This window comes from Parambassis ranga, chromosome 9 (assembly GCF_900634625.1).
Source record: "Parambassis ranga chromosome 9, fParRan2.1, whole genome shotgun sequence".
Lineage (NCBI taxonomy): Eukaryota > Metazoa > Chordata > Actinopteri > Ambassidae > Parambassis > Parambassis ranga.
Genome location: NC_041030.1, coordinates 5,614,722 through 5,758,900, shown reverse-complemented (window position 1 = coordinate 5,758,900; position 144,179 = coordinate 5,614,722). Strand labels below are relative to the sequence as shown.

The 144,179-nt window shown below is 41.3% G+C and overlaps 7 protein-coding genes across 7 annotated transcripts; 4 read left to right on the top strand and 3 right to left on the bottom strand.

Annotated features, from left to right (window-relative positions):
* Positions 1-29,934: 29,934 nt before the first annotated feature.
* crb2b (crumbs cell polarity complex component 2b) lies at positions 29,935-47,365 on the bottom strand. Its single transcript, XM_028413248.1, has 13 exons — positions 47,296-47,365; positions 42,973-43,668; positions 41,765-41,960; positions 40,322-40,461; positions 39,805-39,990; positions 39,616-39,729; positions 35,440-36,393; positions 34,166-34,707; positions 33,351-33,516; positions 31,360-32,221; positions 30,804-30,920; positions 30,524-30,650; positions 29,935-30,418 (listed from the first exon to the last, which is right to left on the bottom strand). The coding sequence occupies exons 1-13, from the start codon at positions 47,363-47,365 to the stop codon at positions 30,197-30,199; spliced, it is 4,392 nt and encodes a 1,463-aa protein (XP_028269049.1). The 3' UTR covers positions 29,935-30,196.
* Positions 47,366-55,366: 8,001 nt separating this feature from the next.
* Positions 55,367-63,665, bottom strand: LOC114440771 (folylpolyglutamate synthase, mitochondrial-like). The gene is made up of 15 exons (XM_028413253.1): positions 63,422-63,665; positions 63,209-63,337; positions 62,860-62,913; positions 62,698-62,762; positions 62,070-62,184; positions 61,521-61,598; positions 61,372-61,433; positions 61,174-61,276; positions 59,950-60,027; positions 58,039-58,195; positions 57,292-57,372; positions 56,587-56,734; positions 56,243-56,318; positions 56,108-56,162; positions 55,367-55,850 (listed from the first exon to the last, which is right to left on the bottom strand). Exons 1-15 carry the CDS (start codon positions 63,467-63,469, stop codon positions 55,495-55,497), a joined length of 1,605 nt encoding a protein of 534 aa, XP_028269054.1. The 5' UTR covers positions 63,470-63,665; the 3' UTR covers positions 55,367-55,494.
* Positions 63,666-67,941: 4,276 nt separating this feature from the next.
* LOC114440776 (Golgi-associated plant pathogenesis-related protein 1-like) lies at positions 67,942-69,475 on the top strand. The gene is made up of 6 exons (XM_028413258.1): positions 67,942-67,995; positions 68,082-68,108; positions 68,231-68,440; positions 68,532-68,609; positions 68,763-68,912; positions 69,284-69,475. The coding sequence occupies exons 2-6, from the start codon at positions 68,102-68,104 to the stop codon at positions 69,286-69,288; spliced, it is 450 nt and encodes a 149-aa protein (XP_028269059.1). The 5' UTR covers positions 67,942-67,995; positions 68,082-68,101; the 3' UTR covers positions 69,289-69,475.
* Positions 69,476-75,904: 6,429 nt separating this feature from the next.
* LOC114440772 (phosphatidylinositol 4-phosphate 5-kinase-like protein 1) lies at positions 75,905-79,248 on the top strand. Its single transcript, XM_028413254.1, has 10 exons — positions 75,905-76,033; positions 76,626-76,816; positions 76,896-76,946; positions 77,044-77,198; positions 77,291-77,415; positions 77,625-77,656; positions 77,729-77,784; positions 77,853-77,965; positions 78,080-78,242; positions 78,514-79,248. The coding sequence occupies exons 2-10, from the start codon at positions 76,628-76,630 to the stop codon at positions 78,935-78,937; spliced, it is 1,308 nt and encodes a 435-aa protein (XP_028269055.1). The 5' UTR covers positions 75,905-76,033; positions 76,626-76,627; the 3' UTR covers positions 78,938-79,248.
* Positions 79,249-83,037: 3,789 nt separating this feature from the next.
* LOC114440768 (ATP-binding cassette sub-family B member 9-like) lies at positions 83,038-89,106 on the top strand. The gene is made up of 11 exons (XM_028413250.1): positions 83,038-84,408; positions 85,285-85,399; positions 85,478-85,608; positions 85,693-85,898; positions 86,008-86,205; positions 86,293-86,421; positions 86,500-86,688; positions 87,275-87,448; positions 87,816-87,975; positions 88,065-88,201; positions 88,301-89,106. Exons 1-11 carry the CDS (start codon positions 83,724-83,726, stop codon positions 88,610-88,612), a joined length of 2,436 nt encoding a protein of 811 aa, XP_028269051.1. The 5' UTR covers positions 83,038-83,723; the 3' UTR covers positions 88,613-89,106.
* A 1,020-nt stretch (positions 89,107-90,126) lies between these two features.
* On the top strand, positions 90,127-124,301 carry LOC114441105 (serine/threonine-protein phosphatase 2B catalytic subunit gamma isoform-like). The gene is made up of 18 exons (XM_028413885.1): positions 90,127-90,320; positions 94,429-94,600; positions 98,369-98,451; positions 99,503-99,988; positions 103,479-103,563; positions 107,623-107,820; positions 109,794-109,918; positions 113,385-113,496; positions 115,281-115,426; positions 115,520-115,659; positions 116,848-116,925; positions 117,013-117,107; positions 117,197-117,322; positions 117,769-117,846; positions 118,354-118,438; positions 119,228-119,325; positions 120,945-120,971; positions 122,773-124,301. The coding sequence occupies exons 1-18, from the start codon at positions 90,216-90,218 to the stop codon at positions 122,931-122,933; spliced, it is 2,400 nt and encodes a 799-aa protein (XP_028269686.1). The 5' UTR covers positions 90,127-90,215; the 3' UTR covers positions 122,934-124,301.
* A 2,761-nt stretch (positions 124,302-127,062) lies between these two features.
* On the bottom strand, positions 127,063-137,334 carry LOC114441104 (zinc metalloproteinase-disintegrin-like brevilysin H2a). The gene is made up of 21 exons (XM_028413884.1): positions 137,316-137,334; positions 136,936-137,013; positions 134,760-134,848; positions 134,598-134,674; positions 134,218-134,296; positions 133,951-134,027; positions 133,106-133,289; positions 132,963-133,025; positions 132,702-132,773; positions 132,438-132,607; positions 131,757-131,838; positions 131,488-131,621; positions 130,246-130,423; positions 128,810-128,899; positions 128,274-128,469; positions 128,079-128,181; positions 127,841-127,997; positions 127,669-127,749; positions 127,381-127,474; positions 127,182-127,287; positions 127,063-127,102 (listed from the first exon to the last, which is right to left on the bottom strand). The coding sequence occupies exons 2-21, from the start codon at positions 136,991-136,993 to the stop codon at positions 127,063-127,065; spliced, it is 2,130 nt and encodes a 709-aa protein (XP_028269685.1). The 5' UTR covers positions 136,994-137,013; positions 137,316-137,334.
* Between the last annotated feature and the right edge of the window lie 6,845 nt (positions 137,335-144,179).

Genomic DNA, 144,179 nt, shown 5'->3' with positions numbered 1-144,179 from the left:
GATTTCAGTAGCACAAGGTGCTCTGGTTTTCACAATGCTTCTAGAGAAAGGACACACAAACAGTTGGGTTTGTATTCAGAAGTTCGAAGCAAGGCATGTGGACAAAGTGACAACCTCTGGGGCCCATGCGAAAGTGTCAAAACCGCTGGGGGCTGGCTCCAGAAGCGAGTCATTTCCCATAGACTCCCATGTTAAAATGGCAAACTTCACAGCAGAAATAAACATGTTTACAGCATGTTTAAAATTACGCATTATTATGGGCCTAAGTGTTGGTGGACTGTGACGCAGTCAACATGGCGGTGGTCAGAGCATCCCGAGCCTCCCATCGAGCCTTAAAACGGCTCTTCAGAAACAAACTAATGACATATGGAAGATTTGTCCATAGTTTTTCTTGAAGGTGTTTTTCTGCTCCTCCGAGCAGCTTCATCAGTTCTGAGAATCTTTATCGACAAACAGTTGGATTTAGTCCATTCATCCATCTACATCCAAATCTTCACTTCCTGCTGACCTACCACTCACAGCTTCTTCTCCTTGGCCCCCTTGATATCCTCCTCTCCCCGTCTTGCTGAGCAGCTTTGAACTCCAGCATGTCTCACATGCCTCCTTGCTCTCACACATTTCAACCCAATGCATCACAGCAACTTAACTCCCATGTAAATCAGCAAGTCAAGAAATACATCCTCCACCAGGTGCATACACTTAGCCAGTGCTGCTTGCTTGTGTTGAAGAAAAAGAGACATGTGATGAAAGAGAGAGAGGGAGAGAGAGAAATGTATGTGTGTTTGTTCCCTCCCTTTTCCTCAGGGGAGAACTGTAACTGCAATCTCCCACCGAAAGGCATTTGCAGGATCTGACTGGATTACACCCTGAGCTCTGCTTGCACGTTTTAGCCACAGTACAACATGCATGAGTGAAAGAAGATGGTGAAAACAAAAACGGGGGAGATGAGGGGGAGGAAGAGGTAGAGAAGTAGGAGGCCGCTGGGTTAAAGAGCGACTGTGCTCTGCGTAGTGGTGTGGAATAATGTTGCTGTTTATTTTTCTGGGCTGTTGTCATGTTAAACAGCAGTGAGCCAGGCAGCGTTGGGAGGAAGAATGGTTATGGATGTCTGTATCAGTTGTGAGGGGCAGGAGTGGGGGTAGGGGGTCAAAAAAGATATGGATCAGGAGGGAGGAAAAGGGGGTAAGAATGGGACTGCGGATGAGGTAGGCAAAAGGATAAGTACAAGAGACTTACCTAAAAAAAAAAAAAAAAAAAAAAAAAGTTCAGATCCCCTTTGGAAACCATTGTAATTGGAAGGAGACTTGATTTAGGAAAAATGTCTGTACACATTAACAGTTCAGAACCATAGTAATATCTTAAAATTTTAATTAAACTGTCCCAACTTTAGCAGGGCTGTTTGGTTAATTTGTTCACGTGTGGCTGCTCTTTTAGTGTGTCAGCCTTTGCAGAATGGATGTGGACTGATCCAGAAGGGCTGGATATTATGAAGATGCATCATGTTCATCACATGAGAGAACAGAACCAGAACAGGTGAAGGAAACTTCTGTTCTGTACTGATTATTGTGTCTCCCTCTAAAGAAATAGGTTTTGCTGTAAAACAATGAACTGAAAGCCATTACTGGAAACATACCATCATCCAAATCCTACACATCATTTATATTGTTTCTATTTATACTGAAACAATTAACATTTATACAACTTCATAGCAAAGAAGACCATCCAAGACCCATCACAAGTTCTATGTTCTTACTGTCCAAATCTGCACTTATTTAGGTGTGCTGAATGCTGAATCTCACCTGATCGTGAGACTGAGTGGGTTGTGTGCTGCCGACGTAATTGGCAAATGTGACACCCTCTAAACACCATAAAAAAGGGTGCTGTGCCATGTGCAAACAGCCAATTTTGGGTTAGCATTTTCAGAGATGCTGCCACAAAACGGCAGTGAATAAGCACACAAATTTCTATAACTTCTCATAACTTCTATAATTTCTCATAACGTATGCTTCCTCATTGCACTGTTCATTGAGATCATTCTAACCAGATTTTGGTCAGTTAATTGAGCACTCCATCAAATAAATGTTGTGTTTGTACTCATAATTATAGATAATGGGACTGGCCAGATATTTTTCTCTTATCTTGATAAGAATGCCCTTGACCACTCCTAAAATTTTATCTTACCTGGAGTACAGGCAAAAATAAGAAAACATTGGTGTTAGAATAAATAAGAAAACATTTTGTTTGTAAATAGTTTCTTGAATGAGTCGGAAAAGAAAATGTGTACCTGCTAAATTTTTTTATTATATAGCATGTCTGACAGAACAGGCACATTTTCTGTTAAAAATATAACTGTTAAAATAAAACTTCTCCCATCTGCAACTAACCTCTTGGCTGCCATAATGACAAGTCCTTCACCTGTTAAGATTTTAATGGCACTTCTTTGCATGGATAAACACAGGTTGGTTCATTATTTGTTGGTTCATATATTGATAGTATAATTAATTAGTAATAACATTAAATGTAAAGAAATGACACACATCGAAGTTCACCGCTGTGTGCTCTATCTTCCTGTGTTCCATCTACCCTAGCTTTGACCACCCCCTCTGTGTCTCGCTCAGGCACTGGCCTGTGTAAGTGCGCTCAGGGGTGGGGTGGAATGGGGGGGGTGAGGGTGACTGAGAGAGGGAGTGCTGGGTCGGTCATGCGAGAGCAGCCTGAGTGCTTGTGGTCATTATCAGAGCAAAAGTCTCAACGCTGCCGCACCAATTAGTTTTGACCCAGAAGGAATAGTCTGCAGACTGAGGACGGGCATCGCTCCATCCGCTGCAGATTCAGATGGACACACACACACACACATATATGCGTGTATGCACGAGATGAAACCTCACGACATACACAGGCTACACTGCACGTGGAGCATCACTTTCATTTGCACTGCACAGTTTACATGGCTTGATCTCTTCATCTCTATTCTCCCTTATTCTGTTGTTTTCTGTCTTGTTTCCATGTCAACACAAAGTTGTCCTTACAGAGGGCATGTCAACATGACAACATGTTAAAGGGACGAAGATCTGAAAATCAAATTCATTTAACCAGAATTATCCAAAGCTCTGGAAAAAAATGTCTTCACACAGTAGACACTGCACTATTAGGGCCCGCTGACAAAGGAGACTATATCATGGTCATTCTTCTAGACATAAACACTTCCTTTGACACCATTCAACATTCCATTATACAAGACAGATTGCATAACTGGGTAGGCATCTTTGGCCTGAAACTGGTTCCACTCTCTGTGGACACCAAATGTTTCTGTTAACAATTATGGGTACATATCATCTATATTACAGTTTGGTGTTCCTCAGGGGTCAGTACTGGGTTCAGTTTTCTTCTCCTGCTTCCACTGTTACGTTGATCAGTTTATTAGCCCACTGCATCCAAATGTCAAAACCACTGCAAGAAGCCTTGGTATTACTTTTAATATTTGACCGTCAGATTTTTATTGTTATTTATTGTTATTTTTATCTTAACAGGTGAAGGACTTGCCATTATGGCAGCCAAGAGGTTAGTTGCAGATGGGAGAAGTTTGATTTTTATTTTTATTGCCTAAGAAAGACCAAAATCTGACATATTCTGGCCTTGGTCTGTTAATCCATACTTTCATCTTTAATTGACTAGATTACTGCGATTCCCTCCGCGGATGCCTCAGTCGAGCTTCTTTAAACTGGTTATAATTGGTTCAAAACAAAGCTTCCAGGTTATTAACCAGAACTAGTTGTTGGCCCCACATGACCCCTGCTCTTGCATCCCTCCACTGGCTTTGGATAAAATTGACAATACACTACACGACCTTCCCCCTTTGATATGCTTTGGATCTCCTACTTGCCTCTTGATTGCTCTGATCGTCAGATTCCAGCCTTATATCTATTCTCAATTCCAATTAAGACAAAAGACAATCACGCATTTGCTATACTGGCTCCTATTCTTTGAAATCAACTCCCCAACCTTAGAGATCTGATGACTTCATGGACTCTTTTAAGTGGCTTAGAAATACCTTGGAAACACTTTCATAGTTTATCTTACTGTGTGTGGATCATTTTGTTGTGTTGTGTCCTTTTGTGTTTCCTTACTGACATTTTTTAAATTCTCAGCAGAATTGGAATCATATAAGGGATTATATATTTAAATGACATGTATGTTTCGCTTTAACAATAATGGTGTGCAATGTGTATACATATACACATATACATAGACTACCGTATTACTGAAATGAATGACTTTTCCTCAGGTTTCCCACTCATGTGTGTGACCCAAAACCAGGGTACAGTTGCAGCAGTCTCTTCCTCTTCCTCTCTCTTTGTCCCTCCCAGCTGCCAGCTCGGCCCGGGCGGACTCTGCTCTGATTTGTTAAGGTAATGATCTAATCTGCGGCCATTAGGGAGAGCAGCCTTTAGTGTTTAATGTGTGGCCAGGTGGTCCAGCTGCCAAGCTCCACAAATTAAAGGGCCTGGGCTCGGCAGTAATGAGTAATGAGCTGCATTTAAAAGCTGCCATACCTGAGCCCGCTTGGCCAGGCCTCAATATGGCCAGGTTCAAGTGAACAACTTGACTGCTTTTTCAATTCCCCAGATGCTCAGATGAGCTCAGACTACCACGTACAGTGTAGTACACACACACACATACACCAACAAGAAACACCTGAGGAAAAACAGTCACACACATCAAGTCAAAGGTTTGTGAACATCCTGCATTTCAGATCTTTTAGTTGCTGTTTCATAAGACATTTATACAAAAAGTATACCACAAAATTTTTGGCAGGTCTTTCAAGTACAACAACAACATATGGAAATCATGTACACATTCATATTTCTAAAAGTAGCAGGAAGACATTTACAACTTAATAGTCACGCAATGACTTTTTGTTGTGTGTGCCTACCAGTTTAAATATTGCATTATTATAATGATCTTTCTAACATACTTCTTGAGGTTTATGCTGTATTTATGCTGGAGTTATTGATTTAGATTCAACCTAACATGTTTTTAATGTTTACACTAGAGTCTGGCAAAATGTCAATGTTACATCTAGCTACAACATCTTGTAATAAAAAATGATTTCTGAATAGAATAAAAGAATAAATAAAAGAGCAAATTTGTCCACTGATTATTAGGCTCTTGGTCCCCTCAAAGCCTTCTCTGTGTCACCAAAATGTACAAAAATGAAAAATGTCTTTAATAGTTGGGACCTGTATTAACATTCATTATATATACAAAACAAATATTTTTCGGAAAGTTATATTTTTATCAAAACAAAAAGCCCAAGGAGATGTCAGTGTTTGGGGGAAAAATAAATAAATGAAAAAAATTAAATTTTAGCAAGCAGCTCAAATGTTCTCTATGCTTTGTTCACTATTATTTAAAACGATTGTTGTGCAAAGACCACATTGGCTAAAAAAACAAAAAATATTAACTGTATTTAGTCATGCATAAAGTATCTATCATATACTGTATATTGATGAGCCTTGAATATAGGTTTTACTTGCAATGCACAGACCACCAGTGTGGACTAACTTCATAACACTTGTATTAAAAGAAACCACTGCATCTCTCTTGTTGTTATGACATATAGTTATAGTTAAAAGCAGGTCGAAGGAAACTCCTAGCGCAGTAAATGGCAGCTTCATTTGTAAGGACACTGTATGTACCACATTTATATGGTAAACTAGTTAAGTTAATAATGTATTATGTGGAACTGATTGTGTAAGGAAACTTCACTGAGAAGCTAAAATAATAATGTGACTATACAGAAACGTATGCAAACATTCTGCGCAGTGAGTACTCAAGTGTGTACACAATCATAAATGCACACACACAAACACACAATGATCCTCCAGTGAGTGGTGGCCGATGACGGCTGACCACACTTCCATCAGTTTGTGTGACAGGACGGGGGTGAATGCACGAAGCCTGCCATAATGTATCATATTCATACACACACACGTACGTGTGTAGTCAAGCGTAAGTGTGACATGACACGTGAAGTGATACATTAGACTAATCCTGATGCCCAGCTGATAGATAGATAGATAGATAGATAGATAGATAGATAGATAGATAGATAGATAGATAGATAGATAGATGTCAAGGCTGACATGATGTACACTTGGGGTGGATGTCTATGGCTTCTATGTTGCTATTTTCTGTGTATTTTTAATAACATGCTGAAATCTGTCATAATTCCGATCTGATACATTTTTAGTTCCGTCAAAACAGGACACAAAATAAATCCTAGTCAAATTCACGTGACAGTCTGATGTAACTGCAGTTGTCATGAAAATAACCGCATAAATAAAGTTTATGCCACATGCAGGCCTTAAAAGTCTAAAACTACACGATACAGTAAGTTCCTGCATAGATTTCCATACATTTTCACATAAGGATGAATTCACTATGCAGTTGCTGTGTCACTGTTACTTGCCAGACAAATTATAACCACTACGCTACTACTCAGTACTGTTATATTCCATTTGAAAACTAATTAAAGAGTAGTTTGGAGTGCCGGCTCTCTGTCTGGGTCAGCCCGTCCACCCATCCAGGCTCCTCGTCGAGGCTGATTGACCCCCACTTGGATTTCATGCATGCGTGGCGGAGAGCTGTCATTAAGCAATGTGATTTGAATATTCAGATGACTGTTTTAATTGAAGAGAACAAGTGTTCACACATGGTGGGGCTGGCGGTGTTGTCGAGCGCCTGAGGCCGAGTCCCTAGGCGGCCCAGCCCCATCTGATCACGGCTCAGTGGAGACTGTGAGCCCACCAACACTACGGTGAAAACCCTGGCTGCTTTTAATGCCCCCAGGCTTCCATCGTATCCACATCATCCTCACACACAGCATAGGAAAGGGGAAGGCGGTGGAGGGAAGAGATGAATGAAGTTGAGTGACAGCATAATTTGATGCAGCAAACACGTTAATATGCACAACAAATAGGATTTAAACAATGAGAGGCATGTAAACACAAATATGCTGAGTGGGTTTTTTTTTTTTTTCTCCAGTCAGCACAAGCAGCGGAACAACGGCAACATGCAGAACACTTCCACTTGTTTCACTGGGATTCATAAACATGAGTCAGCACAAGGAAATGACAGGAAAACACAGACACGTGTTAGGCATTATTCTACTCATCCCTGTTACCCCATAACTGGCATCATTAACATACTGCAGATAATAAAAGCTAAAAGAAGAAGAAAAAAGGGATGTTGCTATTATCAAAATCAGTTATTTGATATAGGAAAAATGCCACTGCTGCCTTACCTGTGGCCTCTGTCTGTTAGCTCTCATTGCACTATAGTCAGTCGAGGCAGTGTCTCCCACCCTGAGTCTCCTGCCTGAGGTTGCTTCCTATTGAGGGGGAGTTTCTTCTTCTCCATTGTCACCAAGTGCATGATGAAACAGGAATATAATATTAACCTTGTGGCACTATATTATTAAAAACATTAAATTGTTATCATTTAGTTATATGTGAAGAACGAATATAGGACTTTTACAACACAACAAATTTAATTACTCAATTGACTTTGTTAGTTTCACCTTGGGGTTCTTTGCAGTTATCAGCATCACCGAATGGAGTTTTATAAATATCAGCATAAATTCAACAGATGCAGATCCCTGCTAAACATTATTGTCTATAAAACTGCAATGCTCCGCCTGCCAGAGCTTTCTGGCCTGAAAGGTAAACTCATTGCAAAGCTCACTATTTTGCAGTGACACATTGCATGCCAATAATGGTGTTTAACATTTTCTCTACTTGTGCTGTAAATGGAAGTTTGAATTTTGAGATCTAATTTAGAAATTAGAGATCAACAAAACAAAACATAGGTATAAACAGCAATGCATACCGTAGATGTACAAATCTGTCCCCAAAGTTTTTTTTCAGTGTCTTTTAGTTTCAGTGCTTTAGTGCTTAACCTCTCTCTTTCTCTAACCTCTCTTGCTTATATTAGAAGAGGTTCTGTTGATCTTTGCATGTAGTATTGTGTTTTATCTTTTCTTACAACTTGCAGCCAGAGCCAGTGTAAAATATATACAGAACACATACCTCCCAGTTCTGGAAGTTTTTACCATAAAACAAGTCTTACGTTAAATTGTCAATTTAGCATTAAATATCTTGGCAGCCGCCTCTGTTTAGGAGATATTTAAAGTATCTTCTACTGTCTCATACATAGATTAGGCAAATGCACTACCGTTGTGGGGAATTATTGCTACACCGAGGCTTGTTGGTTGCCAGGATCACTGTGGGGATATGAAATGGTTGAGTGATGCTGGGGGTCCTAGCTAGCCCTTCACCCCCTCACGCCTGGTCCTCTTACGTGCACAGGCACCTCCTGTCCTGCCCAGATCACCCACTCCTCATCCGCATTAATTGGCTGTCAAAAATGTGCTGAATTAACGGATTAATGAGCGTGGATTTGAATCCTAAGTTTGGCGAAGGGGGATGTTTCCCTGCCGTGGCGCAGGCTCCCCCTGCCTCCCCTCTCGTGTGCGCAGGCCTGTTACAGATATGCATCCAGGACATTTGAGCGGATTGCATTTCATTAGTTTGATTTGAGCGGACAGCACTAAGCTGCTGAGGGCTCTGTGCTGACAGCTAATTACAGGAATCAGCCTTGTCCACTGATAGAGAACAATGGGCTGGGATGAGCCCGCCTCGCCAGGGGGACCGGCCCTGCATACAGCCCTAGCATTTGGCTCCCATATAGTCCCCAGTATGGAGAACCATTACTTGTGTTAAAGGAGATGGAAAGCCTAATTGAGTGCTACCTTCCTCCTCAGCTCAACTCTATTTTGAGACAGTTACAGAAAGAATGATAGAGAGATAGGAAAAAATGGCCTCCCTGGCAACCTAAACCCCCCTCCACCCACATCTCTCCACCCTCTCCCCACCTAGTCTCGACGCTACCCCATTGCATCCTCACCCCACGCCGGTCAGGCCGGCTGCGTGCATGGATCTGTCTGCTTCCATAACTCTGTCCATCTTTAAATCATCAACATTAAAACATGCCGCTCACTCATGTGAACACTTTCCCCCTTAAAAGAGAATTAAATGGATTAGTGCAAACGTCAGTAAATTTAGCGGTGCATTACCCTTGCAACATTCCAAATGGCAGATCGCAGTCAGACAACTGGATTAGCTGAGTTCCTGCTCCCTGCCCGCCGTAATCTTTTGTCAGGCTTTATGTTTTTTTTTTTTTTGCTGTTCTTCTGCCGACCACACAAAGAAGTTTCCTTTTATTTTTATCACTAATGATCAACTTTGTTTGTAAAGCAGAGGAAAACTACTTTGGATCTTGTGTGTTCTTTTAAGCCATGGTACTGAGGGCAGAGGCAATTTTAGACAGGATCTCTGTCTAGTTTGTGCTCCTCTGTCTCGTTTGGGAGGCATTGATATGGCCAGTGGCTAGTGGCCAGGTGCACTGACACAGACTATTATTTTGGTAGCGAGAAGCACCATCTCTCAGCTTTTTGTGCCATTTTCAGGTCAGGCCTTTAGGTCATTTTCTCCTACAGATTCTACCAGTCTATTTTCTGGTCGGCTGATGGAAGGTAATGACTGAGAGGCTGATGGTGGTGCTGGCTGCGCCTGCATGTGACCATGTCATCTTAGCTCAGTGACAGGGCCTGCGGTGGCCGGCGTCTGCCAGGGGAGCACCAAGGATGAGGCAGAGCCCAGCGCCTGGTCCGGGGGGTCAATGTGAGGTGGCCCCTGCACTGACTGACAGGACACCGGGGTTTGTTAGGGAGATTTGTCCCTGCCGCGGATCTCCTGTCGGCCCGGTTGTGGCACTCATGTCAATTTGCACCCCACGCACGTCGCCAGTCTGGCTGACAGGTGAGCGGTGGTATGGCGTCCTGTCCGCCTAATTGTACCCCGCAGTCCTGCCTGTGTGTGGGTTGCAGAGAGGATGGCTGAGGCCCAGGCCTGTTAGCACCCTACTTGCCCTGGCGGCCAGGCCCAGAGCAGCCTCCTCAGCATGGGAGTAATCCAAGGTGAGGGCCTGTCGCTCTGTCAGCTGGTTGTCTAACGGCAGCGGAGGATGATGGACACGCCGCCCTGCACAAAACGCAGATATGTATTCTGAACCTGCTGCCGTGCAAACAAACACCCACTCACAACACATGCAAACAATAAATCAAACTACATTTACATGAAATCCAGAGAGAGGCAGATAGATACAGAAGTGCATTTATGTCATGCATGGTGTATTCCTTAGGGAATCCAAGGCTTTCATTGTGGGGTGGGGGGAGGGGAGTTTGTAATTGTCAAATTGTCCATCTTTGAATTCCCCAAAGAACTTTGTATGTAAATATGATGAACTGAATCTTAAGCAAGTCCTATATTTTCTCTCCAATCTGTGGCACATGATAAATGGGCAAGAATTAATGTCACAAAACTGAAGATACAGCCGTTCCTCACATAATGCAGACTTCTGTCATGTGAGCCGTCTTCTTGAATTTAGAAAAAACAAAACAAAAAACTGACGTGTGTCAGACAAACAGCAAATGAAACCCTTCCTAATCGAACATTTGTTTCCTCCCACCATGATTTTTTTTCTTCCAAAAAGAATCAATGATGTTTGCTTGTTTGATGAACAGTGTGAGGTGTGTGTGTGTGTGTGTGTGTGTGTGTGTGTGTGTGTGTGTATGTGTGTGTGTGTTTGTGTGTGCGTGCGTTTGGAGGGGACGGGGGAGCGGGAGGTGTGCTATTTCCTGGCTCACGAAGGCCTCGGTGCCAGCTGCGCGGGGCTGGTGCTGCTTCCTGGGGGCAGATGCCTGCAGTGCTTGCCTCCATGATCCCAGCTCTGTTCCTGCACCAGCCCCTGCAGTCTGCTTCACACCCTGGGGGTGGGGGTGGTGGTGGGGGTAACACCCATAAACATACACACCCCTCAGATGCTTGTGCACGCAGTCACACAGACTTGAAGTGTAGATACACACTCTCTGTCTCTCTCTCACACACACAGACACACACACACACCTCCCAGGCTCTGGAGCATTAATTAGGCAGCCTACAAGTCTGCCACACCATGGTCTACCTCCATCACACACTGGAAAACAGGCGGAGAGGACGGAGAGGCACAATTCAGTAGTAGGATTTGGAGGAACTAGGAGGTGCAGCCGGACTCTGACAAACAGAGAGAAGAAGAAAAGATTCCACTTGCTTTTTTCGCCTCTGAAAATCCGCTCTTCCTCGCCTTCAACCGGCTCGTCCATTGCTTTCATCACCCATTCCCTCTGTCTGCCGCTCCTCTCCAGGCTGTTACTGACACCACACTGGCATCCAGAGGCTCCATCGGGTACTGCAGCCTCTCAGTGTCAACCCACCCCCCCTCACCAGCACCAATTCTATAAATAGGCTCTAATTAACCACAACACTGTACCTTTGGAGATATTGTTTGGAGTGGGAGAGTGTGTTTGTTGACTTGTATCTATAGAAGTTGCTCCTCTCTGGGACTGAAGGAGGGCCAAGGGTCTCTTACTTTACTGTGTGTTAAAACAACACACAGTAAAGTGGTGTTCAGCCATGTGTGTAGAACTGACATAAAGCAGTAAAATAAGCCAACAGGTCGGAATGGGGATGAAAAACACCTCGGTCTAGTCCAGTCTAATTCTACCAGGAACCACCCTGATTCTCCATCTTGCTCTCAGCACCCAGAAGTGGTGATGACAATGCATTTGCTTCTTTGTGTTTTGGACACATTCAGGTGTAATTCTCACCTTGATTTTGATAAATTTAAATAACTGAGGTCCCAGCTATGCAACTAAGATAAAACAACTTGGTATTTACTTATGAAAGTACCTTTTTTACTTTATTGTTTTTTTCTTCAAAATTATTGGATTTGCTTAAATATGGAAATATTTTCAAAATATAACAATATTGTTTAATGCATTATGTTAAAAACCCTTTTGCTTTCCCTTTTGTTTTCTCACATTGTTTTATTTTCTTGTTAAATGTATTGAAAACTAAAACTGTTACTGTTGTAAAATTAGCATTTTAAGCAAAGCAGCAGGATATGTAAAGGGACGCTTCTTAAGTTAATATATAACTGTTTCCAAGAAAGTTTATGCAAATTGATTTTTGTACACTCTTACTTAAAAATTGATACAATTTCCATTTTTACCTAATTAGCAATAAGCTGTAATGGAAGAGTTGAATTATGTGTTTAATATGTTTGCAGATTTATTTAAAACAATCAAAAGAAATGGTGTGAATACACTGTAACATCATTATATTCAGACAAGTATGCAAAATTCCTTTATGATCTCCCATCTTTTCCCTGAAGAATGTGGCTCCATCCAAGCAGCTGATTGCTGGAATCAATGGGCAGTGAACAGAGTTAGGCTGCTGACAGCGTGGACGCTGCACAGTTAACATTCTCCCTCTCAGTGTGTGATGGGGCCGGCTGCTGAGGGCTGTGGCAGCTGCCTGAGCGCGTGTTTTGCCCATATGGGGCAGAAATGCTCATGGTGCACTGATTTCCGATAGGTCTTCACCTCCTCTGCTGCTCATGGCCTGCGGCTCCTTCTTCCTTTCTCCTCCTCCTCCTCTTCTGCGCTCAATCAATTGACTGACGCCGCTGACCAGCTCCCACAGCACACCGCTGTGGGAGGGAAGTTATTGGAGTCGTGTGTGTGTGGGTGTGTGTGTGTGTCTGCATGCTGTAATGTTTGAATAATCTGTGAATAATCTGCAAGCTTGAGAGAGGAAAACAACTATGATACATGCAGACTCAGTGGAGTACTGCCTAAATTTATTTTGAAAACTGGTATCATCCAGCTTTGTTTTATACAATACAGGGCTTCTGAAATGGACTGGACTCACTTTCTTAGTTCACTTTATATCTTGAATATCTTTCATTTTTAGAGCACAACCAGATCAAATGAAACATGAATAATGTTATGCAAAATAATAAAGAGGTGCATCAGCTACATGAGGTTTTGGAAAAATTTAGAAATAACTCACATTCCATCCCACAGCCAATAAAGTCACTGGATGATCTGTAAAAATATAGTCTTCCAAATTGCAAAAAAATAAACAAAAGACTAAAATTGTGTATTTTGGCCATAATTTTGAAAGTCATAGAATTATTATTAAAATACGTACAGCCAGGCCACTTTTGTCCTCTCCACAACAGCACAGGTTTGATTCCAGCCTGTACGCTTTGCTGTGCCTTCTCCTATCTTTCACCCCATCTCTTTCTGAATAGCTCCACTTACAAATGACAACTAAAAACTGAAGAGTCCCCAAAATATACAGCATTAAATATTGCAGAAATCTCTCATCAGATCAAATATCATTTGCATTAATCTAATAAGACCTCTAAAAGTCCTTTATGAAAGTGTTAAGTACCACAATGTAAAACTACAACATTAATTCCTGCAAATTATAAACACACTTGACAGTTGCTGTTTTTCCACCACTGATATTAAGAGCACGACCTTAAAAGTATACTTGAGTAAATGTATTCAGTTTTGTCCTGTTTTTAGCAGGAGCTTACAAAATGTTCTAAAGTCAAAATGTGTTCACACACATTTGCAAGCAATAGACATCACTGGGGAAAAAGTAATATTACGCTAATATTACACCAGCAGATACACCACTGCGTATGTACGTACATGTTACCATGGTATCTGAAAATGGCTACAGCAGAGGGGGAAAACTAAACAGAAGTGACATGCAGGAAGTGCTGAACTCAAACTAAACAGTGACATTAAGTCTAAAGCAGGGTTAGACCCATCAACATCTGAATGGGGAACTGAATGGGATAGGTGATAATAAATCAAATGTGACATCTGTTTGTTAATATGTGATGGTCAAGCTGTGGGATTATAGATAATTATTATAAAACTTATTCCAACAGAAGTGGACTCATGTACATAGTCTGAGAGGTAATACAGTTTGTTTAGATTTATATCCATGCCGTCAGAAGTGGCCTGTCCTGTCTCGCAGTAGATAGTCTGAACATAACTATTTTTCAAAGCATCTTCATTTATGATGCCTTTTACACACAGAATATGTGTGCATATGTCTCTAAAACAATGTCAGGAACAGCTTTTATTTTCCCACAATCCCAGATGAGAATTTTAAGCCGCACACTGGTGCTTAGTTCACCTGTTTTTCTGTTGTGAGATTTTACCTTTGAGACAGGGGAGCTGTAGATACCAGGTGTGTGATAGAGAGCGCCTTCCTCGGGGAGCACAAGGTGCCTGCTGTCATGGCCACCAGCACATGTATGTGTGTGTGGCCAGCACCCCAGGGGAGCTGGTCAGCTGTTGTTTCATGCAGGAGATTACACAGCTTAATCAGGCAGCCACATCAGGTGCAGCTGATGCTGTAGAGTCTCAACACACACACACACGCACACACACACACACACACACACAGGATACACTCATACCCCTCCCTTTACACCCAATTAGCCCCGTTACTGGGCCTTCCACGCCAAGGGACCAGTGACACACCCACTATGTACAGGTAAGCACAGCCTTCCACATGTTCAGGCCCATACATGTAGTATACACACACACATACATTTCACCATGCAATCACAAACAGCAATCACAACTACATCTGTAATTATGTTGAAGCAGTGCTGAGTTTTTATTAGAAACAGATCTCATCCAGTCACTCTGATATGATGGATGTGACGCTGTTTAATTGATTAACTATGAGCTGCAGGGTTAATCAATACTACACTGGTTACATATCCGAGGCCTTAAAACCCAGATAATAAAGCCGACGCAGCATCGTCTCTGGTTTTGCGTGTGGTCTGAATGGTGTTTCTGAGGACTCTGGAATTATTTTATTTTGTTCTTAAAAGCAGTAAGCACGTTAATCAATAGCAGAGCACAACAAAGCTTTACAAGACCTTACAAGTAAAAGCCCTATAGCTGAAATTAATGTGGACCAATCCACACTCCAAATACACAAAAAGAGTCTTTTTTTTGTCTGGAGGTAAACTAAAGCTTTTATTAAATATATTTAGGTCTGTTTTATTTGTTTCTGAAGTAAAGCTCAGCAGAAAATAAACTACAGCACCAGCTAATATGTAGCAAGTCTCCAAAGCGTAGACAGTTTTTATAATACAAAGGACACAGGACAAATATGAGAAATTCAAACAGAAGCGCCAAAGGCTGCAGTTCCTCAGATGGTCAATTGAGGCTTCTCCAAAAGCTAGTCAGTCCTACATATATGACAGACACTTGTGACATAAGACAGTTCACTGAGCAGTCATTTCCTGTGTCTTTGGGCTTTTTTACTGACCCACCACCCATAATAAACAAACACAATATTCACACCTTCACCAGCAGTGAGTTTTCAGACAAACCTAGGAGAAAACTGACTTGTCAAGGTCTTAGACGTTACAGAATGCTAACTATATTTTGCTAACTGCTACCAGTGCAAATATCTCATTTTAGCAGTAGGAGAAAAAAGGAAGATCCAAATGAGTTTGATGTTTACTTCTGACATTCACTTAGGACACAAAAAACTACCCTTTTCCTGTTAACGTGGCTCCACGTCTCCACCTCCACCACTCCACCTCTTTGCCCATTATGTGGACTTAGGTGCTGCCAAGATAGTGACTATAGGTTGACGTCAGTGAATATTTTTAATATCAGTCTATTGGTTGGTGTCTTATCCAGCGACACTTTGACATGTGTGGAACCACAGGAGCTCCTGTCTCCCTTGTGCTTCCTGACAACAGTGAGGAGGCTGATGACACAACACCATTTCTGAAATATGTTCACACTCTACCCCAAGTCATCAGGCTAATTAGCCCAAAGCCATGATGCCCACCAGCAGGGCCATAGTCTCTAACTAAAAAGCTTTGAGGTTTGGAATGGTAGAGACATTTGCTAATTGTTTACAATAATGTGGAGCTTTTATAGTATAAGATGACATTTATTTTTGTAATCTTGTTATTTGTAAAATCAACTATTTGCCTGTAAAATTAATAATGTGTATTTTCTCTTTCAAGTATAAAGCAGTGACTGTAGATGTGGCCACTGTTTGAACACTGTGAATGAATCAATGATGAATATGTATTGATTCCAAATGCAATCAATAACCTCAATGCTAGTCTGCTAAAGCCAGGAAATGATTAAACTATTTAGTTTTTTTCAACAGTGAAAATGAGCTAAAAAGGCTAGGAACCCAGTGCATTTTGAGGTCTACCTTTTAGAGTGATGGACAGCCTAACTTTATGACAAGCCCATAATTTTAGTATCATAATGCAACTTTAACATGTTTAACTAGGCTATGAGCTAACTGCTGGATCATTTAAAGCTGAGGAATCACCTTATAATATGTGTAAACAGAAAGTGTTATAAATATTTACTTATGATTATAACTAAGCTGGATATTATATTTATATAGCCTGTAATTTTCTAATTAGCAGTTAATCATCAAACATCAAAATAGTTTTATTATGTGTTTAAAGAATGTTGCACATGGAATGGAACATTATTAGTCCACATTTTAAAAATGAATATTGTTTTCAGGCGACATCACCTCACACTGCAGATCAGTACATTCATATCATGACAGACTGAAAGGAAAGAATAAGTTGATAGTATCTTGTCTAGAATAACTGCCCAACTCAGAGTACAGTCATCCAGCCACCCTTCAATCTAGCCCCTCTCCCTCTCCCCCTTTCTCTGTATTCTATAAACAGAGACTTGGGACTCCTCCACTGAGGCAGAGATGGGCCTCTGAGATCCAGCACGTCACAGATTTTTGGAGACTCCTGCAGTTTGTGTTCTGATGTGTCCTGAGGGCTGACAGAAAGACAGACTGTGTGGCTGTCGCTGCCTCCGTCTTTATTTTCTTGATGCACTCTCCCTCTCTCTCTCTCTCTGTCTCTGTCTCGCTCTCTTTCTGATGGCACTGTCTGTCTGGAGATTAATTAAACGGCTACCCAGCCAGCCACCGCCACATCACCCATCATCATCCTCTCCTCTCCACCAGCTCCCTGCTACAGTGGGGCGGGAGAGAGTGCACAACTTCCCATGCAGCTACACACACTATTGAAATGTATGTATCTGTGTGTGTGTGTGTGTGTGTGTGTGTGTGTGTGTGTGCAATCACCATTTGTAGTGTGTTAGCTCCACACTGCTGCACAAAGTGACATTTTTAAGTGCATATGTTTGTGCAGTAGTGTCTCCATATGTGTGTGTGTGTGTGTGTGTCCAGCTGTTTCCAAAGCAGTGTGTTTGTGCAATTGCACTTCTCCATATGTGTTTGGTGTGAATTTGTGTGCCTATATATGTACATCGTGTGTTTATTCTGAGTGTGTTTTCTACATGTGTGCGAGAGCTATGCCACAGAAGCCGTCAAACCCGGCGGCAGCAGCACTGACTGTGGGATGGTTACATGGCAGGTGTAAAGAAGGGGAGGGGCTGTGGTGGGATGTCAGATCTGAGTGTTTATTGTTTGCCATTATTGTTGTCATTACGGCTAACGCTGGCGTCAGTGGCGTATGCGCTTCAGCCAGTCTTATCATTACAATCCCACCTCACCGTGGCTCTCCGGTTGTCAATTTACGACGCCGTCCGCTCTCAAGAATTTCCCCCGCTGTCACGCCGCTGAAGGCTTCCTCTTTCCCCTTCCCTTCAGCTCTCCCTCTCTCTCTCTTCTTTGTTCTTTGCTATCTTTTAAGAAACTGTGTGGACGTAAGCTGTGTATGTGTGTGCATGCGTTGGGGGGGTCAGTGAAGCTGGCAGCTAAGACCATCTCTGCTCAGCTCTTCAGGCCTTAATTGAGACATACTGTCAGAGTGACAAACACATTTGCATGTGCCGTGTTTTTCAGGATGTGCTTTTTTTTTCCTCCCTCTGCCTGCTCACCACTCTGTTAATCAGCTCTCCATCACTCACATGCAGAAATGTGCAGAAAACACATATAGTTTCATATATACAGTATGGAGATGTGGGAGCAGCTGTCGGGGATGGGTGTTACTTCCCTTCCTGGCAGTAACAAGAAGAAAGGCACATTTAGCTGATAATTCTAGTTATATGTCTTAGTAAAAGGTGGTTGCTAACATGGCTGAATGGGACTTCAAATAATGTCAGCACTGAATCAATCAATATGTTAGAAGAGGCAATGGTAAACTTGGTGGTGGTGATGTTATTTGTCCATACTGTCATTTGTTTATCAGGTAACTAAAACTAAAAAAAAGCCATCTACAGGAAATGTCTGCTCTCTCATTCTCCTGCTAAGTCGTTTTAGTAAATGCAAATGAATGCTTTTAAAACAGCATCCTGCTAACATTAGCTGAAAATTTCCCTTTATCAACATCAGCCATGCTTTTGCAAGTTGCCGGATAACCTCTATTCACAATCTGCCAATGCCTTCTCCTTTGTCGGTTGACCTTATCTATCTGCCCAATATAAAAAAAAAACCTCCATGGTACCAAATGCATTATGCCTTGCATGTGTAATCACATTATATGTCGGCCACACAGCTTCATTCCTTGAACCCTATTCTGCATTCACTGAGGTCCAAACTAAGCAACAGTGGGAGAATGTATTGTAATGAATGCCAAAGCTGAGCACTAAGAGGTATTTTGTTCTTGGGGCTCTTAAGGAATATGGATTATGAATGAGGGCGGGATCAGACCTGCTGTGGTTTCAATATGTATGAATCTTTTCATATGCACTGAGCCCACTCCTTTATCTACCACAGCAGGTGAGGATCAGCCGGCACTTCTGACACAGGTGAAAAGCAGCCGCACGGGCTCGAATTTCTGACTCTAAGAATATATATTCCACAGCGCTGCTATTCATTTGAACAATCATGTTTTTAGTTACTTGCAACGCACAGGTCAATCAGTATTATATCACTTCCACTGCTCAGAAGACCTGAAAATGAACTTGAGTTATTAACAGATTATGTACAACAGACCTCTGTGTAATGTGTTGCAGTGATATCTAGTGGATTAAGCACAACAAGCAGCTAGCCATGGACTGCACATTTGTGGGCATTAAGCCAGTGCAATGTCCAGCAGGAGGGTTAATGTAAAGACAAAACACAAAACTCTTGTGTCTCTATTTATTTTAAGCTCAGTAAAGTTGTGTGTTGGCTGATGTGTTTATCTCAACTCCACTGTGCTTATTTCTAGTTACTTCTCATCTATGTTGGAGTAGTGGATCAACTCTGTAGTTCACCACATGTCACATATTGTATTAAACGAACATCTGGTTTATTTCCACCTACTCCAGAAACAAGCCAGGGCCACACATCTGTGCATGTGGCTGGTGTTGGTTAAGTTTAGATATTAAAATACTTTGTTAGGTTTAAGGTTTACTCCTATCCCTAAGGTTGTGGAGTATTTAAAAACACGTCTTTTCAAAACAGAATTTTTCTCCCCTATAACAATACAAAAATTCTAGTTTTATTACTACTTGATTTAATGGTCATTTCAGTAAATACAAATATGTGTAATTACAGCACAGCACATATTGATGGAAGAAGCCTATCCCAGATTACTGTGAGTAACATTCGGGTTTTATACCTGTTTAAATACAGTTTATATTAAAAATAAAAAAAGATAAAGGCACTAAGTCTAATACCAGATTGCTTCCTTATCCTTTAAGGATGATCCTGATCCTGATTTACAGTATTGAGATAAGTCTTTGCTTCTCTGATTTCCCAGCACAACTGATGACATTCTCATCAGCATCAGCTGAGACACACAGCTTTGTGTTAATTAGCAAATGTTAACATACTTGCATATAAAGTAGGACTGTGGATATGGTAAACATCACAACAGGCTAAATAGCGGCCTTGTTTACATTACCAAGTAGCTCAAAGCAAAGCACCGCTGTGCCTGTATACAGCCTCGCAGAGCTGCTAGCATGGACTCATGCAGCATGTCAGTTCTTACCTTCATAGAGGAGCTGCATGTGGCTGCAAACATTAAAATAAATTGACATATTTTGTAAGACACATGTGTCCAGAGGGTGAGACTCCTTAATATACAATCTACATGTGAGCCGCTTGTAATCAGTCCAATACAATGATAAGTGTGGGGGAGAATTGGATTTGCAATGGGTCACATTTTTAGTGTAAATATAAGGCATTATGTAGGATTTGGATTAATAGCTACTTAAAAATGAATTACCGCTTAAATCAAAGTGTGAGTCTATAGTGCACAGTGTTTTTGCTCACTGAAAAAGACAAGCAACCTTCAGGGTTTCTGGGTGTTTTTCACTCCTGTCACATTTTTAGTCAGCCACCTAAACCTCACACCTCTATGGAAACAGCACATCATGGCTAGAAGTATGGAGGACTTGAACATGCCTCTACAAGCACACTTTTAATTGAGATGTGTAGAATAAAGTGTGTAATGAAATCAGTTATTTAGCTTAGGGGTGTTTGAGATTCTGACCTGTTGATTAATGGACTTTGGGGAAAGCTCAGTCAGCTGTGAGTCTGAACAAAAAGTTAAAGGCACTCCGAAACACTGAGCTGAAAGGGGCTGTAATTGAAGGTATCTTCAGGGGTGGGAGATAATTTTCCTGTGGGTTCATCACTAAGAACCTAACCTTTACATAACATAGTTATTTAATTCATAGTTAATATAAACCCATTGATTAGCTCTTTCGGTTTAACAGGCTCCACTGAAGTGTGTGTGTGTGTGTGTGTGTGTGTTTTGCCACATGTTGTAACTGAAGACAGTGAAGTGTAGCTGAAGAGCAGCACATAAGCAAATTTCCCTGGGTGAATAACAGCTACAAGTAATAGATAGCCGGGCTGATTTGACAGGCTGGTCGACAGTGGCCCTTTCAGCTTCAGCTTAATTAAACAAGCTTTCATTTCTCACTTCTTACTGTCTGTGCTGGCTCCCTCGCTCCCTGCCAGCCTATCTGTCCATCTCTTTATCTCAGGCTGCCTTTTTAAAGGCTGCTGCATGAGCTGTTTGGAAGTGGAAACTACTTTTCTGCAGTCGGATATGAACGCTCTGCATCGGCAAATGTTTGCACTTTTGTACTTTCTTCTCACACTTATGAAAACGTGTAGCGTTTAAAGTGTTTATTTGCCACATAACCACTTTTTCTGGAGTGTGGTGTCAATTTGACTCATCGTACAATTTGTCAGAGTTAAAATTGAAATGAGTTTGATGTTGCGGCACAGTAGGAAATGCTGAGTGAAGAGCGGTGAGGTTTTGCAACTTTTAAATTTGAAAAACTTTGCAGCTTGATATTGATATTCTTTTACACTGCTGATGCTGTTTTCACACAGAAATTGATGGCACTTGTTGATTTCACAAACATTTCCAGTGACAACAAATTTAAAAAAGAAAAAAAAAAAATAACAAAACTTATAAACCACAACCCAGACCTGACTCATTGTGGCACGCTTGGCTCTCTGGACTCTTTATCGGTCTTTCTCAGATCTCCTTCTGATATAACAGGGACATGATTTGTATGTTTTTCTTTGACCCACAGAGCCTAAGGTTGCTCCTTTAAGTGCATCGAGCACTTACTAACTGCTTTTGTTAGCAATGATAATCAAGCTGATAATGATCTGCACGCTGTGTTACAACAAGTGTAGTCCTGGTGTCTTTGCCCTCACGGTGGCCTTGCATCTCTTAATGCTGCTAAACCATTTGGCGAGCTTCGTCAGCTTCTCTTGACTAATTAGCTCTGTTGTTCTCCCCCTCTCAAGATTCCCTCAGACAAACAGCAGCACACTTTCATGTTTACCTCTGCAACTCATCTGTTAGAAGAGGGCTGACTGAATCTTCATCCCTGGCCCCTCTACAGGGCGTCCAGCAGCACATATGTGTGGACATCTACAAGTGTCTTTTGTAATTAGCACCACAGGTGTGTTGCCTCCTGCTAACATTATGGAAACCTTGGAAACTAATTTGGTTGAGCAATCAGCTCAAAACCAGTGGTCGAACATCAGACCATTCATTTAAATAAAAATGAAACACTTTATGGAGAGATATGCAGTTTATGTTTGGTATTATCTCCTGAAAAGTACAAACAAACAAAACGATTCAACACCCACAATGCATTAGGTTTTTTTATAGAGAGACAATCAGAGGTTAAAAGCCACTGAGCCATAAACCAGGGCAGCGTAACTAAAACTCTACAATGTGCATATTGTGTCTTACTTCACTATATGCTAAAATAACTCAAATGTCCTTTGCTGATCTAAGTATGTCTGGAGGTATAAGTTCTGCATGCATCCTACAATGAGTAAAAAAAATATATGGAGGCCCAGATTGTAGTTTAAGCAGTAGTTCCACATTTAAAAAAGAACTAAATACAAATTCTACATTTCTCAGCAAAACTATAGGAAGTCATGATTGACCTACCAGCCATCACCTGGCAACACATCTCAAATCTTTTGGTTATTATAGCAGCTGCACAATTGCAAAAAGTAAATGAGGCTTTCATTTTTTTTCAGTGATGTTTTCCACTGAACTTAGTGATTCTAGTTTATTTACATCTTTTTTAAACAATTTTTATTTTCTTATCTATGTTTATTCCTGCTTTATAACTGTGTTAAACTCTCTCAGCTTGTAGCCATGAATGTGCTGTTTCCATCGAGGTGCAGGACGTGATATTGTAGTGAACAATGTTTTCACACTGTAAAAACAGGACTGAAAAAACACAGAGGATTTTTTAAATGTATTTTTCTTTGCAGTTTTTTTGTCATCACTTCTTTCAGTCATAATACTAACATATTCAGTCAATTCATTAAAACCTGCAAACATGTCTCAATAAATTGATCAGGCCTAATTAGGAACCAAGTTAGATGAAACCTGTTTCAGAGGGAGTAGCAATACAATGTTTGCTGCTCTGCTCCTGAACCAGTTACATGTTTAAAATTAGAGCTGGATTAGGCTGTGCGTCTGAAGAAATGTGTGTAGGTTAGAGAGCTGAGACATGCATGCATGTTCTGTTGTGCACGCATGCATGTCTAGGTTTCTGGATCATGAGAGGCCTTCACAGCTGTGTGTGTGTGTGTGTGTGTAGTGTGGTGTGCATATCTATTCCTGGGCCGGGGGATCCTCTCCTGCAGGTCTAATTACTTTAATGAGGGATGTCTCCCTCTCTATCAGTTCTACCCAAGGGTACACATTAACATTCCCCCCGCATAGTCATACACACCAACACTCACAATTAACCACAAATTCATCAGTAGAGTAAATACTCTCTCTTGCCGTGTGAAACTTACTCCTCTCTTAAACTCTTACTTCCGTGAGAAAGCGGCGCCCACCCAACCCCCCCAACTCCAGTTAAGAGCTTCAGCCCAGACTCAACTTGATTCCTGGGGTACTAAGTCTGTCTGCTTTCACTTCCAGTAGACACTTAAAAGGTGAGAAGACACTAGATTCTTTTTTTCTTTTTTAACAGATCAGACAATATGCAATAGAGTCATTATTCGGCTTCACTGTATCACTCTGATCCACTCGTCCAATTTAGAATCCAAGAAAGTGGCTGACAGCTGGATATCTAATGATGTTTCTGTTGTGACCCGCAACTATTACCCATGCTGCGCGTGTGTATTTGTGGGTTTTTCATGTGTGCATCTTTGTGAGTGACTGTGTATTAAGCTTCAGAGAGCAGTCTAGCGTTGCCAAGAGACAGTGCAGGCACCACTAAGGGCCACAGCTTTATTCATGAGAGAGCCGTGGAAGCTGGGAGGGTTAGTTATTTAAACTGATCTGATGAGCAAAGCCCAAAGATGTCAAATAAACACACTGGAACTTGGAAGTTCTCCTTCCATGCTCCATACAGTCAGAAATGTAGCTTGCGTCTGCCCTCTGCTGGACAAGACACTGAAGTGCAACAGGACCAGAGCACAACAGAAAATGCACTGTAAATCTCAATGAAACATCTTTCTATCTAGTTAATGCAAAGTTTTCTGCCAGTAAGAGAAATGTTACCTCAACACTTAAACATAAAATGTAGTTTATTTTACATTTATCAGCAGACTCTGGCTGTTTTTACATACCAGCTATTACAGGGTCATGAGGTGGTGATAGTGAAAGGTTGACCTCAGAAAACATTCTTCAGTCCCACATAACATCAGATTCACATGAGATTGATTGAAGTAGAATTAATGTGTTTCAGTCTCTTTGCATAAATTATATTTTTTTACTAGATTATGTCTCTACTTAGTGCTCTAACTCTTCTCTATTTTTTTTCCATTTTAAATGATTTACACCTCGTCTATTTTCTTCTTGTCTTCTGTCTCTGAATATAAAAAGGCTAATTTTTCAAAAATCTGACAATATGTTGAATATGCCTAATGTTGCATTAATTACCACTATTAATTAACAACTTAATGTGGTGTGAATACATAAGTGTACACTGATGCATCTCTCTACATAGAGCGATGGAGATATCAGATGACAGCCACTTATCAGAATTTTATGCTTGACGTGTGTATTGCTGGGAATCTGCAGCTCTGAATGCTGAAGTAGATTAGATTTTTATTTATTTATTTAGGATAAAAGTGGTTGTTGTAATAGGACTGATGGGGGGGGGGTGTTAGGGCAGTGCACAATGCTCATAAACAGTGACATCTCATACATAGAACTTCAAAAGGCTATTTTAAGTGATTGTGTAAGCTATAACAAAGCAACTGACCCATTCACATCTGTTGTCTGTATGATTAGCCTGATTCAGTTAGCATTAGCTGTTTTCATGTTACAGAACAGAACATGAGAGCTAAGTGTAAACCTGAGATCAAACCGTCAACTTAGGTCTGGCAAAATTAGTGTATTAACAAAAGTTGTGAGATTCCAGTTTTTTGTTTGTTTGTTTTGTTCCAGATAAGAGCAAATAATTTGTTTTGTTTTAGCAGACATAAAACATATATCATTGCTATTTGACAATGTAAGTGTTGATTATACTCTATTAGCCTTAACATAAGGAGCAATAACTTAACACTGATTGTTTGGTTACCATGGCAACTGTCAGTGAGTGGGATATACTAAGCAGTAGGTAGAGATTGTGTCCTTAAAGTTAATGTTCAGTCAAACCATCTCCTACAATGTAACTCTTATGGACTTATCTCAGCCTGCAGTGGGTGAATATACCATAAATACATAGTTTCCTATATAGTCTGAAAATATGAAGAAAAGATAATCAATAGAGATCACCTAAAATATAAAATGTTAAAAAAAATGTTGTGACTGAAAATTGACTGATTTACAGTGTGCGTATGAGTTTGTTGAATCATATAATTACTAAATATGTACGGGTGAAAAGGATGTAAGGCGACATCAGGCCATCTTTGAATAGTGATTTATTGAAATGCTTTTCTTTGTGTGTTTTGTCCAAGCTGCAGTATCTAGGGCTATATATGTCTGGAAATGTTTCGGCAACATCAGAGCATACATGTTAAAGATATAACATACAAATATTATATTTAACTGAAAAATTGATTTTTTTAATTATTTTTTTAACACTAAATCAACTAATTATCATTTCTTTGTCTGTTTTGTTTAAATACACATCTTACTGTATCTGTTTCATTTTAAACTAGTGCTGTAATGTAGGCTCATCACAATAATGATGAGACAAATTGTAGTATTTTCATCTTGTAGTTTAAATTTTATTGAAGAAAGCCATAATAGTCCCATGAAATGATTTAGCAAGCAGACAATAGGAGCAAAATGGATAGTGGAATATCAGGTCTAATCCAGCTCTTGTCAGGAAGAGCAACGATTGCAAAGAAAGCCCACCTGGCTAAATGAATAGGCAATGTTGTCAGGGTTTAGAGGAGTCAGTCGGCTGTGAGGCTGCTGTATAATACAGCCGCTGTCAGCGCTGACAAGTCTCAGAAACACACACCTCTAATCTCAACCCCCCCTTTCTTCTCCCCCTCCACCAGAATGTGTAGAAAGAAAATGACACCCTGCGCAAATTTTAAACATCTTCCAAGGCCTTTTCCAACATCTTCTTTTCTCCAACACTGCCCCCACCCCCCACGCCGTCCTGCTCTATCTCTCGCTCCCCATATCTCTCTCCCATCTTGTCTTGTCCTTGTCTCCTCAGAAGCCCTGGCAGCCGGATCATCTCCCTCTCTTAGTGTCAATTAAAAGTGAAATATCTGCATTTGTCAACATATCATTTGTGGTGGGCCCGTGATGCACTGCTGATTTGTCGGCCGATTCCTGACACTGGGGAGGGGAATGCCGAGGCGGCAGTCTCCCTCATTAGACCTGGAGCTGGCACCATGATGGCTGACACCGCCGGGAGGCTTCGCTCCCCGCCGACATGATACTAACCCAGGAACAGGCCTCGTCTGTCAGTCCTGTCACTTGCCAGCCAACCATCCAGTGAGGGAGAGCGAGGGGCAGATGGGTGGAGGAGGAGGCGTGTGCTGGTGGGAGGGTACACCATGCACTCTATTCTCAGGGCTGGGGAGGGAGAAAGAGACTATAATGAAGTTTATTTGTATAGCACAATGTCAATATGTGTCAAAGTGTTTGAGGGACATATGGACCAGTGTTGACATGTTAGTGTGGTGACAGTTCTAATAATAATGTAAAATAACAGAAACAGTAAAGGGCTCCAAATATATATATGTAATCTACTAATAATCAACAACAGTGCTGTATAAAAATAAACACAAAACAAAAACAATCTGCACTACACAGCATAACTAAACTTAACATGATTGACCTTTGACCGGCAGCAGTCATGTGACAAGCATGGCCATTTGCCTGCTAGCATATTTGGCTGATCTGCAGCTGATTTTGGAATAAGAAGCTAACACCTTTATCCAAGATGTATTTACAGTAGTAGTTATTACAGATTGAATGAAAAGATAGCAACTTTTTATTGTTTTTTTTTTCCTTTGATTTTTTTTTTTTATTTATGACTGCAGGACATATTTGAGTTTTCTCTAGCCCCCCAAAAAGCAGCCACACACATGAGAAGAAAAGTAGATGTAGAAAAGTATAGACATACATGTGAAAAAATTAGAGCTTGCTTTAAATTGTTATTATTATCTGAAAAATTGTCCAATAGCTATTTGTGGCTCATATTTTGCTCCACACTAGCCTGGGAGTACTAAATGACTGCATGAAATGGACAACACATGCAAACAGAAAATAGAACTTTCTATAGCTTAGCGTCAGAGTGCATTCACAGGAATGACCACCTAAGGTCATGAGTCAACCTGACCAACCTAACCTTACAGTGGAAATAAACAACCTATAGTGTCTTTGGTAATTTTTTTTTTTTTCCATGGCTAACATTTGGAACCTTTTTGGTACGCCACGTTTCCACTTTTCAGTGTTTGAACGTTTAAGCACTAAGCCTGCCTGTTTTGAGTTGCCAACATTCCTGGCTCCGCTGCCCCCACACAGTGGGATCAGGGGAGGAGGATGCTCGTGCTGCTTCACTTGCCATCATTAAGAGGAGAAGCACTGACCAAGTCAGCAGCCATCCTGGGTGGGAGTCACTCAGAGACACAAAGGAATTCACCATTATAGCTTCAAAGGGAGGAGGGAGGGTGCAGGGGTGAGCGGGGTGAGCTGAGCAAAGTGGGAAAATAAGATGTGTGAAAAAGGAGCAGGGATGTAGGGAGGGTTCAACAGTTCATCTTATCTCTCTTCTATTTTTTAAACAAGTTTATGTAGTTATTTCTGTCTTTAAGTTACAGAAATACACGATATGGTCCTTCCATTCTTGTCATGTAATATGTATAATATGTAATCCTGTTATTAGGAATGTAAACATCATGCTCAAGGAAATAATAGCCTTTTTGCCATAATACATACTGTACTATTTGTTGCTAACACTGTTTAAGACACATTTTATTCCCACAACCTCAGTTTAATTTTAGTGGCATTTCCCACTATGTACACAAACATACAATGCAACTATCAACTCAGCATGAAAGTATACATCTCACTTCACACATAGTTACATCTTGTTCATATAGACAGCACGATGAGGAGTTTTATTCCAAAGGGAGATTTCTGAAAACAGTGGCATTGAAATGTAAAACATTTAGATACATGCATTGACCCAATAACATCACCTACAAACTGAACTCTAATGGATATTCCATGAAGTCTAATGTTCTGGAATAGAACCCCTCAGGTACTGACCTACAGCGTGCTGTACATGGTACAGCTTTAGTAAAACCAACTCCAGTGTAAGATCACTACCAGTCCTCACATAGCTGGGATTATCTATCACAGCATTGTTCAGTGTAATACCTGCAATGATTTTAACAACATATACAGAGGTCATGCAGTTTGCATGAGGATGCTGGGGTTTAATAGATGCAGGAAAACAAGAAGGCACATCTCATCATACCTGTGCATTCCCGACATTTTAAAGGGGGCTTTTTAGGATATTTGACAAAACAGATGACATTTTAAAAAAAATGCATAGCTAAAACTTTGAGGAAGTATGGTTAACAACAACAAGAGTGTTTTGTGACAATACATAACTTGTTAGGCCAGTGTGTTTGACTCTAATTCATAAATAAAGCAAAACAACTTTGAGAATTGCTGACAGCAAATCAGATCCCAACACTTAGATCTCATCTGGATGTCAGAGTGACTGAGTGCTAAGTAGAACCCATGCTGCTCAGGCTACCAGTAGAAAGCTAGCTGTGACAGCATAAAGAACAATAGACCAGGGTCAGTTGTGCCAAATGCTGTGTGTGTTTGGTTCTGTGTAGAGTTGTATTAAGATGATGGATCTCCACTTCTAAAGACTGTGTCAGAAAACCCACATATACATGCATACATAGTTACACAGGCCAAGCGAAAACAAATCATGCAGCTCCATTGGTCCATTTCTTTAACCCCAAACACGTAGGCTGACCACATACTTTTGGTCACCTCCTGTATCTAATCTGTGTCAGCAATTCAGATAGTTGCATCTGAGTCATTGGTACCAACCCTACAGACAGCTCTGTGAACCAGATCAAAATGCTGCTAGGCTACCCCTTTAAAATGACATTTAATAATACTACATTCAGTATTGACCAGTGTCGAGCCTCTGACAGAATCTATATCAGATCAGCACCATACATGAACTGTTAAGCATCCTGGTTTAGTGGTTCTGTAAAGTTAGCAGCACTGGTGAGTGGAAGGCAAGTTGGACTTCCTGGAGTACAGATATGAGTAGAGTGGCATCAGATCATGAAAAAGAGCTAACCCTAAGTTTTTTTCTCAGGTCCTAAATCTTTATGTTACCCTTATGGTCAGAGGTAGTCTCATCAGTGTTTGTGAAACATTGGGCCTTATTCAACCCCTTCTACAGTATTTCTCTATGCGTGAAATATTTTAACCATCCATGACTTGCTCGCAATCAAATTAATGCAGCATTGCAATGTTGATGCTGTCGTCTCAGCACTATGCCATTCTGCCATGAACCACGGTGAAAAATCCTATAATGAACAGATAGGTGAGGGAGTTAGGAGGTGGTTAGCCTAGCCTAGCACGAGTTAAAACAGAGGGAGATGCTGGTTTATTTTTTATTCCTACTTTTATGGATTAGGCTGTGTGATTAATGGTAGTTGTATTTTTTCACACCTCTTACTCCTTTTCCATCAACCTTTATGCTAAGCTAGGCTAGCCTATGTTACACAAATTCCTTAAAAGAATAATAATAATCTTCCTTCCTGTGACTACAAATACTGATGTGACCACCTCAGACCACAGCAACACGACTTCTATAATTAAATACCGTTTGTTCCCTTCAAAAATTTTACAAAAACAGAAAATACAGTGACTTCAACTTGCAGCACATTATACACAACACAATTAAAAGATAAAACACTCATAATTACACAGTAATGGGCAGAGTCTATTAAGTCATACAGTTCACGTTGACAGTATAATACTGCAGTCATGTCTGTCCACACATTCAGTTTGAGAGTCCTGGAGTCTTTTTTTTTATTTACACCAAAGGAGCGGCTGGGGGAACCTGCAGACATGTGACAAACAAGAGGAAAACTGCCCTCAACTTTAGAATACTCCTCAGTAGTACTCACATGCAGAGGATTCATTATTTATTTATCCTCCATCTTTATAGTGACAGAAGGCAAAGCAGGACAACACAGCCAAGCATCTTGTCTTCTCCGCTATTACTATATATATATATATATACATCCTTTGGATGTAAATCTGCGAGGCGGGGCTGCAGGCCTCAGATCAGCCTCTCATCTGGGGGCACTTTGAGGACGCTGCCCATTTCCAGCCTGGCACCAGCCACCTCCTGCGAGCTAGGGCTATACGTGCCCTCTGACTGACGCTTCTTTCTTGCTGTCATGACGAGGAAAAACACCACCAGGATGGCCAGTAACACACAAAGGGTTGTCAAAGGGATGGCCACTGCCAGCCAGGGAACACGTTCCTTATACTCCTCTTTCTGCAACAGACCAGCACAGTTGTAGAAAATTCATGAAAGATTCTAGACTAGTGTATACTCTTCTACAGCAGAACCCAAAAACCTGTTGATCTGTGTGTCACTTACATTGCTCTCACACTGCGTGCCGCTGAAGCCTGGCACACACACACACTGGAAGTGGTTAAGTCTGTCCAGACAGGTGGCGCCATTGAGACAGGGGCCGGAATCACACTCGTCTATTTCTGTCTCGCACCTGAAACACATCAGCAGGGTTTTAGCACAACACTGACTGACAGAGCAGCAGCTCACACACTCCTGACCTTTACACTTGGACATGGTTCAGAAACACTTTCTCTGTGATCAGCAGCAGGTGTGTGGGCGGAAATGTGCAGTGTGCTGCTCTCACCTGGAACCAGTGTATCCAGGTTTGCAGGTGCAGTTGCCTCCGGTGTCACCTCCTATGCAAACCCCTCCGTTGAGACACTCTCTGGTTGCATCGCACGCCACTGGAGGAAACCGCCACCTATTGGACATAAACAGAAAATATATGACTAACATGTAGCAAATAATATCTTCTGATGTCTACTATATTGTGCATTCAGTATCTAAACGCCTGCTTTTCTGCCCAAAATAAATAGTATGTGTCAGCATGGACTTTGGACTAGCGTTAAGTAGCATAGTCGCTAGCAGTGGCACGGCGCATGCAACTGTGTTTTGTTTTTTCACTACTTGTTCTAGGTGCTTTAGGTGGTCTCTGTAAGCTGATCTGTGCTACACATGTACATTTTTGATTTGTGTGCCTTTACACTGTTGGATGTTCGGATGTGTAGTTGGATGTCCTGGAAACCTCACACAAGGCTAGAACTATTAAACAAAGTATGTGTTTTCAGCTAAATTCATACCAGGACAGTCCACCCTAACCATGTGATACACAGGAAAGAAACAGGAGTGTGTGTACTCACTGGCAACGCTTGCCAATATATCCAGGAGGACATGAACATGTGTTGGTTTCTGCAGATTCCACGCACACTCCTCCGTTCACACAGCTAAACTCGAGGCAGTTATCCACCTCGTCCTTACAGTTTTTTCCTTCATATCCAGGCTCGCAGTTGCACTCGTAGTCTGCCATGAGGTCTTTGCATGTACCGTAGACACAGGGAGCTGAAGAGCACTCGTTTATCTCCGTCTCACACAGCTCCCCCTCCCATCCAGGGCTGCAGCTGCAGTTAAACTCATTAAACTGGTCCTGACACACGCCTTCGTTGAGACAGGGCTGGGAATCACAAATCGGTGCACCTTGGCATCCTATGATTGGTTCGTGCCCACCCAGTCTGTAGAACTGGCTAACCTGAGGGGCACCTGGTACGTTTATGAGTGGCAGGTAGACACCACCCACTCTTATCTCCCCTAAACAGCCAGTGTATTTTTCTGCCAACCAGATTTTGGTGTCATTGAGGAAGTTAAGATCACCGCTAATTCCAAAGCTGCCACCAGCTCTCTGCCCGTCTATAGTGAGGCGCCAGCGGGAAGCTGGCTGTGAGGGGTCAACCATGGTGAGCTGGATGTTATGCCACCCTCCATCAGAAATAGTCCTGTCACTTGTGAAGGCCAGCAGCTGTCCACTCGCCCCACTGTCCAGTTTGACCAACAGACTGGAGTTAAGCAGGCCCAGGCAGAAGACCTCCGTCATGCTTTCAGCCCTCAGCAAGATCCCGTTCTCATCCCGTGTCCGCAAGTGCAAACCGATGCTGGTTACAGGGCTCAGCAGGGAGCTGTTTGCAACATACTGGAGAGAGTTATCCTGAAAAATGGCTTCAGTTAAACCTGTGGAAGAAGAGCATGATGTGAGTCTTTATTTTGGCTCGAGGTGGGCTCATTTGTTGAATCTGTACGTCCTGACCAGATGTTGTTCAAAGACATTCCGTTTGGCAGCACTCTGCCAGTGCATCGATCACTATCAGCAGAATATTCACAGCACATTTGGAGTAGGATTTTCTGCCATCTACCTAACAGTGTTATTTGCTACAATAGATAAGTTTGAGTTTGTTGTAATGCTTTCTACAAGAGTTATATATATACACAATTAACAGGTGCTACACTAGTTTTACATTTGAATTCTCCTTGTGGAAAATGTGTGAAAAAATGTGAAAATTCTCTGATACCATCAGCAACTTTGCAACAAGGTCATACTGTCCAGCTCAGAATGAACCCTTCTCTAACAGCAGCTACACTGAATGCAAAACGTATGCATAACATCTGAGGAATGGATGTGCTACAGAATGTTTTAACTGGCTATACACAGCATAGGGTGGTATAACACAGAAAGAAGTTGTCCTTTCCTTTTTGGATTGTATTGTCTTTAGTTTAAGTTCTGAAATACAGAATGCAGTAGACAATGTACGATGATTAAAGACTGTAAGATTCTTCGGTAATACTTGCATGCAATTGGCAAAATTACAAACCCTTGTCATTAAAACACATTTAACAGTTTTTTTTCTGCAGATTGCAACATTAATCTTGTGTACATGCAAATAATAATGAAGAAGTTAACTACATATCCCAAGGTGTAATTCAGCAGGACATGTCCAGCCAGTGGACTATAACTCTTGTTGTGTAAACTAAAACACATACTGCAATTTTAATCAAGGTCGCAAGAAGTCAGAAGCTGTGGGGCCTGTTGGTATCTCTCAAGAAAGTTCTTGAGTATTGTAGTATTCAGACCAGTCTACCATTCAAATATAAAAGCCTAAACATAAATTCTTAGAAGGAATAAGTAAACAGTCTTTGCTCTCAGCTCCTCCTGAGGTCATGGAGTTCTTTCCCTCACTGCTTTCCTTGAGCTCAGCGAGTCTAAGTTTGGCAGGTTGTCCTGTCCATGCCTTTAATAACCATAGCAGAAATACTTGGGTTGTCCTAACCAGCAGTCATAAATCATGTTAGGGGATTTACTCACACTCATAACCATCCTCCAGATCCATGCAGCGCACTCCGTCAAAACAGGGCTTGTCAACGCACCACAAGCGTGTCTCACACAGCCGGCCCGAGTAGTTAATGGAGCAGTCACACCTGAAGTCATTCCAGGTGACCTGACACTGTCCACCATTGAAACAGGGATCATCCTGCACACAAACAAACACAGATGGATGGTTTGGATGATCACTTGTAAAATCTCTCACCTGATGTGCCCACAGAGGTAAAAGCTGCAGAGAGGATTGACCGCTAAGGTACAGATCAAAGGGACTCCCAACAAGATCAATGTTAATAGGGTTGAGGCAATGTAGCCGAGCCAACAGGCAGTACTTCAATTAGCATGGGTTTAATGTTAGAGCTGTACACAAAACATATCAGTGTTTACCTTGCCTTAAAAGTGTATATTTTATATTTACAGCATTACCAATGCATAATTTTTAATTATATAATCCTGTAGTGGCCGCAGAGAGGACTGTTCGTACCAGACTCAACTACAGTGTCTCTTTCCATTAATCATCCACAAGAAAAACCACAGACCACAAGTTATCCCATTCTCAAAATGGTCTTTGGATTATTATGAGTAAACCTGTCATAATTTTCGGAAAACAGACACAGTTCAGCAACATATCAATATATACAGATCAATAATAATACTGTAAGTATAGTACTGCAGACCATCTGATTGAGTACTGTCCTTTTAGGTTTGTTGGGATTCAAAACAATTCTGACCCCCAAGTAGTCTACCCTTTTCTATATTGCACAGAAACACGACAGACATGTTGCTCAGGCAACTGTTACCTTGCACGTGTTGTCACTTTGGCATCCTTGCAGCACGTTCTCCTCTGTGCTTGCCTGGTAGACCTCCAACCCCTCTGGATGATCCTTAGCGGTCAGATGTCTGTGGTCCAGGCGAATGTCCTGAAGGCAGCCCTTGAAGTTTCCACCCCAGGCATTTATGTTCTTGCCTTCAGGGAGACCACCAACATACACCACGTCCCCTGCATCTACACTCACATTCCCTAAGGCACGATGATCCCCCGCTTTGGGAAAGACCACATGGCCGTAGATGACCTTCACAGTCACTAAATGATCGTCCCCGTCCGTGACCATCTTGGCCTCTGACAGCAGTGTGGTGTGAGGACTGTAGATGGCAACAGTACCTTCCTTCAGATAGATGGTCAGGTAGGCCTTTCCTTCTCGACGGAACTGTAGAAGCAGGCCATTGTGTTTGAGGGAGCGCATTAAAAAGGACACTGTGAAGTTCTCTCCATGGGTTTCTGAGATGTTGAAGGTGGAGAAGCTGCTGGTGTTCTCATGACCAAAAGTCCAGGATGGGTACTCTAAAGTAGGGATGGGAAGCACAAAGTTGTCACTGTTTAAACCTAACTATGTTTCAGCAATTCTTTCTACAAAACATACAAACAAACCAAATAAAAATGTACACAGCCAGTCAACTGCTGAGACACAACATAACACTGCTATACTAAGATATGCTAGTTTAGCAGTTTAAGTTTATGATGTTAACTTTTCTTGATTAAACTCGTCATTATGATCTAGCACACCAAGCCCAAGTTGCATTTTACATGCTGTTCATTGCTATTTAATTATCATAGCTTGACCAAATATAAAGTTATTGTGTTTTAGATTTAGAGCTACACATTAAAACACTCTCTTGGTCAGCATTTTTAGCACTATAACTAATACCTTTACATAAACCTATTGTCATGGTCAGAACCCTTTGTTGATCTGGATGTGTCTGCTACCATGCCTCTTAGATTACACAGTTTTAGTGGCAACTGTCGTTTACAAGAACTGATCTGTTTTGTACAACTTTAGCAAGACTTTTCGGTCTGTGTTTTTGAGAGCTATAATAGTATCTCAAAGTGAGGGCAGAGTTCTGACTTTGATAAATCCAGCCCTATCCAGACAATGGGTTCAGTAAGTACAACATTTTGTCACTAAAAAAAATAATAGCCAAATTTCATTACTGTTTTTTTGAATGCCTACCTTTAGTATAGCTAAAATAGTCTTAAGACAGAGATTTTATTCTTTCAGTTCATTATTACACATACCTTTTCCACAGTGTTCTCCATAGAAGGGCCGGTGACAGAGACAGCTAGCACGAACCCACATGTCCACACACTGTCCATGCTGCATGCATGGGTCATCTTGGCACCACTCTTTTTTAATACATCCTAGCTCCAAGCCCTTATTATCCTCTCTGGTGAGGTCTTGAGGCAGCAGCAGTTTATGGTCCACTTGAAGGTCCTCCATACAGCCAATAAATCCTTTCCCACTGGACAAGTGGGCCAAATAATCCTGTGGTGCCCCACCAATATACAGTTGCTGGAAGAAGCTGGGCTGGAGGAATATCAGATGGTTGTGGCCTTCATTCATCACCTGGCATCCTTCCTCACAGCCATTTCCTCTAACAGTCAGAACCAACCTCTCATCCATACTCACAGTGACCTGGTACCACTCTCCATCATTGACTGGCCTGTGGTAAATGGCCTGAAGAACCTTCCCTGACTTCATCCTGGCAAAAAGAAGGCCCTTGAGAAGCTCCAGGGACACAAAGCGCTCCATGGTGCCCCGGTAGAACAGCACCATGTCAGGTAGAGTTGTCCTGAATCGAAGCTGCATGTGGAGCCCGTGATTGTGATCATTGGTCACTCGTTTTGTCCTGTTCTTGAAAACAGGCAGCAACATGTAGACGTAGCCTTCTGAGTTGAAGGAGAAAGTGGTGGAGGTGTTACAGCGTTCACCGGTCCAGCCAGATGGACAGAGACAGGTGTAGCTGTGCTCGTCGGCGTCAGTCAGGACAGGGAGACAGTCTGCTCCGTGCTGACACTCGTGCTGCTGGCAGCCAACCAGCCTGACGTCACAGTCTCGTCCACCCCAGGGCTCCAGGCCAGGCTCGGGCATGGGGCAGTGACACCTATAGGAGTTGGCAGCGTCCTCGCACGTGGCGCCGTTCTTGCAGGGATTGCTGTCACACTCGTTGATGTCCACCTCACAGTGCACACCTGGGTGAGGACACTGAAGTTTAGTGCAACAACAAACTTTTCTTTGGTGTTTAAACTCTGGATCCATGTGGAAAACCAAGAATTATTATTTTTAGCCCAATAATTTGACTGTAATGAGAACCTGGCAAGTGTAATTTCAATTTGTAAAATAACACATTAGATCCAGGGTACGATGGAATGGATAAACATGCACACATACAGATGAACATTGAGGTTTGATTGCAGAAAGGAATACATTTTACAGAGCAATCTCGAAAACAAGGAAATGACTCAAGGAAATAGCTTTTGAACAATTAGATGTCTACAGGATTTGCAGCCTTCATAAATATAATTAAACCAGATGATTGTCGCACTGATTGCATCAACTGGACGGTGAAATATGGCAAATTTGTACCACACAGTCTATTCTGTAATTACAGCCTGTCTCCCTGGCCTCATCAAACCGCATTCACCATTAAGCCCTGGCAGCAGCAGTCAACTTGCATTAACAAAGTCCTTTAAAATACTCTACACCCAAGGAACCCTAAAGCTGTTCGTTGTCTTTGTGCCAAGACTCCACCCTCATACACAATCATGTAACTTTCCTCGATGGTTAAAAAAATAGTGCTGTACCACACAGTACCTGTCAGCCGCCAAGGCCCACAGCAGCAGCTCAGCAGCAGCAGCAGCAGCAGCATCAACCTTCTCCCCCCCATGATCCACTGAGGCAAGTGCCAACAAACTCCTCACACTGCTGGATGGCAGAAGTGACACAAGCAGGTCCTCTCTACCTCCCTCTCTCTACCTTACAAAGAAGAAGTGCCTCCACTCCTCCACTCTGTACCAGGCAGACAGGCAGAGTGATTACAAGCCAGCCCTGCCCACCTTTTCTTTTCCTCCCTCTTTCTCCCTCCTCCATCCCTTCCTTCCTCCCTCCTCCCTCCCACCCCCTTGCTTCTCTCATGTCTGCAGCTCAGCCCTATAGCAGAGCAGTAAGCCTCCAGCTTCCAGCTGGCTCCTGTCAGTGTTTGACAAGAGGAATGCAGTACTGCAGTCCCCTCCCTGCTCCATGTGCTTGTTTGTGGATGCCCACTAGTAGCAGGAGCTGCTGGAAAAAACCAGCAGGAGGTGCTGCAGGTTCAAGACTTCAGTTGGACAGGCTTGTGCAGGGCTGCACTGTTACATGAAGTTTTTACATGTTAATCATCAAGTTATTTATTGTTTCATTCATTCATTCATTTATTCTGATTATACGTCAGTATAGTATAGTCAGTTTTATGTGGTTTCATATGCTTCTATCTTCTATCTTTAGCTGGGAAGTGAGGTGTGTGGGACCATAAATTAAAAATTACCTCACAATTAAGTCAAACTGTTGCATCTTTTTTCAAACATATTAAAGTAGTTCTTGTTGATTAGCTCTAATTTTATATAGGGATATTTTTTAATCATTCATGCACAATTCATCCACTGCTGTTCACATTGGTATCCATCACTCAGGGGAGCATCTAGCTGATCCTAAAGCCATCCTACAGCAACACTATGAGACCTAACATCCTGCCAGAGAACACACATATCACAAGGTGTTGATAGTAGCATTCTTAAACAATCTAATGCCCTCCTGTGGTCATGTGACTGTAGTGCATGTGAGGTGACAACCTCTAGACCTGTCAGTATATCAATCATAGCACAAAGGGGACACAATAGGGGTTCAGCTTAACTGGATTATTAGCAGGTTAAGTCCACAACCTCCTCATGGACACATGCCATACAAGGCTGGTATAGAATTTTCCTTCTGTTGCGTGCAGATCAACTGGAAAAGACCCCTCCTTGTTTTGTTCAAACTGTATTGTTTTTTTTTTTTACTGGGCTTTAATTAGGCTGCTAAGCAGCTTTGCTGTAATCTTCCCTCCCCCTAAAATTTCTTAGGAGACCCCCGTTTAATGCTCAAGATGGAAGCCTGACATATGGCACCTGTTATTGGCTTTGTTGTTTTCTGCTATGCTCCTCCATACCATATGCCCTCTTATCCCCTCCTGTCCTCTGCCCTGTTGTGGCCTCCACATCTGATAGTTATAATACTGTTAGCAAATTAGCTGCTCATTCTGCTGATTGGAGCTTTTGGCTGAATTCCCCACTTCTATGTCAAAGACTTTTGTGTTTCAAGGTCAGGTTTTGGTACAGTTCCTCATGGTTTGAGCGATGCAATGACAAATTCCCTTTAATGAGGAATTAATACCTTGGCTGGCCATGAACAATGATCATCAGCAGGATGATTAACACTTTATTGTTTGGCCAAAGTGGCTCCGAAAACTGGCATAAAGGATGTCAACAATAAAATGTTTATCTCACTTCAGATCTTCATGGTCACATAAACAAGGATCTCCACAGTGTGAGACCAATGCAAACATAATGACAGGTAAAGGGAACATCCATATATTGCAAGTGTTCTTGCGCTGTAGTTGTTTTTTTTTGATGAAAAAAGACTGCAAAATAACCCATAAATGTGTTGAGTGTTCTCAATCTAAAACAAATAGCCAAAACCAAAGTAGTATAATTCTTTTTTTAAAAAAAAATATGAGCAATCATCCCATGTTTCAAAAGGCCACTTAGTCTTTTAACACCATTTTATTATGCCCTTGCATGGGGGCAGACATGGGCAGAGGCATTATATCTTCCTGTTAACAATGAAGCAATAATTTGAGAATGCCTCAAGAGAATGAGAGAATACATTTGGCACGTTGAACGTTCACTTCATTTTAAATTTTGCTGGAACCTCACATTAAATGCACCTTCAGTGGTTTGCAGAAGCAAAGGGCGAAACTGTATCCTATTATGAAAGAAACAACCAGGATGGATTTTAATTTTCCTGGCTGCCATGGCGACATCCTGACTAGCACAATGTTTCATGTAGGGTACTATGTAAACACTAGTCGTTAATTTCAACTACTACAGCCATTTTTCTAATAAAAACTTCACACCACCTGTGATTTTAGTGACCCTCTCTGTTCCTGTTCTGCATATTTTGACTGCAAAACCAACAACTCGGAGGAAAAGGGCAGACTTGACTATCTCTGCATCACTCACTTTTCTCTGTTGCCCTTTAACAGTGTGAGAAAGCACTTGTCTGAATGTGTAAAGTTGAAGTTACGCTCAGCAGCTGCAGTGTCTCTTTAGGAAGAGGAGCTCAGAATTGATGCTTTGTTAGGAGATAAGATCAGCAGAGCAGATTAGAGCTTTCTGTACCTGTGAACCCGTCTGGGCAGACACATTGATAAGAGTTGACCAGATCCTGACAGCTTCCTCCATGCTGACACGGAGCAGACTCGCACTCATCCACGTTGACAGAGCAGTTGTCTCCTGCAAGAGGAACACGAGATTCAGATCCCTGACATGCAGGCATGTTCTGTAGTTTTTGCTGTGAATCTGGCTTACCTGAGAATCCTGGCAGGCAGCGGCAGATGAAGCCAGCTGCCCCTTGGTAGCTGAAATTGGCTGTGCTGAGTTCAGGAAGCGTTTTATAGTTCTGGACATCTGAGCGCTGGAAACACTCGCCACCATTTTCACAGGGCTTGAGCTCACACTCATCAATATCCACCTGGCAGTTCTCTCCCTCATAACCTACACACACACAAAGGTGCAAAACCACATGTTTAAAGCATAGTGTTGGGTTTTTCTGCATGTTTTATAATAATATTTGAATATTTGTGGGCCTAGTCTAATTGTAAGCTGTAAGAACACGCAGGCCCAGATAGATTTCTGATTCAAAAGCCAAAGCCAATGGAAAATTTCAGCTGATTTATAAATCCATGTCATTTAAAAACTCTGATATCAGATTATTGAACTGCTTTGCTGGGTTTGATGTGTGTGTTCACTGCACATGTGGCTGTCATTATATTGATGAAGCAGGGCCTGGTGCTGTTGGTGTGTGTACTGTTCACCAGAAGTGTACCTGGCCAGCAGAGGCACTTGTACTGATTGATCCCCTCCAAACAGGTGGCTCCATGCTGGCAGGGGTCAGAGGCACATTCAGGAATATCCTCTTCACAGTGGTCACCCACAAAGCCGGTCCCCTCACAGTCACACTCATAGCTAAGAAAGACACAAAGACGCAAACATTAGCAAGTGTGTCAACAAGATATTTCATCCTGTGAAAAATGAATGAAAACATTTTCTCATATTTTCAGTGGATGAAAAAGAACAAAAATTAAGCCAACAATTAAATGATGCAAAGCAGTTTCACTTTTGCTGAGTGATATCAGGCAGACAACAACATACACCTGAACTTTTCTAGCATTATATCATTACACTACTTTCCCACACCAGACTAATTAGGGTGATATTCAGTATGAGTATAAGCAAAGTTACACTGCAGAGAGAGGGACCCTGATGACTGTACATTATAAGGGGTCCTAGTGTACTACTTTTTCCCCTCTCTCTCTCTCCCTCCCTCTCTCCACTCCTCTACACTGGCTGATTGCACACACCTACTCATAATCAGCCCATCAAGCAGAGCTCTTCCTCACCACTTCATTGTATCACATTCCATTGTGAAGCTGCAATAACAAAACTAACGCTAACTCCAACAATTTCATTTCTATTTTATTTATATAGTGTCAATCAAAACTGTCTCAGAGCCTCTCTTTTAACTGGAAGAAACCTTAAACTGGACCAGGCTCATACGGCGGACTGTCCAGCTTTTTGTTCATCAGTGTGTCTGACACACAAATGGTAAACAGCTCTTGTTGGCTGCATAGAGTTATGACTTGCTAACCCGATATAGCTGATGAAATCAGCTTTGTCTTATCTTCCTAACAGTTGAAATAAACAATAGCTGAAGTTTATCTGCCTCCAACTTTATCTCCCTTCTTAGTTTAATACAACCATGCAGCATCGTTGGGGTGCAGGATCCATATGTGTATTTTCAAAGTGAGATAGGTACACTGAGTGTATACACACAGCAAACAGTGGTAAATTCATTAATGAGGCTCTTACAGCTGCTCTTACTACTGTGCTACTCTTTTTACTGAACCCTTTCTCACCAGTCGTGCCATATAAAAGATCACATCCTGTACCAGGTATTCAGAGCACCCCCCGCTGTCTAGTGACTCATCACTGTGTCTGACAGTAAGTGGATTAATTCTTATCCATGGTCATCTTTACTTGACATCCACACTGCTGGATGGCATGAAGTAGACACAGGTACACTATGATATACCATTAGATATAATAGGACCAAACCTCAGCACAGCTCTGTCTATTATTCATACTGCACACTAATTATAACTATATGCTGCCCAGTGCAAGTTAGGAAAGTTTACTTTTGCACACCACACGTACTATCAAGTACGTAATGTGTAGATGGAAGTGTTCGCTGTGTGTATGTGTGACCTACCTGTTGACCCCATCTATGCACTTGCCCTCATTCAGGCAGGGCATGCTGGCACATTCATCAATGTTGACCTCGCAGTCTCGGCCCTGGAATCCGGCCATGCACTCACAAGAGTACATGGCGATGTGGTCTCGGCAGGTGGCGCCGTTCTGACATGGAAGGACCTCACACTCATCGATCTCCACCTCACAGTTAATCCCTGCAGGGGACAGAGCGGCAGTGGCAGCGTGCCAAGGCACGAGATTGGTAACACGCCTAATTATCTTAGCACGCTGCACTGTAGCAAAGCAAAGCAACAACAGCTCTGCTGCCAGGAGCTCAGCAGCAGACAGACAACAGTAACACAGGCTAATACTACAGGTACTTAAATGGAGTAGCTTCTTTTCATGAAGAGACTGTCGTACATAGAGTACATCTGAAAACTAACATATTTATAGTCATAGAATTTTGTCACAGACAAACCATCATGGCCCAATTCACTAAAAGCTGTGTCTGAAAATTATATCTAACTTTATATAGCTACTAAATAATATTATTGAAAATAAGTAAATCCTGCATTTTAAAATGAGACTCACTTTGATAAATTTCATAAATCACAACTTAGATTTATGTTGACCTTTAGAAATGAGACCAAGACTTTTTTCCTATACTCACTGCTTCACTTATAGAAGAATGGTCTGGGTCTGCAAGTGTCTCATACAATAATTAACAAACAATAATTTACTTAATAATTAAGCACAAAGTTGTAGCTGCACCTAAATAACAATCAAACCTATCACCATTCCTCCTTTGTTCTATCATTGACCTTGTGGTGGCCTTTTGGCACCTTAGGCTTCATACAGGTGATGCTGATTAACCATTATAACACAATAAAGATCACATAGTAGTAAATATAAAGAGACATACTGTCTGCTTCGGCTTCCATGCATAACCTTGTGTAATTATTCTATACACTGGCATTGGTGCTGAATGTATACACATAACACTTCATGTCAGGGCTTGATTGTCACAAAAGGTTTTTAAACCCAGGTTAAATCAATCCAATTACCATAATGTAATTGCAATACAATTAGCCCATGGCCTTTGTAGTACCAGATGGTCATGGACTCCTCATACTTGAGTTGTGAGCTATGAGTTCCTGGTCTAATGACATCAGTATTTACCTTTGAAAGCCCTGTTTTAAACCTGACCTACTTCACACAGCATTTTACCTTTAAAGCCTGGAGCGCACTCACACCTGTAGTGATCCACCTCATCCAGGCACGTGCCATTGTTTTGACAAGGTCGGGAGGCACACTCATTGATGTCCAAGTCACAGTGGTAGCCTTGAAATCCAGGCACACAGAAGCACTGGTAGGAACTGACCCCATCTTTGCAGATGGCTCCATTCTGGCAGGGCTCAGATTGGCACTCGTCGATGTTTTCCTCACAGTTCGTCCCTTCGTACCCAGCAGCACACAGGCACTGGTGCCCTAGGTCTTGTATGTCTATACAGGTACCACCGTTCTGGCACGTTTCTGTCAAACAGGAGGTGACATTATCTTGACAGTCCTCCCCTCCACGTCCAATGGGACAGTGGCAGGAAAAACCATTGACTCCATTGACACAGTAGGACTTGACTCCATGGCAGGGGTTACTCTCACATTCATCCACATCCTGGGTGCAGTTGAACCCTGTGTAGCCATCTGGGCAGTGGCAGGTGAACTCGTATGTACCAAGCTTGCTGGTGCAGTTGGTACAAGGCGCCGTGATGCAGGCATCGTACAGCTCATCACAGTTTTTACCCATGAACCACACGGGTCCTTTGGGGCACAGGCACACATAATCACCCATGTGTTCAAAACAGGTAGCGCCATTGTTGCAGGGGGATGATAAACACTTGTCTGCAGCTGCTGTACACAGGAAACCTGCGAAAGACGAAAAAGATTATCATTAAAAATGATCAATGCTGATGAAACGAGTGACCAATGAAAATCCACAGGACCAGTGACATCAGTCAAAACTCAAACCTCCCTCACATGCTGTCAATCAAGCACAGCCTGAATATAATAATATGATGATACACAACACAACTGTGAATAGCTAAGTGAAATGAACACCTGTTGTTTAACACTACACTTCAACCATAAGCCTTAGCTGCATTACCCTCGGGCTTATACGGTGGGCTACCTGACCTTTAGAGGTGCTTAGAAAACAATCTGGTGAAGAAGAGTTGGAAGCCCCTCTTTCCCCTGGATTTAAGGTTACAGCAGATGGTCTTAAAAGTAAACTTATTACATGCCTGAGCTAGCAGCTGTCGGTGTGTGTCAATGAAAGTTTCCCTCTCTACAGTGTGTACAGAGTAGCACTGACATTTTAGCCATTGAAAAAAAATGTGTATGCACAGAGGCAGTACTTCTCTTTAATGCATGTGTCTTTAGAAGGCACATTCTGACACCTCCCTCTCCTGTGACTTCTAACAAAGTGTTTGATTTTCACAACAGGCTCCCACACACTGAGAAATGCATGAAATAAAACAGCACACATCGTGCCCCAACAGCATCCCAGTAACAATGTGTGCTCATCTACCCTGTAACACCTACAGGCATCTTTTCTCCACCCTTCCACTTTAACGCCCTCAGTTCCCCTCGCATGTGTCTGCTATCACTTCCTTTATCTGCTCAAACGCTGATCCTTCCTCCTCACATCTCACCTCTCTTCCCCACCGTCTTCCTGCTCTCTATACCTGTGAGGTGCTGTTCTGCTGATACAAGTTTATTTATATCGCTTATTACTTGATTTATATTTTATAGCAGAAAATCCACTTTGTGAGTTTTTATTGTAGTTATTTAGGGAGATAAAAGTATAAGTAGAATATTTAAAACTACAGTACAAGTAACTCAAAACCATATCTACATACCAGCTGATTACCTCTGACCTACTTTTTGCTGAGATTTGAGATCAACTATATAGTCATCCTCACCATTCAACAGGTTGTTGTATGGTAAAGTGAGTGTTTCCTTCTTATCTTAACTCATGCTGTGATATCTTTTCCACTGATTTCCTCTGTCTTGAATCATCTTGTTATAAATCCCTCAATCCCCCTCAGCCCCCTCACCGTTGGCTCCTCTCTTGGCCTGTAACCCTAAAGAGGAGGGACAGCTGGGGTCTCCTCACTCTTCAGCACTTCATCCAAACTAAATCAACCCCTCACACATTCCAAGGAGATGATAAGAGCTCCTCCAACACACAGTGCATCACCCCCTCCAACCGCAGGCCCCTATCACGCAGCACTTCATAGATTACAACCAGACAGGGTTGATCCCTGGCACTGACTGGTACCAGCACTTCAGCCCAACAATAACGCTGAGCAGAGCCGCTGGCTTTTAGCAGGTAGAAAGATGTCAGAATACAACTGCTGACGCTCTCCAGAGACCTTCAGAGAGAGAGAGCTGTAACACAGATATACTCCCTCTGATGGGAGGCAGGGAGTTGATTCACACATGTAATGCTCTCATTTCATCCCTCTTTGAATAAAAAACCTGCAACTATTACATGCCTTTTAACAAGCTTTATCAAAGCTTAGCAAAAAGCCCAATAAAGAACAATTCAAACTTATGTGAAGTGGCAGAGAGAGCTCAATATATTGCTAATAAAGACAATGTGCTGCAAATGTAAACACTGCCAGTAGCTAATGAATATCAATGGCTGTCAATGACGAGTTTAGTCATTTTAGCCCCCATAATTTAAATAAATTGTCTTCATGTCCTTAATTAGCAGCTCAGTCATTTGATGTATTTATCTTTCAGGATTATGGGTAAGAATAGCCAGATGTAGAGAAACATCCTAAGAGTAGATGTCTCGTGAGACTGAGGTATGCAGATGTTAGTGGAAATTATGACACTAAAAAAATAAAAAAATCAAATACAGCATCGGTATTGAGAGGAGGTTAACAGAACACACATGGGATTATTGTTATTCACTTTGAATAATGAATAATGTTTTTAAAAGCAGGTGTAACAGTGGGGACAGACATTGGGAGGTTGTGTTTACCCTGAGTCACAGCAACAGCAACACAGAGTCAACAGAGAGTCATGCCGCAGGGCAGAGGAAGCAGTGAATCACAGAGAAAGGGAAGCCCCTGGCTAACGCACAAGTTGAGCTGAGAGGAATTTTATTCAATCACCACAAGAGACCGGCAGCTCCGCCTGGGAGCGGCTTTGTGCTCAGAAGGCTCCACAGCAGGTGGTTGCTTTGCTTTATACACAAAAAAATGCACAAATCCCCTCTGAGTCAGTCACAGTTACACACCGAGTCTGAGATGTACATCCCTTTGTCTCCTGTGTGAGCCGCTGCAAAGGGTACGTCACTTAAAACACAATGCTTCTGTCTCGTTTGGGGGCAAAATGTGTGCTTTGTTTATTCTGAGAAAGTTTTGAAGAATTTAAACATATGAGGCAATCGGTTAGTCTGCTGGCTCCCCTCAGCCTTTTTTCGTGCTTTAACTTATGAATACTTTCATTTTTGGACTTTCATGCCAACTTTATTACTCACATGAGGACAAATTCTCTTTGAATTAGTCACAGCTTTAGACTAACAACAGAAACTGTACTGACAAATGCACCTGTGTCCTCTGTGTGTATCATCTGGAGATGACAGCACTTAACAGGCCTGCTGTTGTTCTTAAGGTTTGATTTGTGAGTCTTTCCCTTGAATCTTTCTTTATTTACTGTGCTCTCTTTATTTACTGCACCCCCTCTCACATCGTCTTCATCCTCACCACCCAAACCCTTCCTCTCATGCTTTTCCTCAGCTGTCTTTATTCTTTTAAACTTAAGAGCAGCGTGCCAGGTCTCTTGCCTGCTCCTTAATACCCATCACCCCCTTCCATTCAAAGCTGAGACAACAAAAAAAAAGGCTGTGCAGCAGTGCAGCCGGACGCTCAGCTCGTTACCATGGTGAACTTTAACAATGCCAGCCCGCCAGCCAATCCCTGCCACCGCTGTGCCACCGTTCAAACGAGCTTCAGACGCCTTGCACAAATGAAGGTCGCGGGAAAAATGGGTCAACAGGGTTTCGTAAGGTCCGGGGGTAGACCAGCTAAAAAACCCCTACGCACCTACACAACCAGCACACCCCAGGATGGCACATTCAGACAACATCTGAACATAGAAGTTCATAGAGGTTTCATGGCTGCATGAATTGGTGCCATTATTACAATACAATGTACAAACAAATGAGTATGCCTAACCTCCACTTGGACATTTGAACAGAACATTTTGAAATACAAGATAAAAATGTTTGTAATATTTTAGCATGTTTAGCATGCTGATCTTTTGAGTACTAAACGTGTTATTTCAGCCATGTGGTGCAATAGTAAACACACATATCATTACATGGTAACGCATGTGTACATGTAAACAATCATGGACACACACAAAGGGCAAAGTTTGGAACTTCACTTATGAATGAAACTTCATAACTGTACTGTAAAAGTTCCTGCTTTGCTCTAAGGCCTAACAGAGTCTGTACATATTACATGATACACAACTTACCAAATTTGAACATCATCATAGTGATCAGCACCGTCCTCTGATATCTGGACCAAACTCGTCCAAACTCCATGGTAAAGCAGGCTGATGAGCTCAGTGCAGAACGATGCTGTCAGTCCACAGGTTCTCCATCCAGCGCTCTGCGGCGCTCCATCCACGCTTCTCCAACTTAGCTACTGAGAGCGAGCATCAGCACCTCCATGCCGGACCACTGGGACTCTGAGTATGAGTGTGTGTTTTGGAGTTTGTGTGTGTGTGTGAGAGAGACTCTCTCAGGGGACCAGGCTGGGATGGAGTAAAGCAGAGAGTAATCACCCCAGCAGAGAGTGAGGGGAGGAAAACATGGGATGGAGTCATGGATTGGAATCACATGTTCAATGAACTGCACTTACTCTTCACCCTGCTGTTATATTTTATCAGGATATTTTCTTAGTGCACTTACTCCAATCATAACAATATTGTTTTCACATTGAGACGGGGACATTTTAAGGATAACTAAAAAAAAGGAATTAATAGATGCCCTAAAATTCTTTTAAAAGTCTAAAAAGAACAGCCTCTCACAGAGACAGCACTTTTGTATTAGTAAAATGTGTTGTGTTCTTTGGGTTTGTACTTTTTTATAAACATTTTGTATTTTGCTGTGCAATGAACTGTGTTCCCTCCATTTTATTTGTGCCATTCAGCCCAAAATTTGCATGTCTTTGGAACATTTCTGATTGTCTGCTTTCAGAAAGCAGTACAACTTTCTGAGGTCAGAAACATCTGCCTCTGTTTGGTTACGTTTTGGTAGATTCTGAAGACAAAATGAGCCAAAAACAACAAGTTATAAAATATCACATAAATATGTTAAAACATCAATTGATCAAACCAAGCCAAATTGATCATTCATTCAGTTTTTTGTGACTGTTCTACCAATAGACTGTAAAAAAACGATGGTCGAACCTCTGTTTCCGTGGTGACTGACATGGTGGAACGCGAGCACAGCTGAGGTGAGTGGGCAGGAAGTTCACAAACGTAGCACCTGTCTGTCACTCAAAGCAGTCACACCAGGACAGAAAGTGATCTTCACTTACTATTTATGACCTTAATTATACACAGAGCTAGTCCTCTGTGAGTGAGTGAGGAGTGAATTGAGTTAAATGTACACCTGCTTCCTAATATGTTTAAATTTTAATTTTTAGCTAATACACACACACACACATTCTACTTTTTGTTGAAGAGTTTAACATGGGAGTGTGGGGATTGATGATCTCATAGATCCACCCTCTAAGTGGCCACTCGAGGAACAGCAGTTGTGTGATTTCTTCCTGTCTCAGACGTTTGGCTGTCCTCCAGTCTGGAGTCCAGTCCAGGATTATTATGAGTGTCCTGGATCAATGGATTTCTGGTCCCCACTCCCTTCAACACCCACCCCCACCTTGGAGAGCAGAGGTGGAGGGAGCTTATCCAGCACCTATCTGGTTGGCGGAGGCCTCTGTGTCAGCTAGACGAATGCCTTCCTCACCCCCCTCTACTCACTCCCACACACACGCACGCTACCCCCCCTCTGTAACCCCAGGCCTTGAGCCCAGCATCAGGCTTAACTCCAACCTGCTGCGTTTACTCCAACAAAAAAAAGTTTTAATTAAACACTTGGCGAGGGGGGGAAGGGAGCGAGAAAAGGAAGGAGGCGAGGCGTTAAGGAGACAGGGCCTTCCTCACTCCAGCAGCATGCAAATGTGTAAAGTAGTGAGTCACAGCAGCTCCACATTCCTCAGTGGCTGCTTTTTTTCAATGCTGCACACAATAGAGGAACAGACAGCAGGTTGGCCACACATAGAGCAGGTCCCGGGATGCTGACAGTCTAAGGGAGTTTTTTTTTCTTATTTTAGATTGTGACATGCATCCATCAGTGCACATGTTTGGACTATAAACAGACGAGAAGGAGTATGAATCAGACTTCCCACAGCTCTGATTTATTAGAGAAGCAGCAAAGTCGCGTGACTGACAGGTGGCGCTGACGACAAGGGAGAACCTGTGTCAAGTGCGATTAACGAACTGTTAATGAATAATAATCACCTAACCCTTTTATGGTTATTATATAACCACTGTGCGAAAGGCACAGAAACAGGATGAAAGAGGAGAACTGATGAATGAACTGATGAATGTGTGAAAGGCAGCAGAGCAGGATATGCTTGAATAAGCACCAGCCCCCTGGCACTGGGAAATGAAGATGATGATCCAGAAGCTCGAAAAAGTAAAATGGTCAGGATTTATACAACTCAACATTTACACACACAAGCCATCAGTGCAGCCGTAAGGAGCAACTCCAAGTTAAGCATCATTCCCAAGGAGGCTGGGCAGCAGAACTGAACCACAAACGTTACAGCTATCACCTTCTGCCTGAGCCATGGTTAACAAAAATGTTGTCTTAAGTTGTCTTTTTGTTTCTATATGTTTTTGACTAGTAACCAAAAATTAGGCGATGCTGGTGATTTCGGTAAAGATGTTGTATAGAGTCATGTATGACTTTTTTATCCTGTTTTTCCTCTATTTTATCAGGTTTAGATATAAAATTATGGGTTAAAATTAGAAATAAAAATCTGACCTTCTACTGACTGTCATGACGTCTGCAGAAGTCCGCTTGAGTGACACCAAAATCCGGCCCTTTTCTTATTATATGTGTGATGCTAAACTTCAAATTTAATTTTCATCAAAAGAACCAGTGTGAAGTGAGCTTTTGGTTTTGCGCATAAACATCAGTATTTGGATAATGTAATAACTCATACACCACGAGGAAAAAGTAGTCAACCCCACACAACTATTCCAGTAATAGCAGTTGGACGGATAAATCCAGTTTTATCCCTGGCACAGACAAAACCATGACAGGGGGGGTTATCATGTCTATAAACAAATACCGTCCAGATTACCAGGCAACACGACAATCTGTCCCTGTGTGTCAGTACTCGCAGCTTACAACCCTCTGCCACCATACGGAGCAGCAGTTTGAGCGATCTGCTGCACTTGTCTGTGGGTAAACAAACATGCTTACAATACACAATGCAGTCACAAGCAATTATAAGCTTCACGCCTAGAAAATGACAACAGGATGCTGACACCCCCCCCCTCCTTCACACCTGCACTGTATGGTAATGCCGAGGATCTAACAGGTACTACAACAGGAAGAATTCTCAACATCACAGAGAAGACTCTTGATGAAACACAGGAAAATGAGGAGACAACTAACAGCATCGCATGTTTTCATCAGGTGCCATTTACTGAAAATGAAATTTTCACCTGTCACAACACATGTATACACAATGAGTGATAGTTCCAATGGTCCACCAGTTTCACAAGGTTCAGAAATGTGAGATGCATATGAGCAGAACCAGTAACCCTGGCGACCATGACAATGAATGTTAGGTGTAATTTAACCCAAACCATAATATTTTACTAAACCACAAAAACATCTCAAGGAAAGCTTCAGTCAACATGTGACTTTTTAAAATAAAAAAAGCAAGTTATGCCAACAATTACATATGTGGCATTATTTCTAATATTGATATGACTTTAACCATCAACCTCATATGTGGAGTTAAAACTGTATTTTAAAAGCAAGAATTCACACATGCATGAAGGAAAAGCCAGATCACCTCTGTATATATATCACATTGGTAGATATAGAGGTGATAAACTAAAATACTGTGAGAAAGTCTTCCTTATTTATTTAAATGTTTTATTTTTTTATTAGGCAACATCAAATGATACAGTGCATTAATGAATTCCGATATTGAATTTGTGACAGCTTATCATCCAAAAGGCACAAATACTAACAAATGCACAGCCCTGTAATTGTCTCTGCACCTTGGCTGGTTGTGGCTTCTCTACTGGTTGAGTGTCACAACCGATGAGTCCAAAGCTGTTTACAGAGATGTAGAATCAGATCCAGACATTACCCGGAGATGCCCTTTTACAAATGCAGCTCACAGTGGGAGACTGTCTGTGCCAGGCTTGTTCTTACCTCCTGAAACACTGTTTGAGTGGTGTAGGAGGAGGACTCATTGGTAATAATGGAAGTTCATGCATTGATAACAAAACCTTGTATAGTCGAATGTTTTCACTTTATTGACTTAAGAGTGGGCAGCAATCTTTACTCCAGCAGAAAAGTTAAACTGCTTGCATGCTGTCTCCAGACATCTGTACATTACACGTTGACTGTAGGGAGCATTACACAGAGTTTGTGTTTGGAAGCTGGCCAAAGGAAGTCTCCTATGACTGAATCAGGCATTTTGCTTCCTCAGATGCCTGAAAAATAAGTTTTTAAATCCTTGTTTTGATACATGAGTGCAGGTCTGAGTCCATATCTCCAGCTAGATGCAATAAATTTACACTGTAGGGTGATACTAGCACTAAAAACTGATTTTTTTTTCTTTTTTGTGTATTTTTGTTGTTTGTTGTTTGTTGTACTTTTTTACTTACCTTCATTTATTGCAATATTTGTTCTGCTTTTTTTTACAATCATATTTTCTACCTTATTTCTGATGATTATAAATTATGGTGCAATAGCATAAACAGCCTCTGATCTGGTCACACAGCACTCTTGTTGTGTTTGTACCTCTGTCTGTTCATGTTACCGTGGTTACAAAGAGAAAACACTGTTGGTGGTATTTTACAAGCGGTGAGAAAAACAACAGCTGTCTGCTAATGGGTGGCTAATGCTAATTCTGCTATTGTATAGCAATAAAGGTTTAAAACAGCCAATCATCACCCGCTGATGTGAATCTGTTAACACTTAGGCCACAATTAGAATAAGTTTTAAGTATATATATATGTATATATTGCATGTAAGTACATGGGGCCTCAATTGGACAAATAACAGCAGTTTTCATGCAGACATTTATACACTTTTTCCCAGCAACATTTCCCTGCTTCCCCTTAACAGAGGAGGGAGGAGCTGTTTATAATTTACGAGCATCCTTATAAAGTTCCGGACAGATTTGCTGTGGGTACTCCATCCCATCTTTCTCACTACACTCTGTGTGTGTGTGTGTTTCTCTCTTTCTTACACACCCACACCCACACTCACATTCCCCTCCCCTCCACATTTTAACATCCATTCCTGTCTGACCCTCTACAACAATAGCATCTCAAAAGAGCTCCAATTGCCTTGTGACCCCTAACTTCACCCCCTCACTCTCCCCCTTTTTTAAAGAAAAAAAAAGTCTGCCAACAAAGAATGCTACTGGAGGCTCAAACTCCATTTAACAACCAATCCACCATCACTCACATCCATGTTCACATGCCCACGGCAGCCCAGCTCTGTATTAAAAAATGTGCTGCTTTAGAGGCATCTGAAGAGGTTTGATCGAACAACTAAGCCTCAAAAAAGTGTTTCAGTGTACCATTGTGCACAGAATGCACTTCAGTGTCAGTCATAAAGTGTTGCGTTGAGTTTGTTTCTTGTCTAAGTTGCTATGCTGAGTGTAGTACATTATTCAACCAATGCAGAGGCTATAGACGCTAATATCCCAGAAGTGGTGGTGGCTATATATTATTCAACACTTGATTTTATTGTTTTTAGCAGCACAGAAACCAACAACTATAAACACAGAAAGTGCATTTAAACAGCAGGAACTGTTGGTCCATCTCAGACAACCAATGAACTTAAACGTAGTTTAAAGGGAAATGAAGTTTTCCCTTTAATAACACACCTACAAAATATGAAAAATAGTAATCACGCACCCCAATAGCTTAGCCAAATATCTATGATTTTTTCATAAACCTGATACTTCTTGTATTCAAGTGGAACCTAAAGCTGGCACAACAAAATGGCCCCAGGGTCAGACAGGCTTTAGGATCCAGAATACCTTTCCCTCAATAACAACGCTGGTAAAAAAGAGAAACATTCAGAGGGAGGCCTCCTGTGGGGAGGGGGGCACTGTGCAAACACAAGAGATATGGGCGATATCATCCATCTACAGGTTAAATGTAAACTACTTGTCACCATCAGAGTCCACAATAGGTGCCTCTGATAACCACAACAGCGTGCTCTGCCTTCTCCTGTAAGAGACTTACTGTGGATAGAGGGAGTCCCAGTGAGAGGAATCCTGCCACTTAATTCTGTACATGATCAAATCCCTCCCCGAGGTTTCCCGTTCAGAGAGAAAATGCCTGACAGTGGCTCGCTGAAACAAATCTCTGTTGTGACTTCACTAATTGCTCCGACTGTCTCTAATACCTGATTAGCACAATAAAGTGATTTACACACCAACGGGGGCTTTTCCCTCTCTACCTGTCTGTTGGGGTCTTTGTTCTCGTCTGGCTTCTTATTAAGATAACAGTGTCTGCAACAAACTGTACAATGTACCTAATTTACAATAAAGTATTTGGATGTAGCTAACTCTCCGTGCTTCACGTGAGAATGTGTGTGATTGGTAAAAAACAGCTGACCTCTCCTCTAATGATATTTTCTCTGTATGGACTAAAGAGATTGTCAGGCCTCAGTCTGTTGTCCTGGCCTCTGCCTCTAATCTTGATGAGAAGCTAATAAGCCTGAAAGACAGCAGTGGCCCCCCCAAGTGGGTACCACGACCTTCCAAAACATCCCCAGTTAACCCTTTCCTTGCCCCCAAAACTTGTCTGAAGCATGCCCCTTTTTGCAAATGCTCAAGTAATGAAAGGGATTTGGGCAAAGCTACAGGAGATCAAAGCAAACCTCCTGCAGTAATATGTGGAAGGTAAATATAATAGCAAAACACTACATTCCATTTAGCTTCTAAGACCACGTCTGTCTGTCAGCTTAGCTCTGACATTACTAACAGGAATTCACAGCAGGGGAGTGAAGACGGGCCAGACAGACATGTTTATTTTACTGTATTATAAGGCCCTGCAGTTTGATGCAGTAGTAAAAGGCTTTGTATTTAATATCCAACATAACATAAGAAGAAATTATCTATCTATCTATCTATCAATCTATCTGTCTGTCTTGCTGATGACAACTTAATTTCTTGCATGGCAGCCTGCCCTCTTCAGCTGTACTCAGGCTTAACTGCTATGCCCACTCTCTGGGCTCTGTCTTTGCATCTTTAGAGATGTAAATGTCATTATTACAAGCTGCTTTCCTATAAATAAAGTATATCTTGAAGTTTGCTCAGGATACAGCTCCCATCTGAGGTGACAGTTGAAGATGTGGCTGAGCAGCAGAGGAGGTGGAAGAGAGCAGGGGCCCACTGATAGGCCAGCCAGTGTGAAGTAGAGGCCATGCTGGTGTAGGAGGTGAACACCAGAAGGCATCTTGACTCAGCAGAGGTCATTTCCTCCATGTTTTCAGCATTCAAACCCCAGCTCCCTGGCTCAGACAAACTCCAGGGGCCTGACAAAACAGCTGCAGGAGATTTCTAGCTCCAGACAAGCAAGTGTGCCAAAAGAGGAGGTATTTAAGTTCTCTTTTATTCTGGTTCAAGTCTCCGCAGCTCTGTCCACCATGTTCTCCCACAGCAGACACCAGTGAAAATGTTAGAAATGATCAGCACATAATGTGCTCAGCTTATAGACAAGACTCAGAGGGACACTTAGAGTGGTAGTTGACAGGTGTTTGCATTGGTATAACATTGGTACATGCACATACTGTTATACTCACTTTTTTCATCCATCACATCAACAATTCACAGCATTAATGACACATCATTTATGCTTGTGACGCATGGGGGAGCTGGTGATGGAGCAAACTTACTTCATTATAATTTCCACAGAGAATAATGGGTAACATGGCATCAACCATAACTGGCGATGTTTTTTGACATCATAATACAAATATAAGATTAACACTAACAGGAACAAACCATTTTTTTACAGAGTTAACAGTATTGAAAGCCAAAGGCATTAGCAAATACTAATTTATTAGTTTAAACTGGCATAATGTTTGGTGTCATTGCACTGCTACGAGCAAACAGGGTGCACAGCGAAAAATGAGCCTCGATTCCTGTGAGCATCTTAAAGCCATTTGGTCAAAGACCTGTTAATGAAAATAACCCCGGCCAGTGTATCAACAACTTTAACAATGATCTATTTAAAAATCTTACCGTACTTCGGCAACTTGAAGACCACTGTATTTAATATAAATACATATATATATATACACAGTATTAATCACAGCAATATGAGAACCATACATATTAAATGTCAACCAGAGACTATTAACTGTCATCATGGCAATAAAAGTGTCTATTTGTAATCTACTGTGCTGAGGGAAGGTTCCAGATGTTTTAGCGCTCCTCCCACTAGGTGCAGACTGCCTGTCACCAGCACAGAGATCTGGCCGGCTTCTCTCAGCCTGTCAGGCAGCTCAGCAGAATCAGGAAAGATCCTGTTAGAGCTCAGAGATACAGCAGGGGTTGACGCTGTCTGCTTTCTCCAGTTGATCCACTGGAGGGCGCTCAGGATGCAGGGAAACACCAGGCTTTGACTGCCAGAGTTACAGTGGCGCTGGTGTGTTGCATCCAGTGCATTCAAGCTCTGCCAGATCAGCTGGTTTTCTCTGCAGCGGACCAACATCTGCTGCACACTGATGCCGAGGTGAGCTGCAGAGGAGAGGGAATACAGGAGACCTTCACCTTTAGCTGCACATGCTTTGGATCAAGTTAATGGCTAGTTGTATATACCTTCATCTTTTGGGGTCGAAATGATCAACTAGGGTGGGAAAAACATGTACATACACTATTTTCTACCATATCAGGCTCATATTTATCCTCAACTGTCAGTAGTAACTAAAAAAAAGCTTCATGCACAGCAGCTGTTCAGTGCAGATGTATGAATCTGTGCAGAGGTTGTTTCTCACCTGTGGGTGTTTCTGGGATGTTGGGGCAGAAGAGTGAATAGTCGAACCTGCAGGGCTGTGAGCCACAGGTTTTGATGTCATAAAAATGTAAAGGTGTTGTCTTTCAAAGCAGGACTGTGTGTGTGTTATACTGACCAGCAGCAGTCTGAGTAAAGCAGCAGAGTCTCGCTCTCCTGTCGTGTTAAAGAGCAAAATTCTAAGTCCAGGGTTTCTACAGACAGAGGGAGAAATGAAATCATTGGTGGTTGTCATATCTGTCTCTGGGATTCCTTTTTTTGATGGGAGTTTTTTTGTGGAAGCTAAGCCAATGATTAGATTAGATTCATGACTTCTATAAAATATCTGAAATCTGATCCACAGCCCCGGTCTGAATCCAAGCCAACCTGCTTTTATCTAAAGGCCCTGAGACACTTTGTATTTGGAGTTGTGTGTCTCCATCTTGTGGCAGATAAGTTTAAAGTGGTGTGCTGCTGCCGTACTGAGTGTGGTCTCTCTGCTGCATCTCCTCTCTGAACCAGCAGACGCAGGACTGGATGCTGGCCGTGGTGTGGGCTCCATCCAGGTAATATGTGACAGAGCCACGTCTCAGGGTCTGACTGCGCCCCAACCACTCTGTCTCCTGCAGTCCTGGAGGTGAAAGAGGAGGAAGGAAGTCTTCAGACTGGATTTGAACTTTGGGATGAGGAAATATCAGTGACAATAAAATAAAATAAAATAAAAGATTAGGCAATAAAAAGTGAAGTGTATGGTCAAACATTCCATAGAAAGAAATAATGCACTTTTTACCTGTGTGGGCTCATTTTTAACATAATACAATTCCTGCAAATATATTGAAACACTGTTTAATGTTAATGAGGAAATTATATATTACCAGTGATTTTTTTTAATCGAGACATGTAGGCTATAAGGATTCTGTGTGTTTTTTTCTGCCAATGATGAAATTTTATTTTATTTTTTATTTTGCATTTCAAGGTCATGAGTGAGTCATGTTATTATAAATGCTTAAAACCAACTTGGAAGTTATCATTTGTTTCTTCTTTTTATATTGTAATAAAAATATACTATTTTTCATCATCTGTGTTTTTTACAACTAAGAATTGTCGATTCAGTATTTTTATTGCAGCGTATGATGATTTTTAAAATGTGCATTTTTAATCTTAATTTATTTTTCTTACAGAACTTGCCTTTCAGCGTGGCTGTGCCGAGCAGAAAGCTGTCTGTCTGGGAGCTGAGCCTGCAGGCTGCTGGAACTGAAGTGAGACTGTCTGCAAACAGTCACATGTGTAAGTATTTCCACAATGCACAGCCAATGTAAGCACACCAGACAATGAAGAAAATGCAAATTCATTGTAGTGACGCCTCAAAGACAAACACTGAAGAACTAGTTTTTCTGAAGTACTGTGGGTCAAGATAAAATATTTGATCTATTCTTTCATCTTGCTTCATTAGCTAAAGGTACTGAGTGGAGCCTGTTCCTGTATATCTATGGATGTGTTTGTTTCTCACTAACTTCTTGAGAAAATAATTGAGCAAACACACCCACGCTACCCGGTGCAGGTTTAATTACATAGCTTGCAACAGACGCTACCAATCAGTCAACATTCAGTTGATTTTAAAAGGTCATAATGTTCACAATGTGTTGATATTTGCTGTTTATGTTTTTACAATACAATGCCATTTAACATAGGCTATCTGTATATTCATGTACATATGTCTATTTGTAGACATGTGTTTAATGTCATGCAGCACATTTTATTTTGAAAGCACCTGAAGTGCAGCTATTAGAAATGCTATGCAGTCGTGGTCAAGATGGCGGCAGCAAATAAGAGACATTTGCATTGTCACGATATGATAAGAAATTTCGACGACGTGCTCACTTCGGTTTTTTAAAGAATATAAGCACTGTGAGTGTATTGGTTAATCTGTCATACCTCCTGTCTTCTTAGCCTCATGGTGCTGCAACCAGCTGAAACTGAGCTGCAGGGCAAGTGATGCATTTAGGCGCTGGTGTGCTCCTGCCAGGCCCAGTCTCACAGGACCAACCACAGCTTCATACTGTTCCAGGTCAGGACAGACAGACAGGGGGCACTGCGAAGGACAGAGAGAGGGTTTACCTGAGGACTTTATCACACATTCATTCAAATCCAGTCTTAAGCAGAAGGTGAGCGTTAAATGAAATATATGTAACTGATCAGAGAGTTTTGAATTAGTCTCTTAATACATTTTAGGGATGTCCCGATCAGGTTTTTTTGCCCTCGAGTCCGAGTCTGAGTCATTTGATTTTGAGTATCTGCCGACACCGAGTCCCGATCCGATACTTTCTATAAAGGCACTCATTGCGGCAAAACCTGTGTGTGTGTGTGTGTGTGTGTGTGTGTGTGTGTGTAGGCCTGTCACGATTTCTAAAGAACATTTAACACTGGAAAGGCCCCCAATCATCAACACTATTATTATTATTGTTATTATTAATGATATTAATATTATTATTATGAGTAGTGGTAGGCCTATTACCATGGCTTATCTGAGCATAGTCAATGGAGTTAAGTCAAACCAACCAGCGTCATGAGCAACCGAGAGCCAAACAACACGCACTGCTGCTGGGAGTGGGCTCACCTGTGCGCACATGTGTTTGTGTGCGCACGCGTTTGCGTGTGTGTATGCGCATCAGCGAATTTTAAAAACGCCACCATGTAGACAGAAACACATAAAAACACATAAAATAGCAGAGATGGCACAAGAGGACTGGGCAAGAGAACTAGACTGGGTGGCGCTGCCGCGAGTGCCGCCGGTAAAAAGGCAGAGAACTTCACTCGTACAACACGGACTCTCTCTGAGAGCACGTTATTCATAAGCATGTTTAGTCTTGTGGTGAATTGTGTCGAAGTGTTGAACCAGTGTTGTGCAGCTTCACAGCTCTCTGTGTCGCTGTAACCAGTGTCCAAGCTCTGCAGCACTGTGACGCACCGTGGCGACGCAGACAGCGAGCTGACCGTGGTCTGCTCAGAACATCCTGTAAACGTTACACAATGAGTTAAAAAAATTAGAACTACCTGCTGATTTGACACATTTTAAGACAGAAGCCGCGGGACATTTTAAATCTGACGGCCGGACTTTGCACACTTTATACGCTACGACGCACCGAGTGACGCCTTTTGTCATCCAGCCTCTTTGGCAGCGAGAGGGGGGGGGGGGGGAGAGAGAGAGGAAAACAAACAAGCGCGCAAATGTAATTTATCGCGGCCGAAAAACTTATCAAGCCCATTTAAAGTTATCGTGCAATTAATTGATTTATTGTTTAGCGACAGGCCTGTGTGTGTGTGCGTGTGCCGCCACACTGGGAGATTTCACACACGCAGCACATCGAGGTCTCGAACCAGGACATGTCGCACCAAAAGCAGCTGTCATACCCCTGCACTACAGGACACAGAGCCACCCTGCACAGAAGGCGTTAACTTTGACAGCCCTAAAAAAATATCCGAGTCCTGATCGGGAGGTAATGTCCGATTCCGATCGAGTCTGAAATCACGTAATCGGGCCCGATTTCCGATCATGTGATCGGATCGGGACATCCCTAATACATTTTATTACATTGTTTATTAATTAATTAATTTGTGGCATGTTTGGGATGCCCCCTGAAGTTATCCTCTGTAAAATATGTATATTTCTCATCAAACTTTTTTCACATTTACTATCCTGGTGAGGAGGGAGTATGGAACCAAAAATATAATGTAACATTTAACATTTCGACTCATTAGTTAGTCATTAGAGTCATATTAGAGGAAAATAGGCCCAAAAACAACAGCAGCAGCAACAGAGGACAGGGTTGGTCTTTTGCTCCTTACCCCGATCTCTTTAGCACGTCGCTGCAGCACTTTCAGAGAGCCTGGTTGTTGTCTGACAGTGAATGCAGGGACACCCGGCTGCAGATAGAACACATATTAAAATCAGTTTGTTTGTGGTCACTAATTCAGGCCCTGTGTTGCTGTGTGTTTCTAAAAATCACACCAACACTCTTATCAGTGCTGGTGTTTCTCCAGGTTTCTCCACCAGTGTCCTATCTTTTTATCAAAGGTCCAAAGTGTAAAGTGTTGTTTCATTCTACAAATTGTGCACACATTGGATAATTGTTACTGATGCATCAACACTTAACTATAACTATAGTGAGGCAGATGTCTAGGTTTGCACGTGTAGCTTATCACAGTGGTTTAGATCAACCTTTGGCTGTATTTGATCTTCTTCTGGGGATGATTTTCATGGAGGTTCAGTTGGCACAAACAAACCAACTAGTGCAACAGGTTGGGGGAGATAAAGACAAAGAGGACAACAGACACACAGACAGTCCACCACTCCCCTCTGGAATCCTCGCTGATGTTTCATTTTTCACAGCAAACAGGACATAACACATCAGCAGACATGCAGGGAGCGTAGTGGGATCTTGGCTTGACTGACAACACAAACTGACTCAGAGCTCTTTTAGGATGGAGCTGAAAATAAAGAGTGAGACAGTAAGAGTGGGAGGTGTAAACAGGTTAAAACGCTGTGTGGCTTCTCTAATAATCAAAACACATGTGTGGGACAAAAGACCGTCTGCCATGCAGACCCAGACACACATCTTCTCTTGCACATTATACCAGTTTTGACTAGATTACATAACACGCATACCTGAAGCACGTGTGAGTACAATTCCACCTGATGATAAATAGATATAGGCAACATAACTTTTATTTATCAGGAGTATTTTTTTAAATTGAAATTGAACACAAATACTGTCTGGCAGACAAATCTTGTGTTATTGTCAACACACTGATATCAGCCAGTCCCTCTCATAAGAAAGGTACAGCTGTGGTTTGGCAAATTTCCTAAAACTATGCAGGTTATCAGCTAATCTTGTTTACACTGATCCTGTTCCTGAAAAGCTTTGACCATGCATGACATCCAATCTGACAACAGTTTCAACTAACCATAGATCTGTGACCACAACAAACCCTCAACAATCAATTTCATCCGCACACCCGCAGCCTCGTAAATGTTTGATCATGGCACCTTTGTAAAGGAATTAGTTTCACCTTAAATATTCCAGCCTTCTGCCATGCAATCTTCTCCGTAGTGTCTCCCAGCAAACTGCAGTGATCCAAACCAAGAGATGTGATCCCACACACCCATGGCTTCCTGTCAATCAAATGAAATGTTAGGTAGCCCCTGCAGCATACACAGACAAACATTTCTGATACTGTGGACCAAGCTATTGTTTCTCAACATGTTACCTGATTATGTTTGTGCAGTCGTACTGGCCTCCGATCCCAACTTCAATTACTGTTAAATCCACCTGTGCTCACAGAAGCACCTCAAACAACATAAGGCTTAACGTGTGTGTGTGTGTGTGTGTGTGTGTGTGTGTGTGTGTGAACCATACCTGCTCCTTCAGGAAGACACGGAAAGCTAGAAGAGTCAGGAACTGGAAATAGAAGGGCATGGTGCCTCCATGGGAGTCCTGTGGATTCATCAAAGTCCATGTGATGGAGGGGCTCAACGTGTTTAACACAACAAGGTTCATGATCTGACGTGTTTGCTTGTGGCAGAGACTCTGCACAGACCCAAAAAAGCAGTTACTTTCCTAAGATTTGTCCATCAGAGAAAGCACAGAGGATGAACCATCTCTCACCGTGTATTCCAAAACTTCAACCAATCAGGACAATGAATTATAGAAGAAGAAACACAAGAAGCCACTGATGATTTTTGAAAGCTAGCATGTAGCAGTTACCATGCCAAGGGAAATGTGTTCATAAAGGGCAATGAGTGCTTCTCCCAGTACTTCCTCAGGTAGGTTTTTATGAGATATGTGATCTACAACTTCCCATCATTGTTAAATGTAATAAATCCATCAGGTTAAAAACATAGTCTGTAGGCCCAGAGTTGGTGTGATGTGATTGACAGAAAACACATCTGCATGTGCAAATCCTACCTTTGTCTCTTCTAACTGCTCATAGGTCTCCCAAAAGTACTTGGTGAAAAGCCCCTTGCTGATTGGCCAACCATTGATGCGTATTCTCTCTCTGACATGAACCAAGTGTGGAGAGCTGTGGGGAGAGGAGTCATAGTTACTACTACTGCTGAAATAGTAATATTTAATAATTAATTATTTATTATATTATTTATGGCTTCTTGCTTTTGTTGTGAGCAACAGTTGACATTGCTTAACTGTGAGTAACAGGACTGTCATTGACACGTCATTGCACTTAATTATCCAAGGACACCACAAATATATTAAGAGCGACAACAGACACGTGTCAGTCATTCTACTTTATGTGTGTATGAAAAACAAAGCAAACAAAAAACAACTAGAGATAAACTCTTAGACAGATCACCAGGCTTAACACAGCACTTAGTTAACCATTAATAAACTGCAGGAAAAAGCTGCCAGACAAAGTCCAAACTGCAGGCACCTAATAATGACTGTAATATTTTTCACGTTTTCCTCTTCATTAGTATTAGTGCATTCAGGGTTGTGAGTGTAGTCTGTTGCACAGATAATTGCATTCTGAAAGAACCTGCAGAAGCATGAATAGAAACTGATGTGTTGAAATCTTGACCTGTAAAATCCTGTCCGAAAGCCATTGTTCCTGAGCACGCTTTCAGCAAAAGCACATGTTGATCCCTGGAAAACAAGGATTTTAATATTATAATTTTTATTTTTTCGTTTTTTTTTTCGTTTTTTTAATAAAATTTGAATATGCCTGCATCATGTTTCCTACCTTTCCTTTGGTCCCAGTAACATGGATGATGTTGAGTTTGTCCAGTTCACCCACCTAAAGAGACAACATGAGCAGGTACAGAACTTAAAATATTTGTGTATGCTGTGTATTTCAGTAGACACTGTTCTTATTAATGCATTTCATCACATAACTCAGCAGGTCTAAAAAATAATCTTGAACAGTTTTCATGCACTCCACTAATATGTCTTCCTAATAAGGCGTACTCATGTGTTAAAGATTATACAGTCACTCTCAGCGATGATTGACGTGAGAGACTAATTACATTTAATGACAACAACTTGGGTGTGCCTCACTTAAGGGGAAAAATATTTGTCATGTTTGTACACACAGTAACACCAGTGCGGTGGAGGAATCCCTCCATGGCCTGGAACTGCACCGCCGGATTGTCCTGGCGCTCACGCAGTCGCTTCAACGCTGCACCATTATTCTGCAGGTGGTCCAGGATGCACAGAGCCCCCTGATAACACACACACACACACACACACACAGTGACACCAAACTGATTAAAGTTCAGTCAAAGCAGCAGCTCAGTAATACTCACTCTAAAGGTTTTGGTCCTGTTCACAACAGCGTTTTGACCCAGTACCATGACAGTAAGCCTTATCAATGAATAAACAGCCAGTCAGCACTCTATAAAAAACAGACTAATGTGACTTTACATGCGGCTAAAGCTTGCAAAAAAAAAGCCTTTAAGTGCTAATTTCTCTCTGTGGCTGTTTGAGCATTAGAGATAAAAACTGGAGCGATCAGGTTCCTGTTGACCCGCCCCCTTCATTCTGCATGAGGCGGCTGTTTGCACAAGATTTCTGCTGTTTACAGCCTCATATAGCAGGGACACATAAAAGTGTGCCAACACACCTAACAGATTACAATGAAGCTGACATAAAATTTTATTTTACACCAAAACACTTTAAAGAAGCAATACGGAGTTATGTAATATACTAGTGGGAGGCTGCAATTTATTTATTTTGTGTGGATTTACATGTATTTTTTGTACATTTCTGTTTATTATTTGCATGAGTGTGGGCTCATGGTTGTTCTGTGTGTTGTCATGTTGATCTTTAGTCGTTGTTTTTGTGAATCAGTTAATGTATTTTCATTCTTTTCAGTGTTGTTGAAGAGCCCTGCAGTGTCTCATTCACCCCAACATCCAGCCTGTCTGTTTTATGCATTATGTTTTTTTTTTGTTTTTTTTTTTGCAACCGACAGACTGAAAAGAGGACCTGGAGAAGCAATGCTGCAGGGTTCCTCACTGACTTCATGTAAGGCATGCACAGGTTGTTTCATATATAGGTGCTGTTCCACCTACACATGGCAGTATATCTGGTAAATACCTGGGTGTTTTTATGGAGTCTGAGAATGTACAAAGGTTCACATTTTTGTGTAAAAACATAATACTGTGGTATTAGGTAAATACAACTCAAGACACACAACAACAATCTTCACAGGAGTGGATGTCCCAGCAAAATCAGCCCAAGATCAGACTGTGCTATGATCAGAGAAGTATAAAAAAATAAAATAAACCAAGAGCTACATGTCAGAGCCTACAGACCTCTGCTGTGACACTGCTGTTTTACTTTGTAGTTTGGAGTGGTCCAGTCAGGTATGAACACTGACTCAAACTCAGGACTAAAGTATAATTTGTTGACTTAGTTATGGGTGTTCATGCTGTGTTCAGCATGTTATGATGTTGCCCCACACAAGAAGCTGCACAGCCTGAAAAACCCCCAAAGGCTTTAATGTGGCAGTAACCACAAGCTTTGCATGTTAGAGTACAGCAAACCGTGTGCCTGTGTTTGCATGACTCTCTAATCCATGCAGCACAAGGTTACACTTGGTAAATGAGGGGTCATTAAATCCAACACTTACTGTGCAGTCAGAGGAGCAGTGTTTGGGCCAGATGTATGTCTGCTACTCACATTCAGAACAACAAATGTATGCTGCAGGATTCTGACTGGTTGTCAGTCCTACTCGGCTTCTGCTTTCTCTTCCCTTATCTTAGAATGATCTCAGGTATTGTAAAAATTCCTCAAAGGAAACACACAGTAGGTCTATTTACAGCTTGTCTTTCACTGTGAACACTTGTTAACTTTCTGCCGGTGTATTGTTCGCTTTCATTGCTTCTCTGGAACCTAATCAAAAGTGACATTTCTGCAGAATGCTGGCATACTGTGTGTGCGTGAGAGCATACTTCAATAATGTGTAAAACAAAACCGAAGTTTCACTTTAGCCGAAACCATGGTGTGGGCCAAAGGAACTCACACCTGATGACAGTTCATCAAGCTGCTTTCAAAGAACTACATCCTCTAGTTTTATGGCAGATAGCTTTTGCTTTTTAGTAAGAACTTCTTTAATCTAAAGGGTCACTTTTACCATCTTGGATAAAAGAGAGCTTCACATGCTGTAGATGTTAAACTATCTGTATTTTTACAACCTTTACAATCCACTTTTAAGTGTGGAAACTTTGTAGATTAGACAAAAAATCCATCTGAATTCTGGTCATGTTACCACAGGTCACAATCATTCAATCACAGCTTCCTAGTTGAGCTTTGGAGAGAAGAGTTTTGTTGTTGTTGTTGTTGTTGTTAAAGTGTCTGGCTCAGATGAACATTGTACAGCAGGAGATAAAAACCCACTTGTGGCAATGTTGAACTTCACATTTGATTACGTTTAAAGCAACATTGGTGGGTTTGAATTCCAGGCAGCTGCAGCCTCTCTTCCAGCTTCTTCTTTGTTTGCTGCCACTGACAAACAAATGGAACACACATGGGTGTAGTGAAAAGGATGGTGTTTCCATATGCTGGGGTTGGAAAACTGAACCAAAAAAAAAAAAATGGTGCATGTTTTTGTGGTGGTTGTGACACTGACTGGATGTTGCTGCTGCAGTAGGTGGTCCATTGGACTGCACAGTTCAATTATATAATAATGAGGATCATCTCTGTACTAAGAAAACATACTCAAAGTTCAATATATAACATTTTATCACATTTGTCCTGATGATCTGAGTGTTGTCTGTAATTGTAATTGTAATTGTAATTCCTGCCGTCAGCCTCCGTGTCTCCCACACAGCCCATCAAGGACAGAGACAGGCCTGTTTAATTAGGAAAAAAATGACATTATTATATCACCACATCAAGCAAGCAGAGAATGCTGCACGGCCATGTTTTCTAGACAGGCTGACTGTAGTACAGTGCTTGTTTACTGTCTCGACTAATAACAAAGGACAGATTTGCCGCCAGGATCATGTTGTCTCACGATGTGTACCTTCAGAGGAAGAAACAAAAAAACTCAAGTGGCCACTTGAGGCTGGCTGCAAAAAAAAAAATCAACTGTATAGACCCATCATGTTAACATGTCCAATCTTAAGAAAGAGAAACAGACGTGTTTACAGCTCGACACAAATAAAAGAAACAGTTTTGGTCTGTCTAGGTCATAATAAGCATGAATGGAATTCTCATGTATATTTACTGACAGTTTCTCAACAGTAGACGGAGGTGTGGTGAAAGCATTTCTTCAGAAATATTTATGTAAATATTTATGTTCACAGAGAGCAAATGTCACTGACACTTTGAGCCTTCTTTGAAGATGACAGTAATTTCACTTCCACTCAATTGTCTTTCTGGTTAAACAGGACAGTTATCATTATCAGTTTTCCATTCACCCCTCATCGCATCGGTGGTTCAAGTCAAACAAGATATGAATGAACTGTATGTGTTTTATTGTGTGTTTAATGTATTAGAGGAGCAGTCTGGGCTTGGAGACCTGTCAGACTCTTTCAAGGACTGTCTATTTGTCCATTTAACATTTATAAAGCATTTGTGTGTCATCTTGTGTGTCAACACATTTAAAGGAGAAGCGTAACACCAGCTGATACTAAAGACGTGGTCAATTTTAGAGACAGTTTCTATTAGTGTTTCCTGTCAAATAGCACACAGTAATAGCAGCATCATGCGCTGGCTCTCACACAGCTCCTCTCCGTCTTTCAGTGGTATATGACAGCCCCCTCCAGGCTGTCGTCAGAGTTTAAACAAAGGAAAGATTTCCATATAGCAGGCTCATAATGACAGGTTGCATCCTTTCCCACAGCACAGACATCTTTTTGTTGCGTGCTTGCTCTAATTGATTACAGGTCAAAACAGCTCTTGGCATTACTCAGATATGCAGATCAGAATGTTTAGCAGTCAAAGTCATAAAACATGCAAATTTTGAGACAAGATGCCCACAGTGAATACAGACCTAACAGCTGTGTGGGAAACACACAGAACGTGTACATGCTTGACGATCCTAAACTGAGAGAGTGTGAGACAGCACCTTTGTATGTAATAGCAGATTATATAATAATCCAAATCAAAATGATGCACTCTACTTCTCTGTCTATATGTTGGTTTGTGCTGTGTGTTGTACCAAATTTAGAGGGAGCAATAGATCAGAGTTGGTAACTAATACCTGGTACTAATAACTGGTAACTAATGACTCACTGCATGAACTCAATTAAATTGTGGGCAAGATTTCCATCCAATAAGTACATGTAGCTCCAAGTCAAAACAAGTACATTTATGCATTATAATGTTTTTCAGTTTGTCCAACATGATTTTTTTCCAACTCAACCTAGAGAGTGCAGGGGGGTCAAAGTAAATACACCTTCTAAACATATTTGAGTATTGGGATTAATATATTTCATGAGGCATTGGGACTGGATTATAGGGTGATACTTAGTGGATTTGTGGTAAATGCCGAATAAACCTCCTGCAACTGTGCTGTCACTGTTTTAAGTAAAGAAGGAATCTGCAGCAGTGGATGGAACCTCAACACACCGTTGACACATTTCTTCAGCCAAAACTGTTGATGATGGTGCCTAAGTAATCTGAGTGTATAATCCCCGATCTTGATATGCCAGACAGAGAGGTGATATTGATATGACTGCCCGAGCAGATCGTGCAATATGAGTTCAAAAACAACTGGCACCATGAACAAAAACAAAAAAAACTACAGGCAAGAGGTTGTCTCCTCCCACATGATGAGGTGGGAGAGGTCTGGCTATTGTACATAAATATGAGCTTGAAGCCAGCTGACGAACTGGATCTTCACAGGATATTCTTCCTGACACTGAACCAGGTGAGTTCACCACAGAGTGCTGCTCTGTCACAACATGATCATTTAGTGTTGATTCTTTTTTAAACACTGCTCTTACTTCATTCCAGCCTCCATAACCTCAGAAGCAATGGCAAGTAAGTACGATAAGTACTCTCTGTGCTCCAGGGTAATGCATTTTTTTATGGCATGATGCTTCCTGTCTACACAGCTTCAGAGCTGCTTCAGCACTATTTGTATTTTCTTCTCCCTCTTGCAGGTCAGAGCTTTAAGACAGAATTCTTGAACACCCACAACTCCTACAGGGCGAAGCATAGCGCACCACCGCTGAAGTACAATGAAGAGTTGAATAAAACGGCTCAGAAGTGGGCCGACCAGCTGCTGGCTAGAAACTCCCTGGGACACAGTGACACTAAAGATGGAGAGAATGTCTTCTACATGTCCAGCTCTTCATCTGTGAATCCAACAGGTGAATTAGTCTGCATATTTTTTATAATGTCCTGTTATGGTTCTATTAATTTAAATGTTCATCTGTTTAATGACATTTGTTCTTGTATCAGGGAAGGAAGCTGTAGATTCATGGTACAGTGAGATTAAGGATTACAAGTTTGACGATCCTGGATTCGGTGGAAATACTGGTAATACTACTAACCCACCAACATCAAAGACCACAAATATTATGTTATGTAGTCGCAATATTGCATACTTGCAATATGCGGAATTGAAAATAAAAAAAATTACCCTCTCATTTGGTTTCTATAGAGTTTACTGTTCTGTGTTTCTTCCTGCAGGTCATTTCACTCAGGTTGTGTGGCAATCAAGTACTGAACTGGGTGTTGGCATGGCCACTAATGGCCAAAAACTCTTTGTAGTTGGGCAGTACCGACCAGCTGGCAACATCGCCAACCCAGGATTCTTTGAGAAAAATGTCCTCCCCAAAGGTAACCTGTTATTATAGATTTGCATATTGTACTGATGTATGTGGAAGAATGCAATGCTAAGGCTAGGAACACACCCCAAACTACTACATGCATGTTAATAGTAGGTGACATGACTTAAAATGATACTAATACACTGTTTGGTGATAACAGTAATCCCATTGTACTAACTACTTCCTGCCTGGCATATGTGAGGCAGCTGCTGCAGGTTCATCCATGGAAGACAGGGCTTTCTTTTGTATTTTAGTTAGCTTCTTAGGATTTTATTCATCCTTGTCCACTAAGTTAGAGCTTACAAACGTCATGCCTCTCATGCCTTTGTTTCATCAAATGAACGCCTGCATGCCTCACCACTGTTTACTGTTAATTTCCAGTGTAAAAGCAGTGCATTTCACAGCTGGAAGTGAGACGATGGCCCAAAAAGGCAGCTCTTCCAGCAAGGAAAACACCTGCACACACTGCTGTAGATGAACTGGACTGTCCAGGACTCACTTATGTTAGACATCTATGGTTGTAAACTTGTAAAAAAAAAAAGAACTAATAAAATATTCTGCTTGCTGGTTACACTGTATAAAAAGCTTTTATATGATTCACGATGGCTGCCATGTTCCCATCATACAAGCAGTTTTAAACAAATATGTGTGAATGGTTCAATGGTTTGGTCACCAAAGCCACACAACAACGTTCAAACATTTGGTGCTCTGTGCACAGATAAATGATAAAATAGTGTTTTCCCTCTTTTATGTGATGAATGGTAAATCTGTGCCAATTCTTTCTGACTGTAGATGCAGCACTTTGACAAATACATGAATGAACCACAGTTTGGCAGTTAAAATCCTGGGGCATATACTTGGCACACTGATCAAAAATCTGATCCACTCCTTCAAGACAAGCAGTTGCACATTCCTGCCAAAGGCCTGCTGTTTTCAAAGTGTGGACTTTAAAGGCCTCTCAGATGGACCTTTTTGCTAGGTTGTTCCTGCCTTTACAGAGCTCATAAATCCTTCATATGTTGTAAAACTTTGAGCACACATCTTATGTGGCATTTTTGAAATAGCTGTTGCTTTTGATGGACAATATGTAATCTTTATCAACTCAGCCAGAGCTTTGGGTGCATTTGATGACAGTTTTCCTGGGGAAGAGCTGGGAGTTGTGATATTTATATTATTATATAGAGAAGTTCTTTTCCTTACTGGTAAGGTTTAGAGGTTTATACATCACATCCTAAAAACATGTGTCATGATTGTACTAGTGCACTCTGCACCCAGAGCCATCAGCAGGAGGCTTTATACATATAGGAACCTTCATACAGAGGTGTACTTATGGCTGAGGCACTATGAGTCTCTCCATGGTAAATCTATGGGAATGACTGAGTAAATAAATAAATACACATGGACTCACTAAGTTTCTTCATCTTGGTGCTGTACTTGTCAATTGATTATTGCAGGTACTCCTAAGTACCACTAGATGGCAGCCTAACACAACAATCTGCATGTTAAAAAGTTCAATCAATCAAATCGAATTAACTCTAGTATTTGTCACATATGTTGATGAAGATTCTCAGTCATCCAGGTCATCATACGTAGAGAAGGTTGAAGCAAGGCGTCTGGACTTGTAGAGTTTTCTAGAAGACGTTTCACTGCTCATCCAAGCAGCTTCATCAGTTCTAACTGTTTAGTGGGGAAACATGGTTTATATGTGGTTACAGACCTCAGTGGGTGGGTCTGGGTAAAACTTTAAAAAACTTACAAACAATAGCACTAAATGTTTCCATACTTACCTGTGATGTTCTGGCTGACTGGGCCAGGTGTGTCTAACGACTGGCTAACGACTATGAAACTGCCGGAGGGGGACTGGTTGACAGCCCTTTGTTCTTACTGTGAGTATGTGCAAACTTCCTGGGAATGGATGGAATCACTGCATTGTATGTGGTAGAAAGATGATGTCTGAGGCCGACAAAACCGATGACAACACTGAGACAGAGACTGGTTCACCCGAAGGATAAGATTCCCAGGGAGAAACACAGCAATGTGATATATGCAGTCCAGTGCAGTGAGGAATGCTCTGATCTGTACATTGGAGAAACTAAACAACCACTCCACAGAAGAATGGCTCAGCACAGGAGAGCCACCTCTTCAGGACAAGACTCAGCTGTTCACCTCCACCTCAGAGACAGAGGACACTCCTTTGAGGACAACAACGTTCACATTGTGACATGTCACATACAACTGTGTATGTGACATTTGTCACATACACAGTTGTACATAGTACAATGCACTGTGAAATGTTTGTGTACCCGGCATATGTGCACATACAAGACAATAAGAGCAGTAAACACAGTAAAAAAGACAATTCAAAGTGACCTAGACAAGGTTGAGCCTGTCTGATTCAGTTAAATATATATGTGTGGTTGTGCATCAGTTTCTTGGTGTCCCTAGTCTTTGTTAGGATGCATATGGCCTCAGGGAAGAAGCTGGTGGTTGGTGGTTCTGATGATACGCTCAGCCGAGTAGACCACCCTCCTGAGCGCCAGAAACTCCTGCTTGGTGCAGTTCCCCATCCAGATTGTGATGTTGCCTGATAGGATGCTCTCTAAGGTGCATGTGTAAAAGTTCCTAAGCATCCTGACAGGGAGCTTGAAGTCCATGTAGGCCCTCTCGTCATCACTTGAGATCAGACCCACCCACCACAGTTTTTTGTTTATGTAGTCACTTGTAGTTCCTCTTTTTGTGCAATAGGTGGTATCACAATTACGTGAAGAAACACAAATGTTTGACACATACTCTGACAGGATGCTCTCTAAGGTGCATGTGTAAAGATTCCTGAGCATCCTGACAGGGAGCTTGAAGTCCCTCAGGTCTGTGAAAAAGATGCTGGTGGGCCTTCTTCACCAGGGAGTTGATGTGAGATGTCAGATCCTGAGAGACTGACTCCAAGGTGTCTGAAGCTGTCCTCAGAAGGCCTCTAGTAACTCTACAGTGACATATCAAGCTCCTCGTCCATGCTGTGAGCAGTGCAGCTGCAGTGACACACCTATTTGTGCCTAAAGTCATGTGGTCTTCTTACAGATGCCCAACTTTGGAGTATTTGGCCTTTCATCCTTCTCCGTTCTCCTCAGAGGAAGACAAGCGACTTCACACCCTGTGCCCTGTTCAGGCTCTGGGGGTGTATGTTGATAGAACGGCTGAGTTTAGGAGAACCAATCAGTTGTTTGTTTCCTGATCCACTCCTCATAAGGGTAAGCCATTGTCCTCTCAGACTGGATTGTAGAGGCCATTTCGGTTGCTTACAAGTGTAAGGGCTCTCAGCCTCCTCTGGGAGTGAGAGCCTACTCTACCAGAAGCATGGCCTCATCATGGGCCTTATTCATGGCAGTGTCACTTCAGGACATTTGCACAGCAGCAAGTTGGGCAATGCCTCACACGTTTGTGTGTTTTTATAGACTTGATGTTGTTCATACACAAGTTATACCCCGTTTCTCAACAGTCTGGTGTGTGTGGTGATAGCATTTCTTCAGAAAGACTGTAAAAATTTATGTTCACAGAGAGCAACTGTCACTTTGACACTTTGAGCCTTGATAAACAACATATGAATGAACTGTGCATGGTTCATGGTGTGTTTAATGTATTAGAGGATGAGTCTGTGCTTGGAGATCTGTCTGAAATCTTTCGAGGACTGTTGTGACTTGAGAAATAAATGTTGGCTTTAGCCACAAATATTTCTATTTTATTCATTTTTCTATTGGTCCATTTAACATTTATAAAGCACCAGCTGACACTAAAGACGTGGTCAATTTTAGAGGCAGATTCACACACAGTAATAGCAGCAATCATGCGATGGCTCTCACACAGCTCCTCTCCATCTTTCAGTGGTATATGACAGCCCCCTCCAGGCTGTCGTCAGAGTTTAAACAAAGGAAATATTTCCTTATAGATGGCTCATGATGACAGATTGCATCCTTGCCCACAGCATCACAAAAAGGTGCAGGTTTTGAGACCAGAGACAGATACAGACCTAACAGCCGTGTGGGAACATGCAGCTTGATGATCCTGCACTGAGAGACTGTGAGACAGTATCATTCTATGTAATTTGAAAGCAGATGTGCAAACACCGTATATTAATAAGACTTTTCTGTCTATATGTTGGTTTATGGAAATACTGTATGTTGTGTGTTGTACACACCAGATTTCTGAAGACCCCTTTATTGATTCTTAGGGATGGAGGGTTCGATGGTTAGCATCTTGGTTGTGATGGAGTAATCAAACAACACATCCTCACTTATGATTGGCACAATTGGTCTCTTTACACAGTGTCAGCCTCAAGTGGCCGCTTGAGGCACTGCAGTTTTATGCACACCTGCTTTAGCTTCATGTCTGTACATGATGAGGTGGGAGAGGTCTGGCTATTGTACATAAATATGAGCTTCAAGCCAGCTGACGAACTGGATCTTCACAGGATATTCTTCCTGACACTGAACCAGGCGAGTTCACCACAGAGTGCTGCTCTGTCACAACATGATCATTTAGTGTTGATTCTTTTTTAAACACTGCTCTTACTTCATTCCAGCCTCCATAACCTCAGAAGCAATGCCAAGTAAGTACGATAAGTACTCTCTATGCTCCAGGGTAATGGGGCATGATGCTTCCTGTCTACACAGCTTTAGGGCTGCTTCAGCACTACTCATCTCTGAACCCAATGGTTTTTTTATTTTTTGCAGGTCAGAGATTTAAGACAGAATTCTTGAACACCCACAACTCCTACGGGGCGAAGCATAGTGCACCACCGATGAAGTACAATGAAGAGTTGAATAGATCGGCTCAGAAGTGGGCCGACCAGCTGCTGGCTACAGGCATCCTGGGACACAGTGACACTAAAGATGGAGAGAATGTCTTTACGGGCACAACAGGTGAATACAATTTTTGCAAACCTGGATCCGATGGAAAATCTAGTAATACTCAACCCACCAACATCAAGAACCACAAATGTTATTAAAAAAACAAAGAATTCGCTGCCCCCACCCTCTCGTTTTGGTTTCTATAGAGTTTACTGTTCTGTGTTTCTTCCTGCAGGTCATTTCACTCAGGTTGTGTGGAAACCTGTGGTGTTGGCGTGGCCACTAGTGGCAGCATGGCCTATGTAGTTGGGCATTACCGACCAGCTGGCAACGGCTCCAAACCAGGATTATTTGAGAAAAATGTCCTCCCCAAAGGTAACCTGTTATCATAGATTTGCATATTGTACTGATGTATGTGAATGAATGCAATACACGTTTAGATGTTACCTAGAGGTCTCTACTTTGAAGGTCGGCTACAGGTTTGAAAATTATTCTATATAGAAAGAATATATAGAAAAAAAATCATGGGATGTCCTAACAAGGTTAGCTAAAGTGATGATTGGAGACTGTAATGGTGATGGCTAAGGCTAGGAACATGGGTAAGTGGTCATTCATTGACACTGCATAATGTCAAATGACACACCCCAAACTACTTCATGCATGGTATTAGCAGCTGACATGACTTCTTAGAATTTTACTCATCCTTGTCCACTAAGTCATGTCTCTCATGCCTTTGTTGGAAGTGAGACGATGGCCCAAAAAGGCAGCTCTTCCAGCAAGGAAAACACCTGCACACACTGCTGTAGATGAACCGGACTTTCCAGGGCTCACTTATGTTAGACATCTATGGTTGTAAAAAAAGATGAATAAATAAATAAAAGATTCTGTTTGCTGGTTACACTGTACCTTGTATGTGGAATTCTTGTTATATATACAGTATGTTACGGAACATTTAGAGTTAAAAGCTTTTTTATTTTAGGTGGTAAACTGAGCTCATAGGTGTTGTCAGTGAAAGAAGCATTCACATACATGATAATTGCTATCAATATAGTTATTTTTTATTAATTTCTTTGTCTTCTCCACAACATTATCTTACCTGCTGCTGTCACTACATACTGCTGCCATGATGTTGGTGCTGTACTTGTCAATTGATTGTGGCAGGTACTCCAAAGTACCACTAGATGGCAGCCTAACACAACAGTCTGCTTGTTAAGAAGTTGGAGTTTAATCTCTCTAGTATTTGTCACATACACAATGCACTGTGAAATGTTTGTGTAAGCAGTATATGTGCACTTACAAGACAAATAAGAGCAGTAAACAAAGTAAAGAAGACAATTCAAAGTGACCTAGACAAGGTCGAGCCTGCCTGATTCAGTTAAAGTGCAGTTGGTTGTCTAAAGTGAACCAGTGTAAGAGTTAAAGTGTGGCTGTGCATCAGTTTCTTGTTGTCCTTAGTCTTTGTTAGGATGCAGATGGCCTCAGGGAAGAAGCTCCTCCACATCCTCTGTGTGTTGGCCTTCAGAAGGCAGCAGCAGTGGCCGGGCTCTTTGATGATTTTTCTGGCCCTGGATCTGCTCCTCTGTTTGTAAATGTCCTGCAGGTTTGGGAGCGTGGTTCTGATGATACGCTCAGCCAAGCGGACCACCCGCCTGAGCACCAGAAAGTCCTGCTTGGTGCAGTTCCCCATCCAGATTGTGATGTTGCCTGATAGGATGCTCTCTAAGGTGCATGTGTAAAAGTTCCTGAGCATCCTGACAGGGAGCTTGAAGTCCATGTAGGCCCACCACAGCTGTGTCATCAGCAAACTTCAGGATGATGTTCTTTTTTCTGATGTAAAAAAATCTGATTATCCATGTGTAGTTACTTGTAGTTCCTCTTTTTGTGCAATAGGTGGTATCACAATTATGTGAAGAAACACAAATGTTTGGCACATACTCACTTTGAAATCAGCCGGGTCATACTGCTTAGAGATGCATTACCCTCCTCTGCAGAGGAGTGAGACGGCCTCTAGCAAATCTACAGTGACTCATCCAGCTCCTCATCATCCAGCTGTGAGCTGTGCAGCAGGACGGTTTCTCATGAACATGAAAATATTACACCTTATCAATGAAAGTGAAAGGATACCTCTGCCACACTTTTGTCTGTGTGGCGCACCCTGCACAGCTTGTCTAACAGGCTTGGAATGGAGCAGGTGATCAAATGAGAGGCAGCAGAGTACGCACAAAGCCGAGGCTCATTTCAAACTAAAGTGGAAGAAATATTTGGTGTTTCTTACTGGACAGGAATCCAGGTAAAATGTGTTTTCACCGTGTGTCTTTGGCTCGGCTTGGATCAAGACAACATATGTTCTAGACTTGATCTGTACTTTTTAGTTTTCAGTCACATGGTGGGAAGCCAGTAGATTGATAACCTGGAGGTGACATTGTATTTTGAATTATTAAGTACTGGTATGGGTTTTTGCATAGTTTCATATTTAGTTTGTTCATTCTTAAACAGATGCTTTGGATTTTCATCTCCTCATGACACTGTTTAAGAATGTTTCACTAATTTACTCTTCAAATCTGGACACACTTTTAGTTTTTCAGGACTGGAAATCTAAGTTTGTCAAACAGACTCTCTTCTCATGGGTCATATTGGAACTACGGTATTTATAACAGAGTCCAGATATATGGGGAAAATGTCCTTTCAATACCACAATGTCCAACAATGGAAGTGGTCAGAATACTTTTATAGAATGTCTGGTCCATCCTTTGTCCATTTACTACTCCGAAAATCATCATTCAATACCAAGCACTGACTGATGTAGTGACAGCATTACATTCATGTAAAACCTTCTGGTAATTCATCTTACTTTACTTTCAATGTTATCTTTCTGGTGTCAGAGATGGCACCGAAAAAATCCACCAGGACCTCCGGAGCCACCAGCCAAAGGACATGGCTGCATCTGAGACAGCAGTGGGGGATGATGGGGATGTTTGAAATCACCCCAGAGCATGAATTCTACCATCTGACCTCCATGATGAAAGATGGCATACATGCTTCCATTCAGGCTACAATGGACACCCCGGTCCAGGTAAAAATAACTTTCTAATTTCAACCTTAGATACACACTTTGCATAAAGCTCTTTATGAACACTGGCCCTTTCACACAGGACACACTCTCACCTGAACATTTTAAGGCAGAGGAAACTGAAGCCCATGAAGTCAGTGCTCACTTCCATCAGAAATTGTTGCTGCCATTTTGGAATCTTTGATGAATCATACTTTTATTTTGTCATATTTTTAACCCTTGTCCTTCAGGGTTTTGTGATGCAAACATTCGCAGCACCAGTGTTTGCTAAACTGAGGCGTTCGCTGGACATCAAAGAGGAGGAATACATGAATTGTCTTTGTTCCGATGGCTGCTACCTTCAGTTTGTCAGCAATTCCAAGAGCAAGGCAAACTTCTTTGTCACGTCAGTACAATCCTCCTTACACAGTGACCTTCCATTAACTGAATTCATCCCTAAACATCTTCTACTAATATTCTTGCTGTTCTTGGTTTCAGGAATAATAAGCGGTTCTTCCTAAAGACGCAGAGCAGGCGTGAGGTCAGGTTTCTTCTTTCCAACCTGCATGCATACATGGACCACCTGGAGAAATACCCTCATTCACTGTTGGTCAGGTTTCTAGGTATGTTTCCCTATCAGACTAACACTGTACTTAACTGTAACATGCTTTTTCTCTTACTATACATACACAGAAAGGACCAATTCAAAGCTAAAGCCATCATAACATCTGAGAGCTACAACACAGCATAGCATAGACTCTACAGTCAGATGGATGCTACTTGTAAGGATGTGTGGTCCTATGCAGAATAATCATGTGTAATCACTTTTCAGGTGTCCACAGGATAATTTCCAATCAAATAAAGGTATTTGATGAACACTGATCTATCCAATAAATCCTCACAGTGCTTACAGTCCAGTGTCTGTCTGTTCTCCAGAAGTACTTCATCGTGATGCAGAGTGTGTTCTACCCCGATGAGAGGATCAACATTAGGTGCTGTGTGTACAGTATGTTTATGTCAGTGTGTGTGGAGTTGTAATATATTTGATGTGATTGCACAGGTATGATATCAAAGGCTGTGAGGTGGGTAGATGGACTGACCCTGACACAGGAGAGAAACACAGGATAAAAGTGCTGAAAGACAATAACTTCAGAGGCCAGTGCATTTCATTGGGTACGTTTCACTCCTACTTCCATACCTGTGATGCTAGCTAGGAACACACATGTCAGTGCTCCATAGAGGTAAGGGCAAAGGGACACTTAATAGAATTTTTTGTGGTTGCTGTAGGTCAAGATAAATCCTGGTTTGCCAGTCAAGTGAAACTGGATGCTGCCTTTCTTCGAGAGCTCAACGTGCTGGACTATAGCCTCCTGCTGGCCCATCAACCTCTACACAAGGAGGAAATAGAACGGAAACACACTCTGGCGAACCTTGTTATTCGTACCACAAAGTAAGCTTTATACTGCGCAGAACATTCACAGAGAAATCACATGTCATGTCTGTGTGCCATTTAAGATGCTAAAGCCTGGAAGCACCAGAGACAGATATCCAGTGTCTACAGACTTGACTGATGATGATACCCTGTGCTTTGGAAGTCACCAGAGTCCAAGGCAGAACATACAGTGGTGTTTAGAAAAAGTTCAGACCACCTAAAAATGAAGCAAAGTAACTTTAAAAGCTTCTCACTAACTTTGGATTCTTCTTTTTGGACCTCCCTGTAGGTCTCTGGACTTGGGTGACCATCCCACAAAGACAGACCCCTCCAGCATTCCGTTACTGGAAGAGACCCCTGGTGATGTGGTACCAGGTAATGCAGACCTTGAGTCAGATTTGCCACAAGCAGCGTTTCAAGGCACTGATGAAGGGATCCTCCTTCAAGAAACCAGGACAGACTTAGAACTGCAGGAATTCCACAAGCAGCATCGCAGGCTGCTGTCTGACTTCAAAAACGCTGTTCATGTGATAGACGGGCCGGATCGCCGCTACTTTGTGGGTATTATTGACATTTTTACAATGTATGGGTGGAAGAAAAGACTGGAGAGTCTGTCGAAAAGCCTTCGATACCCAGGCAGGTCCTTTTCCACAGTCAGCCCCACCAAGTACTCACACAGGTTCTGCCAGTGGATACAGGACCACACTCAGTGACAGACTGCATCAGTGAAGATGTGTGCACTATGTTTTCTTTTCCTCTGTTGAATGTGAACTAACAGTTTTTCTTCAGCCAGTATAATGAAAATATATAAAACTGTATGAGATGATCCTTTGAATGTTAAACTCCAACCATGATGGAGGAGGAGTTAAAAAAAGTGGTGGTGTCCCAACGTGTTATTACTGAAACCTCCAGAGGACGGATGTCAGGACTGTTTCAAACCCTCTCTCGCTCTCTGAAGAAAGCACACTGTCCTCCAATGATAACCATTTTTTTCTTTCTTTTTTCCTTTTTTTCAAAATTGCTACAGGACTTAACTGTTATGATGAAACATTACATCAGTTACACACTCTGCAGATCACATTCTGTCATATTTGACGTGGAAGGAGGCTGGACCCAAATAAAGACACACAAAATGTACTTAACAAACCAAATAATGTATTTGTTTAATTTACTTATTAACATTAAGCTCAAGGCACGAGGCCAAATGAAAAGCACAAAAAGTAAAAAGTTGAGAGGTGAGATAAGGCAGAGGTTTTACATAAAGCCTATGTTTATGGTGGCTGGCAGTACCCAGCTTTGTCCACAAGGGGGCGCAAATGCAAAACATTGGATACCATCTACGTACACACAGCATAGAAGAAGAAGAAAGCGAAGAAGAAGAAGACCAATACACTCGCAGGCTGCCTGTACTTTCATTCTGCAAGTACAGTGTTGTTGTTGTGTTTTTATTTGCGGTAGCTGTTGCTGCCGATTGACAGACATTATATTTATGTTTATCGAGGCGCTGCGTAGAAAGGACGTCTGAAATGCTGAGCGTGGAGTCGTTGCAAGTGGCCGAGGAGGAGGTGGTGGAGTCCAGCTCCAACAAACTCGGTGACATTTACATGTTTGTGGCTAAAGGCTGTTTTCCACAGACGATGAATCCTTTGCGAAAGAAAAATCTGAAAAGATACGCACAGAAATTTATCATTGACGGTAAGGCTGCCTTTAAAGCACTGTTACAGCTTCACGGTCTCTTTACTTACAAGATGACATATGGGGTCTCTGAGCTTTATCAAAACCTCTTCGCACTCTTGATTCCTACTTAGTTAACACACACAGGATTATGGGAAAGTACAAGGTTTTGGTTAATTACATGTCTGTCTTCTTAGCAAACAAGAAAGCACCCTAAGCTTTGGTTTTTCCAGTATGAGATCACAGCCTGCTTCCTTCATCTGGTCTGTGTTTAGATGGCAAACTGTACTATGTAGGACCCAAGAAAGAGGAGAAGAGGGAGGTGGTGATAGAAACTGAGAGGAAGAGGCAGATCTTTCTCGACTGCCACTTCAATGACATCGGCCATCACCTGGGCCAGAAGAAGACCGTCCACAGGATCCAGAGCAAATACTACTGGCTGGGAATCATCAAGGATGTAGTGGACTGGGTACATACATTTTTCTACTGGTGTTTGTGTTTTGATTCTATTGGGTTATTATGTTTGTGATGACTTTTTTCAGATTAAAGTCTGCGATACGTGTCAGCACACTGAGAGGAGTAAAAACCTTGCCAGGACAGTTCGGCCCATAAAAGTGGATGCACCGTGGGACATAGTTGGGATTGACATTATAGGTCTTTCATTTGATTTCTCTAAGTCCTGCAGGATAATGTTTTTTCTGGTATCTGACATCTGTTGTGTGTTTTCTCTTCATCAGGGCCATTCCCAGAGACGCAGCAAGGCAACAAAAGCCTTACAGTCATCATTGATTACTTCAGTAAATGGCCAGAGGCTTTTCCAGTTCAAAAAACAGATGCTCTGTCTGTCGCGAGATGCCTCTCTAAATGCATATACAGGTAAAAAAACGGCACACAGTGAGGTGAAAAGTCAGTCAGTAAATCATTATGTTTTAATCTGAGGTTGAACTGTTTATCAGGTTTGGAGCTCCTAAAACAATAGCGTGTGCACAGAATGCTGACTTCTGTGATGAGGTGAGATTTTGATGATGATGATGTTGAAATGATCAGGTATAGTGGAGGAGTTGTGTCAGAGCTGATGAGTTTTGGTTTCCTAGGTTACAAACCTGTTGTGTGAAAGGTGGGGCATCATGCAGAGGGTCTCTCCTCTGGATCAGCTTCAGCTCAACCCTCTCCACGACTGTACCAGCCCTCTGCTGAAGGAGGCCATCGTGCAGATGGTGACGGAGAAGCAAGCAGAATGGGACGACTTTCTAGACCCTGTGCTGTTTCTGTTCAGGACTTCCCCCAACCCTACGACCAAATTCACGCCTTACTCTCTCATGTTTAGCAGGAAAGCTAATTTACCACACGAGGCAAGTCTGCATGAAAAAACCTGGATTAAAAAGATTTGTTTTTTTATGTTTATTAAACATGATTTATCTTCATCTAGAATGCGCTGAGCCCGTTAAACTTTGACGAAGAGCAGGATATGTATTCCACGAAGGAGAAGGCGTCCACGTGTATGTCCATAATGCAGGAGCAACAGAATTCTATTAAACAGCTTGTAAGTACCATGTTTTATTAATATTTTACTAGTGTAAATAGATACTGGTTAGTTTACCCTTTTGCAAAAAGAATACTGATCCAGAACTTGTTAATAATGAATTCAAAGATTTTCAATTAATGCTTTTGGCCACTTGGGGGCAGTAGCAAGCTGAAAGCGCTGACAAATTCAATAAGAAGATTGACCATACTGATTTTGTCTTTCAGCAGTGCTACTTGCTTTCCGCTTATGTTATCTTTTAATTTCCTGTCTGCACTGTAAGTGTGAATATGCAACTAATTTGCTATCAGCCTGTGTCTGCAGCAGTCAGTGGAAAACACTGATTGGCATTTATATCATGCCGCAAGTAACACTATTCTTACAGAGTTTGATCTGGATCAGCTGGTCTTACTAAACTGTTGTTTTTTCAGTTCACCCTTTGGTTGAGTGTTATATAGCTGCATGAGTTATTTAAGATACAAGATCAATACTTGTTTTTGATCTTTGTTACATCATTTTTTGCATTTTGCGTATGCGTCTACTTGCAGGTTATAGCAAACATGAACACTGCGTACAAACAAGAGAAGAAGAAGAATGCCAAACGGAGGGCACACAATGGGCCCCAGATGACATTCAAGATGGAAGAGCCCCTGTTTGCTGCAGGAGATTCACCGTCGCCAAAGAAAGTAAAAGAAAGTTTGTATTTGTCTTTCCCTGTTGAGACGGTGCTGACCACCGGGCAAGGCGGCTCAGAAGACATGAAGACTGAGTTAGCGTATGATTTGGCAGAGTCTGACGTCCACTGAGGAAAATGTCATAGAATAGAGAAGACATGACTGCACATCGCGAGCAGCCAGATGACTGAAAGCCGGATGTTGCTGATGAAGTGTGACGATAGCTTCTTTCGTCATACAGCTGAAGGCCCTGCAGGGTGATGTTTCACTTACAGATGAATCAAAACTGAATCCCCAGGCCAAAGAAGCTGCAGTGACCTCTGGCCTACATATGTTGAGCTCAGTTATTTCCTATGAAAAAATGTTAACCTATTTGTCATACAATCGTTTTTCGAGGTGCAAATACCTTTAAAAAAAGGTATTCTGTAGGCTTTGTGTTTAGTCCTTACATGTCACAATCTGCTATTTAATAAGTAGATATTTACCGGGACGCAATTTCATATTGTTCAGAAGTTGAAATTAAACATATATTATCTGCTGATTTTGCACTATTTTGGCTAAAAAAACAGCCGTGGGAGAACAGAACGATGATCACTGTGTGACTGAACCACAGTTTGTAGTAAAGACACACTACACTTATTAAATCAGACAACAAATACTTACATTGCTACAATATTTAATTTTGGAACAATGTATTGGTAATACATTAAAGACATTTTTTTTACAAAAATAATGACCATTTGGTCTGTTTTGCTAGTTTTTGTACGACCTGTACTTTTTGTGGGTTTAACAAAATGTCACAGCTACACTTTACAACGTCTTGTGTTGGCTTTTGAACCCGCAGCTCTTGAACACTCCCTGGAGTACCTGCAGAGAGGAGGTACACAGATCACTTCCGCAACAACTGTGGTCCGTCAGAGAGGATACAAAGGAAGAGCTATCACTCTGTTACTTTTTCTATGGAGTAAAACCGCCGCAGACTGAGTTCGCAGCGGCTCTTATTCCAAAAGCCATACTTGGTGTGACGTCTTCGTAACGTAGACGATCTTTGAGAGGTCCACTTGTCCGGTCTTAAGTCGAACTAACCTGACACATGAGTGTCACTCTCTTAGCGAGTAAAATATTATTGGTGTTTTAATGTAAACGGAGACGGAGACAGGGACAGTTTAATATTCCCGAGGACACCCGGCGACAAACTGAGGGAATAAACAAACATGGAAGCATTCGTAACCTAACCTGCCGCAACACAGCCGAGCTCAATGGCTGCTAACAGCTAATTTACCTTGCTAACTAACGATGTAGTACAATACGTGCTAACCCGAGGTTGCAACCCTACTTGACAATCATTTACGGCATGATAGTATTATATATTTTACTTATATTATGTAAGCATTACAGAACTATCCTATTATTCCATGTGGTAGCTACAAGCCGCAGAAGACCGGAAGTTAACTTCAAAAATAAAAGTCTAAACTATTAGTAAATAATAGATTATTATTTCTGATGAAAATCTGAAAATGTCCGCGTTTGATTTTTGAATTGAAATCAATCTCCAATATTATTATTGAGCTGCAAACTTCTTAGAGTAATATATTGAAAAGCCAATTTTCATTATTGTTAGTGCTCTATATGATAATCAGTATGGGTTTCAAAATAGCTGTGAGTTGCACCATGTTATACGTCCTACTGGATGTTGTCACCACCACTGTCCTGTACATACACGGATCACACTTGGATATTTTCAGAAATGATGTCCTGGACTTCAACATTCTCCAGTCTGTCTTGGACCTCTGGGGGATTATGTTACTCAGAGTTTCTCTCCTTCTTGGAGCCTCCATAGGAATGGCGTGGAACATGGTGGATGGCCCACCGAGGGTTTCTAAGTTAACCACCCTCATTATCCTTGTCTGCCTGATTGCCATCACTTATGCCCTGGCCAAGCTGCTGATGCTGACTGAGCTGGAGTCTCTCACCCACCAGCCTTGGCTCCTGAGTCTGATATGTTGGACGTGTGGATCCTCACTATGTGTCATACTGCTCTGGAGGTGGCTGGGGAAGGAGTCCAACTCGGTGAGCAGTCGCAGCAGTAGTGGAGGAGGAAGAGGCTCTGAGGACACTGAAAAGCTAGTGGAGACAGGTGGTGAGGAGGAGCAGGAGGTGGGATGTGAGAGGATGAAGAAGAAAGGAGAGGAAGAGAAGCAGGAGACGGAAAAGACCAGCTCTGGGGCTACACTAGGACGCCTGCTGGCCTACTGCAAACAGGATGCTGGGCTGCTTTCTGTAGCTTTCCTCTTCCTCCTCATCTCTGCAGTGTGTACGTGCCCCATTCATATGGATGTCTCTCTCTTTACTCTATGTACAAAGGTTTACAACTGCTTAATAGCAAATCTCTGAATCTTGATAACATCTCTCTCTTATCAAGTGCAACATCCCAGCAGAGCCAGTTAATGAAAGTAGAGCCAGGCTGAAAGTGTAGTTTTGTGGCTACTGCCAATATTTAGCATGCTTTAATATACTGTATGTACAGCTGGTTAGCTAGCTAAGTAGCATGCCAAAAACTGGTCTATATGAAAGATTACACACCTTGCTGTCTACTCTGTTGTGACATTGTGTGCTGAGTGGATTCAGAGTGCTGCTGGACAATTTCTATGATTACATCACATTTAAGTTTCAGCCAGCATCTGATATAGGAACAAAGCCTTAGGTTTTTTGTTATCGTTCACCATGACACACAAGGGGAAACTTGGATCCAGGAAGTTGACGCCATGTATAGAGAGGGTTAGGACATTTATAGATTAAGGAAATGTTACATATTAACTCATCTAAATGTATGCCAGTCTATTGCCTTTATATAGCTCAGTTCCCTAGTTGATCGACCTATCAAAAGATAAATTGTAGAATGGTGTGGCCTTGTATTGACGGAGCGGAAGACTTTTGCAGCATGCTTTTGTAGAGTTGTAGGGTTTTTTTTTAACAAGACATACAATCCAACACACCACACAGAGCTGTGACTCAGATGGGTGTGGTGTTATGGATCTAATCAACACTTATTGCCTCTATGTCAGGTTAATATTTGATTTTTCATAGAGCTATCTGAACATCAATGATCCCATGTACAATTAGTAAACACTACCATATATTCTGCAGGCTTGACGTTATGCTGTATCCTTGTGTCTCTTTGTACCTTCAGGTGAAGCCTTTATTCCATACTACTATGGGAAGGCCATAGACAGCATTGTGGTTCACCAAAGCCTGGAGCACTTTGCTAAGCCCGTGATCACAGTGGCAGCACTGGCCTTAGCCAGGTGAGCATCTACAGGAGGTTTCTGTGATTACAGTTTCATTTTAACTGTAAATATGAACTGTTGTATTTTTTTCTTCAGTTCACTTGCAGTTGGAGTACGTGGAGGAGTATTCACCCTGTCCTTTGCAAGATTAAACCTCCGCCTCAGGAATCATCTCTTCAGAACTCTGATGAGACAGGAAATAGCCTTTTTTGATGAAAACCACACAGGTAATGTACTCCACCCAGCCTTTCCTCCATCTGCATCTGCATCTCATTGTTTCAGACTCCTTTCATGTCTGTACCGCCCTGCAGGTGACATCCTTTCACGCCTGTCAGCTGACACCACTCAGGTGAGCGACCTCATCTCACAGAATGTCAATGTCTTCCTGCGGAGCGTCGTGAAGGGCGTCGGCTTCTTCATCTTCATGTTTGGGATGTCCTGGAAACTCACACTGGTGACCGTGATGGGATTCCCTTTCATTGCCCTCGTCTCTAAACTTTACGGCGAATACTATAAGGCAAAGCATTTCTTTTAAGTGTTGCTTTTGTTTGATAAAATTAGAAGAATACACTGAAGTGTTAATGTAAATACAATTAACAATTAATTTTAACTAACTATCTTTTCAGAAATTGACCAAAGAGGTGCAAACAACCCTTGCAGAAGCCAATAAAGTTGCAGAAGAAACCATCTCAGCAATGAGGACAGTACGCAGCTTCGCCAATGAGAGCGGAGAGGCAGAGTCCTATTATACCAAGCTCTTAGCCATGTTCCAGCTCAATAAAAAACAAGCCCTGGCATATGCTTGCTACATGTGGTCCAGTTGTGTAGGTACCAGCGGTTGCCTTTGTACCTAATACTTTATCGACATCTGTATGTGTGCATCAGTAAGATTTATGTGTTTTTTTCTTTAGATATCCGAACTTGCTCTAGAGGTTGCTATTCTCTACTATGGAGGCCACCTTGTGGTTACAGGTCAGATGAGCAGTGGTGCCTTGATATCTTTTTTCATATACATGCTGGAGCTGGGAGAATGTCTTGAGGTATACCATCACCACCATTGTATTATGTTGTATTATACATGTGTAAAAACAGATTAGTAACTCTTGTCTATGTTACAGAGCATTGCATCGGTGTACACGGGCCTTATGCAGGGGGTTGGAGCTGCTGAGAAGGTTTTCGAGTATCTGGACAGAAAACCCAAACACCCTGCTGATGGCACAGAGACTCCAGACACATGCGGTGGTCTGGTGGAATTTAAAGACATCACGTTTGCTTACCCGACACGACCCGAGGTTGATATTCTTAAGGTTTGTGGAGTGTTCTTTGCCCACAGAATTAATAAATCTGTATTTGAGTCCAGATGGCACTGCTGAGGGGACCAGTTAGCTAAAATAAGTGCTCATTTTTAAACAAAATCTTTATAAAATAAGTTAATGACCATATTTAGAGAAAAAAAAACTTGCATGTTGTATATTGGCACCATAAATCCCAAAATATCATTAGCCTATAAGGTCACATTTTTGTGACTTATGATCTGCTTGAAGGAATTTTGTTCAAATTTGAAGCAAAAACCAGTCAAACAGCTTTTGGTCTCATAAAATTGTGGCCAGTGATGGCTGTGTCTATGGTTTACTTCCACTGAAATATAAACACAGGCCAGACCATAAAACACGGAACCACAGAATTTAAAACCATGGAAGGAATGGTGGATGATGCTAGCAAACCAAAATCAGCTGAGGGTAAACAGGAAATGATGTGGCTTATTAACATGTGGTCTGATGTTTTGCACACACCAGCAAATCCAACCAAGCAGTATTTGTCTGAGGTGTACAGCTGTGTAATTCTAGTTTTCGTTTGGAGAAACCCCCCCGCCTGAATTGCTTCTTTTCTCAGGGAGTGTCATTTACTCTGCGGCCCAGAGAGGTGACCGCCCTAGTGGGACCGTCTGGCAGCGGAAAGAGCTCCTGTGTGAGTCTCCTGGAAAATTTTTACCGTCCTCAGCAAGGCCAAGTGCTGCTGGATGGAAAACCTGTTCATACCTTCCAGCATGACTACCTCCACTCCAAGGTCAGTTTCCTCCGGGATAGGATACACACATCAACAGTGGACTAGTTTTTACTGACTGTTGCTCATTTGTTTAGGGCTGTTTTTTAGCTTTGGGTTACACCTTTGGTGCTCTTTTGAGTATTCATGGCAGCAGGGTGGGGAATTAAAGATTGCTTTGAAATAAACAACCCTACTTAGGTTGCATCTAATGAAAGCCACTCAGCACAACAGTGTGTCTCAGTGATGGGTTTTATGGACAACAATGGACCTCTGTGGTATGGAGGAATATGATACATCAGGCTTTTGATACAAATTCAAGGCTTGTTTGAAGAATGAAGTCATTGTTGCTCACAAATACAGCCTTCCACTTGTTACTTTGTATTTGCAGGTGGCTCTTGTGGGCCAAGAGCCTGTGCTATTTGCCCGGACAGTTGAAGAGAACATCACTTATGGCCTGACTGATGTAGCACAGGAAGCTGTGGTGCAGGCTGCGACCAAGGCTAATGCTCATGATTTTATCATCACACTCCCTAAAGGATATGAGACAAGTAAATATGACATTTAAATCTAAACGGTTTGTCTAAATGGTGCCTAAAAGATGAAAAACAGGTGTAACCCTGTTTGTATTTTTTGTAAGGTGTTGGAGAGAAGGGCACACAGTTGTCAGGTGGCCAGAAGCAAAGGGTTGCTATTGCAAGAGCACTCATCCGTAACCCACGTGTTCTTATCCTGGATGAGGCGACCAGTGCTTTGGATGCAGAAAGTGAACACACGGTAAATAAACTCTATATCTAGGCTAAATGTATTTTAGCATTGAATATTACATGATTAATGATACAGCATGTGTTTGATTGCCCTTGAATGCCACTGCAGGTTCAGCAGGCTCTGAACAACGTCATGCAGGAGCACACGGTGTTGGTGATCGCCCATCGGCTCAGCACGGTGGAGAAGGCAGACAACATCATTGTGATCGACAAGGGCTGCGTAGCAGAGCAGGGCTCTCACAGTCAGCTGATGGCCAGCGGCGGGCTCTACAGCAAGCTAGTGCAGAGGCAGGTCCTAGGTATAGAGACAGGAGCGGAGGTCCTCAACCCACCCAAGAACCTCAGGTCTGAAGGAGGATGTCAGCGTAAAAGACAAAGCAGCAGCAGCAACAGCGAGTCTGAGTGCAACGTGCGCTACTGAGAATCTATGTTTGGGCTGAATATTGTGTCATTTACAGCACAAAGCACTACACTGAAAACTAGGGTCTTGATCTGTTTAACAGTGAAATGTTTTAAGCTAAAAATACATTCATAAATATCAGCTTATCAAAAAGGGTAATAATTGCCAGTGGAAATAAAACTTGATGAATAGCCAGTATGGCTACTACTTGATACATTAGCTTTAAAAACAGACAATATGTTGCTGGAGATGTATTTAGGGGATGTTTGAAATTTTAATACCTCATAATACCTTTCGTTTCAGCCATAAAAATGTTTGTGTTGAAGTCTTCCTTAGGATTTATATTTATGTTGTCTTCACACTGGTAGGTTTGGAAATGCTTGGTGTTTCTTTTTAAAGCTGCTCACTTGTACCATTTCTAATTTCACCTGCACATGAGGTAATGAGTACAAATGAAAAGTGAGGTGGTATGAAATGAATAAAGATTTGCAATCGTTAGAATACACATAAATCAATAAATGGTTCTGCAGAAAATTTATTGAACATACTACTGCAAATGAATAATATATGCAACTAGAAAAGAGCATTTCCTGAGGAAAATGCAAGTTTGATGAAGTTTGAGTTGAGTTTGAATGCTGATGTGAAGGATTGCTCTGAATTGCTGGAGAATCAGAGCAATTCAGAGCTTTGTATGCCTCTGTGTGTCAGCCTGTCACCATGGTAACAGCAGAGGAGACCTCAAAAACCACTCCAACTTTGAGAGCCTGGCGTGCAGAAACAATTCGGAATTAGAAAATTCTGAATACAAGTTTGATAGAGCAGCATCTAATGAGCGTTTCAAGACTAAAATGGAGTCCGTAGCGTGAAATTTGTAGGAGGAGATACATTTGGCAGATGACCCTCGTTGAAGGGCTCTCTCATAGACTCCCATGTTAAAAATGACACCGAAATTGCTTAATATTTGAAAAATTATACGTTTTTGAAAAGAACTTGAAGTTGATCAAACTAATAAGAAAAAGAAAGGGTGAATAACAATAGTTTGATTGCCTAACAACGGCAATCAAACTACAAACAGATGCTGTTTGTGTGGGTACAGAGGTTCAGGAAATAATGTCATATGCTGCCTTTTGGTGACCTAGGAAAAACCGCTATCGGTTTATGGGTGGCCATAGACCCACCATAATGATTTGCTAAACATCCGCTGTGACCCAGTATGTGCATCCATCCATCCATCCATCCATATTTACCTTAGATTTATTTATTTGAGTGTTTTTATGTAAAGATGAGATAAGATAAGATGAAATAAATTCATATTGCACGGGGTTTGGCCTAAATTACATTAACAATATATTAACAGATACTAAATTTTCTTGTTTCATATACTTGTTATTATATTTGGTTCGTATTTTAGCCCGTAAAGGTACGGACAATTAAATCCGCATAATGTGCTCGGAGTAGATCTCTAGGATGTGAGGATTAACGAGCGCACATTTTCCGACAGCACTTGAACGCCGCACTGGGCCTGTATCCTCTACTTCCTGTAAGGGAAGCTCGGTCAGCTGTCACAATCTGAGAGGCGAGAAGAGGGAGCACAGGCGAGCAGAACCAGACAACCACAGCTAAAATGTCTAGTTTTTCCAGCAAGTTTAGCGCTTACACGCTGACGCAGCTCAACGAATTACTGGAGGACGACGAAAAACTCACTAAAATGGTTCAGGAGATGGACGAGGTATGTTAAGCTATTTCCTTTTGTAGTCCAATGTTAGCCACTTACTCCTTTTTCTCGGTCACTGTGTGTTTTTCCTCCTCAAGCCTTTGTTGTGTTTTCCCAACACACGCACGTTTTACTTACGGAAATGGGTTTTTCGAAAGGCTGTTGGCATGTAAACACAACTGTGTGTTGTCAAGTGAACTTAAATGTCCCGAAAGCCAGAATAGGGTTTAAAGTCTGTAACCTTGGGACGGAGCATTGTTTCAAGTTTGAACACTCGAGGATTCCCAGTTTGCGATATTGTTTCCCCAGACAAACACCCTACTTCCTCAGGCAACAGGAGCTCGTCTATATTGAGTAACGCGTGTGTTACGTAGTTATGCTAACATTAAGCCATTTTTCGAAATAAAAATGTTAGTTAAGCAGTGGCCTAGCTTCGACACTGTCAGGGACAGGACCTCACGCCAAACCCCACTCATATATTCGCTAATTTAAGGCCATTTTTCTGTTGAACAGGTAGAAAGAGGCACGGAAACCGCACTAAACACCCTTAGCCTTTTAAATTATGTTAACTAAAATATATTGTAACAAAACAGATTGATTCTGGATCAAATATTGCTCAGTGTAATAAAGTCAAATTCACCAGATTCTCATAAACAGGAGAGGTCTTAAATTCTGCCACAACAGCCATGTGTATCAGACAGTTGGCAAAGTTACATAAATTGACACTTTTCGGAGTTGCCTCTCCACACAGACCACTTGGATCTGGACTCTCTGGCCATGCTCCAGTTGCTGAAGGAGTCAGCAGTTCCCAATTATTGTGTACCTTCTTAGCACTGTATCATAAGTGTGCCCTTGTCGTGATAAGCGGCTGATAAGCCTCACTTTTTCCACACACACACACAGAACCATTACCAGCCCTAGCCCTTAGCAAGATTTTACTGCGACAGATATTTGGGATATCAAGAGGGAGGGCTAACAGATTAGCATTTTATACAGGATTTGTGCTTCTGATTATTTGCCATGCTGCTGCTGCTCCTTCCAAAATAGTCAATTCCACTGTGGCCTTTAATCTACCCTCATGTCCTCCTGCTGAATCAGCTCCACCAGATCCCTGCTGTTGGAACAATTTTCCCACCATGTGCCCTTTCTTTTTATTTTTAACTGAGTGTAAGAGCCTGAGGAAAACACTTCACACATTCTTTTCTTACCCTGCAGTTTGGACCTCAGATCAGTAATTACAAACATTAAACACACATTGTTGGGACATGGGGATTTATCTTGTCTGTTGTCATGGTGCTGTGACTTTCACTTCAGCAGTCTAATTTAAGCTCATTTTTGCACAAGAGTGAGGACTCACTGTCTAAAACATGATGATAATAAAGCCTCTATTGACAGACAGGAGAACACTATAAACCTACTGTGTGTCATTATAGGTGTACCCGATCTATTTCAGTTCATGAGAAGAAGTATATTGTGTGGTTTTATTTGACATTTGGATAAGTGCCGCGCGGCGCGTCGGCCTTTTGTGTTGTTAGTTCTGGTTTTGATCCACACCCTGTCTGATTGTCTCTGTGGTTTCGTTTTCCTGGTCCCACAGGTTACAGAGATGGGAGGGACTTGTTCGGTGTGATGACACAGCAGTTGTTGACTTTGTTAGTCATAAGATTATGGGAGTGATGTAAGACAATCTGCCAAGAACAGACATGCCTGAGCCAAAGGTGGAAGTGTCTGAGAAATTCACTCTTTACAGTACAGTGGATGGGAACAAAAGCAGTGGGTGTCAAGAGGCATTGAGTGAAACCCAATAGTGCTGAGAGGAACTGTGCATACAACAGTATGTGGACAAAAACCCTCGCCTCTGTCTGAGGTAGACATAAGCTTCCCTGTAGGCAACAGCCAGCTCACCTCGCAAAACACACAGTGACTGCAGTACATGTGGTGCCTTTTGAATAATGCAAATGCTGCTGTTGTTAATTTGTTTAGATTTTGTGTGTCCTGTTTTTATTTACAAGTACCTGCAGATACTTAAAGCCATTTGTGTGTTTAAGTATGTACGCTGTTAAGAGCTTGCGTTAGAGACCAGCTTTCTATGCTATACTTTGACGTAGCCTAGCTTCTTTTAGAGACCCTCGCTAATGGGCTGTTTTTTGGTGGTGGATGGTTCCCCTCTTGAGCTCTTGCGAACCAGTTATTGCTGCCAAGATAGATGTTTAAAACAAATGTATAGAGAAATTTAGAATTTTGTGACCAAGAGTGTGGACGTATGAGAAGCAGACCTGGTTCTGCAGCCAGAGTTCATCATTCTGTTTCACTTTTGTAATGACTGCAAAAACATTTTTATGTGGTAACAGGAATAAGGAATAAAAGGGAGGAGGAAATGTAACTGCCATTTGAGCAGAAGAGTCATTAAATATGCTTCCAATTTGAAAGGTTTTTGTGAGTACGGTAGTGTTTTTATCACAGCTTGTATTCAGTTGTAGGTTGTTACACCAGCTCCCAAAAAATTCAGGTCTGTGGTCCATCCAGGGCAACCTCTGAAATAATCTGTGATTATTTTAGCTTTTATGGAAAGGGGAACGTGATGAGGGGCCTTTCCCCCCCAGCAAACAATTATGTGTTTGGTTAGACAGAACAAGCCTGTAGTTATAGATGCTATTTAAAAGTCTGCCCCGATGAATGAGTGGGCCGGTCACCTCAGGATGTGATGGTGCACATGAAGTAGTAATGGATAGATTTAGCTGCTTTTCCTGAAATGTTGTTTTCTCTAAATGAGGCTTATGGTCGATTTTTAGAAACAAGAGTGTATTTTTAGAGTTTTCCTACGTCTTCTCGGCCAGCCCTGGTTATGTTTGCACATACAACATGTTGGCTCGAAGTGTGAAATGAGTCATTTGAGAAGCAGCATCCTCCACTGTTCACATTCTGGCTTTCCCACTTGTCTTTATCATGTTTGGTCACATTTTAAAAGGGCTTCACATGGAGGACGGCTCGTCCTTTAAAAGCTGTTTTAGAGGAAATCTTGGAAAAAGTATCTGGTATGGTGCCTCTCAGGGTTATTGCAGGTCAGTTAGCACATGCCTGAAACAAAGACATGTGATACCTTGGCTTCTGATTATTCCATGTAATGAGTCTTAATATAATTGAGGCAAATTATGTCATGTTGAAAGGAATTGTTAGTTTATATTGGATTTTTTTAAACTGGATTTTGCTTAAATGCAAATACCAGTTAGTGAGGCTACACAGTCAGTTTTGCTTTCGATTGATGCCTTCACTTCTGCTGCTAGAAATTTCTGACATCCAGACTTTTTTTTCCAAATTGGCTCCTTGTAATCATGCACTGAACAATATGATGTAAATAGAGCATAACTGGAAAATTCCTGAGTGCTTACCACAGAATCACACAGCGAGAGTCAGCCGGTACACCTGAATGGAATGCTGCTATAATTACCATTACTAGGTATACTTGTGGTTTTCCTGCTATGAATGCAAAATCACTCAAACATGGAAGCCATTACAGCTTTGTCAGTCAGTAGTGTTACAAGCTGCCTCTCAGTGTGTGTGTGTGTTTGGGCAACTAGTTCGTGTTAAGTAGATGTAACTTGTTACATTTTGGGTTTGAGTTGTTCTAAGAAAGGTAGCACAACAGGTAGCGACAACACACCATCTGTGTTTAAGAACACTTTTAGAAAATGTACATCCCAAAGACACAAATTATTAATACCATTTTTTTAAATCAGATTGGCACACACGCTTTGTGTTCAGGATCTGCAGAACTACAGATACTTCATCTAGATTGTTTCTAGATCTGTTTCAGTGGAACTTGCGGTATATATTTGCATTGTGCCTCTGTTGTTGACATTGTTGATGATAAGCTCCTCCTGCTGTGAGTTCTTCTGTTGGCATGTCAAATAAAGGTACAGATTTTATGACACATTTGTATCCCAGATATCTCCCTTTAAATGCATGCAGAGGTTTGTGGGAGTTAAGCCGATTGTTTAAGTGTAATGATTTATAGTTATTACTTTTTCCTTCTTTTTATTTCTTACTTGCAGCAAATGCTAAATATAGTTTTATCTGACAGCCTTTCTTGTCTTTGCTGACATGTTTTTGTTGTATTTTGTAGATGCAAGAGGTCCAGCAGAGCAAGGAGAGGACGCTGGTCAATAACCGAACCCTGGCCGAGGAAAACCTCGCCCTGCAGCCCAGGCTGGAGCACAAGAAGGGGCAGCTTACCAAACGCTATAGCTCTCTTCAGGATGACTTCGAAACCTATCAGCTTCGCAAGTCCACCCTAGGTACAGACTTGGAAACATTTTTTATTGATCAGTTTATCACTAGGTGTTAAATTTTTAATGCTAGCCAGCCCTTAAGAAATGTGAACACTTTTATCCATGAAGTCACTGAGAACTGACACTAATGTATGAGGAGAGAATGTCGGAGTGGGTTAGAGAAAGTTATTTATCACAATAGTTTTTGTGACTTAATCAGTGAATTAGTGTGGAGCTGAGGACCTTCCGTGGGGCTTTGATCAAATTTAGAACTGCTACAAACACATCTTATCAGCCACCTAGGCTGAACATGTGAATACAAGTGCTCAGGTCAGTTGAACAGTAACTGGATTTCAACCTGCCAGCAGGTTTATTGCCTTCCACTCATTTAATGATATTGTAGGTGCATTCAAAAAGAGTTTTTCTGCAGTCTCCTCCCAACAGTCAAAAAGCTGTAGGTGTTCGTTAGAGCAGAGTTCAAATACTTTGATACAATTCCGATTTAAAAAAAAATTTTTGGGTGTGTGTATACAGTATTGAATTGACATCATTTCAGCTCGGTTTTAGCCGTTTTAACAGTCACAGCAGAGACTTTAGATGCAGTTTAATGAGTGAACCTTTTTCCTTTAACAGTTACAATTTTTCCTTATTATTTATTCTTTCCATGTAAGCACATACTGAAAAGACCTGTTTGACCAGTTCCCATGCTTCCTATCGATCAGTGCAGCAGCGCTGTTACCAGAAGCTCTGTTTGTCTTGTTCCAGTAGCCGTAATTGAGCCCTGTTCTGGATGAACAACTGCAGATCTGATTTAGATTTCCACTGTGGGGATCCTAAAAGCCTGACAGAACTATAATGTACCTCACTGACACACCTTCACATCGCTTCCTTGTGTGTGAGTGACGATATTTGCAACCTTGTTGACGCGGTGGTTGCCAAGCAGCTCTCTTAAAAATAGCATGCCAGCCGTTCACTCCTCTGCTGTGATGATAAAAACTTTGACTTTTTCTTCTATCCCTGCAAGGCATCCAGCCGCTGAGAGCTTTGACACATTGTTAGAGCTATTTTAGGATGGTTTTGCAAAATGTTAGCTGTAATGAAATATTTTCTTGTTGCGATTACTTGAATTTTTTATGTTTAATCTCCGAAACATTGTTGAAATGTTTCAAGCTCTTGCCTACATTTACAGGGCTTCTCACTCACTCGGTAAATTAATGCGGCGTTGCTTTATGTTGCAGTTTTGTTTGTTGTCAGCAAGCAGTGGCTTTTGTCAAATGTAGGTTAACCAGTATCCCCCCACCCCCCGCCTTCCATGCACTCGTCGTCCTAGTTGTGGATTTGTTGTTGAGCAGCTGGGGAAGGACAGCGATGCTGAGAGCTGAGAGAGATGTAGCCGTTTGACCCAGATTAAAGATTCACTGTAAAGTAGCTTGTTGCATTGTCATTTGCATCATACAGTCACACCAGCAGCTCCCCCCCCCCCTTCCTCCACTCTGTAATATCCTTCACTGTTCAATAGGCCAGTAGGCTCTGGTGGGTCAAAATGGCAGGGCAGCCACCCCAACCAACCCCCCACAGTCACCATCCACTACTCTCTGAGTATTACAGCTCTCAGTGTCTCAGTGGACCATTGTGCTGCCATGCAAGCTGTTTTAAAACGGCCACAGTGGATGAGGGAGTGGGAGTGGTGGATGATGGGACTGCCAGACGGAGAAGTTGGAAGGGTTGGACAGGGAGAGGCGAAGCAGGCCAAAAATCCCCCCCCCCCCCCCCTCCCTCAGATTCACAGCAGAGTTTGACGTGGACTCATTTACTAAATGGCCGTCTCATGATCTCCAGGCCCAGACTGTGTGTTGTGCTCGGCATGTTTTCTGCTCAGCCAGAGAATCACAGCTTTGTGTTGGAAGGAGTGCTGCTGATATGCCTGAGAGTCTGCCTTGTTATGGGAGAAGGATTGATACAGACGGAGATGGGTGTTTACATTGCAAAAAGGCTTTGACAAGCATGAAGCCCCTGTCTTTATACGGGCCTTTTATTCAGTTTAAACTGCAGTCAGTAAAATCTGCCAAAGATTTTGGAATCTAGTGCCAAAATTCAGAGATAAAAGTCAGGCCAAGATTATGAATCTTGACTATGCACATGTGAAACTTGGATAACTTCAAGCATTTTCAAATGCTGCCACTTGCTGACGGATACAGATACTCATTAATGCTTAGGTGTTCTTTTGTGTCAGTCAGCTTGTGTGTGTCATGTCTTTGCTTATCTAACTCTTATTGGCTCTGACAAGCTAAGCCAAACTGTACTGGCCAGTTCTGCAAGCTGGCCAGCATCCCTAATATGCAGGTTGTCTTTTAAACGTGGTTCTTATTACAAGAGAGACATTATATGTTGATGCATTTCAGTATTACAGCAAAACAGCAGATTTGCTTGTGCTGATTAACAACAAAGAGGTTGGTTCCCTAATTTCCCCTGTAAATGTGTCACCTTCATTACATCTGGATTTACTGACATGATGTGTGAAATGGGGTCTTGGTATGCTCATGAGTGTGTGCTGCTGTTATGTGGGAGGCAGCAGGAAAATGCCTTGTGTGGTATGGTATTGAACACTGGACCAGACTGGGAGGAATGTGGAGGAGCAAGGCAGCATGGTCGAATCTTTTGTCAACATTTTTTCATTTGTCATGCGCACACTTAATCATCACCACCACCTGTTCATCCCTTTTAGCATTCTGAATTTTTAAATGACAAGCATCAGTTGGAGAGCTGTAAGTTATTATTAAGTGTACACACAACATCTTTTTGAAAAAGGTTGTTAAACTGTTGCTAAGCCATCTCCCACCCATGTAAGGACAAATGTTGGTGAGTCCATAAATACAGAAACTGTAAAGGTAAAACTTTCTGTGATGTCATTGCAATGTTGATAATTCTGTCTGACAGATTAGCAAAACTCAAGCTTAAAGCCAATTTATTTCATTTGTATTGCTACAAATGATTAACCTGCACAGCACATTTATTAATCAGTCATCATCTTTTCATCTTTATTCACTTGGTTGTTATGTCAGAGTAGCACATCAGGTTAGACCGGTGTCCTTCCAGTAATTAGAGATGCACTAGTGACGCCAGGCTTGGTGGAACGTTGGTACAATGCTATAGTGGAGATCAGTAACTAGTGCTGTGTCATTGGTCTTATTGTCAGGGTGCCACTGTGTGTGTGTGTGTGTTTGTCAGTCCCAGCCCCAGTTGGTGTTGACTTTCAGCCCTGCTTAGGAACACAAACAAAACTGTGTCCCTCCTTAGAGACACCACAGCAGTTTCAGTTGACTCAGTTGAGCTTTGCAAGTTCACAGCAAACAGAGAGGCGTTATGGCCCTTTTGGAAGTGCCAGTCTCAGGCCTGTGACTGGCAGATTTCACATGTCCGGCCGCAGCTTTGTGTAGCAGTCAATAAAGCCTGTTATTATGGACGCATTCATTATAAGGATTTAGCAGTGTTTTGGTTAATCCATGCATGGATTATACATTATCCAGAATGCATCTGTGTTGTATATGAATACTTTGACTCAGAAAATAATGTTAAAATGTGCGGCTCTGCGACGTCTCCAGTTCCATTGGAAAAACACAATCTTGAACAAGATTTGTGAGCAGTTTTATGTTTATCAGCTGCACTGTACTTGTAAACATGCTAACAGTCTTGTTGTCATACAGTGTAAATACTGTCTGCTAAAACATGCCTTCTGTCAGTTCAGGTCCAACTGAATAATAACATTTGTGTTATTCCTGTCTTGCTATTTAACAGACCACAAGTCAGGAAACACCTCCCTGGATACTTTGCTGGCCCTACTGCAAGCGGAGGGAGCCAAAATAGAAGAGGAGACAGAGGTAAGCTTTCTCCTGCACTTTCCATAGATGAGTACATATACCTGCTTCTCTGCTTGCTGGTGTCCTCTCCTACAGAAGCTTCATTGTTCCAATCTCCAACACTTGTTAAATAAAAACATGTTGGCAGAATGGTGGACTCTGGGGTCAGAAGTTTTAACCATGTTGGAACTGCCTGCCAGCGCTATAAGCCATCAATCAAACTGTCATTGCTTATTTAGAAATGTAAAATGCCTTTATTGTCATTGCATGTGCCATCAGCCATCACCAGTTAAAACTCTTTAGGAGTGGTTCTCCTAATAAAAAACAAAAGTAAACACAAGCAGGTTAACATGATCCTTAAAATGTAAATTAAAAAACAAAACAGTGAAATTGTGCCAGGAATGGCTCCATTTGTCTTGCTTCTCCACATCATCATCAATTTTATACAAGAACCCCCAAATCTAACATCAGGCAAATAACTACAAATAAAATAATGATGATAATTTAGTAATGGAACTGCTTTGTTGACTTTTGTTTACATGTTTGGCAGTCCACTGGTGATCCTCTGAAATTTCACATAATAAGCATTAGACAGAAACTGGAAAAACTGGAAACAGATATGACAGAATACAATGTAAAACACACCATGGCATGCTCATAGGACACTTCATTCTCTAAACCCCATCTTTCTATGTCACTGTGTTTGTAGTGATACAAAGCCACTAGGTTTTATGGTTTGTGATGTGTGTCTGTATATAAAGAGGTCAGTTTGTGCTGAATATAGACAATATCTGATCTGTAAACTTCCTGCATGCACTACACATACAGATCATACACCCAAATTAGCCTTCAGCCTTTTCTCTGCCTGCTTGTTGTAAATGATAATTACATTAATATGTCTACAAATGTTCAAATCCACTACACTTTGTGTGACTGTTTGTTTCTTTGTGATTTTTCAATCGCTGCTATTTCCATCCTCATGACTCATTTCTGCACTGAACTGAATTTTGAACCAATAAGAAGGGACTTTTCTCTCCTCGCTCTCTAAAACTATTCTAATCTCTGTCAACAGAATATGGCTGATTCTTTCCTAGATGGTGACATGACCCTGGATTCCTTCATTGATGCCTACCAGAGCAACAGGAAGCTGGCCCATTTGAGAAGGGTGAAGATCGAGAAGCTGCAGGAGATGGTGCTGAAGGGCCAGCGGTTCCCCCAGATCTCAGTCCCTTCCTCCCGATCTCAGGACGTGTCAGTTGCAGCCGCTGTCCTCAGTGAGGCTGATAGCAGCTCTCCTCTTGCCCAGCCCAGGAGGAAACCACCACTTCCTCCAGCACAGCCAGCCCCGATTCTGAATTCAGTTCCAGCTCCGATTTCTGCTCCCCAGCCTGCTGTCTTCTATCAAGCATCGCCATACCCACCAATTCCTCCCAGAACAGGGCAACCCTTCCCCAGCGTCCCCTCTGGCTACCCCAATCACTACCTCTCTCAGTACCCCCCTGCTCTGCCTCAGAGGCCCCCTCCTCGTATGGCCCCACAACCTGGCTTCATCATGCAGTAAATAGTAACAAGAACTGGAACTTCTCTGAGGACATTTTTTTACTATGTCGTCTGCCTTCTTGGATTACGACCAGTCACAACACAAGAAGGCAGACCTGCACCGGCTGGTCTGGTCACATTCAGCTGAAGCAGATCTCCAATAACTTCTGTGGATTCACATTCCCCTCTCACTCCCACCAACACCTCCCCCCAAAAAAATAAAAGACGTGACAAGATCGGCCTTGACTCGGCCCTAAGTACCTTTAGGGTAGCGGCCATCCTCAGGCTGCAGCGAAACCAGGTGTCAGTCCATGAGTCACTGAACCTGTCATTTATCAGCACTTTTATGTTGCCCTCACCCACAGCCTGTTTCTCAACCCCTCCTTCAAATGTTCCTCAAGCTGTGTTGGAACAGTAAAGTCGTTTAAAATAGGGTTTGATTAGTCATTTCCATCTGCAGCATATTAATTCACTAATAATATATATGCAAGCAAAGAGACCCTAATTACTGTGCAGTTTTGATGATCATTTCCCAGAATATATTCAGGCAAAAACTGCATCTATGCTGTGATTTTTTTTTTTTTTAATATATATAAAAAATTCAAGGTACATAGGAATATTTGAATTTCAACACGTTCTTATGGTATAGTACTAATTGAGTAATGTTAATATTAGCCAGGAATAGACTGATTAACATGTATAAAAGGAGGGCTTGTGGGTTATTCTAAAGAGAATCCAGACTTGCCTAGTTCAAGATGGCTAACTGCTCCATCTCAGGGCAGAAGTTTGAAAGGGAGATGAAGAAGGAGGATTAGCAGCTGAACTGTCGTAACACATAGGAAGGCCTACAGAGCCGTACCTGAAATGAAGGATTTATGTATAGCCATACAGTACACTACAGATGTGTGTTGTTTCTGTGGGTTCCTGTTGTAATGCAAACACTCCTTTATGTCCATTGTCTTTAACACCCTCAGCTGGGATTAGAATGATGCCAACAGCTCTTTGGATCTCATACACACTGAATGGTTCCGTTCAGTTTTCTGTCACACTGAGCACCAAAGACTTCCCACATCAGTCCGTGTTTTTTGTAAGTGAAACATTTGTTTGGATTATCTACTATTGTTCCCAACATATCTGTGTGTGATGATAAGTTGAAACACTCCTGTAAAACATGCAAGCCAGATGTCCTCAAGAGGAACTTACAGGTTCCGCCTGGCTTTGGGAGGAAACCTTTTCTCTGGTGCGATTTAAAACAAAAAAAGATTTCTTTTCCTCCCGTCTGCTGTTGCTGTGCACTGTTGAAGAGCCATGAGTGCCTACACTTGAAGTGACGTTGATCACGTCCTGCTGACTCTATGTTCCTCTATGCTCAGCTGTAGATGTTTAGAACCTATCCACCCCTATGTTTAGGATAAAAAAAGGCCTAGCATTTGGTCTTCTGCTCCTGGCTTTGTGTTCAGCCTGAAGGAAAAAAAAGACTGACTGTCTTTGCTTTTCAGCAGTAGCAGAAAGCTGATAGGTAACGTGCCAGAGACGAGAGACAACCCCAGGCTGTGTGCCTAGTGGTGCTTCTACTTCTCTTCCATCATTTGGGGTGAAATCATATTTTTGCATGTGATGATGCTGAGTTTTGTTTAGTTTTTTAAAATTGGTTAAAAAAACAGGGCTCTTGAATATATGTGTCATATCTCTGTGATGGAAAAAAATGCACACAATATACATGTCAGCAGGCAAAACTACAGAAAAAGAAGCTGAAGCATCAACGTCTCGATGAACCAGCATTTCTAATGACTAACAATAGAAGAATCTATGTGCATGGCCTTTGCTCTGTGTTCAGTTTGAAGAAGACTCCTCTTTAATAATTCCTTTTTTTTAGCTATCAAGCTGCTTTTTATGTTTAAACTGATCCTCTGCATCCATGGTTTTATATGTGGTTGGTGATAATTTCAGTGTAATGTTGTAGGTATTTACTTATAATGAATGTTTAAGTGGACTTTAATGCTATTTTCAAGTTCAATAAATCTCATTTTTTTGTATGTTTTCATCCAGGTGATTTATTATCACATCCTGAATATATTTGAGTTCCCTTTAGACACAACTTACTGAAAATGAACAAAGACCGCCCTCTAGTGTTCAATTTTAGTAATGATTGAAACTTTTCACTATCTAAGAAGCATGTTATCAATATTCTGTTGAATATATATGATCATTATTATTATGCTGGATTCCTATAATTTGGTCTACTTGGTAAGTAATAATATGTCAATGTTCTCCAGTATTGCATTTTAAATTTTATTATAAGACCCACATCCAGAGATATCTTTTCATACAAGGGGCTGAAAACCAGCACTGAATAGATGTGATCTTCAGACCCTCAAACTCAAAAGTCACTATTTGCATATCATTAACACCAAATCTGACACTCGGTTCCAATCTGTAATCCATGCTGGGATTACACATTTTTGAAGACCCACAAAGAGGCTTTAGGGTGAAAAAATAATTAACTAATCCTGCTATACAGATGATGTTTCAGTCCAGCAACACAAAATCCAAACCACCTTGGCACACCTACCTGCAGTCGAGAATTTACATTGAACTAACAAGAACGGGAAAAGCTATTACCTCAGTTTCCCAACTTGTTCTTAAATGGATTGTACACTGTTATGTGCAATACAAAAGGAAACGTGCTGGAATTAAGACATTTGACACACGACCTTCTTTAAGAGCTGACATTTGACATTAACTCTGCAGCAGTGTTTTCTCAAAACAAACCTCACATCAAGGAGGAAAAGTGTTTGTGAACGCACCCCTAACCCACGTGTCACGTTTCCATAGTCACGTCACATCGGCTCCACCATGTTGTAGGAAATCCACCACTGCTCCTCACTCACTGTCAGATTAGAGTTTAATCCGAGGAGGAGGATACACTGTCAAGACGCTGTCTGCATCTTGGAAGGACTTGCGGTGTTTATGCATACTAAATAAGCAGCTTTTATTTTTTATTCAACAGAGGACCTGCACACAGAAAATGAGACGCCAGTCTTCCCTGCTGTCTTTGCCTGTCCACCGACTTGCCAATACATTAAGATGTTAGCTGGCTAACTAGCTGAAAAAGAGTAACTAAATCGGATTAGCGGCTAACGGCAGCCTCCTTCTGGGTAATATCCAGGTATTTGCTGTACTGCACAACTATTACCAGCAAACGGTTGCCCGTTTTTATCGCTGTAACATTTCTACTATTGTGTCATAATTCCTATTTTGTGCTTTAATTATCCGCTAGCGTTAATGTTGCTGCAAGCTAGCTAGGTTATTAGCTGGTTGAACAACAACAAGAGAAGCACCTTCTTCGCTAGCTAATCTGAACTCTTTGTTGGAGAGAGTAAACATAAAAAGTAGTGCCTCTGACCCCAAACGAAAGTCAAGACGGAGGTGACGGCCAGACCTGTGTGCTAGCTTGTCTTCAGGCTAGCTGGGCTAAGAACTGTACAAGATTTGCACCCCGAAATTAGCCTCCAGTCGCAGCAAAGATGTCAGGAAAGGATAAAGACAAAGACAAACAGGAGAAACAGTCCACAACGGAACGGCTGGTAAAAGGTAAGTCAGTTTTATAAAACTGCAATACTAGCATCATACATTTTTGACTTGTTAATGTATGAATGAAAACCACCTGTAGCTTTTGAAAAAGGAAAAAAACAACTTTTGTTTAAACACACTGTTGTTTAAAAGGCTTGTGCCCTGAAGCTAAATCTACAGATTTTTAGAAATCATAAAGAATATGATTGTGTAGTGTATGTTGATATTTTACTTTTATATTGTGGTCACATTCAGGCTTACTCTACTTACTTTAGTTAACAGTTCATAAGCATTGATCAAAGCATCTTTTTTATTGACCGCTACGTCTCTAATTTCTCCAGAGTATATGTAATAGTATTTGCAATAAACCATCACACAATAGAAATCAAAGCTGTGAAGCTGTCTGATCTAGTCTTGCTGATATTCAGGATGGATTAAATCTGAGATCATGAGGTGTTTTCTCACTCTTGGGAATACCCAAGGTCTGCTCAAGTTACCAGCTGAGCTTGACAAGATGGATTCCTCCACACTGAGGTCGTTGTGGCTCATTGGACAGACAGGGCACTATTTGTTGTGTCTCACTAACACGGGACAGGCAAAGCCAAGTCGGAGGTAGCTCCGGAGAGAAGGGAAAGACAGAGGGGGGGAGAGAGGGAGTCCAACTCCACCCCTCCTACCAATCACTGCCAGCACGACTACTTAATGCCAGTGCAGCCCACATCCCTGTCTGTCTGCAAGGGCACTGGGAGAGTGTCCTGCCAGAGGACTGGAATGCTGAAGTGTGAGCCAGTAGGGAGAGAGTGAGTTAATTGTGGAAAGAATCTCCCCAGTGATGTTCCTAACATGGCCAGCCACACAGTGGGGAGAGAGAGAGAGAGAGAGAGGGGGGATAGGAGCGTGACAAGGAAGAGGAAAGAAAGAGTAGGCTGAACACCTTTGCTTTCTGGTGGGAGCCCAGACTGATGTGTTAAAAAAGTCAAACTTTAGATTTATGACTTGAAAATATGAAAGATCACAATAAGGTTTGAAGTTTCTCTGTAACTGGTGGCTGTAAGAGGGCTTAACTGGTAGACTCCCTAAGACTAATGCTGCTCTGGTTGTGTAAGTCAGCAGTTAAGCTGCTGAGTGTTGCCTTTGACTTGGTAGCTCAGGTTTTTGGTCATTAAGTTAGATCTTTTCACCTCAGGCTGTGAAGAAAGCGAGACAAGGCTTTGCTTCCGGCTTGCTGTGGCAATGATTTATATCATCTCTGATTGAGCGGTATTGTTGCTGTGACTTAGAGCTGACACTGTGTGTGTGTGTGTGTGTGTGAAATAAAATCATGGAGAGGGCAGTGCAAATGTATGCTGTTACTACTAACCCACGTGACTGACAGTCAGAGATGGCGAATAAACCCACAGGCCTGGCTATTTAGCTTGCGACGGTAATGCATTCACTGATAATTAGAGCAATCTGAAGTGGACTTCATGATTCATCAAGCCACAGTCCGCTCCATTCATCTCTATCCAGCCGCATCTTTGTAATTCAATCCTCTTCTATTGTGTTGATTTTGAAACAATAGTGAACATATTCCAGACGCAGGCTCATATCACTGTCCAAAACATTATCCTCGGTGGGCAGGATGGTAGATAGTGGTGTCTTTGTTTCTTGAGTCGTTTGTTGTCATGCCAGACTGTGGGTGTTGATGCAGTGCAGCAGTGACCCGCTGTGTGTCTGTGGTTTTGAAGAGTTCATCAAACATTAATGCTAATTAGGCCAGGCAGTGTCTAATAAGAAGCCAGTCTCAGGGCAGTGGCAGCTTATTATTTTATTATTAGCTTATTATTTTTAACAAAAAAAAACAATTTTCTCCATTGGGTCGTGTGTTAGAAAAACAACTGGCTGGCCTGGCTTTTGTACGCACCAATTTTAGCGCTCAGTCAGTGTGTTTAAGAGGAGTGATGCAGCTCACTGGTAGTCAGAGATTCATTTGTATCTGTGTTTGAACAGATGGGTCCAGCCTTGATTGTACAAGCAAACGACCCCAGGATTTTTATTATTATTGTTGTTTTTATTATTGGAGGGCAGGAAGCTTTTTCCTGTTGAGTTGGACGGAGTATTCAGTTCTGGGCATTGAGATGAGTTATTATTGTACAGCGTGGGTAATTACTGCCAGCCTCCAGGCAAATACTCGTAAATTTGGTCAGCACAGCTATTGCCTGAAATGTTTTACGGTCTGGTTACCCCATGGTCATGATGCAGCCCATTCTGTATCCTTATGTTTTCACTGAGCTTGCTTTGTTCGCACAGGAGGCTTCTTTCAGTGTGACGAGGCTTTTAAGTAAACAGCCTGTGAATCTGGAAGCCCTTGCTAATAGAGGCTTTACCTAATCTGTTCTTAAGGCTCGTACCTCAGCTTACAGCTCTCTTCACAGCCGTGCCTTGTAGGCCTGGGAGCACTTACTGTTTATTTATACCACACTGGTCAATGCATGACAGGTTGTCCTCATGGCAAGCTAGCCAAGCTGAAGCTATACTCCCAGCTTTTGCATTAACAGGTCAGGCTATAGTCTGGAACAACAGTTCAGAATGAATCAAACACCCCCTTTTCTGTATTCACAGCCTCAGTGGATCAGCTTCTTAGTATGTTTTTTCTAAGTGCACACTGCAACACAGACCTAGGCGCACATACATTTGTCTTCCCCTGCACTCAAGAACCGCATCACTGATTAGTAAATGCACCCACACAAAAAAGTCATTAATGCTTTTTTTCATGCTGCACTTGGATTTGCTTTTGTGTGGGCGTGACTGCATTCTCAAAGTGCCTCAGTTTTTTTTCTTTCCTTCCCACCAGCACCACTTTCACAGAAGTAACACAAGCTGATATCAGTATTTTTGTCACATTTTATGGAACAGGGTTTCCTGAGCACTGACTTGCAGATTAATTGTGATACAAGGAATTCAGGATTGTTACATGATCACTTGTTTGCCATATAAAGCCAATTTTTTTTTGTGTGTGTCTTACAAATAGCATTGCAGACTAGATTTGCACCATACTTAATTGATGGCATAATGCTTATGGTGTGTGCCTAGTCTGTTATTAGACACACCAGCTGTAATCCCCTTTACCTCACAGGCCCTGGAAGTGAGAGTGCTTGGATCACACTCTTACTATTGTTTTGAACAAGTGCAGATTAGTCTGTGACTATCTGCTGCTGGGCTTTTTTTGAACAGATGAAGCACTAATCTGCATATAATTTTGCATTGAATGGCTGTGTTTCTTTTTCAAATTGGCACTACCTGTCTTCCTTTAATCCATAATTCATGTATACACAGTAGTCATCACTGGCCTTTCATTTTCATTCTCTGATAAATTTTAAAGTTTAACTTTAACTCACCTGCGTTTTGATCATGAAGCTCTCAGTTCTCAGCTTCGACAGCACTGACCTTTAGTGATGACAGTAAAAGGATTGTGTAGGTGGTATGGAGAAGCTTACAGAGAAAGGATGGGTCAATTAAGGTGCAGGGCTTTGGCTGTCTCTCTTACACATTTCTCACATGGCATTTTCATGTAGATGTTTCCCTCCTCAAATGCAAATATCACAGATTTACAGTCTTTTGCTTTTCATATATTACTAATCAACATGCTTCTTGTACAGATGCATATGAAGATGTTGGCATTTTCATCAATCAGCAGATTCTGATGGCTTAGTTTTCAACACAAGCATGTAATAAATGGTCATGGAGAGTTTCGGAAATATCAGAACTGTGTTGAAATTGTGAACCTTATTGTAACTGTAAAAATTCCCATATTTTACAGGCATTGGGGAATGTAAACAGGAAGTGGTGCATTGCCAGGGGAGGCAGTTATTGTAGCTCACTGCGGACTATAGCATAAAAAAATAAGTTTCTGTTCATTTTCTTTTTGGCAAATTGGCACCAACTTAGCTGTTAGCATTTCCTGCCTGTGTCCATGTATGTTCGGACAAATAAACGTATAATGTATAAAAAAACGTAAACATGCAATGTCTTCATTGTTGCATGCCCACTGTTTTGTTTTTTCCCCCTCGTTTATCATAATTCTGTTATTCTCCTTTCTAGCTGTGCCATACCCTCCACAGCATAAGCTTACTATAAAAGAGCTGTTTGAAGATGGCAAGCCCAATGCTGAGCTGCTCCGCAACCACCTCGTCAAGGAGGGCAGAGTTGAAGAGGACGTGGCTCTTAAGATCGTCAATGATGGGGCCAACGTCCTTCGCCAAGAGAAATGCATGCTGGAAGTGGAGGCGCCTATAACAGGTGGGGAGGGGAGCACGCCTTCGGGCAAAGATCTTAGATGGGCACAATTTATTTTATGTAGAGAATGGAATGGTGTATTTTAGTTTCTGAAAATATTTTCATTTCGGTGTTTCTAAAGTGGGTTTTTTTGGTATCCTCTTAGGACACGAATTAATTAATGTATTTTGTTTTCGGTAAATATTTCAAATGACTATTTTAATTTAAATATAAAAAAAACAGGTGGACTGGCAGATATATGATTGGAGCCAAAAAGGGACTGTGCTGCAGTGTTAATTTTGTTGACGAATCATTTTCGTCATAGTTTTCGTTAACGACCTTTTTTTGCTGATAAAAACGAGACGATAACTAAATAAAAACTAACGCACGGTGCCAAAAACGAAGACGAAATGGATTGACACTTTCGTCAACGAATAAAAACGAGACGAAATTATTGATGGAGACGAGATCCAATCAGAGCAAATTTTGTTTGTGGAAAGGGAGGGACGAATCAGGAGACGGCGGCAGAGAGCCAATCAGAAGTGCTCTCTCTGTGTAAGGACGTTGCGCCGCGATGCTGGAAGAAGGCGTCCTCATGCATGGTCACACAAAACAGGAGAACAGACACACAGACACGTTTAATTTCAAGACAATCAAGACGGTTTACAAACCGTGCGGAGCGACTATCAGCGGTAAAAACAATAAACCTGAAGCGATATTTGCAGACGAGTCATCTTAACTTCCGTTCAAAGATACACGTGACAAAATCTATAAATGAAGACACCGCTGCTGATGGTTTTACAGCATGCGACCTGTTTCTAAGCTGTCACTGAAGTGTTTTGCTGTAGTTATGGAGGATTCATGAAGAAGGTCATGACTGAACAGTGTGTTCAGGGAGAGCAGCTCACTGTTCACTGCTGCTTTTGTGAAAAGGTCATAGCAATTAAATAAAGAGATGTTTGTTTCAAATAACACAAGTTAAAGCTGTGCCTGTTTTTATTGCACAATCAAACCTTAAATATTTCATGAAAAATATATATCATAGAATTTTAGTCGACTAAATCCACGGCAGATTTAGTCAACTAAAATTATTTGATATTTAGTCGACTAAAACTAGACTAAAACTTTAAAAATGTTGATGACTAAAACGTGACTAAAATCAAATGACATTTTAGTCACAAGACTAAAATAAAAACTAAATCCGAAATTGCTGCCAAAATTAACACTGCTGTGCTGTAAAGTATGTTTGGCAAAAAATGGACATGCTGTTGTCCTGGATGTAGTAGTGTAATGAAGCAAACTGGAAGACTGTCCTTCAGCTGGAGTCTATGGCCATGACTTCTTCTTTAATGTGCCATCCACCTTAGCTGCTTAGCTTCTTTATATGTATTACCTTGACATTTGACATCATAAATGCACACATACTGTGTGTTTTGAAGGGATTGGATGAGGAATAAATGAGTCACTTCAACACATCATATAAAGCATTGTAAACAATGACTAAACATAGCTTAATTCCACTACAGTGCTGTTCATATATACTGCCAGCTGGTCTAAACTGACTCCAGTAAAAGATCAAGGTCTTCACAGACTGCCGGAGTCAACTCCGTCATCTCAGATTTTGAAAAGGATCTGCACTTACTTTGCTGACCTTTGCATGGTCTCAATTCAGCACAACAAAATTCAGCTGCCTCAGATCTAACCAGCTGTCAGAAAAACACGATTTTTCATTCCTTGGGTTTTCTCACTTGAAGTAAAATATAAAGGCCAAACCCAGAGAGCCCATGTTTCTAAAGTTTCTCTAATGTAGGCAATGTCCACTCATCCATCTTCAAACCACTGAATGTAGGCAATGTATACTGTATAATTGTTAAACTCTACAATCAAATCAGGATTTGTAGTAATAAATTGAATTATTGTGTGACATTTTAGTAAAGAAACAAAAATAATACTAACTTACATGAATAAATAATATCAGCGTGTTTGTCTTTTGGCAGTATGTGGTGATGTCCATGGGCAGTTCTTTGACCTTATGAAGTTGTTTGAAGTGGGAGGATCACCCAGTAACACACGGTATCTCTTCCTCGGTGACTACGTAGATCGAGGATACTTCAGTATTGAGGTAAGTCGTTTGTCCTTTATTTTAATCATACATTTTTAACCTAAAATGCTTTTTGTGCAAAAATACTGCTTTTTATGTTCTTCATAAGAAGAACGAAACCCAAGAAGCAGACATAACCATTGGGATATGAACTTTCCGATGCATCAAACCACTGTTCAAATCGTGCTAACAAGATTCTGTGAAAAACAAAAAAACTGCTTACTTCTTAGTCCAAGTGTGTAGTCATGATTGACTCACCAGTGGTCCCATGGCTACAAAGCAAAAAAGTTAGTTTGCTATAGGTTTGATATGCAGAGTGGAAAAACTGGTTTGTAAAGGCTGTAAAAATAGAAAACACCCCAAATATGTTAGGGGTTCAGAGAGACAAATACATGAAATAATAAATAGAAATTTTAGGCAGATCCACATTTAATTTCAGATGTAATCAGTCTTTATAAGTGTTAAGTGTGACAAAACTGTATAACCAATGTGCTTTTGATGCTGCTGCTTGTAATTGTACATATTTTATTATATATTATATTGTGCATTAAAAGCACTGTCTGCAACTCAAAATGAAAGCCTTTAAAAACGATTGAGGGTACTAGATCCTTGTGTATTGTCTGTTGAACAAACTAATTATGCAGGTAATGACACATCCAAATGGGACAGTTCATGCATGCTCATGGGAACATTTAAAGTAAAGAGGAGGCAGTCTGACTGCTGACTCTACAAAGCACAGGCCTCCAATTGACATCCTTGACTGGAGGGAGGTGACCCATTATCATTGGTTAAAAAAAAAAGAAAGAAAGTTTATTCCTCACCCTAATACCGCAATGCTTTGTGCAGGTTGAGTAAAAACTATTCTGATGGTTCAATATCAGTTTGAAAAATTGGCAGAACTACTACTTTTTGCCAGCATGGATACTGACAAAGAACAGGCAGACATTGTTCCAGATGGCATTGAATTAATCTTGGTCTTGATGGAGATTTGTAAAAAACATTTTTTTTTACCTTGTGGGAGTAGTGTGAATCTCGAGCTTTACTGCTGTTTATTCTGACTCACAGGGAGGTGCAGTATTAATTTTGTATTCTTTGTTACAAATGATTCTGCACTGGTTTACATATTCCTATATGTGTTTATGTTGGTTGCAGTTACATTATCAATTAATTAATTAATTAAGTGGCTTGGGACAGACTCTTTAAATTTTGCTTATGGTAGTTCACTTACAGTGAACTTACATTTTGGCCAAGCTGCATGCATAAGTGCAGCCTTTTGATGGCTGCTGGATTTTACAGTGAGGTAGGGTGAAATACCAGTGTTCAAAGTGGGGACTAAAACTGGGAATAAGTAAAGGAGGTAGATCGCAGGCCAAAGGATATCAATTTGATCTTAGTGACACTTTTGTAAACAGCTCTTATAATATCTGAATAACTAGAGCTATTCCACCCTGTGTGGAACGTTGTGTAACGTTGCAGCTAAAACATGGATGCAATACTAACAACATGCAGCTATTATTAGACATCCCTCAATGTTTAACAACACACCTGTGTTGGTCTAGTGTTAAACCAGATTTCCCATTTGTTTGACAGAAAAATCATTGACTACTCTAAGACATATTAAAAATGACTCTACAATGTAAGTTCAAAATCTTCTGATTTTCTCTGTGACATTTTTATGCAAAAATACTAAATAGATTCAGAAAGTTGCAGACATGGTGATGAAAATATTCAGTAATTGGCAGCCCTTAATCAGGCAAAATTGTCCTCACAACCAAGCAAATGAATTGGCTGTAGACAGACAACTACAACATTAAATGAGTTAATATATAAAATCTGTTTTCCTTCCTTTTTATCAGAGAGAGATGCTTTGTCTGTGTGGTGTATGTAAAGTGAGCAGAAATATAAGCTTCACGTTTATAGCTGTTTGTTCTTACTAGCAGGGCTGATAATTCATCTTAAAGGCCACGGAGCTCACTGCAGCAACACACGAGACAGATATAGGAAAATGGATATGAGGATATCGTTACCTAGGTAACATAAAGAGTCACCATAGCCTCTTGAAGTATATTACCACTGGAGGCCAGCAATTTGCCAAAGTCTAAATTGAGTGTATGTGAGCAACCCATTTTATTCTCTGTGCTCTGTTTTATCTACTTAGTGAATAGTCTTTGATCTGAGAGTGTGTCTGTGGACGGAGTAACTCAGAGTAGCCTCATGCAGCCCCACCCCTATACACACCAGGCACAGGCTGAACTGTGTGCATCTCTGGGTTTGAGGTGAAGATAGCCAGTATTTACATCTGCCACACAAACCTTTGTGCCATTTTCTTCACCCCCCCCCCCCCCCCCCCCCAACTACAGCCTCAAACACAGAGTGGCAAAAGACTGCAGAGGGCTCTCATTAAAACCCATGTCAGCTTCCAGCCACTCTAAGCCATGTCCCTTCCTCCGCCTCCGCACATAAGAGATCAAGTCACACCGACATCCCCTCACATTTACCTACTCTTCACAGCTCTGTATTCCTCTCAACAATAGAAGCAAATTAGACAAGCGAGTCGTGGCTCATAAAATCTTTTTTTTCTTTTTTTACATTGTCATTTATGTGAATACACACCTGCTGGCTCCAGTTACCTTGGCATCTTGTTCCAACAACTTAATAGCAGGCCATGGTTGGTGCATGTGAAAAGAGTGGGCTGAGAGTGGCAAGTGGCAGCTATTGAACTGTGTCTGGCCACTGAAGTTCATTTGGATTGTAAATGCTGATCTGCTTTCTTATGTTTTATTAGAGCCAGCCTCTGATGCATTCAGAGGATTGTAATATGAGATGAGTCTGTAAAAGGAAAAGCTGTCTTTTTTGCATCCCGAATGTAATTATACATGTTTATATCCATTGATCAGAATGCATTTATTTTTATTTTATTAAAGTAAAAAAGGCCTACAAGGGTAGTTAAACTAACTTGTTTTGGTGAAGTTCAGATTGAAACATGCACAAACAATCATGTGGGAAAAAACGTGGTTATTTGTAATTAGGGCTGTGAGCTTTGAGATTGAGTAGTAGGGAATAGTGGACATTTAACCCGTGTACTGTTTAACTGACCACCAACTGTTACTCGCTAGCTTTCAAAGAACTTTGCTAGCTTCTTAGAATTTCCCATGTAGCGATTGGTTGGATATGGTTGTTATACACAGTCACTGACAGGTTCTTCATCCAATCTCCTACCAAGTTCATGTCCTTCCTAAACCTCCACTGTGTGAATGTGGAGTGTTGGGTGAGGAGTGATTGAAAGATTTCAATGTAAAGCACTTTGTAAAGTGCTATATGAGATCAAAGAATTAGTATTGTAATATTATTAAATGCTTTCTTTTGGCGACCTCTGAAATGGTACTGTATATGAAAAGATCTGATAAAAAAACGTGTTGTACACTGCACATCTTAAGTATCAGCACCCATCTCTGATCTTTCCTTTCCTACATCTTCTCCTCCCCAGTGTGTTCTCTACCTCTGGTCGCTCAAGATCAACCACCCTACCACACTCTTCCTTCTGCGTGGGAACCACGAGTGCCGGCACCTCACAGAGTACTTCACCTTCAAACAGGAATGTAAGTGCATTTCAGCCATATGAAGGGCAGTCTGGTGTGCTCGTATACTCTCTGAACCACTTCAGACTGGCCAGTATCAGTACCAGTGTCAGGATTCAGATTTCAGGCAAATCTTGGGTTTAGTGGTAGAGAAGATCGTCAGGTTTGTATTGGTAGTTTTTAGGTTACTTTAGGCATAAATAAGGAAGTAAAACAGGAAAACTTTAAAGCCCCTTAATAAAATGTCTAGCATCCAAATATGTTTGTCACAAACTGCTGGATTGGGGAGTCCCATCACTACATTAAGCAGTCTATCAGCATCACAGTCATTACAGAGCAGAGGTAGACTTTTTCTTTTCACATTGCAGATGATGAATTGCTGAAGCATAGAAAGCAGCCAGGCATGCTGTTGATGCATCTCAGACAGCCACACACACGCACAAGTGATTTAAATCTGTAACAGCTGCTTGCGTGAATCTGTGTGCGTGTATGCATGCACAAGTGCGTGTCCATGAAGCAGGTGTGGAGATATTAGTATGCAAACTCAGAAACAAAGATACTTTGGCAGTCAGCAAAGACAGCCTTGCCAGCTGCAAATAGATTTCACTCAGTACGTCTCCACTCCCACCCACATACCCCCTCATCTGCACACACACACACACACTGACACACTCACTCATACACACACTCACACGCAGACTGTACCACCTTTTAGGTAGTTGTTGAATGCATAGCTACAGATTTATAATTAAGATGGGAAAGCATGCATGTAAAAAGTAATAATGCAGACAATGCATTAGATTTAGGTAAACGTTTTTAGGACTAAACTAATGTTTAGGGTTCCCTCTGATGCTGCTGCTGCCTAAATTACAGACTACTCACCTCTGTGTGACACCAGTTTCTCTAAGCAGCAGCACTCACTTGTGAAAGGAGAGCCTAACAAGCATATTGATTGGCTGTGACGAATCTTTGATGTGATGTGGTTTATACTCACTTATCAGTTAAGCACTGTGATTATATTTGATCAGATAATAGATTTGCTCCAGAAATTAAGCATAGCAATTGGAAATGATTACAACTAGTCCAATGGACTTTACTGCATAGTAAAACATACTCATGCATTTATGTAGTTTTATTTCTGATCTGCAGTGTTTCATGTTACTATCAGAGCATCAAGAAATCCTCATTCTTACTGCTAAAGCAGTCGAATGAATGTGTCAGGCATAAAGAAGCTTTACACACATATTATGCATATTCACTTGCAACATACACAACATATTATAGTCACTTTTGGAGCAAGATGTGTTTTAACAACTTGCAGTTTGGTCATACAACACAATAGACGTCATAGTCTAGAAGAGTGTAGTCCAAAATCTGTTAGACCAGTTATTATGTAATTTATGTGGCTGCTGTTATATCTTTGTACTAAAGAATTAGACATATTTAGTTGTATAGTGGATTGTGTTATTAAAATAGGTAAACATTATAAATGTGGTCCCTTCTTAACTTAATTTTTAGACTAAAGAGTATTCATTTTAATAAAAGCATGCACTACCTACATCCAGCACTCTTTACTGGCACTCATATTGTACTGTCCTGGCTGCTCCCTCTCTATAAGGAGTTGACTTCCTCCTGACCTTACCTGACCCGCAGTCTTACGCAAGTGGCAGAAACTGCCTGGAAACAATCATCGGTTCTGCTGCTGGCAGACGGGCTGTACTGGCTGCTGATACAGATTTTATAGACATTGATTGCAAATTGTGCTAGAAAAAGTGAAGTGTAATTTGACATCGTTTTTTCTGCAGGTAAAATTAAATACTCTGAACGAGTGTATGACGCCTGTATGGAGGCCTTCGACTGCTTGCCCCTTGCTGCCCTGCTCAATCAACAGTTTCTGTGTGTACACGGTGGACTCTCACCAGAAATTAACTGCCTAGATGACATAAGGAAAGTAAGTGATGAAACTGTAAATGCCTCATTCTTTTGCTGTTTTCTTTGTACTAAAACAAACTGAGTTCTTCTGGTTTTGTATTGTGCTCAATAGTTAGACAGGTTTAAAGAGCCTCCAGCATTTGGGCCAATGTGCGACCTGATTTGGGCCGACCCTGGTGAGGACTACGGCAGTGAAAAGACATCTGAACACTTCAACCATAACTCCGTCAGAGGCTGCTCTTACTTTTTCAGGTAATAAAACTGCTGTGTGGACATATAATAATGACAAATGATAATCTAACAGAAAATAGGCTGTCTCACACAGGTCAGAGGATGTAGGGCAAACAGTTGATTGAGGCACTTTCAAAAATGGCCTTCTCAAAATAGGTTAAAAGATTAAAAAAAAATAACAGCTTGATCAAAATAGGTTAGCACATTCAATGTGCCTTGACAAAATAGGTTAACAGTTGCAAACAACTCGTTCAATGTATTAAATGGAAATGAGTTCAGAAGTAAAATGCAGTCTAACAACATCTTTGGGCAGATATGGATGCATTTTTCTACAGCTGTGTGAAAGCAAAGGCACTCCACACAGTGAAAGATAACACCATACACACGTCCTCTCCCCTAAGTGGGTGGGGTGGTAGTGTTGCTGTATGGTGTAATAGTAACTGAATTTCTGAATTTCTATCCATAATCTGAATTTCTATGGTAGGTTATGTTTGTACACTGTGTTATAAATGTCTTTTTGCCAAACCTATATATTTACTATATATATTACTATATATTAGTTCTTACTCTCTATGATATTTACACAAGTAGCAGCTAGATTTAGCATAAGAAATGACAAATCCTGTGTTGTTGAATGGGCTGGAGAATCTCCACCAAATATAATTTGAAAAATGAAAAATGTTTTTATGTGGCTTGTAACAAATTCATCCAAGATTTAGTTTGGTTATTATGGTCTGACAGCAAGTAACTGTGTTCATTGCTGCCGTTAGAATCAATAGGCACAGGGCGCTGGTCACCAAAAAAGTCGAGGCAGCAGAAAAAAGCCCAGGATCTTTGTTTGCTGTCTGGTTTCATAACTGTAGCATTTTTTCTAATTTACACATTAAGAAAAATCTTGGTACATTTATGTCTTTGCATGATGTTAGTCTGTTCAGCCTCTAATATTTCTTGCACCCTTGCTGAGGCCGGCTGTGGTTCTCAGTCCTGCCCCTGAATGCTCAGCATCCCTAAAAACCTAGCTCAACAGGCCAGAGGGCACAGCATGCTGAAAATAACTATTGAAGCATTTTCACTTAGGCCAGCAGCAGTCAGTTTGTAATTGCTCTTAAGGGCCGTCATGCTGCTCCTTTTAATGGTTAAAGTTACTTAGCTTTGACCTCCCCTTTGTGGTTTAACAGGTCTGCCCCCTCTCTCTGCTTCTCTTTGCAGTTATGCAGCAGTATGTGACTTTTTGGTAAATAATAACTTGCTGTCAGTAATAAGAGCCCATGAAGCACAGGATGCAGGGTAAGTGTGATCTGTAATCTTAATTTCTAGCATACTATTTATATACAGTATGTTTATTGAGTCTGTATTTTTTTTGTGGCTGCACAGGTATCGGATGTACAGAAAAAGCCAGACCACAGGCTTCCCTTCATTAATCACAATCTTTTCAGCTCCAAATTATCTAGACGTCTACAACAACAAAGGTCTCTGTCTTATGAATCACATTTTTCCTTACATTTACCACGCTTTAGTCCTTGAATGTCTGACTCCTGTCTCTTTCCTTCAATCTTAGCTGCTGTATTAAAATATGAGAACAACGTGATGAACATCCGACAGTTCAACTGTTCACCCCACCCTTACTGGTTGCCCAACTTTATGGATGTCTTCACGTGGTCTTTGCCTTTTGTTGGAGAGAAAGGTATATTGACAATGAGAAGCCAAAAATACAACAATAAACCCTGTAAAGAGTCGTTTATGATTCATTCTTTATAGACCAGCCCTGAAGTATTTCGTTTTCTCATTGGAATTCATAGTAAATTGTGTTAATTGTTAATTTAGGACACAACTAGCAAAAAAAATGACATATCAATATGAATCATTACCTCCTAAAAGAAATGGTGGTTAAGTCAAAACAAAGGTTGTTTGGGACATTAAATGTCAACATGAGGAACTGGCTTTAATAATATCATAAGCTGCTGCTTTGAGGGAATTAGGATGATACTAACAGGCCAGGTTACTCTTTAGAAGCTTCCATCTGTAAACCCATCATTTGCCTAGCAGTAACTTAAGGAGATACCAAACCAATTTGTTATTTGGATTTTATAGAATATAATTCAAATTGAGGTCTAATTCTCTCACACACAGTGACAGAGATGTTGGTGAATGTACTGAACATTTGCTCTGACGACGAGCTCATGTCAGAAGGAGACGACTTGTATGAAGGTAAGTCTGAAAGAATAAGAATGTTGCTGTTGAAAGTGCGTTCAGACCTGTTCATTTTGGTTAGATTGTGAACAGTATAGGCATTCTAATACCAAACCTATTCTTTATAAAATGTAATCATACTGCATGATACATTACACATGGGTTTTAGTGTAATGTTGAAGCATACTGTGATAGAAAATGTGTAATAAATCTAAAGGTGTATAATAGAAAAACATACTCATTGTTAGATACAATGAGTCTGCTACCCTGTCCGCAGATTTGCTCCAAAAATATGTCAGATAAATTTAAAATGAGTGCTGGAGGTTGATTTATACATAGAGCTTCATCATGATTCAGCTTTGATCTCACTTGTCTGTTGTTGATGAGGGAGTTCTGCTCACAAAAGTATAGCCACTATGGCCTGAAACACACCCTTACATGCAGTTCAGCTTTCAGACGTGTCATCATTTTCATGTTAAAAATATGAAAACATCACTGTGTCTTAAACCCCTCAACCTTTTCCAGGTGGCACCTCAGCTATGCGTAAGGAGGTGATCCGGAATAAAATCCGCGCTGTGGGAAAAATGGCCCGGGTCTTCTCAGTTCTCAGGTCTGTCATTAGCATTGTGTGTAAATTCCATGCTTCTTTTTGCCATGATAATGCTTGGACTGGAAAAGGTGTCTCTACGCACACACATGGATCTTAAGGAGCTTGTTGTGGAAGGGCGTCAGAATACAAAAAAAAATAATTTGCAGGTCACCACAGAGCCAGCAAGTGTTGGTGAAATGAAGTCAATTGAGTGCAGAATAAAGAGCTGGTTCAAAACACAATGTTGGCCTGCTAGGATTAATGAGGTGGCACGAGATGAGTCACGATGCACCTAGACTGTATAATGACATTATTCCAGATTAATGCTGTTGCTGCTGCTAGCCTGCTGCATAGCTGCAATTGTGTGGGAAGTAGAGCAGCAGTCTTTCAGACCTTTTTATTTTTTCTGCAAAGGTAATAAATGATATTCGTTACCCATAGTTTCTTTTGACTCTATATGAAGATAAAGGAACTGGAGATGACTGTGTTGACACAAATCTTTACACTGATCACCGAACCAATACTTAAAAATATGGCTCCAGGTTCTAAAATTGTGTTGGTGGTGACCCACTTACAAAACCAGGACACATGTTAGTTGTTTGGCTGGAGGCCTTTCAAGCTGCCAGTCTATCAGTCAAGCAGTGAGTGAGTGGGCACAGATTAAATATCCAGTGATGATCGAACTTGTGACCTTTAGTTACAGACAGCTTTGTAACAGACAGGTGCAACCCTGCTCACTGAAATGTAATCTGTGTGTGTGTGTGTGTGTGTGTGTGTTCCTCATGTGTCTTTGTTTTGTTTGTGGACCAGGGAGGAAAGTGAGAGTGTGTTAACGCTCAAAGGCCTCACCCCAACTGGAACTCTTCCGGTGGGAGTGTTGTCAGGGGGAAAGCAGACTTTACAGACCGGTAAGTGTGTTTTATATTTAATAAATTGCTTACAATTCTTTCTAGTTGCTATTTAGCACAACTTAGACTCCCACAGACATTTCCTCACTCTTGTGACCAGTCCTGTTTTTTCACAACACAGGCACGAGGTGGTGTTACATGATCTGTTCTTTTTCTAGTGTAGGATTACAGAAGAATTCACAGTAACATGATAAGAGGTTCCCGCTTGAATAAGGAAATAATTAGATAATGCACTTATTTAAGTCTTTGTTAGTGAGGAAACGGTCAATGTTTTAAAGTAAAACCTCCCAGTACTTCTAAAGCTAACAGTTTGTGATTGTGTAACCCACCCTAAAAAAGTAAAGTGTTGAATAATGTCTTACCACTTTGTGTGCCAGACTTTTTTTCTTGGCAGGGAGTTGTAGCTTATCTTCAGTCAACCTAACTGTTTCCTGTCTTTATACTGAGTTAACCAGCCCAGTACATACTAAGTGGTATTGATATTTTGTCACCTTATACAAAGCTTGATTGTTTCATCTTTGATAGCAGGTGCAAACACACAACAGGGCCACCCTGTCTCTTTAAGCTGAAAAAAATTGAATTGTGGGAAATACGTCAATGTCTAAGTGAGACAGAGAGTGGGCAATTCCACTTTTCTGTTTAATTGTCAGTGCATATTGCAGTTTTGATGATGGAGGAGCTTTGTGAAGACCAGCTTCCCTGCTCTGCTAGTCTTTTTGAAACATTATAGATCAATGATCAATGGCTGCGTGCCTGCCACAGGAAGCACTGGCTAGACTTAGATGAAAGCCCCCTCACCTCCATGAAGCAGAAAGTTTTCAGTCTGAGCTTTGGGCTGACTGGTCAGGGAGGTCACCTGAAAGTTGCCGCTGACCCTCTGATCTAAAGGTCAACACCGCGGCCTTGCCCGCCAGAAAACATGCTGGGAGCCATGCTTTGCCACGCTGGAGGCTTCCTGAAGTTGCCCAGCAATCGAAGGAGAAGCCACATGTTATGACCTTTTGGAGAATGTCACTGTCCATGTTCGCTCTCAAGCTGCAGCTTTCAGATCATCCTGGGCAGTTCTAACAAAGACGGGAGGTGTTTGTGTGTTTCTGTTCATTTCTCGTTGGTTAATCCAACGCCACTGCACCTCGTCAAGTGTGGGAGGTGATTTTGTTTTCCTGTTTTTAATTGAATTTAACTGAAGCTGTGTAAAGGAGTGTGTCTACATGCACATCTGCCTGGGTTTGTGCACCTCAGCTCAGCTGTATGAACGCCTCATCCTGCTGGTCATTGTTGCCTATCTCGCTCCAGCCTTAGACTCTTAGTCCTCAGCCAAATCCCCCCTCAGCTGTCCACACCTAAGTCCTCATGACTCTTTAACACCAGCATCATCTTAAATCTCCAACAGGCTTCTTTCACTCTAACCTTCCCACCCACTCACTAACATGTTCTGATGACATTTTACAGCTGCTGTGAATTGTGGCCCCATATGACTGCCAGGGGCCTGTATTACGCCATCTGTTTCTGCTGTTGATTACACTTGGGTCTACAGTTTACTGTTTATTTGCTGTCTCTGGCTGCTTTGATGACTCCCTTTTTTTTCCCCCCTCCTTCCTCAACTCCCATTAACCTAGCTACCATTGAGGCAGCTAAAGCAAAAGGTACGCATTGGCTGTGTGGTTCAAATCTCAATGTCTGTGTTTTGTGTGCGTTATTCACTTTTTAAACAGCCCCACTCGTAAAATGTTCCCACTTTTATTATATCACTGGTTTCCCTTTTACTGTAAACTGTGTCCCTTTATGCTGGTTGCTCTTGCATAATCAGTGTCTGTCAATCACACTGGTTCTTCCAGTGTAAAAATAGATGAGATGAACATAACATGAATTGAAATGAATCTTACAAACAATAATTACTGCTTTTTGTTGCATCAATTATAAGAGGGTCAAAGTAGTACATTTCAGCTTATTATTAGACATCCTAAAACCTGCTACACAGGGGTTTTGTAGTTAGTTATATTGATTGGGTTTAGGACCTGGCTTGTCGCTTATTGATGAGAAGTCTCAGGCTGTGGCCACATAGGCTTTTCTTGCCAAGTGTGGCTCCCCACACATAGAAAAGCCTGCTAAGACCTGGCTAAGATAAAACCAGGGACATCCCTGCCTGGGATATTTTCAGACACTAATCCTGTTACACCGTTTGGCTGTTGCTACACTGTCTGCCCCTTCTGGTTGATAGTAATGGTTGCTGGATCAGTCAGGATAAATGCTTATTTTTGTCAAATCTGTAAAATGTAAAAGATTTAGTCGAGGTGGATTTGGTGCAGGGCACATCAACAGATAAGGTGCACAGATAACAGAGCGAAGTTGCTCTAGGTTTGTCAGAGCACAGAGGTTCTCAGACACCTTTGATGACACATAAACTACAAATTCTTTGCACATTATTTAACTATTACCTAAACTTTAAGCTACATAAAGATATTTTAGCTGATAATTTCAAAATTTAACTATGAGATTTACTTGAAGCTGATTTTTCAGTCAATAACTTATTACGTATTCTATTATGTAACTATTAATTATACTATTTGCTAATTATTTAACTACTAGCTTCAACATGCGACTCTTCCTTTCAGCTTACTGATAACCATTATATTTCGCTAGAATTGTTTTAACATGTGTAAGAGTTGCTTTCAGTTAATTACATTCAAATTGCATAACCATTACATATAACTATAATCACAACCACAATATGTAATCATTACTTTTTGCAAACTGTCAACAATCACTCATCTATGACATTAACTATTTGATCATATGATCTTTATTCATAGCAAATTATTGGAGTAATTATGACAATGCATGTATGTCATTATTTTGGCAGTTTAATGTTTCACATTGACACAGCAGAAGCATTGTGGGAGTTAAATATTTGACTTCTCAACAATAATAGATGTATATATTGTCTTTGATGGAATCGTAATTATTTTCACAGATATCTGGTTGTGCAAGAGTAGCCTTGTTTTGAAATAATCAAAAATACATCGTAAAATCTGAGTTTTCATTCATGTTTAACTTGACAACTTAAATGACTGAAGAGTATATCTGAGCAGTCCTTTACAAGTTTGCTTCTCATTTGCACACGTTCTCTGTCTGGTTTCCTTGGCTGTTTCCGGACGTTACCGTAAGTCCACAAAGTGTGAGGTGTTTTATTGTTGTAGCTTGTCCCACTGGTGTTTCCACACTAGAAGTCATTGTTTACCTGTGCATGTGCTGTATTCAGACCGTCTGTACTGTGCTAGGCAGATAATGTGTTTCGTGCATATCAAATGAAATTCCTCAAGGAATCCAGTTTGATTGTGGCTAAGCAATAGAGTTAACAGCAAGTACTCGCTGTGACGTAGGGTTACTGCTCAAAGGTGTCCAGCTTCTAACGGTTTTCTTTCCGGTGTTTCTTTTGCCCCTTAGCCATTCAAGGCTTCTCTCCCACGAGGAAAATCCGGAACTTTGAGGAGGCACGCGGTCTGGACCGAATAAACGAGAGGATGCCACCGCGCAAGGACGGCCAGCAGCCAGATGGAACCACGATCAACACCAACACCCCCAACAAGAACGGTACTGATGGATAAGCAACAGAACCCTTCCATCTTCACACGGCCCACACCACCTGACTCATAGCCCCCAACCCCACTCTCTCTCTCTCTCTCTCTCTCTCGCTCTCTTTCTCCCACTCTCTGTCGCTCTTTCTCTGTCTGTCTCCTCTGCTGAAGCTGCCTGTCCATCTTCTGCTTGCCCACAGTTGGGCGGACAACAGAAGCATCACAGACACGTCAGTGGATAAAAACAAAAGGAGGCCACAGTGCTGGGAAAAACACTCGATATGATTATTCTGGGGCTAAAACTTCTCTTATTTATTAAAGATTAAATATATTAGATATATATTGTGTAATAGCAATCAAATATCAAATTATTGATTGAAAACATTATACAACTGTTCAGCTATTGACTGTACAACTTATACATGTCAAAATGATGAGGGAAAAAATAATTTTATAAATTTGAGTTGAAACATAGGCGAAGCCCTTGTTATCTTAGACTTTTAGCCACTTTAAGTTTTTTAATTGTTGTTCTCCATGTATTTGATAAGGGAAAAGTACAAATACTGTAGCCTCAATAGTCCCAATCGGATCATACAAGGTCCATATAGGCACTTGAGGTTCATACAGTGCAGTGTATGCTTATATGTATGTCAGTAAACATATGAATTATATATATGTATTGAGGGGTTGGAAAAAAAAAGAAGGGAAGTAAATCCCATCAGATTAATATTAATTGAGAGATGACAAAGATGACAAATGAGCATTTTATACTTAAAGCAGAAATTTAATGAAGACCTATAGTCTTATTTATACATTTTAAATGAATCCCCCAAAGATGCTGAATGGATGTTTTTTTCTTCAGTATTTTGTTCGCTTTAAGAGTGTATTCTGTAATTTGTAAAGGACACTGTTGAAGTGAAGGATTATGTGCAATGATAGTTTGTGTTTCTGGCTGTCCTGTGCTGGTTACGAAACGTGTTCGCAAGATGGCAGCTAGGATGTTCTCGCTCCGCTAAACCAAAAGAAAAGAAGAAAAAAAAGGGACACACACACACATACAGCATGTCTCGCTCTGTCACTGCAGTCAGCACTGTCTACTGATTTCATTGGAAGCACTTTTTCTTCCTCAAACGTTGGGTAAACCAACCTCTTCAGTGCTGAGCGCCGTGCAACAAGATAAGGACAACAACACACAAAAAGGACAAGTTTTACTCTTTGGACAAGAAACTGCCGGCCATACTGTCCTCAACACAGACTAATGTTCATTACTGCGTAGGAATTTCAGTGTACTTAACAGAATAATGACAGTTTGATTTGATGTTTTATTGTAAAACACTAAAAAAAAAAAACAGGGTGTGCTTCGGGAGTTTTGCTTTGTTTCTAAAGCCGTATTATTGTCTCCATCTGCTGTTGATTATACAGTATGCAGATTTTCTTGAATTGTGATAACCGTGCGTATCAAATAAGGGAAACATTTGACTTTCAGTGAAATGACAGCATTGTACCAGGACACAATGGACTGAGTCATTCCCCTCGGCAGGGATGATGCTATAAAAGGTACCACCACCAACACGCTAACAGCTGTCTGTCAAGGCCTCACAGTACTGTAATCATCTCACGCCTGTCTGACTCACATACATGGTATCTTATTTTTACAACTCGTGGTCACACCAAAATGGGGAATCATGCTGAGATTGCTAGTGCATATATATATATATTTCTCTCTCCTCCTCTTCACAGGCACTCCCAGCCCTTTAAAACCTGCTTTTTTTCAAGGACATACAAAACTGACTCTACTGGTGCTTCGACACACCTGACTGTAATTCTGTTGTCTTTTTGTCACACAAGAAAAAGAGGGAGAGATAAGCTTTAAACTTGCTATTTTCTTGTGAATTAAGTCCTTTATCTGATGTTTTTTTGTTTTAAAAAGGCAGTTGTGCTCATGTGCCATGCCACTTTCTTCACACGTCGAGATCCACGTGTGTGTGTGTGTGTGCATGTGTGTGTGTGTGTGGATGGTGAGTCAAGCCAGGAGCTAAATGACTAAACAATAAATTTCGGTAATCTTCAATATCCTTAAAAAAAATTTCCAACATGTTGTTTGCTGTTATGTTCAGTTGTTTTCTGGGGAAGCTTCCTAAAGATTAAGTATTCGGGTTTACATTCATAACTGTGATGTTGAAATTTGTTTTAAGGCTTTATTGGGTGAGCCATACAGTATACTGACCTCCTGTTAGGTCCCATACATATCTCGCAGAATGTAAAAAAAAAAAAAAAATGTTGTTCATCAAAAATCTTATACTAGCTGTAAAAAGGTGAAAAAATGTACCGTATTTGTCATGCAAGGCCATGAAATCTTTTACGTAGTTGTATCACTTGGGGGGAAAAAAAATAAAATTAAAATACAGTGTTTTATTTGACTCATCTTGTTTATGTCAGTGTATTTAAAACTGCTTTTTAGGCTATTGACGGTCCTACAGTGATCAAATCATGTCACCTGCATTGCTGCCCCCTACAGGGCTTTAGAAGAAAGACACCAACAAAAAGAAACGTATATCAATGTTTAATTAAAAAAATCTTTTACAGAGTATAAAATTACAAATTATTTTTGCTTTAATTATGTTACCTTAAGTTTCTCTTTCAAAACTTGTCAGAGCAGCGACTTGTGAATGTGCATTTTATCATTAGAAGGTGAATCCCTGCTATTGTGTCCATGCAGACTTATCTACAGGGCCACAAGCTGCATAAGCACTGTGTGAGAAGTGAAGAGGTACATTCCAGCCAGCACTTGTAAAATTTAAAAAGAATACAAAAACAAGCAAATGTGCAAAGGTATTGAGGGAAAAAAACAAAGGTGCATGTATGGGCTGTTTTAGGAGTTTAAATTGAGGCAACTGGACTCAAGGATTGTTTTTTTTTTGAAGACGTTTCTATCAAACGATGTATGATAGCATCCACAGATATATGTATGGGTTTGTATTTTACATTGACAACACCTATGTGTCTGTGTTATTTACAGTTGTCTTTCAGACAGTATGCAATAAATTTGGCGTTAACCCCTTTTAACCCGGAGCTGTTCAGGCAGCTGTGAAACCTCAGTCACAGGCCTGTTTAAGTCAGCCACCTGACTTAACAAAGCACCAGACATGGTTTTTTAGATGCAACATTTACAGTCATCTGAAATGTTTTGGCTAGCATCATATAATTTCTCAGTGCTATATGTGAAATCTAGACACTGAGCTGTTTTACATTATGTACATGTTCACACAGTGAACTCGAGACAAGCAGCAGTGGCTCTGCATAAAAAAATCTATTTACAAGAATCATGTCAGAATTTGCTGAATCTCAAGTTTTGCTGATGAACTTTAAATAATCTATAATGAAAGCATTTTAAAATTATGCTGATGGAATGTGTGAAATTGCTCACTCATTTCACAGCATTTCGATCTAAAATCGTTGTTTGAGTGTCAGTATAACAGCAGTTATAACTGAGTTAGTACGGCCAGTGTCAGAGAAAGCTAATCAGACCAGATCAGGATATTTTTAAGGGTGAAAAAACATCATGAAATATTGACATTGAAAACTCTCACAGATTTTTCTATTATTGTGAAAAAAAAAAAGATATGGCTTACATTTAGGGCCAGAGTCTATACTACCTGTGCTACCCGACGTAATAAAAAGTGGCCTTAAAACAAAAAGACTGGTCCTCAGTGTGATGCCTGACAGAGCACTGTAAACTGCAACATAATGTAATAATGACACCATTTTGCTCCTCTGGATCACCAGCAGCTTCTCACTGAGGACAGTAGGTCACTCATAGTTGGCACCATGTGAGACATCACACCTTAGGTGGAGGTACTGGCCTCAGAGCCTAGTGGACAAAAAGAGATGGATTAATACAAAATATTAACAGGTAAATATCATTATAGCAGAGAGGGAGTTACCTGACGTGCGTTGCTGTAGTAGTAGTTCTGGTTTGTGGGTTTGGGTCTGTTCCCTGCTGGAGGCGGTGGAGGAGGAGCTCCTTTTGGTTTGACTACCAACCTAGGATAACAGCTGTTCTTAGTAATTGTACTTTGACATATTGCAGCTTTACAAAGTGTCTTCCATTGCATTACCTGTCCGACTGACATGTGTTGACTGGGTACCTGCCCTGTGCTCACGTGTGGAGTGGAGCTGGGTGTCTGCTTCTGTGTGTACTGTTATGCAAACAAAGGGTTTAAGCTGTGTGTACTCAGTGTAGTCACACCAAGAAGGATTTGTGCAGCGATTACTTACGTGGGTAATGTGGGACTCTGTCGTTTTTTCCAGATGAACCCCACCGCACCAGCTATGACACCTAAAAGCACTAGAATAACTGTCACCACAATGGCAGCAGTCGCTCCTGCAAAAGGGGGAGTAAAGATTGTGTTTTGGTGAGGCAGTGCAACATGGTGCATGTGTGTGTTATTGAAGACAGTGTGTAGACGGATCCTACCAGAAGAAAGAGCACTGAAGGCTTCATCTTGTGAATCACAGCGAGGAGGCAACCAGCCTGGTTCACATTGACACTGACTCTTGTGGTTACACACCTGGAGAGCAAAATGATGTTTGTAAGACACAATTTTAATGGAAGGAAACATCAAAGCCTGTCTATAAAAACTGTCGTTCCAAAGTTGAGGTGTCCTGATGGCAAAAGCCTGGTGTCCTTTAGACATTAACCTCCATTTTGAAAACTAAAAATGAAAAATGAGCTCTAACAGCGGGGTTAGTGGTGTGTACTCACAGCGTGGCCGGGGCAGTTAGCTGAGCAGTTTACGTTTCTGTAAGCCGTCGCTAGATCCACACACTGATTCTGGCTGCACACCTTGAAAAGTGGCACAAACATGTACACTCAGGTTTAATTCTGCAACACGTGGATGATTTCTCAGTTGTCTGTAGATGATTAAAACCGTTACCTTTGCTTCTCCACATATAGTCCCTGTGTCCACCTGGCCATAGTCTTTGGTGTAGTCATCAAAGAAAGCTGCCTTGCATTCTCCGAACCGGACCATACGGCCGTAGTTTGGGCTGTCAATACCATTGTGGCAGAAGAGCTTCCCACAAAGCACGTCTCTGCAAAGAGAAGGAGGGTTTGTTTGCTTTTATTTCTGAGTCAACTTATTCAAGAAAAAAAACTTTTGCACCTTGACTCACTGTCGCTGACAGGGGAAGTACTGGTCTTTCTCACGTCTGCAGAAAGCGTAGTAGACTCCTCTGGTGTTCTGGTCGTAGCAGTACTGTCCGCCCTCTGTAGCAGCTGAGGGGATGACATGAGCAGTAACTTTTAATGTCATTTCAGATTACAGGATGTTAAGTAGAACAGGTCACATGAAAGAAGAGGCCACTCACATGCTCCGTACATCTTGATGCATTGGTTCGACCTCTGTGGACACTTGCCATCGTAGCAGTATCCCCGGCCTTTATCACACAGCAGCCCGTTCACAGCGAACACATCCTCAGGACAGGTGGCGCTCTTCCCATCACAGTACTCTGCCAGATCACAGTCATCCTGCTTCCTGCGGCACTCCCTGGAGCGAGGTGAGATCTGTGTGGAACAAGGTAACACAGTTTATTTATGTAAATATATTTATGTAATATTTTCAACAGGCATTTAACGCTGCCACACAAATTGTTTTGTTGGAATAAGACATGTTTGGAGGGATGAAAACACTTTATTAGGAGTGTTTAGGAGGAGTGTGAAGATTATACTGTTGTTGAATATTTTATTAAGCACTACTGGTTGTGTTCACTACACTAATAAAATGCTGTTTTATTATATTGCTTTGCAATCGATGATTATTTCCTCTTCTGATCTATTTTTAATGTTGCAAATGTCCACTAGAGGGCTGTAGCTGAGTGGATGTAGGGATTTCATATTGACTCACCTTACAGTTGTCGCAGCACTCGCCTTCAGCACACTGTGAGCCCTCCGTCAGGGTGCAGGTGGTGGCATTGCAGCACGGGTTGGTGCACTCCTGAAAACATCAGGATTAACAAAACTCAGCTCTCTTTTTTTAATTAATCTTTGATCCCTTCTTCTTGTGTTTTTTGTTTTGAGAAAATATGAACTGGAAGTTTTTTTTACAATTTGGACATAATAAGCAAATGAAAATGCGCACTGTGCAAATTCATGTTTCAGTTCCTGGCTGTATTTTGCATGTTTTCTGTTACTCTATACTCTCTGACACACGTTTTCATTTCCTATAACATGTCCACAAAAATCTATTTTACGGAGTTGCTGCTGTAAAGCCCGTGACTTAAGGGTAGGACAGGGGGGAAGGGGGCTGGAGTTTGTGTTATGGATATGCTGAATACCTTTAGAGGCAACCACAGGTCGGAACACGACTGTAGAGAGGAATGTTCATCCAAGTAAAAATTGCAATTGTTGTTTAGGTGTTATATGATACATAAGGTGCAGTGGAAAACCACACACAGTGGTGTGTGTCTGTGCAAAAAAAATGCAAGTAAAATAATAAAATCTTAATAAAAGTATTGAACAACCCTCAGGACCCCCAGAACCTGCACAGGTACGTAATAAAAGATATATAAGAAAAAAGAGAGCTTTCTATTGGTCCATGAATGCACCAACTGAGATGGTGGAACTGTTGGAACATATGACCAAATCTGCCTCAATTAAAATTTCCCTCAAGACAAAAAATGTTCACTGCCAACATTTTCTGAGAAAAAAAAAAAAAAAAAATGTAGGCCTACTTCTCACCACAGCTAGGAAGCCATGAGAGACACCCTTGTCTCACTTCTAATGCTCACATGCAGAATATTTAATATTTTTACATTTGTAACTGTACTGCAAAACACATGCTTGACTTCTTTCTACTTCTAACCTTTCTTGTGCTGTTTTCATAGAGGTGTTTTCATAGAAGAGACAATTGTAAGTGTGTAGTATCTAATGGTAATCTGTTCTCGTGGTGTATGTAACAAACGTGATGTATGTAAAAATACTTTTCTTAGTCTATACATTGTATGTGCCAGGATGCTAACAGACGTTGTTTTAAGAGTTTAGATCAGTTCACTCTGAAAGACTTCCTAGAAGAATGTGTCGGTGCATGTCAGGTTGCATCAGACTGAGGTACCTCAGGACAAAAAACTTCAGTCATGAAAACAGTGCTATGCATTTTAGTCTCAGAAAATAATAGCTGTGGGGAAGACTGTGTGTCAGACTGGAGCGTGCACAGACAGTTTTTAATAGTTGAACAATCACAGCATTAATCATATTGTGATGAGTATAGGTTTGTGAAAATATCCAAAACAAAGTGAAATGCTGCATATCTGTGTTGAATGAGTGCTTTGATAGCGTATTTACCGCCACAGTTCCACAGTCGCATTGCTCTCCACTTTCCACAAAACCGTTCCCACAGACTGCAGGAGCCACCAGACCCCTGTAGTCTGGTTTGTTCAGCAGACAGCTGGGGCTGCGTTCTGTCAGATATTTTTCATAGTTGTTGCTGCTGCAGCTGCTGAAGGACCGAGGAATGTTCCAGCTGAAGGAAAGCACATTTGACCCAATTAGCATCAAAGTTCTTTGAAATTAAATTACACTGATGTTTTATACTATGATTCTACACTGCTTTAACTACATTAGGTCTTTAATATGTACCACAGTAATGACTTTTTAACCTGTCATCTGAGGTGAAGTATAACTCCTTAGAGCTAGCAGCAATCTCACAAACTGAACAGGTACGGTAAGTCAATTGTGTCTAAAACTGCAGTTCCTCAGCCTACCACTTGAGGCTGGCTCCAAGGTGAGTCAATTCCCATAGACCCCCATGAACCTTACAGCAGAAATAAACACCCTTCCATCCATTGTATTCTACTTATCTGGGGTTTGGTTGCAGGGACAGCTCAGGCCCCCTCCCCCCAGTTACCTCCTCCAGCTCCTCCACTGGGGGTACCAAAGTGTTCCCAGGGCAAGGAGAGATATAAGCCCTGAGGTCTCCATGTAGATGGACATGCCTGAATCATCTCACCAGAGGCATATGAATGAGGAACCCTAACCCAAACCATCTCAACACATGGAGGAGCAGCACTCTACTATGAACTGTTCCTGGTTGACAGAGCTCCTCAGCCTATCTCTACCACTAAGAGAGATTCTAGTCACACTGTGGAGGAAACTCATTTCAGCAGCTTCTTCTTTCAGTCACAACCCTTAACAACCGGTGAGTAGGAAGGTAGATTGACCAGTGAACTAACTTGAACTTGAACAGACCACAGCTGAGCCCACACGTGTTGACAGCTCATCCTCAGCTGCAGACAAGATGTTTTTCGACTTTTTATCATTATTATTTTTATCTTTCCCGAAAAGTTGCATGACATCATAATGTAACTTGACTTAGCAGAGTTAATATCAGCTGCCCTCCCTTATTCCAGTTTAACACAGATGACTTCACAGATAAGAAACTGGAAATACACTCCATAAACTACCAGTAAGAAGCAAATGAGCATCACTCTAACTCTAAAATGTGTAACTATACCAAACAAATGAGTCTTTTATCTGACCTATTTCTACAGAAGCACCTTTGGACTGAGGCTTTAGAACTTCTATTACCTGAGTGCTGCTGCCATAATGCAGCTCTCCCCAGTACAAGCACAGCTGCTGGAGTCGTCATGGTCCATGCCCAGGTTATGGCCCATCTCATGGGCCAGTGTCGCTCCGACTGCAATGGCACGGTCATTGTGATCCTGGGAGGTTAAAAAAGACACCTGTTACACCTGTCTGCTAGCCATGTTGTGATTGTCTGGATACAACAATGTTTTCAGTTTCTGTTCATTTCACATCACATCTGATTCAGAGAACCACAAGGTTGAGCACCTCACCTGTACTACCCCGACAGAATGACCGGAACACAGAGTCCCAATGAAAGCAAGACCTACAGTTGCTCCTTCAAAATCAATACCACTGCAAGAGAAGATGAGAAAATATTTTATAAACGTATGACTTTATCCATTTATTCCAATTAGACAGGCAGTCATTTGTTTGAAATGAAAAAAAAAATGCATGTCGAATTAGGGGAACCATGACTGCATCAGCAGCTCTGTGGGTTTCATTTGGTTACTTGCGTGGAAAGCAAAGACATGATAACAATGCTGCCACGAATCCACTGAGTTACAGATCTAAACAGGTACAGGTACGTATTTAATGGACAGTTGGCAGCTCTAATCATTTGACTTTCAAATACAGGTTTGTTCAACTTATCAAGGCATAGACCTGCCCACACACACACACACGTCTTCCTAATAACTGGAGTGATGCAAGTTTAAAGGCGGTTAGTGCTACCTTGAAACTGACTTCCCTGTTCTTTTCCAAAAATATTCACAAAGTCACATTTTGTGAGTGGTGAGGCCATTTGTACTCCAATGTGAGAATACACACGAGTTACACAAGTATTGTGTAGAAACCTTAGACTTTGAGTACATAAGGATCTGATGTATCAGTGGGGGGTAAACTTGGAAAATATGCTGCATGTTGACTAATTTGGGGCTTAGTGTCATTCAAACCTAATGAGATGTGCATTGTCGTGATTTTTCCTCGGCATCAGCTCAGAGTTCCTCCACGACATGAAAGCGTTGAGATTGGCCCCGGCTGGAGGGGTCACAGATATCAAGTCGCTGCTGGACCAGATCTCCAGACCCACCAGAGCAATGAAGGTTTTCAGGGGCTTGTATACCTGCAGAAGATCACCAGGAAGAAACAATAAGGAGGAAGGTAACATCTACATTTCTTTTTTTAAATGTGCATATATGGCAAAATCCTTGACTAACCATGTTGACAAAGTTGACAATTTCAAACATCCTCTTTCTCAGAGCTGTCTGGTCTCTCTTCATCTTCTCATACTGAAACACCATGCCTTCATGTTAGATCACATCCTGTGGTGTCGGCAGTGGTTTCATTAGAAACACTGCCGACACCAACAGTGACTACACAAGGTTCATTTATACTATATAAATATATATATATATATTTGGTCTTGTGATTTACAAAAACGTGTACAAAAACAGGCAGAAGACTTCCTGTTGTCTTACCGCACGATTATCAGCAACGAGGAAGAGCTCAATGTATTTCTGCTGCTGAACAATGGAAATACCCTAAAAGGTCACAAAAATAGGAATGAGTCTAAATAATGTGTGGGCATTTCATCTGTAGATTTGCAACACTAATAAACTACCGCTGATCTGGAACGACTGCGGCTTGTTGGGGGTTCAAAGTCGTCACTCCAGCTGGTGTTGGTGACGCCGCACACTGCAGGTGTGAAGTTTTTCTCATTAAAAGTTGTCACTGCGTGATCACCCTCATCATCACTTGACAGGGGCTCGATCAGGTACCTCTGGGCAGATGTCCTGAAGTAACCCCTAAACAGAGACCATTCCAGTTAGACATTTAAGGCCTCCATATTATTATTTTACTTGGCTAAAAATTAAATATGTAGCTAGCAGCTATAATTGGAATAATAAAATAGCCACAGGAGGGTGTTTATGATCTTATCCTCTGCCACTGCCCACCACCAGCCTCCAAAAAGCCTGTGTGACACTGGCAGGAGGGTGTTTATGATCTTATCAACCTGCCCACCACCAGCCTCCAAAAAGCCTGTGTGACACTGGTACGAGAACTGGCTACTCAGCTAGTCTGCTGTTTTGTTTTTGAAGAGTTATGTATCATTTACTGTTTGCATTGATGACATCACTGCCATTGCTCACTGACTGCTGTGAGCTAAAACTAGGGCAGCTTATGCTACTCAGCTCACACATATTTTGTGACTACAGTTATGCTACCTGCGCAGCACATCAGACATCAGAATTTAGCCACTGACAACGTTCAGCAGTAAAACAGACTTATATGCAACATAGGAGATGATGAAGAAACAGCAAAAAATCAGGTTCTAGACATAGCTGCATTTGAAAGGTCTGTATCAACTACAAAAGTTACATGTTGTGAATGAATCCTCCTTACAGCCTCATCTCTACCTAAATTCAACCATAATGGATTATTATGTGTTATTACACAACAGCTCACCTGAGTCCATCACAAGTGCTGATACTAACAGATGACCTGCTGTCATTCACAATTCTGCCATGGTAGTAGCAGTGATCCTGTAAGAGTACGAGCATGAAATGAAAGACTGGGTTATTAAACAGGAAAATCGAAATCTATCTTTATCACATGTTTTTTTTACAGCATTTACTCTTAAACAACAAATGTTTCATAATATTTTGTCTGGTTTAAATGGAATGCTGGCATTTTATGATTGAGGAACTGAGACTCACAGATGCAGACACTTACAATGTCATGTGGCGCTGCAGTTACTTGAGTCCCATCATCGTTGTAGTAAGTCTCAGTGTAGTCTTTGGTGAGTAAGTCACTAATGACGACAGACAGATAAATGGAAATATGCACATGATTTACCTCACTAAAGTTGGAGACAAGGCAGAAAACATGAAGTCTCTAGTTGTGTAAGAAGTGGTTAAAAGTTTTTATCATGTCTTCCTTTTTTGTGAAAAGGGAAGTAAAACCAGGAAGTTGCTGTTAAACATTGTTTTCAACAATAACTAGATAAATGTTTCTTTACTTCCAGCTTTATGATTAAAATAATCATCCCAGTTTGATCTGAGTGACCATACCAATTGTTCATGTCAAGTAATAAATATGAAAAAAAAACTTACTTATTTTTCTCTAGTTGCATTTCAATGTCTTTTCCTCCCACAGTCATTACATACTTAATAGTCTCTGGTCTTAGGTGCTGTGGGAAAAAAAACAAATATTAAGTGTGAGAGCACAATATTTGCTACAAAGTCTTGTGACAGAATTTAAAAAGAAAAACCTGCCTCTGCATGTCTTTTTCTGACTGTGTGAATTCTGACAGGTCGAACCACTTCATAGTCCTTTGCCTCTTCAAACTCGTGACTGTGGCTTTCTGTTAAGACAAAACACACATTATATGAATCCAAATCCAATTTTGCATCTCTTATTGTGTGTGCGAGCAGAGTTTTGTTCAGAGCACAGTATATTGGCATGCAATAAATCATTATTGGCTCAGCCATTCACTCCTTATCTATAACAATACAACTCAATATTAGTGCCGCTTGTGGTCATCGTGAGGTAAAAGCAGCCACAGGGTGTATGACTGTGGGCATCTATATAACAGCCAGTGGTGGTGTCAGTCTTTGTGCAGGACACAAAGAGATGAAACGGATATCGGTCTTCTCATTTGACTAAGAAGATTTGGTTACCAACAGACAATCAATTATGGCTCCATAAGTCTTTGTTAAAATGTTGAAATGTTGAACATCTGCCTTATGTTTACTTAAAGTGTACGCAGGGGTCAGCATAACCCAACATATTTTCAGTACAGATTAAGGATGTCACTGTTATATCAAGTCAGCATATTAACATAGAAATAAAGATAAAGGATAATGGAACCAAGTTATGTGTGGAATCTCAGTCAGACTTTTCACTCAGCCCATCTGTACACTGAATGGCCCCATGAGTCTCTCTGCTTTAGCCTCTGGCTTAAGAGAAGTTCATTCCAAGAGAAAAAAACATGACATCTGTTACACATCAAGCGCCTGTATCTGCAGCTTTATGGAGAAAAACGCTAAGGTTATCGAGTAGATTGATGATATCTAAGCTCATAACAGACCACAGATAAGATGGCTGGGCTGATTGCTGCTGCTGCTGTGTGACCTCTGAAATCTCTGACAATTGTGTAACAAAGCTGTCCTGTAATCACAGGATTTTCTATTGTCTTTGTTTTGCATGACACGTTATTATGAAGTGTTTACAGTATCAGCACAGGATCTGCAGCTTCACCATGGAAGCTACATGTAAACTCTAAACATATGTGAACAGGAAAAGGGATATTCAACTTTCAAATCTAACATTTGCATAATAATTACCATTTGGAGATGTGCTTTATGACTTAAGCTTGTTTTGCAGAGGTTGTTGAAGCATTAAAAGCCAACTTCTGAGGGTTACCAAAATTGTCTAGATATGAATGGATGGATACACTGGATTCTGATCAGTGACAGAATATGGTGTGGGTTTTTTGGCTGCACTCTGATAAGCCTACAACATGCACTTATTCACAATAGCGCTCATTATCGTCACCACGGATACCAAACAGAATACACTGCAAAATATAGTAAGATTTACCTGCTGAAAACAGACTTGTCTGATTGTATACATGCTTATCAGTAATGCTATCATTAAAATTGTGCTTTAGCAACACAACAGTGTGGGTTAACACAGCATTTCTGTGTTTACTTTTATGGAAACCAAGCTGTCTATACAGCAGTTTATTGCTATATTTAGGCAGATAGATCAAACTAGTGATAAACCAGAGAGAACATTTTTGGTCTGCTGTCTGATTCCTTACTTGCCATATTAATAGGGACACTTCTGCATAAATTTATTCAGATCCTGATCTGACATCAGCTCTGATTCACCACAAACTGTTTCAGTCCATGCAGTATCGACTGATGTTTCAGATTTATTGGATGACATCCTGTCTCTCATCTTTGTCGGATGTTGTGTCACCAAAGTAAAGAAACAACTGTACTCCCCAAACTATGAAAGTGCCTTAAAGGAAATGACTACGTCCGTCTGAGTCACAGCTACCATGTGCCCATAGTAGCACCTGAGAGGGTGTTGGTTTGTTTGTAATCCAGCCCAGAAAGTGTGTCACAACAACAGCAGCGATGCGTTTTAAAGTAATTCCCTTACTTATCTTGTTTGGCTTATGAAGTATGTGTAGGTCGTGTTTACAATATAACAGCTATTAATTGTCAGGGAGGACTTTACACAAGAAGACACTAATCACGTTTCATGACTATGATCTCACGGAAGCTAAACATAATATAAAAACTTCATTTAATTCATGATATGCTTCAAAGCACTGCCTATTGCTCAGAAACCTACAATTTAAAGTGCTCTGAATAGAGCTAGCCTTTAGTTATTAATTAGCCACTGTGCTGAGTGGGGTAACAGTATCCAGTGACTTACCTGAGGGCTTGAGCGAAGCATTTAGGATGAGGACCCACAATAGGAGTGTTGGCGTCATTGTCCAAGTGCAGACAGTCACTGTAACAGAGCAGATCAGGCCCCTGATCAGGCTTTATACTGTCTACCTGCACACTGCAGTGCTGTTCTAGCGAGGCCACGCCTTGTCCTCCGGCCCCCCTGGACCTGTCATAGCCACTTCCTCATTGACAGCAGACTTAGAGCACGCTCCCAAAGCGGCCCAAACACGCCCCTGCTTCTCTTAAGGAATGCAGGAAGAAAACGGGTGTGTTGTGGTGAGAGGTTAACTTGCATTCTCCCATTACACACTTGTGTATTTATCAGCTGTAGCTTAGATTCAGCAGCAGTTTTAAATCTCCTACCTTTTTTCTTGGTTGAAATTTGTCTTTCTTCCTTTTTTTAAAGCCATAAATCAGCAGTTTGACTCATTGTGTGTTGTGGCTGAATGACTCACTAACACTACATCAGCCATATGGTAATTTCCGCACACACCACTTCTCACGCTGTCATCACCACCTCATAAAGTTTCTCACCATCTCTGCCAAATATAGACACTAAAAGTGAACTTCATCTGCAGCAGTGTTGATGCCTCTTCCTCTGCCTCTCCGTCCCTCTCCCACTCTACACTGCATGCTTGGAGTCACAGCGGAGACAAAAGCATCCAAAGACAATAAGACCAATGTGCATGCTCCCTTGTCAGCAGACTTTGGACAATTCAGGACACGGGGTTAATGTGGGTGGCTCAGTAGGTGGAGCATGGTGGACTTATAGCAACACTGTGTGATAGTATCATAAGCATACAGGCAGTTTTTTTTGCTCACACAACTGTGATCAAACTTATAATACACAGCATGCATTGTCATAAGTGTCCAGAGGTTTTTTTGTTTCTTTAAAAAAAACAGCAGGAATTAAAAATGCAAAAGAAATTTGACTGATTGTTTATGTCTGGTAGAAACCTTCTTGACTGTAAAACGGGTTAACAGATGTTAGTTTTTGCAATTTCAAGATGCTCATTCATTTCTCATAGGTCCATTCATAGAGATGTGACAGAACAATTGCCTTACTGTGAGGCTATCAGGCTGCACCCAGAGACAAAGTGAATTCCCCATTCTGAGTGAAAACAGTGCATCTTTAACCCTCTGGTTCTTATAGTCAGAGCAGCAAAAGTATTAAAGAATCATCCATTCAGCTTCATATGGCTGATCAGGCTCTGACTTACACATAGAAAGAGGAACCTGCAATAAATAGTCCTAAATAAATACCATACCAACATGTTTGGCTACAGTGAATATGAGTTTGTCTGCCAACACAGTGTCCCAAACTACTGGTCACACTGGTTTTGCCAAGGTTACGCCAGGGTCAGGAAGTGAATATCTTTGTGATTCACAGAGTGCTGATTTCAAAGATGATGTACATTAGGCCATCAAGATTTGTACTCTTTGTGTGAGGAGTTAAGAATTTACACAAACACAAAAATCCAGTTTTCATAAAGCCTATGATTCACAAACAGCTTAGGAGGAACCTCTAGGATCCTCTAGTTTTAATTCCTTGAAGCCTACCTGTACAAGATACTCATTGATGATGGAGTATTTGTTGTCTTCGGCATCTCTTCTTCAATATTCTGGTAAAGAAAACAGACAAATATGATAAAGAAGGGATCTCTTAGCATATGAAAGACATCATGACTCATGTTGAGAGGACAATGTCCTTTTTGGAACTGTTTTAGTCACCTGCAAATTTAGCCAATGACAGTCTACAAGACTGCAAACATTTAAGTCAATTGTAATTAATGAATTTGACATTTGATTCATGTAAGTTCTTGTAGCCCAGTCACACTCTGACTTGAACTCTGACTGTGGATTTTGATGTTTTGAAATATATGCCGTTTTATTTTACCTTTGACTTTTGCCCTGCGTTGAAGTTATTACCGCAGGCTGGGTGATCATCTATCAGAATGAGTATGACTGCTGACTCCCTCCCCCACCTGTCTGAGACTTACCAACATACCACTTCCCTTAAAAACCATCACACTCAGCTGACTGCACACACACACACACACACTGCGCCAATAGAGTTTACATTTTGCTACCATCAATATCATTAGCTTACCTTTTTAATCCAGGTAAGTGGATCAAACGCTGTAGTTGTTGGGTTCAGTCTGCAACCAGCTCTCAGTCTAACCTCCCTCTGTTGTCTTCCATAGCAACAACACAGGCCATCAGGATTCGGCACTCATGAGATAAAATAATGATAATATCTGCATTAGATTAAACAATCATATGCAGGCTGTAAAAGCAAAAAGGGGGGACCCTTGTGTTTGTTGTTGTTGTTTTTTTTTTTTGCGGTCAAATTAAAATGTGTAGTTTTTTTTTACCATTGTTTGCAAGAAACTATAGAATAGAGCACAAAAAACATTCTAGTAATCATCCAATATCTATGAAAGGTCAATAAGAATCAAATATGTATATGTATGTAGGTCCATGTCACAACACACAGCCCAAACACCTGTACCATAAATTTGTTTCACCTCACTGTTATAACCCGACACTTTCATTACACAAATCTATGACAGAGATCTGATCTTATTAGTAAAGGCCCTCAAACGGATTTCATGAAAGAACATAAAAACACAAGCTAATAAGAAGCCTGTTGCCACATGCTGACTGAGCCTTATTAACTAAAACCACCTACTCCATGTCCAAGTCCAACATCACCAACCTGACCGGTTGAATGTTAGCAGCTTCAGCTCTGCTCCCCACCCACTGTCCGAGTGATGGCAGGCTGCTACTACACTAGCTTCCACAAGCATGAATAATAAGTTTGTTTTAAGTAGTTAAAAAAATTCAAAAAGCATACGACCATATGTTTTCCCCTTGCTTCTCTCTTCCTTAAACACTCACACAAAGCTGCTGCAGCTAACATTAGCTTCCTGGCTCTGCATGCTGCGTTGGTCACAAGCTAGCACAAAAAAAACACGCTGTATAAACTATGTCACGGCATGATTTTATACTGTAAGGCGTAATGGTGCCATTATCTTATTAGCATTAAAATGTACAGAAAAAATCAACTTTGTTAATAAAACATGACTTAATGAGTTATTGTCACTGTGCAAAAGTCCTTCGGAGTACATGCACGTCATTAATGCAACGTTAGGCTTACCTGTGCATTCACTGCAGGCCTCTTCTGGCTCACCGCCATTCAGGGCGGTCCTTGCAGAGCTGTCTTCCGATAAGCCCCGCCCAGTTAAGAAAATGGACCAATCAGCGAAATGTCCGCCAAAATCGGGCCTTGTGCGTCAGTTCTGGCAGTGAATCCAGGCGTTGCTTTTCTATACACTGGTATACACTAAAAAAAACAGGTCGTGGTAATAATGGATTTGCAAAAGGAAAGTTAGAGTGTGCTTTTCAGACACTAACATGTGAATTCAGAGACATCAGGACTGTCTTCAAATTCCCCTCATGTCCACAGATTGTCATTAAAAATTGTACAAAAATTCCATGTTAACAACACACACACAAGAGTATATGAGACTTTTATGTATGAGACTTTACACACACACATACATAAATAACACAACAGCAATGACCTAGTCATATACAAATACATGTACACACACAACACACATCTGCCCACACACACACACCACTGATTTGCCAAATAAAGCATCTTAAATGTATTATAAGACATACCAATAATTGTTTCCAACCCACCCACACAATGACTGAATGCTGTTTACTTCTGAATTATATTAAGCAGGCTGCTGACTCGAAGCCACATCTTACCCTTCCTCCACATCCTAAACAATATAATCAGTGGTTTGCAGTGCACACCAGTACCAGTGGAGGGCAGTCTCTTCATATCACATCCTTACAGCTGCAGTAAACCTGACCTGGCTACAGAGGGCTCTGACACAACACTAAGTTCACCACAAGTCTGATATCAGTCAAAGTCATCTTTAAAGCTAGTTCAGGGTTTATTAACATATTTCATTAGGCCACTTTCAGACACTTTAGACACTCTTATGAGCCACAAAAGTCAAAAAGAACAACACAATGAAGTTGTGTTTATGTGCTGCCAGCCTCAGGCAGTGTGCTGCAGCTGATCTGTGGAAGGACAGCTGGCCTGCATGACTGGACATCTGTGGAAAAGGGGACTTTATCGATCATGCACACAGAAATTATGGCACTACGGTCTCTCCAGCAGCATGACCTTGTAGATCACAGTTTATTCAGACTGCAGAATTTTCCAGTTTCCCTGCAGGCAAAGATCCATATCACATTAGAGCAGAGCAGATCGACCCTCACGGTTGACATAGTATCATAGTGCATGGGAAACCAGATGTTATCGTTCACCTGCAACTTAAGGAAAGAATGTGAAATTGCACATTTTCAGAGTGACTTGATTTTTTTTAACTTAAGAGAAAAACATGATGCCACGTTACTGCAATATTTTAACACATTTAAATATACTTGCATAGCACCAAGCTCACCAAAGATAACCTACTGCAATCACACAACAACACTGTCAGCAATATGTAAATATATTTGTTTTATATTGTTTAAATGTAAAATATATATTATTAATTGTAGAACTGTTTACAATTCCAAACAAATATTCAAACACTTTTTTCTCAGACGATTTAGTGCACACTATTTGGCAGGAATTCACAAAAACAGCATTTATTACACCACACACTGAGCAGACAGTGCACACATGCATTTGTCTTTTTTTGTTTTTCTTTCTTTTGTCATTTAAACTATTCTCTTTGTGTATACAATATTTATACAATAACCCATCAGTCGGAGTCAGAGCGTTTCCCGTGTTTTTACGGGATCCTGGCTGGACACATGTCAGGTTGTTTATTTACGCCACGTGCTGCCGCCCAAACTAGAGCAGGGGTTGGCTAGGGATGAAGCACGGCTAAAACATGGACTTACACCCATCAGTACTTCAGTTTAATGCAAAACTCTGAGTCCATTAGTCATTGAGTGTGTGCATGCTGAGTGGATCACCAATGCTGTGGAGATAGAGGGTGACCGTTGACCTATTTTCAGCCCCCCCCCCCACTGTCTTTGTTGTGTTGTTTATGATCTGTTTCACACACTGAGAAGTCTTATAGCCAGGATAAGAGTTGTTGTTTTCCCTCTCTTACCATAGTGTGTCTGTTGTCTACCATGGATATAGATATAAAAGACTCATAGCCATGAGGGAAGACATCCACAAGACTGTCTCACCAGCAGACCGGTTTAAACCAGCCTAAAGCTGAAACTAGCTTTCAGTTCCACATCCAACCTACCACACTAAGCACTTCTAAACCTCCCTGAGCTCAGAAAAAAGTTTCTGAAAGAACAGCTGATAGACTTCCTCCTAATCCGTCTAGTTTCACTGTTAATTCATATTACATTAGGCCTTCCTTCTTTTAATTCATTGACATGTTGACACAAATGTAACCCTTCCTTTTTATAGCACTTGCTTTTGTTCTCCAGCACAGAAACAGGAAGGAAAAGTCTTTCAGGCACTATAACTCCAGGCCAATAAATGTCAGATGACGGTAAATAAGACTTATTTTGCATAAGTGTTCCTTTTCCTTCTGTCTCAGCAGCAGTCCAGTGGTGTGATTGAAAGTGTCTCAGTCTGCCATCACTACACCCTTTCACAGGGATGAGTCATTTTCATGGTTCCCATGTGTCTGCTGCATGGGGGATGTGCTAAGAAGTACCATTGCTTTCTTGAAAGTGGGAGAGTTACTGTAAGTCATACTGTATATGTTTCATTTACTTTTCAAAATATCAGCTTATAACTCGACAAAAAAAGTTAAAGTAGGAGAAATCGGGAATACTGGTCACAGGTCAGAGATCACTTATATAGTTTGCTTAAGTTTTCTGATTTTATCCGATCTGTATTTTTTAAGCTTTTAATGGAGAATCACAGTCGTGGCAATTCAGCTGAAAGATGAATAACTTTTAATCTGGTCTGTAAAAAATGTAATTTACTAATACTTTTGAAGTTGACATTTTGAATACATTTATTCAATTTCTTGTGATTATAATAGACTTAAAAATTATTCTGTTCTTTTATTTGAGATAGAGTAGTTGGTGCTGTGAATTTTATCAACATCTGCTGAAATTGCACTTTTAGTCCTCACGTTTCTGCTCAAAAACTACAGGGCTTTATTCCACAGACATGACCCACAGTACCCCAGTGTGACATTTCCTATCTATGGGTGTATTCTCTCAGATTAATCAGGACTCCTGCTGCAGATTACTTGTACATCAGTTCAGACTTGCGTGTTGCTCCCACCGGTCTCTCTGATGTGACCTTGCCCTCCCACCACGGCGAACAATAGACCTGATGTCGGCCAGCTCCAGCACTTTCCTTTACCTGGCACTGGACCAGGCTCCATCAGTTCATGTACTCTGCTGTGCTTAACAGGGAGTCAGCTCATTTGGCCACCTCACTGTGCAGTGGTGGAGAAGCAGATGACTGGAGCACAGAGCGTCCAGTAGAGTGTTAATTAGTTTCACTGAGTAAGAACTAGTAGTGTGTATGATGTTTTATAAAAATATTCAGTCACAATATCAAATGAAACTAACATCTACCTGCAAAACTCTGTTCTGTTTCCTCAGCAGAGACTGTTTCTGCCTCAAGTATAACAGGATGTCACAATTTATAAAGCGTTCTGACTCACTGCTTGTTTGCTGGTGCAGTGTTATGGTGACCCAGTCAAACGCTATAGCAGTATCCTCCCTGTCCCTCCACCCCCCCCACCCGCTTACTACTCATGTTGTATCCAAACCGTATCGCCATAGCGACAGTAAGGAATCTGAGCTGTGATAAGCCGTGAGCAGCAGTGCATCCAGGGTTACCTCTCTCAGGGATGAAGAGTGCTTTACAGTGCCACCCTGCTCTGCTAATGATAAACAGAAACTGTAACAGCATATGCGGGCATGTCTGTGTTTTATAGCTTGTGTGAGCTTTGAACTGCGCTTGGATAAGGGTATCCCTGTGTCTATCATGCCTCCATAAACACAATTGTTATCGTGTGTTCTGTGTGTATATCATTAAAATGCAGCGCATGCAGCACTTAAAGGGTTATCCTGCCAATTTAGCAGTGACCTTACTTTAAACAGTTGGACCTACAGGAGTAAGACTCCAAAGTTCTGATGTAGCTTCAGGGAAAGAATGAACAACATATAGATAGGAGAAATAAAATATACATTGGGAAA

Bases quoted from the DNA above. Each gene is read 5' to 3' on its own strand.
- LOC114441104 (XM_028413884.1), bottom strand. From the start codon at position 136,993: ATGACGCCAACACTCCTATTGTGGGTCCTCATCCTAAATGCTTCGCTC. The intron at 132,774-132,962 runs GTAAGACAACAG...ATGGTGTTTCAG, and splicing joins TCGTTGCTGATAATCGTGCG to TATGAGAAGATGAAGAGAGA. The intron at 128,182-128,273 runs GTGAGTGGCCTC...TCATCCCCTCAG, and splicing joins CATCAAGATGTACGGAGCAT to CTGCTACAGAGGGCGGACAG.
- LOC114440776 (XM_028413258.1), top strand. The intron at 68,441-68,531 runs GTGAATTAGTCT...TTCTTGTATCAG, and splicing joins TTCATCTGTGAATCCAACAG to GGAAGGAAGCTGTAGATTCA. The intron at 68,610-68,762 runs GTAATACTACTA...TTCTTCCTGCAG, and splicing joins TGGATTCGGTGGAAATACTG to GTCATTTCACTCAGGTTGTG.
- LOC114441105 (XM_028413885.1), top strand. From the start codon at position 90,216: ATGTCTAGTTTTTCCAGCAAGTTTAGCGCTTACACGCTGACGCAGCTC. The intron at 116,926-117,012 runs GTAAGTGTGATC...GTGGCTGCACAG, and splicing joins CATGAAGCACAGGATGCAGG to GTATCGGATGTACAGAAAAA. The intron at 120,972-122,772 runs GTACGCATTGGC...TTTGCCCCTTAG, and splicing joins TGAGGCAGCTAAAGCAAAAG to CCATTCAAGGCTTCTCTCCC.
- LOC114440772 (XM_028413254.1), top strand. From the start codon at position 76,628: ATGGCACCGAAAAAATCCACCAGGACCTCCGGAGCCACCAGCCAAAGG. The intron at 77,199-77,290 runs GTCAGTACAATC...TCTTGGTTTCAG, and splicing joins AAGGCAAACTTCTTTGTCAC to GAATAATAAGCGGTTCTTCC. The intron at 77,657-77,728 runs GTATTTGATGAA...TCTGTTCTCCAG, and splicing joins TAATTTCCAATCAAATAAAG to AAGTACTTCATCGTGATGCA.
- crb2b (XM_028413248.1), bottom strand. From the start codon at position 47,365: ATGGAGTTTGGACGAGTTTGGTCCAGATATCAGAGGACGGTGCTGATC. The intron at 43,669-47,295 runs GTAAGTTGTGTA...CGTCTTTCGCAG, and splicing joins TATGATGATGTTCAAATTTG to GTTTCCTGTGTACAGCAGCT. The intron at 34,708-35,439 runs GTATGTGTAATA...TCCCTACTTTAG, and splicing joins TGGAGAACACTGTGGAAAAG to AGTACCCATCCTGGACTTTT.
- LOC114440771 (XM_028413253.1), bottom strand. From the start codon at position 63,469: ATGGTACTGGGTCAAAACGCTGTTGTGAACAGGACCAAAACCTTTAGA. The intron at 63,338-63,421 runs GTGAGTATTACT...GTGTGTTATCAG, and splicing joins ACAGGACCAAAACCTTTAGA to GGGGCTCTGTGCATCCTGGA. The intron at 61,599-62,069 runs GTAGGATTTGCA...ATGAATCCACAG, and splicing joins AGCAGTTAGAAGAGACAAAG to GACTCCCATGGAGGCACCAT.
- LOC114440768 (XM_028413250.1), top strand. From the start codon at position 83,724: ATGATAATCAGTATGGGTTTCAAAATAGCTGTGAGTTGCACCATGTTA. The intron at 86,422-86,499 runs GTATACCATCAC...TCTATGTTACAG, and splicing joins AGCTGGGAGAATGTCTTGAG to AGCATTGCATCGGTGTACAC. The intron at 88,202-88,300 runs GTAAATAAACTC...ATGCCACTGCAG, and splicing joins ATGCAGAAAGTGAACACACG to GTTCAGCAGGCTCTGAACAA.